Below are 113499 nucleotides of genomic sequence, written 5' to 3' on the forward strand. Positions count from 1 at the left end.
CTAACCTGCAAAGGGCAGAGACAGCTCTTTCACTTTCATGCCCTCAGGGCCAGCTTACTCTTACCCATGCCAGCAGGGCCAGCTCTAATTGTGCTACACACAGTAGAGGTAGAGGGCCCGCTTTCCCAAGTGCTGCCGCCAATGAGGGACAGGGCCAGCTCTCCCACCTGCTATAGGTAGGACAGTGTTCCTAAATGATCTCAAATGATCAGGCTGTGCTTAGCTAAGTCCTGGACTACTAGGCTGGCTCCTCTCTGTGCAAAGTCTGGTGTTTTATGGTACAGCCAAACAAGTCCAGCCTGTTTGACAGCTGCACCTCCTAACTACACCATGCCTCCCTCCCCAGAACCACACACTTTCCTGGGAACCGAAGAGAAAACAAAATCCACGACCTGAGGAGCCCTCACAGCTCAGGATGTGTGCACATCTCTAGTGGAGGGAGCCCATGCCTCAGACAAGGTAAAACAGAAGAAAACCAGGCTTTAGAGCAGGAAGTCTCTCTCAGTACAAGGATGCCTAATCTAAGTTCCCAAAGGTTTCAGCTTGCGGGTATCAGTAGGCAGGATCTTGAGCCCTGACTGTGGCATTGATACTTTTTGGAAATTTCATGAAAGCAATTAAATTCATAGAACTTCATTCATGGGCAATGTAGAACTGATAGGGTGAATACTATTGGGCTCTTTGGAGAACTGGGGGTGGGGGGACTACATAGAGGACTCCAGTAGACCTTAATAAATTACATGTACATGTATGCCTGTACAAGTACATGTGTATAACACATATATGTGCAATGTGACATTTAATTTCATGATCCTATCCAATATTCAATTTGCCTCATTTGTTGTTTGTTTTTGTTAAGAAAAACTGAAGGCCACACTGTCTTAGGGTTTCTATTGCTTTGACAAAAAAAAAAAAAAAAAAACCCATCACCAAAATGTAAGTTAGGGAGGAAAAGGTTTATTCAGCTAACACTTCCACAGCACTGTTTATCACCAAAGGAAGTCAGGACAGGCACTCAAGCAGCGCAGGAACCTGGAGACAGGAGCTGATGCAGACACCATGGAGGGGGCTGCTTACTGACTCGACCCTTATGGCTCATTCAGCCTGCTTTCTAATAGAGCCCAGGACAACCTGCCCAGGGATGGTGCCACCCACCATGGGCGGGGGCCCTCCCCATTCACCACTAATTGAGAAAATGCCTTACAGCTGCATCTCATGGAGGTTCTGTCCTCTCTGATGATTCTAACGTGTGTCAAATTGATACACAAAATCAGCCAGTACAGCCAGTGAGATGGCTCAGCAGGGAACTGCATTATTCCCAAACTTGATAACCTGAATATCCGTTGTAAGGAGAGAGCAGACTCATATAAGTTATCTTCTAAGATAATGATAGTGATAAAATTATTATTTTTAAAAATAATGATAATAATAATAAATTTCTTTATTCCCACTTGTCTTAATTAGAGACACCATGAGGAAGGCAACTCTTAAAAAGAAAAACATTTAATTGAGCTTGCTTACAGTCTTAGAGGTGGGGGGCTGATGGGGGCTTTTGAAGCTTCAAAGCTCATCCACAACAAAACAGTCCACACCTCCTACAACAAGGCCACACTTCCTAATCCTTCTCAAATGGTTCAGCTCCCTGGTAACTAAGCATTCAAATAGATGAGCCTGTGAACTCTCACTCAAACTACCATAGTTGCCTTGGTTATGGTGTTTTACCACAGCAATAGAAAAGTAACTGCGTTCACAAGTACAACAGCCATGCCATTTCCATGTCCAGAAGATGCATTTCATAGCATCCTCTGAATCCTTTGACACACTTCACCTGCCCTTCTTTCATGGCATGCCTGAGCCTTGCAGGGATGGTACAGATGCTTCATTTGGGTTCAACAGTCAACAGTCACGTGCCCTCAGCACTTTGGCCAGTTGTGAGCCTCTGCATCAGTCATCAGTCATTGCATGGAGAGGCTTCTCCGAACAAGGGCAAGAACAGGATAATCTATGGGCATAAACATTAAGAAGGCAAGACTTAGCCAGGCGGTGGTGACTCACGTCTTTAATCCCAGCACTTGGGAGGCAGAGGCAGGCAGATTTCTGAGTTCGAGGCCAGCCTGGTCTACAGAGTGAGTTCCAGGACAGCCAGGGCTACACAGAGAAACCCTGTCTCGAAAAAAGAAGAAAAAAAAAAAAAGAAAAAAAGAAAAAAAAAGAAAGGCAAGACTTCCATCCTGTGTATCAGGCCTTGTGGTGGTTTGGCCCCCAATAGATTCACATGTTTGAATGCTTGGCCATAAGGAGTGGCACTACTAGGAGGTGTGGCCTTGTTGGAGGAAGTGTGTCACTATGTAGGTAGGCTTTGAGGGCTCCTATGCTCAGGTTCCACTGAGCGTGGAATCAGAGCCTGCCTGGCTGCCTGCGAAGGACAGTCCCCTTCTGTTGATGGGCGAATCAAGATATAGAACTCTGGGCTCTTCCAGCACCATGTCTGCCTGCACACAGCCATACTTCCTGCCATGCTGATAAAGGACTGAACCTCTGAAACTGTAAGTCAGACCCAAGACCCAATTCAATGTTTGTCTTTATAAGAGTTGCCTTGGTCATGGTGTTCCTTCACAGCAATAAAATCCTAACTGAGACAGGTTAACAAATCCAGAAAGCAGGTGGTTACCCACATAACAATTATGGCACTATTGAACCAGTGGGCACATCTTACCTGGCACTTTGCTATCATAGCTTTAATATCTTACAGCTAGGTAAGACCATTGATGGTTTTTCTCCCTTAGCAGACTGGGTAGCACATTTTAGCAATATGAATACTAGCCACTTTGCTCACACTTAAATTACAGGTCCCTTTTTCTCTCCTTTAAAAATCATAAGAGAAAGGCTCAAATCCTGTGATGTAAAGTTATCTTTTTTTCCCATGAGCTCTCAGATCATGTCTATAGTCCCTTCCTTTTATCTATAGGGGGAATACCTTTGCATACATGTAAATATTTATGACCATAGCAGGATTGAAGTTCTCTTTATATAGCTCTTGAATCCCTATGTTAAATGAAACTGGTTCTTTTGTGTATATTCGGGAGGGGAACATGGATGGTCAGCCTCTTTCCCCAGCCATCCCTGTCATTGCTCAATGGGCACATGAACATGGACTTCCACTCACCAAGGCTGACCTGGCTACAGCTGCTGCTGAATTCCAGATCTGCCAACAGCAGAGACCAACACTGAGCCCCAGACATGGCACCATTCCTTGAGGTGACCAGCCAGCAACCTGGTGCTAAGTTGACTACATTGGACCACTTCCTCCGTGGAAAGGACAATGTTTTGTTCTTACTGGAGTAGATACTTATTCTGGTTATGGACTTGCCTTTCCTACAAATGCTTCTGCCAAAACCACCATCTGTGGACTCACAGAATGCCTTATCCATTGTCACGGTATTCCACACAGCATTGTTTCTGACCAAGGAACTCATTTCACAGCCAGAGAAGTGCGACAGTGGGCCTACCATCATGGAATTCACTAGTCTACGATGATGTTTTCCATCCTCCCGAAGCAACTGGTCTGGTAGAAAGATGGAATGGCCTTTTGAAGCTCAGTTACAGTGCCAATTAGGTGGCAGCAGCATGGAGGGCTGGGGCAGAGTTCTTCAGAAGGCAGTATATGCTTTTAATCAGCGTCCGATATATGATACAGCTCTCCCACAACCAGGATCCATGGGTCCGGGAATCAAGGGGTGGAAAAGGGAAATAGTTCCACTCTCTATCACTCCTAGTGACCCTCTAGGAAAATTTTTGCTTCCTGTCCCTACAACCCTAGATTCTGCTGGCCTAGAAGTTTTTGGTTCCAGAGGGTAGAGTGCTCCTACCAGGAGCCACAACAAACATTCCATTGAACTGGAAGCTCAGAATTCTCCCTGGTCATTTTGGGCTTCCAATGCCCTTAAACCAACAGGGTAAGAGAGGAATAACAGTTAGGAGGGGTGATAGATCCAGATTACCATGGGGACATTGGATTGCCTCTCCACAATGGAGGTGAGCAGGATTATGTCTGGAGTGCAGGAGAGCCCTTAGGACATCTCTCAGTACTACCTTGTCCTATGATTAAAATCATTGGGAAAAAACAACATCCTAATCCAAGCAGGATGACAAAGAATGCAGACCCATCAGGAATGAAGGATGGGTCACTCCTCCAGGAAAAGAGCCAAGACCTACTGAGGTGCTTGACGAGGAGGAAATACAGTGGGTATTAGAGGAAGGTAGTTGTAAATACCAGCGAAGGCCACATAACTGTTACAGAAGCAAGAGTTATAAAGTAATAAGAATGCTTCTGTTTTATTTTGTTAAGAACACCTTTGTCAGGCTGGAGAGTTGGCTTAGCGGTTAAGAGCACTGACTGCTCTTCCAGACGTCCTGAGTTCAATTCTCAGCAACCACATGGTGGCTCACAACCATCTGTAATGAGATCTGATGCCCTCTTCTGGTATGTCTGAAGATAACTGCAGTGTATTTATATAAATAAAAAAATAAATATTTTTTTTAAAAAAAGAACACATTTGTCTTCTTCCAGTTTCTTTAACGTCAATTGGTATTTAAGTTGAGATACTAAAAGAATGTTCCCAAGGGACATTGCCCCATTGTAAATTTACAAATGTGCTTGTTACTGTACAAGGATTGCTATATCATGTTGAAAGACTCCGAGAGGAGCCCCTCACTCAGGCCTCAGGACAATAGAGGACACCCAAGAACTCACGAGAGACCAAGCTTGATGCAAACCACATGAGGCTTTATTTGGGGAAACCCAGAGCTCTGGGGACAACTCATATCCCACGCAGGGGTAGAGGAGTTGACCTCGAGGGGAAAGGGGTCCCAGTTTTTATAGGCCCTCAGGGGGGAAAGGAGAAGGGGGTGTAGGGGATTTCCAGATCTAAACAATATCTATTCTCAAGAAGTGGGTATGGGAGGGGTACAAGGAAAGAGTCTGGTGAAGGTGCAGCAACTCCGGATTGGTCCCAGCTGTGGTTGCTGGGGAGATTTTCTGACTCTTTCTCAGAAACCAATATCACAAACACCTGGCAATGGGCTTCATCAGTGGGCACACACATGGGTTCAAGGAATGGTCAAAACATTGGCAGACACACAGGTTCAAGGAGTGGCCAGAGCATTGTGCACCTCTATTTTTCTAAATCAGTGAAGCTAGTTCTGCTAAGAGTGACATCTATCTTGCCAATTTCAGGGCTTCTGTGACCTTTTACATTCTGACAGGATCTTTCAATGTTAGGTGTATTCATGACCTTGTTATTGTTTCATGTGGACATAAGATATTATTTGTGTCAAGTTGACAAGGGGTGAATTGTAATGGCTATTCCTGATTGTCAACTTGACTACATCTGGAATGAACTATAATCCAGAATTGGAAGGCTCACCTGTGATCCTGATCTTGAAGCTGGGAGGTACAAGTTTCTGACCTGGATCTTGAAGTGGAGATCTTGAAGCATCGTGGCTATGAATCCCTGCAGACTAAGGCAAGGGGATCTCTGAGTTCAAGGTCATCTGGGACAAAGCAAGTCCCAGATACAGGTGTGGTGGCACACACCTTTAATCTGGGTCACACCTTCTGCTGGAGACCTACATAAGGACATTGGAAGAAGGAAGACTCTCTCTTCTTCGCCTGCTTGCCTTGTGGTCTGAGCAACTGCTAGATCCTTGGACTTCCATTCACAGCTGCTGCTGCTCACCATTGTTGGGAGTTGGACTACAGACTACAGTCATCAACAAATTCCCTTACTATATAGAGACTATCCCTAAATTCTGTGACTCTAGAGAACTCTGACTAATACACATCTATTTTTAAAGTTTTATTAGGAGTTTTTTTTTATGTATATGTTTGTCTATGTGACTTTATGTGCACCTCCTGCATGCAGAGACTGGATGTCAAAAAAGAGTGTTGGATGTAATGTCAATGGTTTGTATATGTTTGGCCCAGGGAGTGGCACTGTTAGGAGGGGTAGCCTTGTTGACTAGGCATGGCCTTGTTGGAGTAGGTGTGTCACTGTGGTCAAAGGCTTTAACGCCCTTGTCTTAGGTGCCTAGAGGTCAGTCTCCTCTCAGCTTTCAGATGAGGATGTAAAACTCTCAGCTCCTCCTGCACCATGCCTGCCTGAATGTTGCCATGCTCCCACCTTGATGATAATCAACTGAACCTCTGAACCCATAAGCCAGCCCCAATTAAATGTTGTCTAAGAGTTGCCTTGGTCATGGTATCTGATCACAGCAGTAAAACCCTAACAAAGGCAGTAATAAAATATAATAAAAAATATTAGAAACAAGACAAAACCACTTAAAATTAACTTCCTAAGAACATTACCAAGATGTCAAAACCTGATAAGGGGCTTCAGAGAATTGATGTTAAAGATGGTTATGAGTCACCGTGTAGGTTCTGGGAACTAAACCTGGCTCCTCTGTGAGAACAATAAGTATTCTTAATCACTAAGTCACCTCTCTAACCCCAGCACCACCCAGTCTCTAATGGTGAATGAGTCTTTCTCTGCTTGCAACTGAAAGATCCTGACATAATGTAAAAGGTCACAGAAGCCCTGAAATTGGTAAAATAGATTTCATTGTTAGCAGAACTAGCTTCACTGATTTAGAAAAATAGAGGTGCACAATGCTCCGGCCGCTCCTTGAACCCATGTGTCTGCCAATGTTCTGACCGTTCCTTGAACCCATGTGTGTGCCCACTGATGAAGCCCATTGCCAGGAGTTTGTGATATTGGTTTCTGGGGAAGAGTCAGAAAATCTCCCCAGCTACCACAGCTGGGACCAATCCGGAGTTGCTGCACCTTCACCAGACTCTTTCCTTGTACCCCTCCCATACCCACTTCTTGAGAATACATATTGTTTAGATCTGGAAATCCCCTACTCCCTCCTTCTCCTTTCCCCCTTGAGGGCCTATAAAAACTGGGACCCCTTTCCCCTCGAGGTCGACTCCTCTACCCCTGCGTGGGATATGAGTCATCTCCAGAGCTCTGGCTTTCCCCGAATAAAGCCTCATGTGGTTTGCATCAAGCTTGGTCTCTCATAAGTTCTTGGGGGTCCGCTATTATCCTGAGACTTGAGTGAGGGTCTCCCTTCAGGGGTCTTTCACAACCACATCACAAGCCATCAACTGAGGAAAGCCATGCCTGGTTGGCAAGGGGTGGGGCCAGCTCCCCCGACCCACTTTGGCCTGCCTACAGGCTGTTTTATGTATCAACACTTGTATTTCAGACAGTAGTATTGCACTACAGGAACACCACAGTACTGTTTATGCAAAGCTGATGATGGATAAATATATGGGCTTTCTATTTTCTGGTGGTTATGAACAAAAGTTTTTGTGTAAATGTAAGTTTTAATGTCTCCAGGTAAATACACAGGAGAGAATTGCTGGGTCATCATGTAGATAGCTGTTTGTGCTTGTTAGAATGCACCAAACTGCGTTTCATCCCAGCTGAACTATACTACACTGTCAGCAGCCAACTGAGAAGTTCGTTTTCAGTGATTATCTTTTACATCATTTGCTGGGATTATACTCGGGAATGACATATTGGTAGGACCTGCTGTAAGTCAAACTGAATTTTAAACTTCAGCTTCCAATTGCCCCATTGTCAGTAAGTACAAATCCAATGTATTTGTGTGTATGTCAGCATTGGAGCCTGGGTAATAGGTGGGTTTAGAATCACATAAGAGGGCTGGTGAGATGGCTCAGTTGGTAAGAGCACCCGACTGCTCTTCCGAAGGTCAGGAGTTCAAATCCCAGCAACCACATGGTGGCTCACAACCATCCGTAACGAAATCTGACACCCTCTTCTGGAGTGTCTGAAGACAGCGACAGTGTACTTTACATATAATAAATAAATAAATAAAAATTAAAAAAAAAGAACATTTAGAATCACATAAGAGGTTAAGAAAACTACTGATGTGTCTATTTCCAGATGGAATAATGGAATAGCAGGGGGAAGGCCTACCCTGAATCCGAGCTCTGCCATCCACATGGGATGGGGGCATAGACAGAATAGAAAGAGCAACAGAACACAGCTGGCATCCTCCTCTTTCTGATCCCTGGTCAGTCGTGATGCCCTCTGCCTCATGCTCCTGCTGCAATGTGAGTGTGTGCAGCAAGCCCTCATAGATGGAACGCACTGTGAGCCAAAGAAAATCCTTGTTTCTTTCAGGTATTTTGGTCATTGCTGTCCCCAAATGTAACTGATACATTTCACACAATGTAACAAAGTAACTGACATTAATTCCACATCCCAGTGTTGGAGGAGGGTTTAGGTTTGTTTAGTTTTTTTTTGTTTTTTTTTTTGTACCTTTTGCTGAAACCTTGGGACTTTTTTTTTTTTTTTTTTTTTTCTTTCCATTTTTTATTAGGTATTTAGCTCATTTACATTTCCAATGCTATACCAAAAGTCCCCCCCATACCCACCCACCCCCACTCCCCTACCCGCCCACTCCCCCTTTTTGGCCCTGGCGTTCCCCTGTTCTGGGGCATATAAAGTTTGTGTGTCCAATGGGCCTCTCTTTCCAGTGATGGCCGACTAGGTCATCTTTTGATACATATGCAGCTAGAGTCAAGAGCTCCGGGGTACTGGTTAGTTCATAATGTTGATCCACCTATAGGGTTGCAGATCCCTTTAGCTCCTTGGGTACTTTCTCTAGCTCCTCCATTGGGAGCCCTGTGATCCGTCCATTAGCTGACTGTGGGCATCCACTTCTGTGTTTGCTAGGCCCCGGCATAGTCTCACAAGAGACAGCTACATCTGGGTCCTTTCGATAAAATCTTGCTAGTGTATGCAATGGTGTCAGCGTTTGGATGCTGATTATGGGGTGGATCCCTGGATAAGGCAGTCTCTACATGGTCCACCCTTTAATCTCAGCTCCAAACTTTGTCTCTGTAACTCCTTCCAAGGGTGTTTTGTTCCCACTTCTAAGGAGGGGCATAGTGTCTACACTTCAGTCTTCATTTTTCTTGAGTTTCATGTGTTTAGGAAATTGTATCTTATATCTTGGGTATCCTAGGTTTTGGGCTAATATCCACTTATCAGTGAGTACATATTGTGTGAGTTCCTTTGTGAATGTGTTACCTCACTCAGGATGATGCCCTCCAGGTCCATCCATTTGGCTAGGAATTTCATAAATTCATTCTTTTTAATAGCTGAGTAGTACTCCATTGTGTAGATGTACCACATTTTCTGTATCCATTCCTCTGTTGAGGGGCATCTGGGTTCTTTCCAGCTTCTGGCTATTATAAATAATGCTGCTATGAACATAGTGGAGCATGTGTCCTTCTTACCAGTTGGGGCATCTTCTGGATATATGCCCAAGAGAGGTATTGCTGGATCCTCCGGTAGTACTATGTCCAATTTTCTGAGGAACCGCCAGACGGATTTCCAGAGTGGTTGTACAAGCCTGCAATCCCACCAACAATGGAGGAGTGTTCCTCTTTCTCCACATCCACGCCAGCATCTGCTGTCACCTGAATTTTTGATCTTAGACATTCTGACTGGTGTGAGGTGGAATCTTAGGGTTGTTTTGATTTGCATTTCCCTGATGATTAAGGATGTTGAACATTTTTTCAGGTGCTTCTCTGCCATTCTGTATTCCTCAGGTGAGAATTCTTTGTTCAGTTCTGAGCCCCATTTTTTAATGGGGTTGTTTGATTTTCTGAAGTCCACCTTCTTGAGTTCTTTATATATGTTGGATATTAGTCCCCTATCTGATTTAGGATAGGTAAAGATCCTTTCCCAATCTGTTGGTGGTCTCTTTGTCTTATTGACGGTGTCTTTTGCCTTGCAGAAACTTTGGAGTTTCATTAGGTCCCATTTGTCAATTCTCGATCTTACAGCACAAGCCATTGCTGTTCTGTTCAGGAATTTTTCCCCTGTGCCCATATCTTCAAGGCTTTTCCCCACTTTCTCCTCTATAAGTTTCAGTGTCTCTGGTTTTATGTGAAGTTCTTTGATCCATTTAGATTTGACCTTAGTACAAGGAGATAAGTATGGATCGATTCGCATTCTTCTACATGATAACAACCAGTTGTGCCAGCACCATTTGTTGAAAATGCTGTCTTTCTTCCACTGGATGGTTTTAGCTCCCTTGTCGAAGATCAAGTGACCATAGGTGTGTGGGTTCATTTCTGGGTCTTCAATTCTATTCCATTGGTCTACTTGTCTGTCTCTATACCAGTACCATGCAGTTTTTACCACAATTGCTCTGTAGTAAAGCTTTAGGTCCGGCATGGTGATTCCACCAGAGGTTCTTTTATCCTTGAGAAGAGTTTTTGCTATCCTAGGTTTTTTGTTATTCCAGATGAATTTGCAAATTGCTCCTTCTAATTCATTGAAGAATTGAGTTGGAATTTTGATGGGGATTGCATTGAATCTGTAGATTGCTTTTGGCAAGATAGCCATTTTTACAATATTGATCCTGCCAATCCATGAGCATGGGAGATCTTTCCATCTTCTGAGATCTTCTTTAATTTCTTTCTTCAGAGACTTGAAGTTTTTATCATACAGATCTTTCACTTCCTTAGTTAGAGTCACGCCGAGATATTTTATATTATTTGTGACTATTGAGAAGGGTGTTGTTTCCCTAATTTCTTTCTCAGCCTGTTTATTCTTTGTGTAGAGAAAGGCCATTGACTTGTTTGAGTTAATTTTATATCCAGCTACTTCACCGAAGCTGTTTATCAGGTTTAGGAGTTCTCTGGTGGAATTTTTAGGGTCACTTATATATACTATCATATCATCTGCAAAAAGTGATATTTTGACTTCCTCTTTTCCAATTTGTATCCCCTTGATCTCCTTTTGTTGTCGAATTGCTCTGGCTAATACTTCAAGTACTATGTTGAAAAGGTAGGGAGAAAGTGGGCAGCCTTGTCTAGTCCCTGATTTTAGTGGGATTGCTTCCAGCTTCTCTCCATTTACTTTGATGTTGGCTACTGGTTTGCTGTAGATTGCTTTTATCATGTTTAGGTATGGGCCTTGAATTCCTGATCTTTCCAGAACTTTTATCATGAATGGGTGTTGGATCTTGTCAAATGCTTTTTCTGCATCCAACGAGATGATCATGTGGTTTTTGTCTTTGAGTTTGTTTATATAGTGGATTACATTGATGGATTTTCGTATATTAAACCATCCCTGCATTCCTGGAATAAAACCTACTTGGTCAGGATGGATGATTGCTTTAATGTGATCTTGGATTCGGTTAGCGAGAATTTTATTGAGGATTTTTGCATCGATATTCATAAGAGAAATTGGTCTGAAGTTCTCTATCTTTGTTGGATCTTTCTGTGGTTTAGGTATCAGAGTAATAGTGGCTTCATAAAATGAGTTGGGTAGAGTACTTTCTACTTCTATCTTGTGAAAAAGTTTGTGCAGAACTGGAATTAGATCTTCTTTGAAGGTCTGATAGAACTCTGCACTAAACCCGTCTGGTCCTGGGCTTTTTTTGGCTGGGAGACTATTTATAACTGCTTCTATTTCTTTAGGGGATATGGGACTGTTTAGAAGGTCAACTTGATCCTGATTCAACTTTGGTACCTGGTATCTGTCCAGAAATTTGTCCATTTCGTCCAGGTTTTCCAGTTTTGTTGAGTATAGCCTTTTGTAGAAGGATCTGATGGTGTTTTGGATTTCTTCAGGATCTGTTGTTATGTCTCCCTTTTCAGTTCTGATTTTGTTAATTAGGATTTTGTCTCTGTGCCCTCTAGTGAGTCTAGCTAAGGGTTTATCTATCTTGTTGATTTTCTCAAAGAACCAACTCCTCGTTTGGTTAATTCTTTGAATAGTTCTTCTTGTTTCCACTTGGTTGATTTCACCCCTGAGTTTGATTATTTCCTGCCGTCTACTCCTCTTGGGTGAATTTGCTTCCTTTTTTTCTAGAGCTTTTAGATGTGTTGTCAAGCTGCTAGTATGTGCTCTCTCCCGTTTCTTCATGGAGGCACTCAGAGCTATGAGTTTCCCTCTTAGAAATGCTTTCATTGTGTCCCAAAGGTTTGGGTACGTTGTGGCTTCATTTTCATTAAACTCTAAAAAGTCTTTAATTTCTTTCTTTATTCCTTCCTTGACCAAGGTATCATTGAGAAGAGTGTTGTTCAGTTTCCACGTGAGTGTTGGCTTTCTGTTATTTTTTTTGTTATTGAAGATCAGCCTTAGTGCATGGTGATCTGATAGGATACATGGGACAATTTCAATATTTTTGAATCTGTTGAGGCCTGTTTTGTGGCCTATTATGTGGTCAATTTTGGAGAAGGTACCATGAGGTGCTGAGAAGAAGGTATATCCTTTTGTTTTAGGATAAAATGTTCTGTAGATATCTGTCAGATCCATTTGTTTCATCACTTCTGTTAGTTTCAGTGTGTCCCTGTTTAGTTTCTGTTTCCATGATCTGTCCATTGGTGAAAGTGGTGTGTTGAAGTCTCCCACTATTATTGTGTGAGGTGCAATGTGTGCTTTGAGCTTTACTAAAGTTTCTTTAATGAATGTGGCTGCCCTTGTATTTGGCGCATAGATATTCAGAATTGAGAGTTCCTCTTGGAGGATTTTACCTTTGATGAGAACAAAGTGCCCCTCCTTGTCTTTTTTGATGACTTTGGGTTGGAAGTCAATCTTATCAGATATTAGGATGGCTACTCCAGCTTGTTTCTTCATACCATTTGCTTGGAAAATTGTTTTCCAGCCTTTTATTCTGAGGTAGTGTCTATCTTTTTCTCTGAGATGTGTCTCCTGTAAACAGCAAAATGTTGGGTCTTGTTTGTGTAGCCAGTTTGTTAGTCTATGTCTTTTTATTGGGGAGTTGAGACCATTGATGTTAAGAGATATTAAGGAAAAGTAATTGTTGCTTCCTGTTATTTTTGTTGTTAAAGTTGGCATTCTGTTCTTGTGGCTGTCTTCTTTTAGGTTTGTTGAGGGATTACCTTCTTGTTTTTTCTAGGGCATTGTTCCCGTTCTTGTATTGGTTTTTTTCTGTTATTACCCTTTGAAGGGCTGGATTCGTGGAGAGATAATGTGAGAATTTGGTTTTGTCGTGGAATACTTTGGTTTCTCCATCTATGGTAATTGAGAGTTTGGCAGGGTATAGTAGCCTGGGCTGGAATTTGTGTTCTTTTAGTGTCTGTATAACATCTGTCCAGGCTCTTCTGGCTTTCATAGTCTCTGGTGAAAAATCTGGTGTAATTCTGATAGGCTTGCCTTTGTATGTTACTTGACCTTTTTCCCTTACCGCTTTTAGTATTCTATCTTTATTTAGTGCATTTGTTGTTCTGATTATTATGTGTCGGGAGGAATTTCTTTTCTGGTCCAGTCTATTTGGAGTTCTGTAGGCTTCTTGTATGTTCATAGGTATCTCTTTCTTTATATTTGGGAAGTTTTCTTCAATAATTTTGTTGAAGATGTTTGCTGGCCCTTTAAGTTGAAAATCTTCATTCTCATCCACTCCTATTATCCGTAGGTTTGGTCTTCTCATTGTGTCCTGGATTTCCTGGATATTTTGAGTTAGGATCTTTTTGCATTTTCCATTTTCTTTGATTGTTGTGCCGATGTTCTCTATGGAATCTTCTGCACCTGAGATTCTCTCTTCCATCTCTTGTATTCTGTTGCTGATGCTCAAATCTATGGTTCCAGATTTCTTTCCTAGGGTTTCTATCTCCAGTGTTGCCTCACTTTGAGTTTTCTTTATTGTTTCTACTTCCCTTTTTAGGTCTAGTATGGTTTTGTTCATTTCCATCACCTGTTTGTATGTTTTTTCCTCTTTTTCTGTAAGGACTTCTACCTGTTTGATTGTGTTTTCCTGTTTTTCTTTAAGGACTTGTAACTCTTTAGCAGTGTTCTCCTGTATTTCTTTAAGTGATTTATTAAAGTCCTTCTTGATGTCCTCTACCATCATCATGAGATATGCTTTTAAATCTAGGTCTAGGTTTTCGGGTGTGTTGGGGTGCCCTGGACTGGGCGAAGTGGGAGTACTGGGTTCTGATGATGGTGAGTGGTCTTGGTTCCTGTTAGTAGGATTCCTCCGTTTACCTTTCGCCATCTGGTAATCTCTGGAGTTAGTAGTTATAGTTGACTCTGTTTAGAGATTGTTCTTCTGGTGATTCTGTTACCGTCTCTCAGCAGACCTGGGAGACAGATTCTCTCCTCTGAGTTTCAGTGCTCAGAGCACTCTCTGCTGGCAAGCTCTCTTACAGGGAAGGTGTGCAGATATCTTGTTTTTGGACCTCCTCCTGGTCGAAGAAGAAGGCCCAAAACAGGGCCTCTCTCAGAAGCTGTGTTGCTTTGGCAGTTCCCAGAAGCTGTCAGCTTCTGTGGTGCAGACTCTCACCTGTGCAGACTAAAATCCTAAGTTCCAGGGAGTCCTGGAACCAAGATGGTGACCGCTGCTCCTGAGGCCGAGGCCGTCTCCAGAGCCAGGCGGACACCTGTCCTCTGGTCCGGATGGTGGCCGGTTATCTGCGGCCCGCCCAGGCTGCTGCCTCAGCGGCTCTGTGCTTCTGCCCGTTCCAGAAGCTGTCCGGTTCTCTGGCACACCCTCTAACCTGTTCAGACTAATTTCCTAAATTCTGCTGAGTCCCGGAACCAAGATGGCGACCGCTGCTGCTGAGGCTGAGGTCGCCTCCCAAGCCAGGCGGACACCTGTCCTCTGGTCCGGATGGTGGCCGGTTATCTGCGGCCCGCCCCGGCTGCTGCCTCAGCGGCTCTGTGCTTCCGCCCGTCCCAGAAGCTGTCCGGTTCTCTGGTGCACCCTCTAACCTGTTCAGACTAATTTCCTAGGTCCCGCGGAGTCCCGGAACCCAGATGGCGACCGCTGCTGCTGAGGCTGAGGTCGCCTCCCAAGCCAGGCGGACACCTGTCCTCTGGTCCGGATGGTGGCCGGTTGTCTGCGGCCCGCCCAGGCTGCTGCCTCAGCGGCTCTGTGCTTCTGCCCGTCCCAGAAGCTGTCAGGTTCTCTGGCGCACCCTCTAACCTGTTCAGACTAATTTCCTAAGTTCTGCTGAGTCCCGGAACCAAGATGGCGACTGCTGCTGCTGAGGCTGAGGCCGCCTCCCAAGCCAGGCGGACACCTGTCCTCTGGTCCGGATGGTGGCCGGTTATCTGCGGCCCGCCCAGGCTGCTGCCTCAGCGGCTCTGTGCTTCCGCCCGTCCCAGAAGCTGTCCGGTTCTCTGGTGCACCCTCTAACCTGTTCAGACTAATTTCCTAGGTCCCGCGGAGTCCCGGAACCCAGATGGCGACCGCTGCTGCTGAGGCTGAGGTCGCCTCCCAAGCCAGGCGGACACCTGTCCTCTCGGGACTTTTTTGTGAGACTTGAACTCGAGGCTTTGTGCATGCTCTCCAGCCCCTATCTTTGGAGTCTTCTATGTGGATGGTCATGTTATCTGGGAATTGCAACAACTTCACCCTTTCAAACCTGCATGCGACTTATTTTCCTGACTTTGAGATATAGGAGTTCCTGAATACGGAGAAAGCAAGTGCTGCAATTAGACAGTCTTGTCTTAGTCTCCGGGACTAGCACTTTGATTTTATATTAGCTTGTAGTTTATTGAGGCTTCTTCTTCTCTGTCATACATAATCGATTTCCATCTAACGATCATCTTACTGCCCTCCTTGATTTGTAGTTGATATTGTTCTTATCTTATTTTTTTCCCATAAGATTTATTTATATTATTTTTAATTATGTGTGGATATGGTCACATGAGGGCGGTACTTGCAGAGGCCAGAAGAGGGTGTAAGATTGCCTGGAGCTAGAGTTACAGACATTTTTAATTACATTTCTTTCTTTTCCCATGTATATGCACATGCCCTGGCCTGCATGTAGAGGTGAGAGAACAACCTGTGGGTGTCGGCTCTCTCTTTCCATCATGGGGTCTTGGGGACTGAACTCAGGTAATTAGGTTTGGCAGTGTGTTTACATGCTGAGCAGTCTCTCTGACCCTTTGTTCTCATTCCTAAAAGTGGCTATATACTGTTGGTATTACTATATTTACATACTAGCTCACTTACCAGTGAAATCATCTCAGTCTGAATTCATTTTTTTCAGAAGTATTAACTATTAATCCTATTTTTCTGATAATTACATTATACTTGATATCAGTCAAAAAGCCAAGAGGTCATAGTCTACAGCTAGTGTTATTGACACTGCTCATTGGTTATTGGGGAAGTCTTCGTAATTCTTGTTTTTTATTTATTTGTTTTTTTTTACAAACTTGTACCATCTCATCTAACTTGCTGAATTTATCTAAGTATAGCATTCCCCTATCCTATTAGATCTAAAGTGATCAAAAATGAAAATATAACATATTAAATCTTTTGGAATCGGTTAAGCAAGTACCATGGAGGAAAGCATACTGTTAAACTGTCCTGGAGAAAAGGGAGAGTCACTTCCTTCAGTGGCCTCACTCAGTCACCTCAACATCGACTTTGTCTGCTCTATAGTTCCTGGTTTTCCTTTCTGCTTTACACAGAAACACAAGAACTAACTGCTTCAATGTACCGTACATGCTGACATGTTCAAACTGGAATGGGAACTGCAGAGGGGTCCTGTTGTTTCCATGGGCCAGGCTCACACGCTGTCACCTTCTGAGTCTCAGAACAGACAAGGGACATTTCCAGTTAGGACAAGAAGCCCTTCGCCTTGCACAGCAGAGTAGGAGCAGCATAGCAGGTCTGTGGCTCTCTGGAGCAGAGCGGTCAGTCAGCCAAGAAGAGCTTTTCTCTTTCCAGCAGGCTCTCTAATAAGTAATTCTGTTACCCATAATCCTCTGCAGTAGGGAAAAGAAATAATGGTTTCACAGTCTGCCAATAGTAGGAGGTGGGGAATGGCTCACTTGTTCTGATTCTATTTAGAATGTAGCTAATAATACTTGGAACACTCGTCCATCTTTAGGCACTGATTCTTTTTTTGTTTGTTTGTTAGTTAGGGACAGCTGGGGTTGGGGGACGGCTCAGTAGGTGAAGTGCAGACCACACAAGCATGAGGGCCTGAGCTGGGATCCCCAGCAGCCATGGAAGAAGCCAGATGCAGTGATGCTCACCGGAGTCTCGGAGCTGGCAGGGTGGAACAGCAGACCCCTGGAGCTCTGTGGCCAGCTAGTCTTGCTGAATCCAAGAGTTCCCGGTTCAGTGAGAGAACTTCTCTCAAACAATACAGTGAATGACTTTAAAAGCCACCCAAGGTGACCTCCTGGCCCCCACATGTATGTGCACACACTTGGATGCATAACCACATGCTCAGATGCACCCATCTCCCTTCCCCTCCAAAGTCAGAGAAAGCTGGGGTCAAACTATGGATCACGGTTCTTTAAAATGTCCTTTGAAATCAAGAATTCAGAAACTGAGTAAGGCTATACAATTAAGCAATATATAAGTGAACTGGCTGGTATATTTTAATCTAGATTATTACATAAAAGAACAATATCTTTACTTTTCTGTGGTGATAAAATACCCTGAAAAAAAATCAACGTAATGGAGGAAGGATGGATTTTGGCTGAGTGCCATAGGGATGGAGTCTATCATGGAGGCCCCGGGGGTGGGGGTTGGGGGTGGGCATGCTAAGATGCAGGGAAGGTTTGGTGACAGAAACTGGAGGCTTGGTGTCACACTGTGCCAGTCACACAGCATCTGCACTCAGGAAGCAAGCAGAGAGCAAACCAGCAGAGAAACCTCAGGTTTGCTTTGAGTTCCCCATCGTTCACTACCCTCCTGACAGGCACCACCATGTGTTCAAATACGAGTGTAGAGGGGACATTTCCCATTCAAAGCACAACTACTGGACATGTACGTTTTGGCATGTCTGTACATGTGTGTAAATATGCACATCCATGTGCGTATGGAGACCTGTGTTAGTCTCTTATGGACTTCTTTTGGCTAGGCTAGTGGCCAGCAAACCCCAATGATCTTGCTGTCTCTGGCCCCTGCACTGCTGGGGTTCCACAAGAGGACACTACCAGGCCTGCCTTTTTATATGGGTGCTGGGGCTGTGAATTCCTCCTAATGTGCTATAATAAGGGCTGTACCCACAGCTCCAACTCTCCAGTCCTCAGATAGCTCAACTTTATAGAAATGAAGTTATCAGGGTGGGAGGAGGAGGTGGGGAGCAGTTTTGTATTGAGGCAGGCTCTCACTATGTAGTTCAGGCTAGCCTTGTATTTACAGGGATCCACATGCTCTGCCTCTCCCAAGTGCTGAGATTAATGGCATGTTCCACTATCTCAGGCTGGAAGTTTTTAATGGGTCTAGTTTTCATCTTGCAAGATAAAAGGTTCTGAAGACAGTGTGCACAGACTCAGAACCCCTCAGCTGCATGCTTGACAGTGGCTAAGACTGTAAGAAGAAAGAGAACAAGGCCTGCCACTGAGTTGACACTTTAATTTTTTAAGAAAGAAACATCCAGACAGTGCTACAGACAGCCCCAATGTATCTACAGTGTCATACATCAAAGGACAGTTGTTCACAATGACATTTTAAAGCACTGAGAGAGAAAGAGAGCTAAGTGCTTTTTGAATCCAAGAAGTCAAAATATTTTCAGAACAGGTCTTAACATCCTCTCATGGGCTAAAGTTTTAATACTTGCCACTTGGAAGCCTAGACAACTAGAATGTTCACATAACTTCAGGCATAAGAGACCATGGTGAAAACCAAGTCTTCTGGTGACACACTAGTTACTCATTTGGCCCATCTCCACACACAGATTTAAATGCCTCATTTCTCAGCCAAGTGACACATTGCTTGGATTAACATATTTACATTTCTCTATCATACAGATGTACAAGCAGATGAAGTGTATCAGAGTGTTCACTTGTTTCACAGGAACATAACAATTTGACAGATGTCCACGCACGTACTCGGAACTAAACATGCCCCTTTAAAACACATCTAGAATTTCCCCCTCTCAACGTTACAACCAACCTTGTGATTTTTCAAAGCAATATATACCTCCTCAATCCTCCCGAGTTCTCTTTTCCTCCTATTTCCTGACTATGCTCAGTGTGAACTGTTGGTGTCTTGGGTTTTGTGCCCATTCTTTCTCAGCACGAGCAAGGGCCCAACTCCAGCAGGGAAGTAATGCTAAAGCTACACAGAAGAGCACTAAAGACATTTTCTCTAGAATAGACAAGACACGGCATGCCGAAACATACAGCTGGGTAATACTGGTGGATCACACACAGAATTTACATTTCCAAAACAGAATAACTTAAATATTAAAACGTACCTTTATGTTACCCAATGGAACTGACTTTATAAGCATAACAAATGGCAAAATTTGATAGAAAAATTGCAAAACTCACTAGTTTTAAATGCTGTGTATCACAGCATATGAACGTATTTCTACCATCTACTGGAACTACAAACAACAGTACTTCTTTAAGCTGCTCTAGGGTTTAGAACCTAATTAGAAATTTATACGAAACACAATTTTATGCTCAAATATGGAAATGAGTAACATAATTCCAAAACCGAGAAGTATCCCAGCATTCTGCAGGAAGAAATATCCCCAACGGCTGCATCCGTGATCACTAGCATCATTGTGCAACATCTCAGGCACCTGAAAGAGGCAGAAGCAACAGTTTAGCTTTCAGAACAGAGAAACCAGAGAGTCTGAAGGACAGTGTGGCTTGGGGCTGGGTAAAGTATTGGTCTTTGTCCCAGGACTTGACTGACTACATGCACACTGACCCTGGTAGGGCCCTGGCACTGAGCATGTCTAGCAGCTGACTAGGACAATGACGACTATGGTTCCAAGCAGGTAAACATTCACCCACTGTACAGTGAGAGGTGATGCTGGCTTCCCTGCTGCAGGTACGTCTGATGTTCACTTCTGATGCAGAGGCAGCTCTCACACTGCATAGAATGGAAGTGTAGCAAGAAGCCTGCTTTAAGCCGGGCGTGGTGGCGCACGCCTTTAATCCCAGCACTCGGGAGGCAGAGGCAGGCGGATTTCTGAGTTCGAGGCCAGCCTGGTCTACAAAGTGAGTTCCAGAACAGCCAGGGCTATAAAGAGAAACCCTGTCTCGAAAAACCAAAAAAAAAAAAAAAAAAAAAAAAAAAAGAAGCCTGCTTTAGGAGTGTTAAATGGACAAGGGAGTTTTACTTTGTCAAAAGGGCCTTTTAAGTATGGCCTGCTGACAACACGTGGCCTGGGCTGGGCTTACTGTGAGTTTATAGACAATCCAGGGCCTGATTCTACAAACGGAGGAGTTTTCATGTGTTTCCTGGTAACTCTTGGGTAGGAGAAAGCTGTATAAACAGAAACCAACAAAAGACAACGAGCTCAGAGGGCACCTACAGTCTTAACTACCATCCTTCTGGACCCACAATCCTGTCTCACCACTGGAATTAACACCATTTTTGCAATGATTTTTTTTAATTAAAAAAAAAAAAAAAGATTAGAGCCGGGCGTGGTGGCACATGCCTTTAATCCCAGCACTGGGGAGGCAGAGGCAGGTGGATTTCTGAGTTAGAGTCCAGCCTGGTCTACAAAGTGAGTTCCAGGACAGCCAGGGCTACACAGAGAAACCCTGTCTCAAAAAGAAAAAAAAATGATGAATTGTATTTATGTGAATGTGGGTTTGTGCTTGTGCATTGCCTACAGAGGGGGTCAGATCCTGGTGATGGAGCTGCATGGGGCTGAATCACAGGATGTGGGTGCTAAGAACCAAATCCTGGTCCTCTGCAAGAGGAGGATGTGCTCTTAACAGCCAAGCCTTTCCCCAGACCCTGCAATGGCTTTTTACCATACAAGTCTGTTTATTTAGTCAATGCCCTCGACTTCTTGGAAACTTACCATGTCAACCAGAGCGACATACATGAACAAGCCGGCAGTGAGTGCGAATATCCACATAGAAACATTTTCTGCATAATGCCCGATGAATATCCCTGTTGCCATTCCAAGGTAGGCCAACATGGCTGACAGAGCATTATAGAGCACAGCCTGCTTGACAGTCATGCCAGCCTTTAGCAAAACAGCAAAGTCACCTTTATCAGAAAACAAACAAACAAAAAAAATGAGGGCAGGGTCATTGAAGATAATTTTGACACACATCTAATAGATTTTTCAGATATAGAAAAAAAGTTTGATCCTTTTCCAGGGGAATAAAAAGAAAGAAACTATCCAGGGCTAGAGCAGCGTTCGCAGGCTCCAGCAGTTTCACAGACTTGGTAATTCCATGCAGCAGTGTCTGTAGGCTTCCTGGGTGTCAGTGATGGTGAGGGAGGGAGGGCACACGCCCTGCTGCACTCCTGCACTGTCTAGAAGGGGTTGACACTGCAGCTGCAGGCAGGGGCAACAGTTCAGTTGTCCTAACTACACAGTGAGCTTAAGGCTTGCCTGGGCTACATGAGACCCAATCTCAGAAACACTAAAGCAGAAACAATAATAAACCACCTGGCGATGGAGGGAGGGCGGTGTGGACTTGAAGGAATGGCCGCAAGTGACAAAGGCAACACCTAAGAGCCCTGAGTCATGGAGATGGAAATGTTAAGAGCCTCACGGGGCAGGAAGGACTGAGAATGGGGAGCAAGGGAAACACGGGCTTACAGAGCATGCGCCAGGTAGACGGGAGGCCTTCTGAATGGCAGGATGCATGCCAAGGACCAAAAGTGAAGCTGTCCGAGTGTTTGTGAATGAACGTGTGCCCATGAGAAGAAACAGGAACTGGGATCCAAACGATGGAGGAAGGTTTCACATTGTAGTGAAGTGAGAAGTGCCACTCACCAACCCCTTTCCTTCAGCTCCAAGACTTCCTGCTGTCATTCCCACTCTACCCTCCGAGGCAGTCCCTTCCCGAACTCTGAGCTAGCCTGGCAGTCAGTAAGCCCACTGACCCTCCAGTCTCCATCCTCCAAAGCGCTGGGGCTCCGGGAACACAGAATGCTGGGATTTGAACTCAGGTCCTCGGGCTGGCACAGCCAGTGCTCTTACCTACTGAGTGTTGACCCACTCCTGTCTTTTAGGTGGTGCTGGGGCTAAATCGAGGTTGCCATGCAGTCTGGGCAAGTGCACACCCATGGAGCTACTACTATACAAGCTACAGCCTCCTTCCTAACTTCCTGTGTAATTTAAGACGCATTCCCATGCATGCTGTAGTTCTGGTGTCTTTGGGTTTGGGAATTGGGAGTTGGGAGTTGGGAAGCAGGGTCTCACTTAGCCCAGGCTAGCCTCAAACTATGTGGATGAGGATGACTGTCAACTCCTGATCCTTCTGCTTTGCCACCCAAGTGGTGGGATGACGGTCATGCACGTGCACTTGTAGGAGCCCAGCCACTCATGTCCCCAGTGTGCCAACACAGAAAGGACGACTACAGAAGGGACCCAGCTGTAGCTGGACACAGGTATAATACACAGGTATTATGCATTCTTGTCCAGCGAGAAAGAAGGGCAGTTTGGTGAGCAGAGGCTGGGAAGGCAGGCCTTGGCTATGAAGCAGCCACCAGCGACAGCAGCATGGTTCAGTCCCACAGCAGAAGCTGCCCACATGCTTCTCTTACCTAGTTCATGAGGCAGTTCATGACAGAACACAGCGACAGAGGTGCTTAGCCCACTGGACAAACCCTCGGTGAAGGCAGCACCTGTGTAAACAAAGTCAGCAAGGGTGAGTCTGAGGCCCCGAAAGCACAGTACACGCTACACAGAAACGACGGGAAAACAAGGACATTACATTGTGCATAAACACCATCTTCCTAGCTCAGCCTTCACCTTCTTACTTAAAAAAAAACAAGCTGGGCATGGTTGTACATTTAGTTATAGTACCCAGGAAGAAGAGGCAGGGGTATCTTTGTGAATTCTAGGTCAGCCTGGTCTCAGAGCCCATCTCACTGGGCCTAGATGCCCATAGGAAGCAAAGGCATACGCAACAGGAGGGAAAGGTTCAGTTGACTAGCAATGAGCCTACATCTACAAATCTGAGAAGGGACTGCTACCATACAGAACCCTGAGCTGAGAATGTAAATTCCATCAGCTGAAAGCCCTCTGCAGTCGGAAGTACTTCACTGGCCTCAGGGGAATTCATGATGCCACCAGACTTGTGGACACACATGCTTTTATGTGAGCAGCAAGACAGAGCCCCTCCCATTCAAAAAGCTAAGTCTGCTGACCAATCATCTACCAGCCGTGCATGGGACATTCCTCCCATCACATCAGCCTAAGCAGTGGGCCCAGTGGGCCTGGCTGAAAAGCAGCACTGCCTTTCTGTCCTCCGGCAGGGAAAGGGCTTTCACATTAGGGGTCTGGAACACAGGCACTCATGCATGCTAGGCGAGAACTACCACTCCTGTTTAAACCCTGATCTTAAGAACTCCTGGATGAAGAACAACCTTTGTGTGTTTGATGCAAGGGCTCGCACCCAGGGCTTACGGACACCATGTAAGTGGTCTACCACTGAGCTAGAGCCACAGCCTAAAGTACAACTTAGGTAACAGACAGGCGCAGATCTGAGGCTGATCTGTAGCCCATATTTCCTGAGCACTTCATTATTAGAAAGCAGACAAAAAAAAGTATTTTGCTCATTTTGGCACCTACTTTTTGTTAAATTTGAGAGAACATTTAATGTAACATTTCCAGGCTAACAGCAAGGGGCAGCTATGCAGCGGCATACCAATAGCAAGGCCGTCACTGAAATTGTGCAGCCCGTCGCCCATGATCACCATCCAGGCCAATGTGGCAATGCCGGCGTCCTTCAGCTCCTCTCGAGAGTAGCGCTGGCTGTGGCTGTGAGGGTGGTGGTTCTGGTGGTGGTGGTGGTGCAGAATGTGATGGTAGTCGTGATGGTGGTGGATGAGGTCGTCGGACTGGCCCAGCGTATCGTGGAAGTGTGAATGGCACTTGTTCTTGCAGCCCCTGGGCACATATTCATTGTAGACTTCTTGTGGGTGTGCATGGGCTATCATGACCTCTTCCTCTTCCAACATCGTCGGCTGCTGGGAATCAAAGGGGGAGGGCTCTTGGGAGTCGGCTCGCAGATAGCTTTCAGGTCCTAGGGATAAATGCAGAGAACACTGAGACCAAATGAACATCTGTTGGTGTTCCTGAACACAGCCCAGATGTTCCCACTGCTGACCAGTCAATCATCAGGACTGAGCAGCAGAGCACTGTTGATGAGGAATGGCAACAGGCTCTAGTGACTTCTTCAAATGTGAAATATATCATGTTTTAAGAATGGGTTTCAAGTGCAGAACTGTAGCACGGAAGAAGCCGAGGGAGGGTTACGTGAGCTCAGAACTCCAAGACCAGTCCTGGCAACACAGTGATAGCTAGAACCTATTTTATAAGATTGAAGGGTTTATTTTTAAGTTTAATTTTTAATTACACGTATTCATTTGGTGTGCGCAGGATTGGCACGTGGCGACAGCACATGTGTGGAGGCCAGGAGACAACCGCTTGGGGTTGTCTTCCCTGCCATGAGTGGAGTCCCAACTGAACTCAGGTAAGCAGGCTGAACACCCAGCACCCGCCTGCACTGAGCCATCCGCCTCACTCGTCCTACTTCCTCTTAGTCCCTCTCTTTTGTCCCAGTTAGTTTATTAATGACTCTTGTTTTTTTTTTTTTAAAGACTTATTTATTCATTTACTTTACATGCACTGTTGTTTAGCCTGCATGTTTGTCTGTGTGAGGGTGTCAGAGCCCCTGGAACAGGAGTCACAGACAGTTGTAAGCTGCCATGTGGGTGCTGAGAATTGAACCTGGATTTTCTGGAAGAGCAACCAGTGCTCTTAACTACTGTGCTCACTCTCCAGCCAATTAATGACTCATTTTTTAAATTACAGTAAAAATTTCAGAATTGTAATACATGTTGGTTTAAAAATCATTAGAATATGACTGTTCTCAAAGTGGTAAAAAACTAGTGGTTTTTTTTTTTGTTGTTGTTGTTTATTCACTTTCTCTGACATTTCTGTCCAATCACACAAGTCTAAAACCGTTGTGATCACTAGTAACAGTGATAGAACAGGACTTCCACAAATTGGAACTGAAAAACCAAGTTCTATCATAATTATCCACAGTCCATTTGAAATTCAGCCAATGTCATACATGCTATTCTCTGTTCTTACTTGTCAGCCAGTCAGACTTGTAACTGTCATAAAGTAAAAAGTGAGAGATGAGGAATCTCATCTTGATAAATCCAAATTCTGCAGTCAGTACATAAAACACAGAATTCCATGTTCCAGAATTTCTGCAGTACCTAAGTGACCTTCCTGGGAGCTGTGACAGTGACTTCCACACAGTCCTTCTGGTTCACCAGGGAGGGATGTGTATGGTAAACACAGTTGAAAGCTCCCCTTTGCTCCTGTATGATTTTAAAGCTGGGAACATTAACATTTTTAGTCTCGACAAAGCCACTCCTCTGAGGAGCACAGTCACAGGGCAGGCCCAGCTCTTGGTGGAAGAGAAGACCAGAAGGCTCAGTACAGGAGTGGCCCAAGCTTGGGAAGACAAGGGTCCATCTGGTGCCACCAACACCCAGGCTCAGAGCTTATTTTGATTTTGTGAGACAGGGTCAACATAGCCCAGGTTAGCCTTTGGATTGTTATGTAGCAGAGGCTGTCTTTAAACTCCTGATGTCACTACTTATCTCTCTCTCTCTCTCTTTTTTTTTCTTCTTTCTTTTTGGTTTTTCAAGGCAGGGTTTCCTCTGTATAGCCCTGGCTGTCCTGGAACTCACTCTGTAGACCAGGTTGGCTTTGAACTCAGAAATCCGCCTGCCTCTGCCTCCCAAGTGCTGGGATTAAAGGCATGCGCCACCACTGCCCGGCGTCACCACTTCTCAAATGCCGTGATTACAGACTTGCATAAAGCCTGTTTTTTGTGGTGCTGAGAATGGAACCCAGGCATCAATGCACGCTAGGCAAGAGCTACCAATTGAACTGCATCCTTTGAATGAAAGAATTTGGAATATTAGTCTTCCACAACTGCCCTTCTGATTATCCCTTAAGATCTTTTACCTCCTTGTATTTGAAAAGATGAGTTTTTCTTCTCATTAAAAAAAAAAATCATGGTGTGCTGTGGTAGCGCACGCCTTTAATCTCAGCACTTGGGAGGCAGAGGCAGGTGGATCTCTGTGAACTGGAAGCCAGCCTGGTCTACAGAGCAAGTTCCAGGACAGCTAGGTCTATACAGAGAAACCCTGTCACAGCAATAAACAACAAACAAAAAAAAAGTGTAGCCCTATCAGCTGACTTCCTGTTCATTGGATGGCTAAATTGAAGGAAAACAGTAACAGCAAAATAATCTTAATTACTTTATCATCATCATCACTAAGAAACATTTATTGGCTGGGCTTGTGGCTCCTGTCCATGGTCCACATAGATTGTCTGCTTGGACAAAGAAAAGGAGACTGGAACAGTAAGGCTGCCCTTTGTCCTGCACACTGTTACCAGTTTTCTGGGGAGCATCCCTGACCTGCTGGTCCTATCCTTACAAATGTCACTGAAAACCATTCAGAATGCTGAAGAAGGACCAGTTACAGAACGAACAGTCAACATGTTTTATTTGCTATTTAGAGAAAAGCAGCATGCCTTAGTCAGGGTTTGTATTCCTGGACAAAACATCATGACCAAGAAGCAATTGGGGAAGAGAGGTTTATTCAGCTTCCACATTGCTGTTTAAGGAAGTCAGGACAGGAACTCACACAGGGCAGGAACTTGGAGGCAGGAGCTGATGCAGAGGCTATGGAGGGATGCTGCTCACTGGCTTGCTTCCCCTGGCTTGCTCAGCTTGCTTTCTTACAGAACCCAAGACCACCAGCCCTGGGATGGCACCACCTACAATGCCAACCACCCACCCCCATCACTAATTGAGAAAATGCCTTACAGCTGGATCTCATGGAGGCATTTCCTCAAGGGAGGCTCCTTTCTCTGTGATAAGTCCAGCTGTGTCAAGTTGACACCCACACAGCCAGCCAGTACATAACATTAGAAAATGCAGGGGACTTACTGACAGCAGCAGGTTCCCGTCCGTAGGCGGTAGCTATCTGTTGAGCTCCTACCCTGTGCTAGATATTCTGATCACTTGTTTATAGTTTTGCTCTGTAGCCCAGGCCTCACTTCCCAATCCTCCTGTGTAGAGATCCCAATGCTTGGATTATAGGCCTGTGACCCCAGGCCTGGCTGAAGCTTCTGTCTCACAGGCCCTGGGGACATGGGGACGCCTTCAACAAGTTTAAGTTGACTCTAATGGTAAGAGTATGAATTTGTGAAAAATTCTAAAACTATTCTTAAAACTGTGACCCTCAGTGAGTAGAAAGCAAAGAAACACAAGTCTCTTCCGTCAGCTAAGAGGAAGTTTGCTTGTCTGTGTGTAACTTCGGGAAGGAAGTACCATTAAGATTTTCCCAGAACTCAAGGTGATACAAAGCAGCACTCACCTTGGTCTCACACGACCTCACTTAGAAGGAAGTGAGAGCATAGCATAGTGTCCCGAGGTTCACGCCAAAGTCCTGGAGGCATAGCTCCAGGAACACACACTGTGGCTTTAAGCTAAGACCCTCAAGATTGAGCTCCTTGATAGCTGACAGTCCCTCACAGCAGGAGGCAGCAGAGTGTGGTGACCTCTCACCTGATATGCCAGCCAGCCAGGTATGTTACTCTGCCCTAACTGGCTCTAGCCTTAAGATCTGTACCTGGTGGAGTAAGTGGAGGGTAGAAGGTGAACAGAAGGGAGACTCCATCTATGCAGCTATGGGGAGTTCATCGTCTATACTGGCTGAGACTTGTGGGTGGTATGGCTGCCTTGGGGCTGCCCTGCTACTATTAGAAGCTCATTGATTCTCCAAGTGAGGCTCTGGTGAAATCAATATTTAGGTTTGTCACTGATGCCTTGTCCTGGGCAGGTGGGGAGAGCAACCATCTGTTTCTATTTCCCCAGGGAAAGAATTCATCACAGATAATTACACAGGAACCCTCCAGCAGTGATTTCCTGTGGCAGTTCCCCATGACTCAATGAGAGGTGTGGAGGAAGGCCTTAGACATATTGACCCATATTCTTTGGTCACAGCCAACACCTGCAGAGAACTGCCTTCTGGGGTAAGCCACTCCTTAGACACTCGATCCTGCCTCTCAGGAGGCTCCCAGCACATGCTACAGATCCTCATCTGAGCACTTGAAAGAGAATTTTTAAAATGAGATACTGTAGGAAACAAATGAAAGGTCTAGCCCCATCTCTCCCAAATGGTCCCTGGTGCCTGTATCCCAGTGTCATCCAGTCTGAGTCTTGAGAGACTTACGTTCCCCTGGGTCCACCTTCTCTTCATTTGAGGAAAGCTGAGAGTCGTATTTGGACAGCTGCTTCTTGCTCTCCACATCCTCATCATTTTCAGGTTTCTTTTGATTCTGAAACAGCCAGCAAAACCAGCTTTTTGAAATAGTTGATTTGCGTCTGTGGACAGCTTTCAATACAGCTGGGTCTGTGGTTCAGAGCTAGCGCACTTGCCTAACATAGGTGGGACCTTGGGTCCCAAGCCTGAGCACCACAACCAATCAAAACCCAGGTAAGCAAAAGACACAGAAAAGGCAACCTCTACTGAAATAAAAGCCATCCAGGGACAGTGCCTCTACTTCTTTGTTTGGCACAGTGTGGGCTTTCGGCCATAACAGCTGTCAAAAAGGCAAAGGACCCCAAGTCAGACTAACCACAGTTATCTTCCTGTGTAGCCTTGCTCCAGCTACTGTGGTATGGACTCATGTGGTAAGGGTTAGAAACACACGAGTCCTGGCAATGCTGCAGAGTGCGGACTTTAATTAGATCCTAGGGTGACTCATCCATACGCTAAAACCCACAAAAACAACCTGTTACACACGAGGGCCAGTTACAGCCATCTCCTTCAGGCTTGCTTACCTCTGGGCCACTTCTTAGACACTGAAACCCACATTTTTCATACATTTTTGTTATGCAGACTCAAGTACTTATCCCTAGTAAAACACCAATAACATTTTAAAAAAAGGTTTAGTTTTCATTTATGTGTCTGTATATATGTATGCCCAGAGGGCCAGGTAAGGGCACTGGAGCTGCCTGCCATGGGCTCTGAAACTTAAGGACCAGTCCTGTAGGAGCAACAAGTGCTCTTCACCACTGGGCCATCTCTCCACTCCTCGTGTTTCACTTTCAACTATTTATTATTTAGCCTTGAAATTATCAGTTTAAAATAAAATCTTAATCTTTCTTAAAAACCATCTTCCTTTCTTGTACATTTTTGTGTGGTGACTGGGAGAGAACTCAGGTCTTCATGCATGTTAGGCAAGCGGTCTACCATGAGCATTCCATCAGAATTTCTTTCCTCCCTCCCTTCCTTCCTTTCTCCCCTACGTCCCCACCCCACCACAGCCTTTTTTTTGTTTTTTTGTTTTTTTTTTTTGGTTTTTTGAGACAGGGCTTCTCTGTGTAGCCCTGGCTGTCCTGGAACTCACTTTGTAGACCAGGCTGGCCTTGAACTCAGAAATCTGCCTGCCTCTGCCTCCCAGGTGCTGGGATTAGAGGCCTGCACCACCACTGCCTTGGCTCCACCCCGGCTTTGATCCACTCCATCAGTAGCCAAGGCTGCACAGCCCTCTGTTTATCTCACCCTCTCTGTGTCCTGGGATTGGGTGTGGGCCTCAGGAACTGACTATTACTGAGTTTTGTGACCACTCCAAGGGTTAAGGCTCCCTGTGTGAGTCTGAGCAACATTTATGTTGCAGAGGTCCCACAGAACAAACGAGCCTTAGCATTATCTACTTATGTGGAAGACAATATTCTAATTATAGAAATGATCACAAACTATATTATTTGCATTACATTTATTTACATGAGCAAGACACACCTAGTCACTACCGCCGCTACCGTGCAGCTGTTACTCAGAGGGCTGGAGCCTCACTACGGATGAGGCTTACACAATTCTCTGCTTGTAATCATTGATACATTATATGAAAGAAAACCACAGGGTACTATTAGAGTATAAAACATAGGACCTGGAGGACTTTCAGGACAGGCTCTTTAAAAATGCAGCAGTAAAACCGAAACATAAGGGTGAGCCGGACTCTGGAGTAAAGGATGGAGAGGCAGGATCTAGGGAGTTTTTTAAGTATGAGGGAGGGCCCTCAATAGCAAAGATCTAGCTCTCTTCTAGAGCTAAAAGGAACTCCTGATAGCCTGAGAGACCTCTCTCCACGGTAAAGGTGGTGGGTTAGTTCAAGAGTGGAAGCTGCAGCTGAAGGAAGCCAGGTAACACAGAGCATGCTGGGAATGCTCTCTGTCTAGAAAGCAATGGGAAGTCACTGGAGGACTGAGCAGAGCTGTAGAGCGCTGCCTGCTCAAAGGAAGAATGGAAATGATGTGAACAGGCTGGTTAGGAGGTGACTGTTCTACTCAGAGAGGGAGCTAACTAAGCCTGGACTACAACAGCATCAAAAATGGTTGCGTGGAGGGGGACAGAAAGACTGTGGACATATTTAATGTGCCCTGGCTGATCTAGAGTGGGATGGTGGATGTCACAATGATCTGGTTCCCAGCGAGAGCTGGAACTTTCACTGGTTGGAAGGATAAGTGACGTCGAAGTGCTGTAAATACACAGACTGAGCATATGAGCAGTAACTCACACTGGAATGCAGACTCCACACTACCACTACACCTGCTCAAGGAAAAGTCCCTCTTATGATAAGGATTCACCAGCCTCTGGCAGCCATGGTATATACTGAACTTTTTTTTTTAACTTTATTTATCTTTGTGAGGGAGAAAAGAAATTGAGATGTAATATGAAGACCTGAATGCTCTTAAAAAAAAAATAAACCCAACATTGAATCCTAACCTGGGAACAGAACAGCTAATGTTTCCAAAGCGTGGTGAAGGCTATCTGGAGTAGTTTCTGCTGGTCCATGTGTTTCATGTTTCCTCTGTTCCATACGCATTTATCATCACCTGCTATGTGCCAGACACAACATGGACAGAGGGAACTGCACTGAACAGACGCCCTGGATCTTCAATGCTTATATTACATTCTACTGGATGTCTTAAAATAGAGATACTCAGCTTCCCTGTGGCAATCCACCGCAGTATGAAGATCACATTACTGCTGCACTTAAAGATACTGGCACAACACACGGTTCATAGTTCACTAGAGACCTATAGTTAGAAAATAAACTGCTATATTTCACATAACAGCCTGCCTTTTAGAATCTCGAGGTATAGAGTACCAGGTTAAAGGAGGGTTAGGTAAGATTTAGGTAAAAACTTAAAACTAGGGTTGTTGAGAAAGCACAGTGGGAAAGACACTTTCTGCCAAGCCTGAGGACCTGCGCTGTCTCCCTGGGACCCGTGTGGTGTATGGCTACAGCAAGCTGTCCTCTTTCCTCTGTGTGTGTCCTGGCCTTCATGTGACTCCTCCACATAAACATAATTATAAAACTGAAACTAACTGAAATAAAGATATTAACAAACTATGGTTTTGGACATTTGGAAAAAGAAAAACAAAAAACCCCACAGTCATGCAGTGGTAACACACGCCTTTATTCTTAGCACTCAGGAGGCAGAAGCAGGCAAATCTCTTGAGTTCAAGGACAGCCTGGTCTACAGAGAGAGTAGACAGCCAGGGGCTACACAAAGAAATTGTCTCAAAAAAAAAAAGTAAATAAACAAATAAATAAGCACAGTAAAAATTAACCAAAACCTCACAAACCAAATTTCAAGTATTCCCTATGTAAAAATGAACAAATTTTAAAATATTCTTATTTTTACTTTCTCTAGTTATGTGTATATGTGCAGGTATGTGTACATGAGTGCAGGTGCTTGCACACACCAGAAGAGGGTGTAAGATTCCCTGGAGCTGTAGTTACAGGGGGCTGGAAGCTGCCCCACATAGATGCTGGAAAACAAACCTGAGTCTTCTTTAAGACAGCATATACTCATTATATGCTCTCTAGCCCCATGAGCTTATTTTTAAAGCTAAGAATAATTCTAAAGGATATATATGTATAAAAAGGATGTCTTCAAACCAGTCTTAGTATAGCAATGAAAACAGCCACATGGAACCTGATTTTGGACATTAAAATAAAGTGGCTGAGCTGGAGAGTTGGCTCGGTGGTTAAAAGCATTTTACCCTTGTAGAGAACCTGGGTTCCACTCCCAGCATCTATATGGTAGCTCACAGCCACCTGTAACTCTAGACCGGGGGGAATCTGATGCCTTCTTCTGATTTTCACTGGCATCAAGCACACACATGGTATATACACATATATGCAGGCAAAGCATTCATACACATACTAGAATAAAATAAACTAAATATTTTAAAAATTAAAGAAAAAGCAGGCTGGTGAGATGGCTCAGTGGTTAAGAGCGCCGACTACTCTTCCAAAGGTCCCAAGTTCAAATCCCAGCAACCACATGGTGGCTCACAACCATCCGTAACAAAATCTGATGCCCTCTTCTCGAGTGTCTGAAGACAGCTACAGTGCACTTACATAAAATAAATAATGAAAGAGTCCAGCTGGGTGGTGGTGGCCCAAGCTTTAAAAAAAAAAAGGAAAAAGCAAGAAGCTATTCTTTGTGTTGCCCCTTGAGACCCACATAGCCCAGGCTGGCTTCAAACTTGCTATGCAGATGATGACCCTAAGATCTTAATCTTTACGCCTGCATCTTCCAGGTGCTAAGAGCACAGGCATGTGACATCATGCCCAGCTCAGGAGCAAGTTATTTTTACTTACTTTCCTCTCATCACAGGGCCATTAAACAGAGGGCTCACATTTGTAATGGGTAATTTTTTTAATCTTTTTTTTTTTTTCTGAAACAAGAGCCTCCCTATATTGTTCAGACTGCCATGAGACTCATTATGTAGTTCAAGCTGGCCTTAAACTCATGGCACTCCTTCCTCCAAGTCCTAAGCATGGGGTTTTCAGGCGTGTGTCACCCTGCCCAGCCCTGCCCAGTATAGCACAAGACATTTTTCTGAGTGCAAGATCCCTAAGGGTGAACAATCACAGGATCGAGGTGGCACCTGTGTTCACACATGTGCCTGTCCCCACCGTGAGCCTGATGCTCAGGGCGAGCCAGCTACGCTTCATTTTCAGACTTTCCGTGCCAGGGACGCCGGTTGTATAATTGCCCAACTTAATTACAGGTTGCTCAAACTCGAAATGATGGTGAGAATAGTTACTTCTGTGAGCAAGAAGCTGAATGCCTTTAAAAATGCACAGGCAAGTTCTGACAAAAAAAAAAAAAGCTAATCTATGTAAGCTGTCCATACAGTATTTTCAAAAGCTAGCATCCATGTTCAGAATAGCAGAATAGCTCTGTAAGTATGTAACCTCTTGTTCAATTTTAGAGAAACCAAAAAAAATCCAAAATTGGAAATGTAGATGAGCTCCAGCATAGGCATAAATAAAATAGGTATTGAAGTCATCACCCTACCGCACCCCACCCGCCAAGATTCTGCATCAGGTGATGAGCATCTAACTGGCTTCAATCTAAATTCTTCTGAGACAGGTCTCACATAGCCCAGCTGGCCTCCAATTGACATGGCAGCTGACTATCCTTGCAGTGCGGAGATTACAGTCAGGCACCTCATGTTGCTTGCACTCCTCACTTACTTTTTCTTTCTTTCTTTTTTTTTCTTTTTTTTTTTTTTTTTTTTTTTGAGACAGGGTTTCTCTGTGTAGCCCTGGCTGTCCTGGAACTCACTCTGTAGACCAGGCTGGCCTCGAACTCAGAAATTCGCCTGCCTCTGCCTCCCAAGTGCTGGGATTAAAGGTGTGCGCCACCACGCCTGGCGCACTCCACATTTTTGAGAGCTCTTCTGCCAGTCTTCTGACTGAGCTGCCTGCTCACATCAGGTTACAGGGACACCACCTCATGCCTGGAAGGCAGTATTTGCAGTTTGCAAAGGATAAGCTTGTAAGTCACGTATCCTCCGAAACACAACAAAACTGCAGCTGCAGAGCAATTAATTTAAAACCAATGACATTTCTTAATCACAGCACAAATACATACTGATGCATTCCATAGCATTTGTGCTAATTCGAGGCCTTTGCTTTGGGGGGTGTGTGCATGTATGTGTGTGTGTATATATATATATATATATATATATATATATATATACGTATATATATATATACATACATATACATACATACATACACATATATATGTATATATACACAAGAGTTACACAGAATAAAGCAGATTGGACACTTCATGGTTGAGGCTTGGGTGGTGACTGAGTTGGCAAAGTAAATGCTGTGCAACTATGAGGGCCTCAGTTTAGATATCCAGAACCCCCAAACTGAGGGTGGCAATGTGTGCCCGTGATCCTAGCGCTAAGGAGATGGAGAAGGGAGCTCCTCCAGGTTTTCCTAGCCGAGCTGGCAAGCTCCAGGTTCAGCACACACTTGTTTCAAATAATAAGTGGAGTGTGACTGAGGAAGACTGATGTTAACCTCTATTCTCTATTCAGATGCATGTGCACAAAAGGCAGGCAGGCAGGCAGGGAGGGAGGGAGGAAAGGAAAGGGGGGAGGCAGGGAAGAAGGTAGGGAAGCAGGGAGGCAAGAAGGCTGGGAAGGAGGGAGGGAGAGAGGAAGGAAGGGAAAGAGGCAGGGAGGCAGGCTTCTCCTTCAGGGTCACCATGATGCAGAAGCTCTACATGAATACCTCTGGGGTCCAAAGCACCTTAAAAGGACCAAATACCTTCCACAAAGATTACACATTTTGGGTGGGCTATCCAAATGGCAGCCAGAGTGCCACTCTAAGTAAGTGCAGGTCCTCAGTAACTGTAGCCTTACCTTCTTTTTCTTATCTTTAAATTGCTTGATCAGTGTGAGTACGTGTTCCACAAGAAACATGAAATATAAGCCCCCTAGAGCCGTCAGACCTTTCCACGTGGAATCAAAATAGGAGCTTTCTTCTATATTCTGAGCCGACAGGTGGCTGAACAGGGGGCCTCTTTTCATTTCCATCGCTGGCTCTTCATGGCTATGACTGTGCTGATGACTTGCATGAGACTGAAAGGGAAATGATACGCACTTTTAATTCGCTGGTTTCTTACGTCAGCATCTGACATAATTCAGAATTAAGCTATTAGCTGAAGACTTTAGAATTAAGGAGGCATTGAAAAACTAAAGAGGACAATGGGCAGCTAGCAACCCAGAGCTCAGTGAATGCTATCTGCTATGCACTTAACAGGGTGGGTCTGTTTGGTGTAAGGGTGATACTCTCCAAACTGAACACCATAACTTAGAACATTTTCAATGTCTGCCAAGTTACCCTGGCCACCATGAACAGAGGCTTACCATGCACAGTATCTGTGACTTACAGGGCCCACTTGAAAGGCTCCTATCAGGTTCATCAGATCAGCCTTGTGAGAAGCCTAGGCAGTGCACAGGGATGGGTCCTGCAGGCATCTGAGAAGCTGTGCACTGCATCTGCAGGCTGTAGCAAAATGTAGCAGTAACTAGCCAATGCTACTTGACAGGAAACTAGTGAGGTGTGCAGCATCCTCACAAAGGCATGGGGTATCAGCTATGCACAGGCCACTTCCTGCAGATGGTACGCCTAAACACCTGTCATTTGGTAGTCAGGGAGACTGCCACTCAGAATAGTTTTCATTTTGAATCCAACATGAGATTGCCAGTGTTCTAGAAAGGAATAACTTCCTCTCTACCAAACCAATAAATCTCTGGGCTAGTTTTCCTTTTTCAGTATTGGATACTGAAGCCAGGGCTTGCTTCATTTCCAGCTCTATCAGTAAACCACATCCTCAGCCCTGAGAAAAATTAAAAATGGGACCCCAACACTTCCTTTCTGGGACTTATCACGCCTGGTTATTGAAATGGTCATCCAGGTCATGAAGAATGAATCTCTAAACACACAGATTCAACTCTGAAGGAAACCCCTAAATGTCGTGGGTACATGAAGAGGCGTACACATTTTCAGTCTGTGACAACAGGTAAGCAAGCAGTTCCCATTGTGGCAGCTGTCACAGTGCTTCAGGTTCAAGCAGGGTTTCTCTCTTTCAGTCAGTCTAAAAAGCTTAGTCCAACTTGGTAGAGTCAGTAACAGACACAAGCAAAAAAGCAAAAACAAAGTCCCTAAACATGTACTACAATCGTGCATGTGATCAAATATACTCTACAAGCAACTTTTCAGACTTTCCAACCTCTGATAAATACCAACAGCAGGAGTCTGAGCGCAATGCCAATGCTCATCTTTTCAATGTGTGAGGATAAAGCACAGCAGGGATGGGCCAGCCACGGAACTTACGTGTGGGAGAAGATGTAACAGAGCATCGCCACTCAGCGTTCCGACGGCCAGCGCCACGAGGAAGCTCAGCAGGAACTTGAAAAATACCCGGTTCATGAGTGGCACCAAGATGACTCCCAGCAGAGACAGGAAACTGATGATGGAAATGGCTATGAAGCCACCAAGCCAGGCTGGCAAACCAATCAGAGCAGAGGAAAGTCATGTAACTTATAACCCAAGAGGATTCCCACGAGGGCATTAAACATCATGTAAAGCAGAGCAGCTGAATTTGGGGTGGTTAGGACCACGGCACCCTCATGTAATCCTGTTGCAGGTCCAGATGGAGAGCCTCACACACAAATACAGAGACTTCAAGATCAGGGGTAAATCTGGTCTACAGAGGGTCTCACTATGCAGATCAGGCTGGCCTGGAACTCACAGATCCACCTGTCTCTGCTTCCAGAGTGCTGGAATTAAAGGTGTGTGTTTCTATGCCTACCTGCAGCAGAAAAAAATCTTCAAATGGGGGTTAACGGAAGAGAAAAACTTACAAGGATAAACTGTCTCTTACTTGGGGCCCAATGACTGCTTTCATTCTTAGAACAGCTAAGCTATGAAACAGGAGAGGGAAGAAAACAAGGAAAAACTAATTTCCTTGTAAACAAATTTTTAAAAAGCCTTTCTTTCTTCCTCATTATAGTGTTCTTCCTCCCCACTCTGTTTCCCTTCTTTACTTTGAGACAGTCTCTCTCTCAGTACATTAAAGGTACCGAATGCCTCCCACAAAGATTACACATTCTAGGCAGGCTATCCTAATATCAGCCAGAATGCATACATATATAGGCTAGGCTAGTTTTGAATTCACAATTCACCTTCCTTAGATTCCCCAAGGCTGGAATTACAGCTGCTAACATACAAGGCTTCATTCACTTAAAAATGTATTTATTGCCAGATGTGGTGGCACATGCCTTTAATCCCAGCACTTGGGAGGCAGAGGCAGGCGGATTTCTGAGTTCAAGGACAGCCTGGTCTACAAAGTGAGTTCCAGGACAGCCAGGGCTATACAGAAAAACCCTGTCTCAAAAAACAAAACAAACAAAAGTATTTATTTTATCTTATGTATAGTGTATATGCCTGAGTGTGTGCCTGTGCACCACATGTATTCAGAAGCCCTCAGAGGTCACAGAGAGCACTGGATTCCCAGGAACTGGAGTTACGGATGGTTGTGAGGCACCTGTGGGTGCTAGGAACTGAACCAGGTATTTTGCAAGAACAGTCAGTGCTCTTGACCAGAGACACCTCTCCGGTGCCAACACCTTCCCCCGTCCCACCCCATGCCTTTTTAAAAGAAGCAAACAACTTTTAACATGTATATTTAGAACATTCAGGTCACAGAACAACTAAGACATTGTATCTAGAGCGACAATGAAAAATAGTCTGAAATATAAAGAGAAGTACAACCTAAGTGCATCTACTAGAAACTTTTTATGGAATTGAGGCAACTGTACCTATTTGTAAAGAATAGGTCTTTGGAGGGATTTCTGCCTTCTTCTCACTTGCTGTATGAATCAGACAAGCCCGAGCATCAATTTGATTGATGATGGCTGGGCAGAGATAGTTAAATTCCGTTGCATTCAACAGAGCCTGGATGCTCATGCCATGGGATGTCAGCAGCTTGGTTGTATTGAAACACTGAAGGAAATGACAGGGAAAAAAAATCACAGACAGAAATTCCCACTGGAAGACTCTAAAATGCAGTCTGACTCATCACCTTTACTCACTAAAGCTACTTTGTTGATAAAATTAATGCCAGTTAAAATCAGCTCTGCTTTCAGCACTTTGGAATTTGCTTCTAGTAGCCTAAAGAAGATACACTGACACGACGACAGTATGTCATTCTCCAAGGGAGAAAACCTCCTGTGGAACAAGCTTGGGGATAAGTGGAGATTCACAAGCCTGTTAACTCATTGTATAAAGTTATTAAGGAAATGAGCTTTAATTTCAAAATGGGGTTCATTAGAGATTGAGAAATAGGTTTTGGGACTAATACTCTCTGAGTTGGCCTCAACAAGCCCAAGACACGCTGCTCTTCCTGCTATGACACTGCTTGCAAAAACTCAGCTCCGTTCTGTCTACGTGCCTGGCAGAGTGACTCTCTGCAAAGAGAGATTATTAAATGATACAGATGACTCTTACAGAGGGCAATGCTGGTTAATGAAACAAACCTGCCCCAGCAGGCAGATGCGGTCAACAGCTTAATTGGACCTTAGTTTGAAGAGAAACTCCTCTATGCAACCGGTCCAAAAAAACAAAAGCTTACCTGGTTAAGGTATCTATTTCTCATCTACAAACACATTTCAGACTCTCACAATTGTTCACCAACACTACTTGCAACAACTTCAGAGCCAGTGTTGCCAGCGTTGTGACTACTGCTACAATGACTCCAAACTTCACTCATATCCCAGCATAGCTACATTTTGATCATTAAAGACTAGCAACTAATACTTTCCCTGTTGTTGTTGCTGGTTATTGACCAGCTGAAGTGATTACTGTAGGGCTGGGAAGTCTCGTCTAGAAAAGTCACATGATCTGAGACTCTCACTACCTGACATTCTTGGTCCAATTTGCTCCAGGTTCAATCACTTCCCAAGTCACTGTTGGTTGTTTCTGCCAAGGAGAGACACAGAGCTACTCTTGTTGATTTCAGCACTTTAACTGTGCTTGTCCCTACAACTTCTTCAGATCCCCCACTGTCTATTTATTAATATTATTCATCCTTAGACACCTTCTCCACAATTAACCTTAGCATCTCTCCACGGTTGTAATAAGCCCTGTATTAGGAATACTCAGCAGGCAGCACTGTGCTCCTGCAGAGCTAGTTCTCAAGGATGTTTACAACCCAGCACAGCCCAGTACTATTCTTCTGAGCTAGTCTCCAAGGATGTTTACAACACAGTCTGCATGGTGAGCCAACGCCTTGCTGAGAAGGAAGAAAAGCTCCCTCTTTTTATAACAACCGTTTTATTTTTATTTCACACTCACCCCTAGGAGGACCAAACAGGCGCATTAAATACGGCACAGAATTTATCTTACCTCCTGAATATTGTCATTTGTGTTTCTGGAATACATAAAGCTCTTTCTGGGCTCACTCACAGACTCATTGCTTTTCTTCCTAGCTAGCCGACTCAGCCGGCCCACTCGGCTTTTCTCCGTGATGCTGGGTGGGGTAGAAGGGTTTACATCTTTGGTGCGTCTCCCAGGTTTTGGAGTCTCTATTGTCTCTACAAAGCGAGTTCCTTCAGAGACAGCGTTGTATACCGCCGAGGTCACTTCACTAGAGCTTGCACTCTCCTTGATGTTCCTCCTACCATTCATGTGCTCTGCTGGGCGAGATCCTTTCCCTAGACTAGTTCTAGGATTTTTACCTGAATTATCAGAGTCAAGGTCTGGACAAAAGGCTTTCCGATTGTTTTTACCAGCAACCGTGTGACTGCGGTGGGAATGGTGCTCGTGGTCCGAGTGATGCTCGTGGTCCGAGTGATGCTCGTGGTCCGAGTGATGCTCGTGGTCCGAGTGATGCTCATGGTCCGAGTGATGCTCGTGGTCAGCATGATGCTCGTGGTCATGGTGTATATGGACTCTTTTAATCTTATCTATGCCTATGTTCTGAAGCAATTTTCTGAAGCCTTCAACAGACAAGGAATCATTCTCTCCGTAGCGGTAGAATAGCTGCTGCAGATGGTGTCGCTGCATGGTAACTGCCAAGTCAACATTAACACCAGGTTCCCAATTTGAATTTATTTTCTCAGTAGTCTGAGAGAAAGCAGCTGTTGATTGTAGTTCATGAAGGGGGCTTGTAACCCAAAGGGCAAAGGTCAAGATCATGATTACAGATAAATCTGTGGCCATTGCACCTTCCTAGAAAAGATAGGGGGGGAAATGCTTTACCATATTTCTAGAACAACTGAAGAAACCTCATGCTGAAAACTGATGCCTAATTACACCACACAGCACTGCTGGTTCTGACTAGGATAGCATGAGGTACCATGGAGACATGGGTGACTGACTACGGGCTTGTGGTCTCCTGAAGCAGATGCAGGACAGTCACGTGCAAAGATACAATTAATTAACCCTGCAAATGCTCCGGGAGGAGGAAGAGGAGGAGGGGAAGGGAGGAAGAAGAACCATGTGCTCATAGCCTTGCCATCAGCTTCTTCCTGAGAACCTCAGCTCAAAACCACTTCCCCCCCACCACCACCGTTTTACAAATAGAAAAAGTAGAAACAATAGTCTCAACTGGCAATCTGAATTTTTTTTTAAAAAAGATTCCATTTTCTTTAGACACACATCATGCTCCTTATTCCCTACATAATTTTACCAAGTTTATTGTTGTGTGAATCAGGTCATTTCCTACCTATCTTCAAACAGACAGGAACACACACACACACACACACACACACACAAGAGAGATCTCCGCACCCCCATTCAGCACTGAATCAGACTTGATTTTGTGGCAGTGCATCTGATTTCCCAATTCTTCTGAATAACTGCATAATAGTTCTCTGAACAAGTAAATTAAGCTTCTTGAAAACACATAGCATTGTTCTTCAGTTGCTACATATTAGCTAGAGAATGTTCTCTCAGATAAAGTTCAGAACTCAAGGCCTGACCTCACTCCTTTTCAGGTGGAACTGGAAAAGCAGAAATTAGTGCAGCAGAAGCACTATAGTACAGTACAGTCAGATTTTTGGATGGATTTTCAACACGTCTCTAGTAAAAGATACTGAGGGATTTTTGAACTATACAGGGGCACTGGGAAACAGACTACCATATTCCAAGCTGTTTCTTGGCACAGTCTCACATTCATGACCTCATCTGAAAAGCCGGTAATATCTATTTGCAAGGATGAATTCAGAGTGGAAGTGCTTGTTAAACTCCTCTGTTGCCCAAGTGCTGATTATCATACTAGGCGCACAGGTAAACGGAGGCACACAAAACCATATAGGACCAGAATCCTGCCAATTATCTTTGGGGCCTCACATGGTGGGAATTCACGTGATAGGCAAAAAGATTCATGAAAAAAAAAAATCATCCCCAGGGGGAGAAGAGGCGAGTCACCAGATGGGTGGGGCAGATCTGGCCTTGAGCCAGGGTAAGATGCTGAGGGCTGGAGACCGGTCCCTGGATCTCCTCACAGGCTGAGTCTCTCTGTATGTGGAAGAAACAAGCAAGCCAGAAGAAGAGGCCTTGAAAAAGGAGGTAGTGGAGAAAACGGAAAAGCGCACAATGCTTGCTTTATGAGGGCTTCTGTAATGAAACATGTTAGTAAGCTCCCTTGAAGGTGAAAAGTTAAACCATCGCAGAAAGTTCCTAGTTTGAGGCTCCCAAACCTATATGGGGCCCCTAAGTTGGGAGGGGCAGCTATCCCGGGCTAGTGGGGCGTGAGGCGGGGCCCTCGAAGCATCCCTTCTCCGTCGCCCGGCTTGGTCCCAGCACCCCGTCTCCGTGGATCCGGGCCTGCGGGGGCTCTGTCCTGCCGCCCCGCTGCGGTCTTGCGGAACTCACCTCTCCTGGTGTCCCGCCGCCCGGCCCCGCGCGCAGGTTCGGTTCCCCGCGGGAGGTCCGAAGGGACTGGGAACCCGCGCAGCTCCGGTCTCCGAGAAGCCTTTACGAGGCGTGGAGCAGCGGCAGAATCATGAGCCCGGCCACCCCTCGGGCCCGGGGTTGCCGCGCCTCCTCCAAGCAGGACAATCGGTAATTACCGCCGCCTCCCGCTTCTAGCACCGTGGCGCACGCGCAGTGCAGCCCCGGAGCCCGGTCTGCCAAGACCGATCCGCTTTTCCGCGTGTTCTCAGACGCCACGGGCTCGCCGCGATGGAGGGGCGGGCGCGAGTCCTTTCCTCGAGCCCTTCCGCTCCACGCCAGGACTTCAGCCCAGTCTGGTCCGCTGTAGGCAGCCGGGCCCGATGGAACCGTCTGGGACCACGAGCTCCTTCGAGAGTGCCCTGCCTACAGCGGTCAGGCCTGGCTCACGCGCGGAGCAGCGGTCAGAGTGATGCGCGAGGCGAGCGAAGGCTACCGAAGAGAACCACGCCAGCAGACGGGGGCGTGGCCGGGAGGCGTGGCCTGCGGAGCTGGGCTTCTTAGCTCCGCCCCGGCCCCTTCGAAATCCGGACCGGCTGGCGAATGCCGGAGTATCCGCGGCTGGGTAGAGTAGTTCCGCTCTGGGGCGGAAGTGCGCGGGAGGAGCTCGGCCATTGACCACCTAGCATCATGGTTTCTTCTGTGCTGGAGGTGTCTCATGTGTTTTGCTGCCCGAACCGGGTTCGAGGAGCTTTGAGTTGGAATACCGGGCCCGGAGGACTCCTGGCTTTCGGCACATCCTGCTCCGTTGTGCTCTATGACCCTCAGGTACGAGGGATTAGTTGGACTCAGAGCCTCTAGTGTGCGTGCGCTGCGGGCCCCGCTTGCAGGCCGAGTGCGCGGTCCAGCACACTCCAGGGGTGTAGGAGCCGCCCAAGCGACCTGGGCTCTGCTCTCTCCTGCGTCTTGCAGCGTCAACCTAGGGTACCCGTGGCTTGTGATTCCCGGGCTGAAATCCCAAGGATGACATCCTTCTCAATACCCTTACAAGAACTGAAATGTAGACGTGGGTTAAAGCAGCTGAATTCTTTTTTCCCCTGCAGCATAGTTAGCGAACTTAAATTGAATTGCAAAGAAATGTAAAGACATTTTAGGTACGTGAATGCAGCTTTTAAGGAACTGTGGAGAAAATAAAGGATGGGAGTCTTAACCTTTGTTTATAAAGCAGGCCTTACCCATTTTTTGAACGTCAGCCAGCTGATTATTATTTGATAGTTTTCCTATTTAGCTTCTCAAGTGAGTAATTAATGCACGCTACAGGAGTTAGGGCCCTCTCCCCTGGTTACTTTAGGATGGTGCCCTTAGTTGCATGGTCCTTGTGTCTGTTGAAACGCTGTAAACTAAAATGTAGTATAGATGCCTGTCTGTTTCTCACAGTGCTGCATTGTTAAAATTTGATTTTAAATCCCATTTTCCTAAACTTTGCAGATACAAAGTTCTACATGAAAAAAAAATTATTTCCTCTAACCTATAGCATGCTGGTCTTATTTCTTTTTTATTTTATTTTTTATTTTTGGTTTTTCAAGACAGGATTTCTCTGTATAGCCCTGGCTGTCCTGGAACTCACCTTGTAGACCAGGCTGGCCTCCAACTCAGAAATCCACCTGCCTCTGGCTTTCAAGTGCTGGGATTAGAGGCGTGCACCACCACTGCCCGGCCTCTTCTTTTTTATCAGTTTGCTATAGATAGTCTTGATTGTCAAGCAGGAGCACGTCAAGCCAAAGGCAAACTTTACATTGGCCTTCAGCGATGGTTAACTAAGCTGGCAGAAGCCCCATCTTTGGGCAGAAGTCAGTGGATTTGGTGAATTTGTCCCCGATAGCTTCCATCATTTTTTTAAAAAACTGTTTTTATTTTTTAGTGTTTCACTTTGTAGCCTAGGCTGCCTTGTCTCTTTGAATCCACTGTGTAGTTGAAGTTACCCTCAAACTCACTATCCTCTTGCCTTAGCCACCCAGGTGCTGAGACTGCAGACCTGAACCACCCTGTTCACCTCTGTCATATTTTGTAATGATAACTTGATAGTCATGTTAGAGGATTTTAAACATATATTTTAACATAGAACCCCCCCCCCCCAAATGCTTTGTGAAGTATTTTTCTGGCTGGGTATTTAATTAAAGGAGTAGAAAGATAACATATGGGGTTTGAGAGATGGCTTCTGATGGTAAACATGACCTAAATTTTGATTCCCCAGCACCCATGTAAAGGCCAGGCACATCTGTGTGTATCTAACTCCAGAGCTCACTCGCTACCCATCCAGCCAAAACACATCTCAGGTTCAGAAATAAGGTGAAGAATTTGATTGAGGAAGACATTTGGATGTCAGCCTCTGGTGTGCATGAGCACACACACACACACATGCACGCACAGGCGTGTGCATAAATGCACACAAAATGCTACAATACAGATTTGAGGATGCTGTTTATTCAGCATTTTTTTGAGAGCCACTCCCCCTCTAAGCTTTTTGTAGGCGTTGTGAAGCTACAAAGATAATGAGTAATTACTTAGTCTAGTGGGAGAGACAACGAAATCCACCAGTGCTTTCCAGCCCCGAGGGCTCATTCGTTAACTATATTAATTTATGCATGCTTGCCCCTCCCCTTTTCCTGGCCATGAGAAATTTTGTTTGCTATACGTTTGGCATCCAGTCAGTACTGTTGATAACAAACATGGGAAGGGCTATACAGAGAAGGCATTGAGCAAACCTTAGCGGTGGGTGAGGTAAGGCTGCCCACGGGCGGCTGAAGATCTGCTGGGAATCTGTTTGTAGAACTTGCAGGGATCAGACTTGGAAGGACTATGATGGCTGTAGTCTCTTAGTGTCACGGGTCACTAAGGCTAAAGAACCTACCACTTGACTAGCCACAACTTCGTATACATTAAATACAGATTGCTCAAAATGAACCATGAATGTGTATACATTAACTGCAGATTTTTCTTTTTCTTTCTTTAAACCATTAACTTGGGCTGGAGAGATAGCTCAGCACTTATGAGCACTGGCTGCTCTTTCAGAGGATCTGGGTTCAATTTCCAACACCCACATGGCAGCTCACAATGTCTATAATTCCAATTCCAGGGGATCCGACACCCTTATACAGACATGCATGCAGGCAAAACATCAATGCACATGAAATAAACGAATTAGTCTTTGGCCCACAAAGAAAGGACTACTTGCTTGTCTTGGAGAACCAAGACAGGCTTGCTGACAAGGTGGGTGGGGCGAGCAGAACTATGTAAGTGGAGATCCCAGGAGCTCAGGTCTTCAGTTATGAGTAGGAGTCTGAGAGTGATGTGTGCAAAGGCAGGAAAGCTCTCTAGTGAATGGGTGGCCTAAGCTACAGTTAGACGTGTATGGTTTGAAATGCAACTCTATTGATGGAATTCTGCTCTTTGTGTGTGTGTGTGTCAAAGTAGTGATAACTGATATTTTACTTCCCAATTCCTTTGTAGCCTCCACTCTAATATACTAACTGGTATTTTTTTTCTCTAAAGAAAAAAGTGGTTATTACCAATCTGAATGGCCACACCGCTCGAGTCAACTGCCTGCAGTGGATACGTACAGAGGATGGCTGTAAGTATTGATCTCAGATGCTTTTTGATAAAGTGTGGTTAGTAGTTTTTCTTTCATTGTTCTTCGTCTTTTAGCATTTCCTTCACTGACGTTATATGTTTGGAAAAAAATTTCAAAGGTGTACCCAGTGAAATGGCTGACTAGTGTTTTTACATGACCTCAGGTGAAGCATGGATATACCCTGTGCCATGGCTTCTGATTGAAAAACCTGTGAGCAGGGCATAGATGGAGTTGACCCAAGTCTGTTCTGCCATAGATAGACTATTGCTTTATTTAGTTAAGACCTTGTACCTCTGTTGCACTGGATAGCATTGTCTGAAAAGTAAGAGACTGTACTGGATCAGAGGACTCCAGGTGATTCTGAGATGTGTGAGGCCCATGTTGTTTTCATCATACTAACAAGTATAGTCATTCACAGACTGTCATGAGTGTGCTGTGTGGTTTTCTATTAGCCACTCAACCTGTGATACTTAACAGACTAAACAAAGAAGTAGATATGAAGGAAGCTTAAGCTGTTTTTTAACATAGCCAGACATTAAAGAGCCTTGTAGACATACAACATTGTGCCTTTGTTCTTATTAACTTTTTATGGTTCTAACATTAGAATTCTTTAGCTCCTATAAAAATTTGTATTAACCTTTGTCTGAGTTAGGGCTTCTATTGCTACAATGAAACACCATGACCACAAGCAAGTTGAGGAGAAAAGGGTTTATTCGACTTCCAGAGTACTGTTCACTATTGAAGGAATTCAGGGCAGGAACTGAAACAGGGCAGGATCCTGGAAGCAGGAACTGATGCAGAAATCATGGAAGGGTCCTGCTTACTGGCTTGTTTCCCCTGGCTTGCTCAGCCTGCTTTCTAATAGAACCCTGGTCCACCAGCCCAGGGATGACACCACCCACCATGGGCTGGACCCTCCACCATTGATCACTAATTGAGAAAATGCTGCATAGCTGGATCTTATAGAGGCATTTCCTCAACTGAGGCTCCTTCCTCTCCAATGTCTAGTTTGTGTCTGACACAAAACCGGCCAATACAACATATTTTGTACATCAGTAATTAAATTACTTTTTAGAAAGATTTATTTATTTATAGTACGTAAGTACTCTGTAGCTGTCTTCAGACACACCAGAAAAGAGCATCAGATCCCATTACAGATGGCTGTGAGCCACCATGTGGTTGCTGGATTTGAACTCAGGACTTCTGGAAGAGCAGTCAGTGCTCTTAACCGCTGAGCCATCTCTCCAGCCCCATGAAATTACTATTGCCAGTGGGGTTTAGGATACATGTCACACACAGTGCATGTGGAAGAAGTCCATCTACCTTTCAGGGTTTAGGGATCAAACTCAGGTCATAGGTTTGTATAGCAGATGCCTTTACCTAATGAGCCATCTAGGCTGTGTAATTATTGTTGTTTTTTAAAGACTTGGTTTCACTGTGTAGCCTTGGCTGACCTAGATCTCACTATGTAGATCATACTGGCCTCAAATCCACAGCACTGTCCCTGTCTCTTTCTCCTGCGTGCTGGGGCTAAAGGTGTGTGTTCCCAGGCCCAACATCATTGTAGGTTTTTTTGTTTTGTTTTGTTTTTGTTTTTTTCGAGACAAGGTTTCTCTATGTAGCCCTGACTGTCCTGCAACTCACTCTGTAGACCAGGCTGGCCTCGAACTCAGAAATCCACCTGCCTCTGCCTCCTAAGTGCTGAGATTAAAGGCATGCACCACCACCGCCTGGCTATCATTGTAGTTTTTAAATGAACTATTAAGGAGTATTTTTTAGTTTTAACTTCTAATGCTGACACACATAGCCCACATTCTGAGCTTTTTAGGGTTTTAAGAGTGTGAAGTAGAACACAAATTTAGAATGCTTGACTGTACTGGATTATTCCCCCTCATTTAAGATTCCCTGACTCCAGGATTTTCCATTACCTTATTGGTTGCTGTAAACTCTCAGTCCTGTGGAATTCTCCCAGTTGTCCTTATGGATCTACTGTCCTGCAGTCCTGTACTATGAGTTAAGTTCCTTCCTGTTCTGCATTATGATCCAGGCACAAGTGCAGAATTTGCTTGAATTGGTGAGACTTCTATGGTTTTATCTATGATATTAAAAGAAAAAGCTTAATACATTCACTACCTATCTCAACTGGTAAATCAGAATAACTCTGCCTTAAGTCAGTAAAAGCCACTATATAATACAAAGGACAGCTTTTAATGTATGTGCAGAGACCCAGCTGTAAATATATTAATTGCCACCACTTGCTATCAAAGACTACTAGAATCACCTCATAGGATGTTGCTGTGACATATTAATTTTACCTTCCATTTAAAAGTGATGTTACATTAAATGAGTTATATGTTACACTGTAGCCTGTGATTCTCTAATAAGGCTCTGTCACCAGATAATTTAGATTTCCTAAAAACTTGATTATGAAAGTAACTTGATTTAAGAAAAGGTGGTAGCTCATTCCTTTAGTCCTAGCACTCAGGAGGCAGAGCCAGGTGGATCTTGGTGAGTTCGAGGCTAGCCTGGTCTACAGAGGGAGTAGACAGCCAGGGGCTACACAGGGAAACCCTGTCTAGAAAAACAAAAACAAAAACAAAACCAACCAAACAAAAACCAGAAAAGCAAGAAAGAAAATTACTAGGTAAAGAAATGGTATGAATGCAAATATTTACTGAGATACAACTTTTCCAGCCCCTTCCAATGAGCTGGTGTCTGGAGGATCTGACAATCGGGTGATTCATTGGGAACTAGAGAATAATCAGGTCAGTAGCTGTGTCTAATTCTAAGAAATGATATTTACTTTTCAAGTTTGAGCTCTCATTTCTGGTTTGTTGTTTTCTTTTCTTTATTTATGAAGTGCCCTAATTGCTTTCTTATCTATGAACATTATTTGCTTATCCATAACCCATATACTTTATTGTCCTTTTAAATCCGAAGATAAAATCCCAGCACTAAGAAGGGGAAGTGAACACAAAGTCCCATACCTAACCAAGAAGCTCTTTGTAGTTGATAGCTTCTGGGAAAGAGAAAATCGACTTCTACAATGGTGTGTCGCTGGATTTTTCATACTGTAGGCCAGGCCATGTCCAGGAGTAGCTGGTCAACAGAAAAACGGGCATGTGCACAGACACACATACACACTTTCTGAGACAGTGTCACTGTATGCCCTCATCTAGCCTTAAAGACAGGATGGCCTGGACGGCTGGAATTACAGCTGTGTGCAGTCTCCCAGCTGGGATTGTTGACCCTGTGCACGTCAGGAGGCCTGTATCCTTCCTCTAATTTCTGCTTCCAGATGTCTGTGCTGTCACTTGTCCCTGTGACTGATCTCACTCGAGCTGTTCTGTTTTTAATAAGGACAGACATTTTGGCGTAGTAAATGGGTAGCTGCTGTCAGGTGTATGTAGATCTGTAGTTGTAAGTGATGTTCCACACACTGTGTGATGACGTGATCGGCCTCTTTGATGAGCAGTTGGGTTGTTTCTAGTTTTAGGCAAAGACTGATAAAAGTGAAACAAGTAGTTGTGCTGGTTTTGAACGTTACCCTGCAGAGTACATACAGCAGAGCCTTCCTGTTGTGAGTCAAGGACATCATCTTGAGGGTAGAGTGGACTTGAATAACGAAAATCCAAAGTGGTCGCAGCCCAGGTGTGTGAACTTGCTGCACCTCCCAAACCATGGATGGCTTTTGAGTTGGATTGCAAAGTGGAGGGTAACTGTCTTGGGAAAAACTTAGGGGTGAGGATTCCAAGTAAGAAAAACCTTACAGGAATGAACTTGCCATTCCCATTTAAAATCTCTTTACATCACATTGAATTTAGAGGAGACAGCTTTGGAAATGTTACTCTGTAATACACGTGTGCAGAAGAAGAGGGGAAGATCATATTGAGTACTGGCTTTAGGAGTTTGTGTTTAGGCTGTACATGTGGTGCAGGCCATATCGTCGGCACTTAACAGGCCGAGGCAGGAGAATTATGAGTTCAATGTCAGTGTAGGCTATATAGCAGAACGCTGTCTCGAGGGTTTTGTCTCAAGGCTGGGGTACAGAGGAGTGGCAGGACAGTTGCCTACTATGTATGAGGCCCAGGATTTTGCTAATGGAGTACGTCAATTACTGTGACAGCAGTGCTGACAGCATAGGAGAAACAGGAAGGAGGAAGGAAGGGGTCTAAAGACTCAGCACTGACAGGTTAGTTACTAATAAATTGGGACTATGATGGACAGGGAGATGAGTAAGTAAAACTTCAGTTCTTTCTTAGGGCCCCGGGAGAACGGCGCTTCTGCAGAGAAAAATAGGCAAGTAGGAAGCTACAGAACCAGGTGCAGGCATGTCATGGGAGCTGCTGGCTCTATGACCAGACTTACTGCCCCATGCCCCCAACATGAGGTACCAGAAATAGAGGGCCAAGGAGAGATGGGTTTTGGAGCCACCTGCATTTGAGTGAGAGCAGAATGCCACCTACTCCCACTCGGCCCCGTCTTAGCACAAGAGTCCAGGGAGAAGTGAGCTATTATTTCTGAGACCTGAAGAGACAGACTTGCCGGGCTTTTCCTTAGTGCTTCCCTAAGCTCCTAGTGACCGGACAGTCAACTGAGGGAGGAGTGAGGCCAGACTGAGTGGGGTGGGGGTATGAAAGGAATTGGGGTTCAAGGGAAAGGCCGAGCATTCATGGGGTTGGGTCCCTACTCTTGTATTTCTGTGTGCACCGTGCTCAGTGCACCTCTCATCTTGTGTAGCTGAGGATGACGTTGAACTAATGACCCCTGTCTCTACCTCCCAAGTGCCAGCATTGGGAATGTACAGCTATCATGTTCTATCTACGGTCTCCTGATCTTGATTTTCTGAGACAGTCATTTGGTAGCCCAGGCTAGCCACAGACTTTATCAACCTCCTGAGTTCTGGATTAGAGACATGAGCCAGCCCAGTTTTATAATTCCTTTGTTCTCATAACACGTGTGTCATTCCTGATTCAGGTTTTAAAATCAGTCCGTCTCCAAGGCCATGAAGGACCTGTTTGTGCTGTGCACGCTATTTACCAGAGTGGGCCATCCGAAGGGGAGCAGCATGCGCTGATAGCTTCTGCAGCTTCAGATTCTACTGTGCGAATCTGGTCTAAAAAGGGGTCTGAAGGTAGGCTTGGAGGCTCTGTAATCTAGGGAAAAGAAGTAGAAATTGTGAAAGGAGTAGCAACTACAAGAACACACATAAGTTCCAACATTTTAAGCATCTTTAGAATATTACAATTCTAATGTGAATGTGGTTCTTTTTGGCTTTTTCAAAATATCCCTTAACCAAACTATTTGACCTAAGTAAACTCCTAATTTTTAAATGAGCTATTTTGTCCTCTCTAATTGTGTTGAAATTTAACAAGCTAACTTCCCAGGATGACTGAGGCTTGGGGTTGGCTTCTCTCCGTCTGTCTGCTGGCACCCTGACTAGTGATAGCACACAGCTTCTTTTCTTAGAGAAGCTGAGAGGCAGTTGCTCATGGTGAGTTTTGTTTTTCAGTCAAATACCTTCAGACCTTGAGCTTCAGGGATGGATTCGTTCTTTCTGTCTGCCTGGCTATTTTGCCTGGTACTAATGGTAAGTGTCCTGCTATTTATTAAAAGAACGCATAAAGAAATACTTGGAGCCTTGACTTTGTATCTGTTACATTTATTTCTCTTGTGTTGGTGATCCAGCTGATAGCCTCACACATACTCACACATAGCTCTCTACCACTGAGCTCCCAGTCCTGTATCTAAATGTACTTATGAAATAAACTGGGTGTTGAGAGAAATGTCTGTAACCTCAGCATTAGGGAGATGGGGGCAGAGGATCGGGAGTTCAAGGCCAGCCTGGGCTACATGAGACTCTGACTCAGAAATAGAAGAACAAATAGAGATGGTTAAAATGTAACATTTATTACAGTATTCAACACCTAAATCTAGATCATAAAGTTAAGGGCAGTGTACTGGCTAGTTTTGTGTCAACTTGACACAGCTGGAGTTATCACAGAGAAAGGAGCTTCAGTTGAGGAAATGCCTCCATGAGATACAACTGTAAGGCATTTTCTCAATTATTGATCAATAGGGAAAGGCCCCTTGTGAGTGGGACCATCTCTGGGCTGGTAGTCTTAGTTCTATAAGAGATCAGGCTGAGCAAGCAAGCCAGTAAAGAACATCCCTCCATGGCCTCTGCATCAGCTCCTGCTTCCTGACCTGTTTGAGTTCCAGTTCTGACTTCCTTGGTGATAAACAGCAGTATGGGTTTGTAAGCTGAATAAACCCTTTCCTCCCCAACTTGCTTCTTGGTCATGATGTTTGTGCAGGAATAGAAACCCTGACTAAGACAGACAGCTATTAGGAATTTAGCTGAGATTTTATTGATTTAATATATGCTCCAAATTAATATCGCTGCTTATGGAATTTATCATAGATTTATCTAAATATAATTTTGAGAAAGTAGTTCTTTGAGGGTTGGACTAAGTGGAAAAGTGCTTACCTGTGAGAGCTTCTTAAGATGGCAGCTCTTCATGTCCTGTGTGATGAGTTTGACGTCACATTCCTCTTTTAGTCACAGAAATGGCAGTTGATGTGAGACTGTGGTTCCCTTTACCTGCTCCTTTCCCTGGAGGGCAGGCCCACCTGCCAGAGGCAAGGCTGGGAAACTCCAGCTCTTCTACTCTCTGCCCTCGAGAGCAGGAGCTGAGTGAGACTCTGACTCCATGCTATGCTTGCTTTATGCAGAGGTGGCTAGGGAGGGAGGTTAGTTTTAGTCCCCTCGGGCTTCTTAACCATTTGTTTGATTGTGTGCTCTTGTATTTTGACGTTTAATTCATTTGCAAGCAAAGTGTGAAGTCCGTGAAGTCCTGGAACACATAAAGTAGAGATGTTTAATTAGTGACTGATGCTGGGCTCAGAGGCACTTCATTTCCAGCTGGGGTAACAGTTTTTCCCATTGGTCCTCTTGGGGTGGTGTAGGGATGCATCTTACTTGTTACTTAACATTTCTTTTGGTTAGATGACAACTCTTGGGAGTCCTTCTATCTGTCTACTCAGTTTCTATGGCAAGGTCTCTCTTCACACCATGTATTCTAGGATAGATGCCTGCAAACTTCCTGCCAGTTTGTCTGTCTCTCATCTTGCCAAGGAGTGCTGGGATTATCGCCACATCTGGCCTTTTACGTGGGTTCCAGGCACTGAACTCAAGGATTGAAGTCAGGCTTATGTGGCAAGCACTTAGCCCGTGTTCTCTCCTGGTCCTTCCTTGTTCGGCCTCTCCCTTTGTCTCCCCTTCATCGTAATGCACAGAGTGGAGACACTCACTGTCTTATTAGAGTTTGTCAACAATCACTGACGTGAACCATGTAGAATGTCCAATTATTCCTGAAGACCTTTTATTTATTGTGTCATGGTGTGGGAAGCAGAAGGCAGTTTCTTCACCTGTGACTGTAGCTGCAGGACTCTCAGCCATGCCTGTTTTCCTTCCTAGTGCCAGTATTAGCATGTGGTGATGATGACTGCAGAATTCACTTATATATTCAACAGGATGACCAGGTAACTAGTGTTTGTGTTCTCTCATACATGACATCCTCCCTCCTTCTGCCCCTACTTCCTCCATCCCCCATGCCTCCATCCTCCTCTCCACCCTCCTCCTCCTTTTCCCTTCAGAAAAGAGAAGTCTCCCAGGGATAGCAACCAAACATGGCATATTAAATTGCAGTTTAGAAACTAGAATCATGTTTTGCTTAGTGACATGTCTTAATGTAAACTACTCCTTGATGATACAATTTTAGGGATGTTACAATTCAAACCAGAGTAATTCACAGGGTAATCTCCTCGGCAGTTCTGTTAGATGCTCTTTCTCATTATGAACACCACATAACCACTTCCTTGGTCATCAGGCACAGAGTTATTAGAGGAAAACTGATAACTAAAACCCATAAAACTGCCACATGGAGGAGGGAGAGAAGAAAGGTGTCATGCTGGTGTTGCCCCTTAAACTTTCGAGTGCCTTACAGCATACCCGCTGAGGTATTCTCTGGTCCTGTTTGTCCTCTACACAGAGTGTATGCTTTTTCTGAGCCAAAGGAGAGAGTCCCAGGAATAGAGTTGGTTAGTTCTAGGCCCTTGTTTCCTTTCATTCTGTAAGAAATTTTGGAATAGTTGTAAAAGTCTAGGTCCAGTATTCTCAGTGCTGTATCCAAGGCACACCTTACTGACTGTTATCTTCCTAGTTTCAGAAAGCTCTTTCTCTCTGCGGACACGAGGACTGGATAAGAGGCGTGGAATGGGCAACCTTTGGTCAGTCTGAAGTTTTACTAGATGTGAACATGATGGGGACAAGTTTGTTTTAGTTCAGAAAGGCAGCCTTTCCTGCTTTAGTTTCTAAGTTTTCTTTGTGGGCTACATTGCCTGCTGTCCCACATTGTCTAACAAAACTTAGAAAGTTTTGTTAGAAGGAGCATACATACTATGACATGCATCTGGAGATTGAAAGACAGCACTGTGGGGTGAGAAGCAGGTTTTCCTTTCACCTTGTGAGTCCCAAGATCAAAGTCACAGGGGCTTGGCTGAAAGTACCTTTGCCCACTGAGCCTTCTCAGTGGCTCAGAAAAGGTGTTCCTTAACCTATTTGTTAACTCCTGATTGCATGATAAAACATGAGATAAATTGATATTTGCAGAATGACAGTAGTTATCTTACTTATATGTAGATGTTCTTGAAGAGTTCTTTCTAGAACTTCATGGCCTAGCTGTGGAGAACCACTTGTTATATGCATATTTACTAGCATTGTGGATATTTACCAGTAGCATTAAAAATGAATGCCAGTCAAATAAATGAAGGATAAGGAAACAAAGTCTAATGATTTTGAATCTAGAAATATATACACCATAGAAGAAAAAGTCTTACACCTAAATTTACTGTGTTTTAAAAAGTAATGTAGTATGTGTTCTCTAAATAGGTAGAGACCTTTTCCTAGCAAGCTGCTCACAGGACTGCCTAATAAGAATATGGAGACTGTATATGAAACCAGCATCTTTCGAAACCAAGGATGGTAGTTTAAGGCTGAAGGAAAACACGTTCACTATAAAGGATGGCGGTGAGTGACAGTGAGGGGTTTGAGGTAGCGGTGCCTAGCTCTGCTAGCTTTCATTTGTCTGGGTCTTACTTCTGTTTGAAGGGCAGCTTTCTATTTTTATATGAGATGTTATTTTTCATGTTTAAAACATTTTTATAAACTGTATTCCAGTCTTTTTAATTATTGAAGGGTATGCTTAATGTTTATCAATGAATTAATTTGTGAAGTGTTGCAAGCATAGCATAAGACCTAAAGAAATAGTGTGAATTCTGGTCCTGTTGGAGTACATTCATAAGGACAAGCTAAGTTATTTACATCTGAGTGGCATGTGTAATTCAGGTTTTCTTACAGTATTAGATGTAATGGACTGTTGCATAAGTATGGTAATAGACAGGGTTCCCCACCCACAGATCCTATGGGAATGTTGTATGATGGAAATGTATTTGCGTTTGTCGGTCCTCATTAGACTTCACTCTCTAGGTGTACTGTTCTTGGGTTGTCTTACAAAGCGAGCAGTTATATAGGGAAAAACCAAGAAATGATATAGACAAAATAAATAGCTATGGTAAAATATGAAAATTTTCATGTATTTGTTTTTAAAGACTATAATAGGAATTTAGTTTTCCTTATTTTATTAAGTAGGGAAATAAGGAGGCTAGCTTACCTGTTTTTACTATCTATCTATCTGAATGAATGAATGAATGAATGAATGAATGACAGAGTTTCATATATCCCAGGCTGGCCTCCCTAACTCTTGAACTTCCTCCTCCTCCTCCTACCTTCTGAATGCTGTTGCTGTTAGAGGGCTGTGCACACTGCCCTGTTAATGTCACACTAGGGGTGGAAGCCAGGCTGTGCACACTGCCCTGTTAATGTCACACTATGGATGGAAGCCAGACTGTGGTGTGCCAGACTTGCCCTCTCTCACCTCTCACCTGAGTTATATCCCTAGCCTTGGTTTTACTTTAATGCTACCTTTTTTTCTTGGTGTGCTGGAGATTAAACCCAGGGCTTCACATGCTAGGCAGAGTACAGCTGATCTCCGGTTCAGCCTCAGTTTTGAGCTGACACATAAGAGCCGTACATATGATGTTTCAAAATGTAATCATGTGTGATTTAGCTCTTTGTTGTGTAACAGCCTTCTTAGGAATATTTCAAATAGTAAAACATATTCTTAATTCTTAAGATAGAGAAAAATGTAGGAGACAATTTATGTTTAGCTTTTTCTCTAGTGGGAGAGGTTAATGAAGTATGGGGTTGTTTGTTTGTTCTTTTTGTTGAATTTGGATTGTGTTTTGTTCTAATTTCTTAACATATTACACAACAGTCTTGAATTTACAAATGTTCTTTTTGGAAGAGCTATGAGGAAGGGTCCCTGAGTTGCTTCTGTCGTAGGTGTTAGAACAACGGTTGCGGTTACCCTGGAGACAGTGCTGGCTGGACACGAAAACTGGGTAAACGCAGTTCATTGGCAGCCTTCATTTTACAAAGGTAGGAGGACAACCGACAGCTCTTGCCTCATTACATGTAACGGGGATTGCTTTGAGGGGAACTAAAGTTCATAAAAGTGAGGCGTCTTGACCTGTGTAATCGGTGTACTGACGTCTGGCCGGCTGCTGCAAGGTGCTAACACTGCCATCCTACTGGCTCTGTTTCTTTAAAGTTTCTGTGGGATTCGGGAGTGTAAGGAAAATTGACTCAAGCCAACCTCACTGGAACCTTTACTCTTGATAATGTGGAGGGGGTGACACTGAGAGGCAGTACGTAGGAAAACAACGCTTTTCCCTTCTGTCTTTTGCCCTTCCTCTCTGTGTATGAGGGGCAGGGTATCATGCTGAGGCTGATGCTGCTGTAAAGCTGAGGAAGGCGCAGGCTGGTTCTTTGACCCAGGAAAAGCAATCACTAATGTCCAGGTGGTCAGCACTCAGCTCTTAGGTAGTACATGTCTGCCACCGCGTCGTCTTCACCGTTCCATGCTTCTCAGCTAGCTCCAGTGTGTGCATTGCGACCTTGCATAGTGCTCTCTTTCTTTCCAACCCATACCCCGTCCACTTTTCCTGACCCCTGTGCACTACTGTCCTTAACACAGAAGTCTGCACCTGCTCTGGCCCAGGCCCCGCTGTTTAAGTCTCTGTAGCTCAGAGCCTGCCTGCTCACTGTGTGATTTAATTTCCCTGTTCTAGCAAGCCAGGCTTAATTGAAAACTAAAAATTAATCTTACTGCACTTGATGGTGCCGTGCCTGTGATTCCACCACTAGAGAGGCTGAGGCAGGAGGATTGCAAGTTTATAGTCAGACTGAAGTACATAGTAAAGGCCCTGAAGAGTGAGCTGAGCATGGTCATGCAAAGTTGCAATTCTAGCAGCATTTAAAAATGTATTTAAAATACTACGTGTTATTTTGAAAACTGACATTAGTTTTTCTGTAGTTCAAGATCTTGTGTCCCTTTTAAGCTTTTCCTCCATTGAGTGACACATCACAGTGCTAGGTCAGTGTGTGTCATTCCTAGGCATGTTACTGACCCTGAATTCCAAAAGCATTGCTGTCATTGACAAAGCTTGGTACTGGTATGCACTTACCCTTCTGCAGCACACTTTTTTTTTTTTTTTTTTTTTTTTGAGACAGGGTTTCTCTGTGTAGTCCTGGCTGTCCTGGATCTCACTTTGTAGACCATGCTGGCCTTGAACTGAGGAATCCGCCTGTCTCTGCCTCTTAAGTGCTGGGATTAGAGGCGTGTGCCACCACGCCCAGCTGCATCACATAGCCATAGTGGTTCATGTAGTGCTGGTTCATTACCCTATAATATTCCACTGTCTAAATAGATCACAGCTTGTGTGTACTAGAGCAGATCTTATGGCTGTTTGTCCAGTCTCACAGTGGAGCCCAGGCTGGCCTTGGGTTTGAGGCAGTGGTTCTGCCTCAGCTTCCTCAGTGCTGGGCTGTAGGTGTGAGCCATCACGCCTGCCTTTGCAGGCTTGGCTGTGGTGGGCAGTGTGCTACCTGCCCTTCTGTTTTGTCCTGGCAGTCTCCAACTCTGCTTTTTGATCATCTAAAGATAGTTTTTCTCTTCAGATGGTGTTCTGCAGCAGCCAGTGAGACTGCTGTCTGCCTCCATGGACAAAACCATGATTCTCTGGGCTCCAGATGAAGAGTCAGGGGTTTGGTTAGAACAGGTAAGATATTTAAGAAATACAAAATGGAGCTTTTTAGAGTATTTTCCTAGAGTAAATTTTCAAAGAATAAATTTTTACTCTTTGTATACATTGCACATTAAACGAACTGTAACTTACCCTCTAGACTCCTTTTCTAGTGTGAGAAATGGAACTATTGATTGATTGATTGATTGATTGAGAACTGTTTTTCTGCTCTTGTGTAGGTCCGAGTAGGTGAAGTAGGTGGAAATACCCTGGGGTTTTATGATTGCCAGTTCGGTGAAAATGGCACCATGATCATCGCTCATGCATTCCACGGAGCACTGCACCTTTGGAAACAGAGTACCGTAAACCCAGTACGAGCATGTGGGCCTCTTGCTGGCTTAGGCTTTCCTAGTAGGCACATTTAAGCAGAAATGACATTCATTTCTAAAGATAGTCTGTGGTATTTATACTGGTTAGAAGTTTGGGCTTTTCTAGGAAGAAGAATGCAGAGTTGTATAGCAGTGCGGCAGTATTGAATGATGCTGTCTATGTGAGTCTGCAGTATGGCTCAGTGACATTGGCTCAGCTTATCTGAGGCCCTGGGTTGTCTGTCCTCTCCCCTCCCCTCAGTCATGTACAGATGAAAGTCAGGGTCTGGATGCTATGTAAGTGATTTTTAAATTTTAACAAACTAAAGAAATAAGAATATTTGGTGAAATGTGACTTGTATTTTGAACTCATATCTCATACCTCCCTATTTTAATATATTTTGCAAATTTTTGTGCGTTTGTTGGTGTGCATGTGTGGGTATGTTGGTGCACAGGGGCAAAGGTTAGAAGACGACCTGCAGGACCCGTGCCCTCCTCCTGTCCTATGGGTGGCACTTAGCTCAGCTGTCAGCAGGCTTGGTGGCTAGTGACTTTATTTCTGAGCCGTCTCACTAGCGCAGTAGCTCCCTTTACAATTTCAGTTTGTGGCCTTGATACTAATCCCCTCTGAGGTTTTAACTTCCTGTTCTATTGGAGAATTTGTCTTCCAGCCTCCATTTTGACTTAATTTTAGGGTTACTTCCACAGTTAAAACTACCACTAAGTCTATGACGTTGTTAGTTTAGGAACTATTTTCTAATTCGAACTCTTATTTCCTTAACTCAGGGGAACTTTGAGGACCTTTGCAGAAGAAAAGCACAAGATGAGGAAGGAGGCACTCAAACCTGGAAACAGTGCCTGTGCATAGGATTTCCATCTGTTGGTGGGAGGGAGTTTTAAATGGACCTTGTTTTTTAGAACAGTGTTAGGTTATCGGCAAAACTGAGCACACAGAGTTCCTGCAGCAGCCCACATGAGCTGTTCATTCATAATCAAGATTAATTTTAAGATTTATTTTAATGTGTCTGTGTGTGGGTGTGTGCGTGTAAATAAACGTGCCAGTGAAGCCGAAAGAGGGCATTGGATTTGTTGGATCTGGTGGTTGTAAGCTGGCTGACATGGCTTTCGGTGCTGAACTTAGGTGGTCTGGAAGAGCAGTACAGACTCTTAACTATTGAGGCATCTTTCTAACCCTTCAAGATTGATATTCTTTATTTTTCAAAGATTTACTTTGTGTGCATGTATGTATGTTTGTGTGAGTGTGTGCTCAGTTGTATATGTAGGTGTTCATACCTGCCTGTGCACAGGAGAGTCCTTGCAAGCTGGAGTTACAGACATTTTCAGTACACCTGGCTTGTTCTGGGGCTGCTGAGATCTGAACTCTAGTCTTCATGATTGCTCAGCAAGTACTCTTAACCACTGAGCCATCTCTCCAGCCCAGGGCTGATTTTTATGAACAAGTAGGGAGTTACTATTGGAAAACTGTGCTGATAATTGCAGAGTTCTGCCTATAGCACTCAGAGCCTGTTATAAGCACCCATTAGAGCTTAACTTTACAACCTGTACTTGTACGGTAGGGGAATTAATATAATTTCTTTGCCATATGTTCTTACAAGATATAGCTTAGTGTAATTATTGAGCCAGCATGTTAGCCCATGCCTGTAATTCCAGTGCTTGGAAGCAGAGATGGGAATATCAGGAGGTCAGTGCCAGCCTCTGGGGTAAAGCATGTTTGGGGCCAGCTTTGGTTACATGAGAACCTGTTTAAATAAAACAGAAGAAAATACTCTATATTCATTAGACTTGGCTTTAAACAATCTGTTGGTTGCATAGTTGATTCATTTTCCTCTTACTTGAATTTATTGAAAAAGGGGCTGTGAGGGCAGGGGTGTGGCGGCCTCTGTGTCCATGATTGCTGTTTTGAGTTGAATAGGTAGACCAACTTGGTGTGGCTCACCCCTCTGTCCTTTGTACGCACAGGTCCTGTAACTTTCGTTCTTGAGACAGGGTATCTATAGATCTGGCTGTCCTTGAGCTCTCTATGTAGATTAGGCTAACCTAAACTCATAGAGATCTCTCAGCTTCTGCCTCCCCAGTGCTGGGTTTAGAGGTGTGCGCTAGCATACTTGGCTAAGCCCTCTAATTTAATATAGAAACGCTTTAGGTTCCCACTCAAAATCCATCTCATTTTACTTAGTATTCTTTCTTCACTGTGGAGTTTAATAAGTGTTCAGCGAGCACATGGTATGTTGTATGGTATGCACATTGTCTGCATACTTCATGAGTATAAACTCATTTAGTCCTCCTAATTCATCTGCATGGTGGTCATTATTTAATACCTGTTTTACAGGAGAGCCGATAGACAGGTAACATCAAGCTATCTGGCTGCTGGGAAGTTTCCCACAATTACTGTTTCAAAGGATACAGCACACATTTGGATATTACAGTTTCATGTGGTTGGTTGGGAAACAGCTCCTTTTATTTTATGATCTGATCGTGAATATTTATCAGTTTCCTCTTGGTGGTCCCTGCTTATTTTGTCTATGTGTATGCTCATTTTCATTGCAGAGGCAGTGGGCTCCAGAGATTGTCATTTCAGGTCACTTCGATGGCGTCCAAGACCTGATGTGGGATCCAGAGGGAGAGTTCATCATCACTACCAGCACCGATCAGACCACTCGCCTTTTCGCTCCATGGAAGAAGAAGGACCAGAAGGACCGATCACAGGTAAGATGTCTTCCTCCTTGATTCAGGGCCTTCCTTCCACTTGACATTTCCCAAGTGAGTAGCCTGCATTAGGACGTTCAGGCTGAGGCTACCATGGGACGTCACTGCACACCACTGGATTGCTGGCAATGGGAACTATTTGGCAATAGCAAGTTTCGCATTCTGCATTTTGTTTGTTCAAGAGGACTGAGTTTTGAAGTGTGCACTCGTTTTCATTATATGTGCTGTGTTTTAACCCCAGGTCACTTGGCATGAGATCGCAAGGCCTCAGATACATGGATACAACATCAAGTGTTTGGCGATGATTGATCGGTTTCAGTTTGTGTCTGGAGCAGACGAGAAAGTTCTTCGTGTTTTTTCTGCTCCTCGGAATTTTGTGGAAAATTTTAGTGTCATTTCCAGACAGTCACTAAGTCACATGCTCTGTGATGTGAGTATTTCTCTAATTTAGATATAGCATACAGGTAGAAAAAAGTTAAATCATGCTTCAGGTTTCATAGACTTTTATGGGAGCCATGACATGTAGTGGTTATAGTGTTACACATGGATGGAGAGATGGCATGACATGTAGTGGTTATAGTGTTACACACGATGGAGAGATGGCATGACATGTAGTGGTTATAGTGTTACACACGGATGGAGAGATGGCATGACATGTAGTGGTTATAGTGTTACACACGGATGGAGAGATGGCTCAGCAGTGAAGAGCACTTGCTGGTCTTGCAGAGGACCTGAGTTTCATTTTCAGCACCCGTGTGGTGGCTCACAACCTTCCTTAACTCTAGTTGCAGGAGATCAGGTGCTTTCTGACCGCCACAGGCACCAGGCACATATGTGGTGCACACATATACGTGTGGGCTAAACACTCATGAGCACAGAAAATAACTCTTAAATAAATAAATAAATACAGATCTTTGTGTAACAAATGAGTTCAAGACTCTAAAACAGCAATATCATGTTCATTGATATGATGATAATATGATTGTCAAATGTTGTCTCTACTGTAGGTGACTGGATCGAGTGATGGACAAATCTTATCTTGATAAAGATTCCAGTCTTTCTGTAGAGCAGAGTGGGGCACTGAACTAATGGGATAGGAAGAGTTAATCGCTGCATATTTTATTTAAATTATTTTGAGACAATATCTCATTATGTAGCCTTGACTGGGCTCTTAATTTGCTGCATAGACCAGGCTAGCCTCAAACTTGTAGAGATCCACCTGTGTCTTCCTCCCAAGTGCTGGGATTAAAGATATGTGCCACCACTTCTGGCCTAATAACTACATCATACGACAGGAAAATAAGCTGTGGAAGAAAGAGCTCACCAATTAGAATAATGAGCCATTTTTTAAAAATTAAAGTTACTATGATTTGTATGTATGAGTGTTTTGCTATATATATGTCTGTGTATCATATAAATGCAGTGCCTAAGAGGCCAGAGGAGGAGGAGCTCCTGGATCTCACAGCTGACTGTGAGCCACCGTGGGGACGCTGGGGACCAGCCAGTGTCTCTGTGACAGCAGCACTGCTTCCAGCCACTCAGCCATGTCCAGCCCCACTGAAAATGTTTAACTGGGACTTTTTAAAATTTTTGCTTATTTATGTCTGCTTTTTACATAAGATTTGGGGTACTTAGAAAAATATTTGAATTTGGATTTAAAATTCAGCTTGTGTTATGTGGCATGTACATGGTCCATTCCATGGTTCTAGTGCTGAAGAAAACAAATAACGTGGATTATAAAATTGTGAACTAGATGTCTATGCCTGCGCTTGAAAGGCAAAGGCTGCCGGGCGGGCGTGGTGGTGCACCTTTAATCCCAGCAGGGGGGGGCTGGGAAGGCAGGCAGATTTCTGAGTTCGAGGCCAGCCTGGTCTACAAAGTGAGTTCCAGGACAGGCAGAGCTACAAAAGAAAGAAAGAGAGAGAGAGAGAGAGCGCAAAGCAAAGCAAAGCAAAGCAAAGCAAAGGCTGGCAGGTTGACAGATGTATATGAGTTCACGGTCAGCCTGGTCTCCATAGTGATTATTAGGTCAACCAAGGCTATGTAGTGAGACCTGTCTCCAACAAAACAAGAGGTTTGGGGCGGGGGGGACAGAGAGAGGAAGAGAGAGACAGAGAGATCAAAATAATGAAGTAGTTGGCTATAGAGAATGGCTCTATTGCACATAAGTGCCTGTTTATGCTTTATTTCTAAGAGTTGGGTCACAGGTAAAAGGTAGATGGGTGGGAGAGGGAAGCCAGAGCTGTTGAGGCTGTTGAAGAGGGAACTGGAGAATTGAAGGAGTGTGCTGGAGGGCTTTAGGTGGCAGGTAATAATCGCTCATATTGGTGCTGTTGGAAGAATGGCATTGTGGAAGGAGAGGATTCTGTGGGAGCCCAGAGTGTGAGGGTACCTAGCGCAGAGTAGGAAAGGCTTCATTTGGCAGCGCTTCCTGGCTCGCTTTCTCAGTTGCTGAAGGCAGTCACTTCTGTTCTCTTGTGCTGCCGCTGCTGAAGGAGGGAGGGAGATCTCTGTGGTGGAGGGAGAGCAGGTTCAGGGTCTGTAGAGTTCTAGGAAATGAAGTGCTCTACCTGGGATTCCAGGAAAGGTTTAGCTCCGGACATTAACTTGGTTCTGTGTGCTATAGTGGACGTTGTCCTCATGACGAGTGCTGGGTTGCCTCTTGCTGCCCTTTCCACGGTGTATGGGATAGCATGCAGCATTACCCAGCCAGGTCACCGTTCTCAGTGCTTTGGTGTTTTAAGTTCCTATCACTCAAGTCTACCTGCAGGGTCTGTGTAGAGCTGAAGTGGTAAACACTCAGCATATGGGTGTATACCATTCCTGGTGGTTAGCATATGGCTCACATGTGAGTGCGGGGTCTAGGCAGAGTTCCTCTTCCGATCATATTTCACTGAGTTGTAAAAGTAGCTTTAAGTTATTTACATATATGTAGTAAAAATGTCATGACTATGCGTTTTTGGGCTACTTCTCTGTCTTGGAGGCATTCCTTGAGACTTTTGGTGCGGAGGCAGAGTCCTTGGCCTTACATTTTAGGGTACTATACCAGTTAGAGTCTGCAACCCACTGCACTGTGGGGAAGGTGGGATGGCGAGTAGGACCTGTCTGTTGGAAAGGGATTGCTTGGAGTGGCATCTGCCAGTTCAGGAGTTGGAAAGATGGCAGCCACACACAACAGGCTGGAATTGTTCTCTGCATTTATGAACAAGACTTTTTTGTGGTACTTGACGTATCAGTAACTTTTAATGTCTGAAATGTGCCTTTCATTCTCCAGGACCAAGATCTTCCAGAAGGAGCCACTGTTCCTGCATTAGGGCTGTCAAATAAAGCTCTCTTTCAGGGTAAGGATTTAGTTTCCAAAATAATTGAATGGCTCTAGTACTTAAAACTTAGTTACAGATTTGTGTAATGCACTCCCAGTGTTCCTGTATGACTGTTTTAAAACCTCCTATTTTGTGATAACTGCTCTATTCTCATGTAGCCACTGACACAGGAACAGTTCTCACCCAGGATTTCACAGAGCCATTCAGTCACCAGTGAGATTGTGAGCAACTTGAATGATCAGTTATATATGCAAATTTATATATGCAAAATATATTGCGTATATAACAGACCATATATGTGTGTGTGTGTGTGTGTGTGTGTATGTGTGTGTGTGTGTGTGTGTACATATTGCAAATAGCTAGGTGAAAAAAAATGGACAGAATCTTTATGAAATTCATTCTTACTTCAGGAGCTAGTTTGGAAAATACCAGAATAGAAACACATTTGCAGCACCTAGGCACAGCTCTGAGGTAATTATTTGGAAGGCTGCTGCTCTCTGATATGTAGCTTTGAGGTACTGTCGTGGCCCCTCTATTCATGTTATCTGTGTTTCTCTGAACTAGGAGACATAGCCTCTCAGCCCTTTGAGGAGGATGAACTCATAAGCCCTGCCTTTGGGTCTCCCCAGGTGACCTTTCAGCCCGCTGTCCTTAATGGTAAGACATGACAAAAAGACAAACAAGTTAATGAAATCCTTAGCCCACACAGTCTACTCTGTGATTGGGGACCTAAAGTAGAGCGGTGGCTTTTACTTTGTATTTGGCTAAAGAGAGAAAAAGAATATGTAGTATTCAAAATGTATGATAAAATTAAAACTGTCTTGTAGAACCTCCCACTGAGGATCACCTTCTGCAGAACACCCTGTGGCCTGAGATTCAGAAACTGTAAGTTGAACTGTCCTGAAGTTAGTGTGGCTTAAGGGTCTCCTCTTGACGCTGGCCTTCCCCTTCCTCCTACCTATAGGGCCCTCCTGCCCAATAGAGCGTCCTAGGGGTGAGAGAACCTCATGGGGTTTTTTATTTTCTTCTTGTTTGTTTTATATTGTTGTTTATTATGTTTGCCAGTCAGTTGGTGTTAATTTTCCAGATAGAAAGGTCTAGAATAGTTTCTATTTCTCTTCGTTACTCAGCCAGATGGTTTTATTTTTGTGGGTTCCCAGCAACATGTTTCCATGGTGGATGCTCAGGCTGGTGGCCGTGAGACATGAAAACCTGTGTGTAGGGACACTACCTTGGGAGCTGTTGTTTTTCTTTGGGCCCCTGGGTTTCTTCCCTATATAGTTACCTAGGCAGATGTGACATTCCGTGACGGCATGTGAGTTAGGCAGATGTGACATTCCGTGACGGCACGTGAGTTAGGTTGAGGAGTGGTCCTTTCTCTTTAGTCTTTTTGCAAGGTAAAGTAAAGGCATATCCCTTCTCTTTCACTTTTAGGTACGGACATGGCTATGAGATAGTTTGTGTGGCCTGTAACAATTCCAAGACTCTACTTGCCTCTGCTTGTAAGGTAGGGTGTTTGTGGGGTATGTGTATTTAATTTTACTCGGTCACAGGTAATTATAGACACTAGGCTTTTGTAAATTCAGCAGATATGGGCAGAGTCCGCATGAAACGGCCCTTTAGGTACCATTGCCTGAATCTTTTTTATATTTTCTTCTCCTCATCTTTCTTTAAAAACATATGATTACATTTTAAAATTCACTTTAGAACTCATTCATTCTTAAGAGTTTATCCTTGAAACGTTTGGGTTTGGGGTACTAATCCCTATGCACATAAACAAACAATGTGCACGTGACATTTTCAGTGCTCACATCACTCAAGAGAATGCTCTTGGGAGCTAGGTAGGCTGCCCAGGCCTTTTCCTTACAGGGGTGTGCAGTGGCTGCAGCAGCAGCTCCTTGGGAGAGTGCAGCCTGTTGCTTGTGTTGTCATTCGGGGCCTTGGAGACAGAGTTGGCTGCTATGTATGCATGTTTGGGATCTCATTTTGTCCCCAGTCTAGGCTCCAGCCATGTATGGGGGTGGCTTTGAGAAGCTTCAGAGCACAGTGGCCTGATCATTATGTCTGTCTTCACCAAGCTGCAGGGTAAAGACCATGTGATTGAGGCTCTGTGTAGGGCCAAGGTCAAGTTCCCTGTCCACTGGCAGATCCATGTTGCAAAAAGCTTTGGCTTCTCCAAGTTTAACTCGGATGAAGATGCAGCTCATCCCTGCCGGCCGGCCCTGCTGAGGGCCTGTGCTGTGTGTGCTGTGCTGTGCTGTGCTGTGCTGTGCTGTGCTGTGTGTGCTGTGTGTGCTGTGCTGTGCTGTGCTGTGCTGTGCTGTGCTGTGCTGTGCTGTGCTGTGCTGTGCTGTGCTGTGCTGTGCTGTGCTCGCTCCCCACCCTCCAGTCATGGTCAGAGAGATTCCTCTGCAGCCATTCCAGGCTGACAGCTCCTAAGAGGGCTGAGATCTTGTGAGCGTCTCCTGCCAAGTGTTATTTGTATAACATACCTTTAAATTAGGAAAGTAATTATCCAACTTATGTTCTGGTTTGTTTTCTTTTGTGTGATTTTAGAATGAGCTTGCAGTTTCTGCAGTCTCTGGGGATGGTAGTGAATCAGTACATAGTTTGAAGAGAATTTTAGCAATGTCTGAATAACACCCCTTCTTTATACGAGTCTTAATTTCCCCTAGGGGTGACCTTTTAGAGTAATTTTAGAGTCAAAGAAAAATAGCTGTCACTGTCTCAGCTACCTGCCCACCTCGTGCAGCGCTGCTCTCCACACAATGCCTCTGGAAAGCTGAGAGGTTTTGGTGTCTGCTTTCAACACATGTTTATAAGACTTACCTTTTTTCTATATATTTTGTATGTTTTTTTTGAGACAAGAAAATTTACTTTGTACACCAGGCTGGCATTGAACTTAGAGAGATCTGCCTGCCTTACTTCCCAGTTACTGGAACTAAAGCCATGGGCCGTACCAGGCACATTGTATGACTTTTAATCTTTTTTTTTTCCATTCCTAGAGCCAAACCCCATTTCTCTACATATTATTCAATTCAGTTCAATACAAGTTTGTTAAGAGCTTACCAATGACTGATGCTGTGCTCCTTAGGTAAAAGCATACCATTAGGACCGAGTCTGATCACTACTATCTACATGGTGGAAGGAGAACCAACATCCACAGATGACTCCCTCTCCCCATACCCCCACCCGCAGACATGAGAAATAGATAAAGGCAAAAGGCCTTTTAAAGTGACAGTACACACCTGCAGTCTCTGTACTTGGGAGGTAGCGGCAGGAAGAGCAGGAATCTGAGGTCAGTTTCAGCTACAGCAGTAAGATTTGAAGCCAGTTAGGGCTACCCAAGACCCTGTTTCAGAAAACTGAGAGCAGCAGCAGCAGCAGCAGCAAACCAGCGTAGTTTCCTTTGGTTTTAAGGAATGAGCAATTTGAGCCTCATGGAAATATCTCCTTCTCTATAATTTCCCCGATTAGCTTATAAAACTGGATTTGCCCTTTTTTAAATTGTATGAGTGTTTGCCTGGATGTATGTCTATGTGCCATATTCTTGCATGCCTGTGGAGGCCAGAAGAGGGCAGGGGATCCATTGGTTCTGGAGTTAGAAGCAGTTGTGAGCCATCCTGTGACTTCTGGGAACTGAATCAGAAGTGCAGCCAGTGTTCTTGACCCCTCCAGTAGTTTTTAGAATGTTCATGATGGAAGTGGGTTTTATGGGGAAGGGTATTTTTGTCTTTTTTTGTTTGTTTGTTTTTGTTTTTCGAGACAGGGTTTCTCTGTGTAGCCTGGCTGGCTGTCCTGGAACTCACTTTGTAGTCCAGGCTGGCCTCAAACTCAGAAATCTGCCTGCCTCTGCCTCCCAAGTGCTGGGATTAAAGGCGTGCGCCACCACTGCTCGGCCTGGGAAAGGTTTTAACTTAGTTTTAAACCTTAGTTTAACTTCGTTTTAAGTGAAAACTAGCGTTTTAATCTAGTCAGTATTCAATTGCTGTTAAGATACCAAGGCAGCTCTTATAAAAAGAAAGCCTTTTAATTGGGGCTGGCTTCTGGTTTCAGAGGGTCAGTCCATTTTCATCATGGTGGGGAGCTTGGCAGGCAAACATGGTCCTGGAGAAGGAGTTTAGAATTCTGTATCTGGATCTACAGGCAGCAGGAAAGGAAAGACACTGGGACTGGCTTGACACCTCAAAGCTCACCTCCAATGACACACTTCCTCCAACAAGGCCACACCTCTTACACCTTTCAATGACAAAGTATTCAAATCTATGAACCTATGGGGGCCATTGTCATTCAAAACTACACTCTTACGTGAATCCTTCAATGGCTGCTAAATATGCCAGTGTGTTATACAGCTATCCCTTAGGGCCTTTTCAGTAGCTGCAGAATCCCTAGAGATGCTGGTTTTCTATTGTGGTAAAAACCATGACTAAGGCAACTGTTGAAGGAAGTGTTTATGTGGTCTTACAGTTCCAGAAGAATAAGAGTCAGTCACCCACATAGTGGGGAAATGTGTCAGCAGGCATCCATGGCAACAGAACAGCTAAGAGCTGAGAGTTTGCCTATCGAACCACAAATGGAAAACAGAAATAGGGAGAGTCTTTTGACCTCAGAGCCCTCTACCAGTGGCATACTTTCTCCAGCAAGACCATACATACTCCTTACAAATGCCCAGACTATGGGGGACATTGCATGCAAACCACCAGATGCCATCTTTTTATTCTTTGTACTGGAAATACCTCTATACCTCTCCTTACCTAGTCTTCATGGTGTGTGTGTGTGTGTGAGTGTGTGTGTGTGTGTGTGAGTGTGTGTGTGAGTGTGTGTGTGTGTGTGTGAGTGTGTGTGTGTGTGTGTGTGTGTGTGTGTGTGAGAGTGTGTGTGTGTGTGTGTGTGTGTGTGTGTGTGTGTGTGTGTGTTTTCATCCATGCATTCATGTGCACCTCTGCCTTCTGTCAGTGCAATAAAGTGCACCTGGATTTGTCTGCATTTTTCTTCTGTCTCAGCTGTAGCATAACCTTGGGACGAGCTGGTCCATATAAGGCATTCATTCTACAAACAATATGTTGTGTTTTTATTCAGTGAAAAATACTTTGCAACCTTTTGATCATTTTTGGCCTCCTGACTATTTTTAAATGTATTATTTAGTGTCCATAAACAAAACCTTTTTCTATTGCTGCTTTTTATTTTTGTTTCACTAAGTTTGAGACCACATTATGACTTGCCTCCTTTGAAATCTGTTGGTGGTGAAGTCTCATGTCCAGTTGAAAGGAAGGTATAGAATTGTTAGTGACTGTCAGTCGTGGGCGTGGGCGTTAGTTAAGGATGGTGTAAGGTGTGTATGCTCTTTGCTGTCCTGAGTGGAGTTTGAGGTCTCTGACTCCACTGAGAGTTACTAACCTTTCCTTCTCAATTCCTTCTTGGTATGTTTTGAAGCTCTGTTGATAGGTTTGTAGATAGGGTGAAGTCCTCTTCCTTAGTCTATTTGTTGTTGTGGAGTGACTCTCTGTCCAGTGGTACTCACTCCTTTCTTCACCAGAATAGAGACTTAAACTGGTCACCACACAGTTAACACACACGTGACTGTTGTTACTAAATGTTCAGACATTCTCTTTGTGCCTGGGTCCCTGAGGAGTTATCTTTTAGAAATTTGTCTCTGGGGTTGTGTGAGACCTCCCTAGAGTTTTCTGGAGGCTTTTGTTAGAGATGTATTAAAATAGACCCACCGAGACACTACGCTCTTTTAAATGTGTTCTTTTGATTTGTTTCTATACCCATGGTGTCTCATCTCTGGCCTGTAGGCATCTCAGAAGGAGCACGCAGCTATCATTCTTTGGAGCACGGCATCTTGGAAACAAGTGCAGAGTCTTGCTTTCCACACTCTGACTGTCACACAGATGACATTCTCACCTGATGACAAGTTCTTACTGGCTGTTTCCAGAGATCGAACCTGGTCTTTGTGGAAGAGACAGGATGCGACTTCCTCGGAGTTTGGTAAAGCAGCCCGTGTAGTGAAGGTTCTCAGTAAGGCTATCACGTGCGTTTGTCCATGTTTAGCAGCTGTGAAATGAAGAGAAAGGCAACAGGGTGGAGACAGCCTGTGACAGGCTGTGAGAGTTCAGTGCTCTCCGACAACTGGAGAGCACTTGGCTTTATTTAAACCTTTTTCTTTTGTAAGATTTAATTGCTTATTATTTGTAGAGGGGTGGGCATGATCAGACACAGATCATTCCTCGTAGTCATGTGAAGGTGATAGGCCCACTGTACAGACTACATTTCAGATTTTGAATCTTGATCTTCTCCTGAGCTTAGCCATGTGGTGTGTGATGTGCGTTGGGGACCCACAGCTGTCCTGGTGAAAGCCACCACTCCACGGCAGACTGTGTAAGCTAGGACATTCAGTAGATCCATTTGTCAGGATGTAACACCATTGTACGTTTAGAGCAATTGTTCTCCTTTGACATCACTAGTGACTTCCTAATTTGCAGCACTTCATTTTAAAAGTTGAAGTGCTCGGACCACCAAGATGCCTCCACAGGTAAAGGCACTTGCCACCAAACCTGAGGACCAGTTTCAGTAACTGGAATGCACACATGGAAGGAAAGAGCCAAGTCCTACAAGCTGTTTGTTCTCTGACAAGCACTCATGTATGCATGTGGGTGCACACACACCCACTAAATAAATAAATAAGCAAATGTTAAAAATAAATACAAAAAGAAAAGGTTGAAATACTATAAATGATGTAGGTGTTAATTTCTTATATCTTTTTGGATTATGAATTAATAAATTTATTCTTTTTTCATAGCAGTCTCATAGTAAATATATAGGCTAGAAATTATCTTTAAGCCTTCTGCTTATATATTCTGAGAAAGAATATGTCTTCCCCCCTCTTTGTAGTATTTTTTCCCGTAATATGCAACTGGCTATTTCTGGAATACAGTTAAATCATTCCAGACTTGTTTTAGAACCATACATTAGCCTTTAGTTGAATGTGTAAAAGATTCGTATTGTCAGTTACTGTGAGTGGAGGCAGTGTGAGCCGTGTGCACACGGGCTTGTGCTAAGGGGAGTGTTTCTGGTTCTGCTGCAGAGTCAGCGCACATAGGCGAAGTGGCCACTGAGTTATGTTGGTGCCTCACAGAGCACCTGTCCTGCTTTGTGAGCAATGTATATGTGGTAATGTTTTTGTTTTAATTTTCAGATCCATTTTTTAGTCTCTTTGCATTCACCAACAAAATTACTTCTGTGCATAGTAGAATCATTTGGTCTTGTGACTGGAGTCCTGATAACAAGTACTTCTTCACTGGAAGTCGAGACAAAAAGGTAATTTTTGTTTCTCAACCAAAGATAAAACTTAATATTTTTACAAATGTGAGATAATGTTTTTGCAGTTATATTTAAGAGCACATTGTTCTGCCTAACTCGTGATGTTTACAAATTAGTTCATGACTTCTTCATTATACATGTATATTAAAAATGTTTTTCTTTTTAAGCTTTATAAATATATTCTCTGAAACATGAGGAGAAGAACTCTTGGTCAGTTTCTGTTATCAGGTAGTCCCAGTTTGGTTACGGGAGAACCCAGGAGAGCGGTTAGGGCTGGAGACAGCACTCCTGTGTCCTGAGTGACACACTCCTGGGAATGGGCTTTATTTGTGGCTGTTGAGCCAGGACGTTATTGGTGCAGGGTTTGGGTACAACACCTTGCTTGGGATTAGTTTATTTTGGTTTGGGTTTTATTTTTAACACGGGTCCTGGGAATCAAACATAGGCCCTAGTGTTTGTGTGACAAGCCTTTAAAGACTCAGCCATCTCCCTGTTCCCAGTTTTTGGTAATAAAGGTTATGACTGTCTAATTTAGTGATGGAAGAGCAGAACATGACTGAAGCTTGACAAACCCAGGAAACTAGGCAGCCCTCTGTGCTTGTGCTCACCCTTCCCCATTGCCTAAGGACTGCCCATGGCTCCTGGCCGTCCCTCTGCTCTCGTGCTCCTTAGAGCATTGTCTTTTCTGAGTTTCTTAGTCCAGGGCTGGTAGAACGATGTAGTGTTTCCTTTCATCACCCTTCCCTTTGTGAAAGCAATCTAGATACCTGGAACAGAGCCAGCTTGGGCCTGGTGTATATTAATAATATATTAAGCACATCACCGTGGACCTGCCAGTATCATTCTCCCAGTCTGGCTGTTTGTTCCCTTCCTGGGGAGCACAGATCCCTGGCTGGGTGCTGAGGATGCAGGCTCTGTCTACCTAACTCTCAGGGATATGTTGGCTAAAACAGACCAAGTGCGTTTGCTGCAGTTTCAGCAATGTGTGCTTTCCAGAACCTGTTCAGACTCAGGCTTTTTTCCTGCTTTTGGAGCCCTGCTTCCTCTCCGTTTCTGTGTGCCAGTCAAATAACCTTGAGCCCTGGGCTCACAGGGAAGCTGCGTGTCTTATGCAGGATGTATTGTCACCATTCTGTCCTCCTGATAGCCAAGTTGACTGCCTAAGAATTAAGTAGTGGAGAAGAGGAGATTGACTTCCTCTCTAACTAATATGTAGCAAGTTCTGAGGGCAGCAACTGTAGGCAAGACATGATGGGCGGGATTTCACTGCATTGGAACCATGTTGTTTGTTACAGAACATAACAGACAACACTCCATGCTCTCTGGTACACTTCTGTTTCTGAGATCTCAACCTGTGTCTGCCACACTGGCTTCTCTGTGCCATACAAAAACCCCACTGGAATACAGCACTAGAAACCTTGCGGAAGATGCCTCACTGTGTGATTTGTGCTCTAGGTGGTTGTCTGGGGCGAGTGTAAGTCCAGCCATAACCCCATGGAGCACCCGATCCGTCCCTGCTCCTCGATCCTGGATGTGGGCAGTTCTGTGACAGCTGTCAGTGTCTGCCCTGTGCTTAACCCAGCCCAGAGGTCAGTTTCTGTGAGACCTGGTTGGTTGTTCAGTAGCATCTCACTTACTGTTTGTCTTGGTGTATGGACGTACCTTCAGAATTGCTGCTGCTTTCAAGGTGCTTCTGCTTCTTGTAAGAAGTTTTAAGTCTTAGAATTCTGTGATTGGTGGTCAAATAGGAGTAGAAATGAAGGTTCTTATTCGAGTCTGTGCACCACCTTGCTTTCTGTTACAAACAGCCCAGGGGAACAGGGCTCAGTGCATGTGCTGGGAACACACTTGTGGGCTTTGGCAGCTTAGGACAGGTGGACCTACATGTACCTTCTGCAGAGACCCAGCAAAGCGGTATGGGGTGGGCAATTGAGACACTGAGGAAGCACTCGAGCAGGTAGAGATAAGAGAAATTCATGCTAAACCAACCTCTGTCATCTCCCCGCCACAAAAACAGATACATTGTTGCAATTGGATTAGAGAGTGGGAAGATTTGTATATACTCCTGGAACAAGACCAACCAAGAAATCAATGACTGGACCAGCTGTGTAGAAACAAATCCAAGGTATTTTCTCTACTTTGTTTCCATCTGATTAGATAGAAAAAGCGGTGGTCTTTGGTGGCAAATTTTGTGAACATTTTCACATAGAGGGACAGAGATTTCTGTGCTTAAAGCCAAGTTGTACCTCCTAAAATGACAGCTGCTAGTGTGTGGGACTCAGCTTTTGGTATCCTCAACTAGACTGCAGACATTGTCCATTGCCTTTCCTCTTCCTCTTCTTTCCTTTCCAAGAAGAGGTCTGGGGAACTCTTCTGTGTCCTGAGTTCTGGGATCACAGTCCTGCACCATCACAGTGGTGCTTGGAATGGAACCTGGGGCTTCATGCATGCTAGGCAAGCATTCCACCAGCTAAGCTACACCCCTATCCTAGCAGAGGCCACTTTAACCTGCACGTGTTACTGTTTTTAATGCCTGAGCTTTCAGTAAGTCATTGACAGCTTTCTGTGTCTCATTTTCTTGGGCTTTTCGGTCTTTGAGGTCTGCACTGTTTAAACATAGTTTCAAATGCTGTCCTAATTGACAGTGTCCTCATGCTGGTGAGAGATTAGAGAGCAGGCCTTCCAGAGCCATTAGTGCTCACTGTAACTGCTTGTTAAAACTTGTGTTTGACTTGTTCCTGCATTGAAGTGGCTCATGCTCGGCTTGCTACAAAAGAAAGCAGCTGGGGCCTCCCTGGGGCACCCTGCTCCTGCTCTCCCTTTCTCTGTACTTCCTTCTGCCTTGTTGGACACAGTGCTCGGTCCCTGGCTTGGTATTCAGATTTCTACCATGGCCCCAGTGTGGGAAGCCGGTTAGCATGGGAAGATGTAAAGAGTTCAGGGTTTTCATCTGGTGATTATTTCCTTCTTGTTGTAATGATAGGCAGGGTGTGTAACATGAAAGTAATTCTAGATTTAATATGCTGTGTTATTTGGATAACTGGTATTCTAATTACTAAATTTTAGCTTTTGTTAGTAGTGCATTCACAGAACTAAAAGCAGGACTTTCAGATTGGCTTCCTAGGGGCCATGTCCTATAATTAACTGATGAATCTTGTGGTGCTAGAGTTTCCGCCCAGGGTCTTAGGCATGTTAGGAAAGTACTCTACCATTGAGTTATATGCACACATTTTCAAACATATCCCCATCTCCTTGAACATGTACAAGAGGACAGCAGGTGTCCATTCTATTCCTCTCTGCCATACTCACTCTCGTTGAATCTAGAACTGGGCTGGTGGCCAGCAAGCCCTGGCAGTCTTCCTGACTCCAGTCCACACAGCACTGGGTTTATGGGTATATGGAGCTAGTCTGGCTTTTACATGGCTCTTGGGGATGTCAGCACAGGCCATCCTGTTTGCATGCTTAGCCATTTCTCCAGATCCCTCCATATCATTTAAATGTCATGTGTCAACATGCTAGATTTAAAAGAAGAAATAAAACAGCTCCCCCCTCAAAAAACAAAACCCCCATCATTTTATGTAAACAAGTAAGTTCCAACCTTCAGCACAACCCATGGGAGAAATGCAGGATTTGGTTGATAACCACTTCCAACAATTTGTTTAATCGGATGAGAACCATCTCCAGTGAGTCTGACAGTGAGTGGTAGGGAGGCTGGGCCTCTGCTGATGCTGCGCTCCTCATCACTGCTCTTGGTGCTCCTCCTTCAAATCAGTGTCCCAAACCTTGATAACTTGTGACAGGAGAAAAAAATAATAATGCTCTGTCTAGTGTTGCTCATTTATATTTTGTCTTTTTAAAACTCAGCACCCATATTTATAGAGCTTGCTATTCATAGCAAATTTACTCACGTCCAAGTGACTCATGACTGTTTTAATAATCAGGTTCCTCCTTACAGAAAGATGAGCTCTCATTAAGCACTCAGTCATGGTCTACATAACATGGAAGCATTTTCTCTAGAAATTCTCAGAAAACATGGCACACAGCAGCATGATCCCATGCTGTTTTTGTAAGTTAGGACATCTATGGCTCCCTGCTCTGAAGCAGATCAGGCCTATTAGCATGCTCCTGTATGAGGGCACCACCAGATGTTCAAGGAAGCCCTAGTAGGCCCTCGATCTCTGAAATTATAAGAGGTGAGCAGTTGGTAGGTGGGTGGTTGCCTATCCATCTCCCATGCTCTTTTGAATAACCCCAATAAACTATGGTTCACGGTGCTTGACTGGGCTGAGTCCTGTGTGTGAACTCTGTCTTTACATCTTCTGCACTGTGAGGGCTCATCTGCACTCAGGGCTGGTTTTTCCAGCCCCTGCTTCAGACTTGCACCTCACTCACTCACACCAGCCAGCCCCTGGTACATGTGAAGGTGAGGTCTGAAGCTGTGCTCTCTTTCACTCTCTGCCTTCAAACCTGCTTGGGAGTCTTGCTCTCGACTTTACTCATTTTGAGCATGAGTTTCAAGTTCGACACAGAAAGGATTGTACTTTTTCCAAGAGCTGCGGCTAATCTGTTTGGTAGTGTTTGGGGCCGGCCTTCCGGGAGATGCTGGGAAACAAGAACCTCTAGTTTCTTACCTTGCCTGACGCCCTGCAGTTAGGCTACCCTGAGATCATGGCTCTGACTATGTGGTTCACTAAGGGGTTCAAATCATCTTTCTTTACCTAGTAGTTAAAAAATGTTAAAAGTCTATTCATCTCTTAGAAATGTCAGCAGAAGAAAATCACCTGAAATATACTGCAAAATTAAAATATTCAATAATCAGCCAGGCGTGGTGGCGCATGCCTTTAATCCCAGCACTTGGGAGGCAGAGGCAGGTGGATTTCTGAGTTCGAGGCCAGCCTGGTCTACAGAGTGAGTTCCAGGACAGCCAGGGCTATACAAAGAAACCCTGTCTGGAAAAACCAAAAAAAAAAAAAAAAAAAAAAAAAATCAATAATCTTGAAATTAAATCTTGAGATAAAATGTCATCTTAAAAGACTAGCTTTTAGGAAATTTTACATTTACTTTTGTAAGACTGTGTTCGTATATGAGATTACGCATACAATAATGTGAATGGAGGTTAAGAGGTCAACTTGCATAAGTTGGGTTGTCACAGGCATTGAACTAAGGTGGACTGGCCTAGTGGAAATACCTTTACATTCTTAGCTGGCCTCTAAAAGGTTCACCTTAATAGTCACTTCAGTCATTCTACTGATGATTAAAACATTAGACAGAAATTTACTATTTCTTGTTCCTTTGGACATTGTCATTGGCCAGTGAGTAAAGTATTAGTCTGTTTTGAAAGTAAATAGAGCAAGGTATTTACAATATAGGATGAAATTACTGGAGTATTAGCCTTCCATCCTTGCTATAACCGCTTCGTGGGTACTGTGGTTACGTCACTGTAGGACAACTCCAGTGGAGTGTTCTGTAATCATGACTTGTGTTGACCTTATGATCTGTCTCGGTTGCAGCCAGAGTCACAGCCTGGGTATCAGAAGGTTATGCTGGAAGAGCTGCAGCGATGACGACGACGATGATGACGATGACGACACCGAGCAGAGTGAAGAGGGGCCGGAGTGGTTGCATTTTGCAAGCTGTGGCGAGGACCATACCGTGAAGATTTACAGGGTTAACAGACGCGCACTGTGAAGACTTGACTGCACCCTCCCCATCTTGATTGTCTTAAGTGTTTGTTATGTAAATAGATCCCCTTTCTTTACCTTCGTGATTGATTGAGTTTCCCTGTCTACTATGTGTTGAAGCCCATGGATGCTCCCCCTTGTCATATGGTATATATATAACCACCCTGAACCTTACCCATGCTGTCAAAGATGCCTGGATGTACCTCTGTGCGTTCCAAATTAAGAACATTTTTTAAATTTGTGCCCAACTTTGTCTGATTTTGCCTTATGTTGAGTCCTCAGCTCTCTCCGTGCCTGCTTTGTGTTATGACCAATTGCTAGAGGATGGGTACTTGGTAAAGAAACAGGCTATTTAGTTCGGAGTTGTTGAAGTTGAATAGCATGGACCTGGAGTCTCCTGGTTCTAGTGAGGGCCTTGTAGGTGGGATGTCAGTAGTGGGGAAAGCCTGTGGAATAGGGAGAGCAACACAGGAGGCAACAGAGATTGAGGGAGGGACCAGATTTGCTTAAAACGCTCTCAGGAGACCTCACTCCCTTTAAAGGCCTGATTAGCAGTCATTAGATCCTGCCTCTTCAAGGTCCCCCTAACTGTCAACGTTACCGCGCTAGGCAGTAGTCTTCCAGCATGTGGACTTTTAGAGTCCACACTCAGGCCACGTTCAAAGCACCTTTGGGATGCTTTCTTGTTATTGCCTTCTTCACAGGCTGGAGATAGAAGAAATAACAGAAGTCCCGGGTATTGCACTTTGATTTGTACACTCCCTGTAAGTAGCACACCACACACTGTGCTGTCTTGACCTCTCTTCCTACTAGCTGCCAAGTATTCCAGACCTTGGCAGGCAGTTGCAGGCCTGAGCTGTAGCTGTTCCCTTCCTTTACTTAAAGGCACTGAAGGGCTTCAAGTATCATTTCCAGATATAAAGTAATAAATTATGGGATGGACAATAAGAGTCACCTGAGTTTAGATGACAGCTGATGTCATGAGAGTGAAGGAAATGCATCATCAGAGCCACTTCAGGAAGAAAGGAAGGGCTGGAGACATTGGGGTGAGGAAGGCCAGTAACAGGGGGCATTTGGGAGAGGTGTGGTGGGGAGGATGTGAGACTGCAGCCTGCTGCAAGCCTGGGATTCCACTCCTGGACAGTGGTCATCTGGCAAATTGAACGTAAAAGGGAAGAACATGAGGGTTTCCTTGGTGGGAGCAGATGCCATTGTCAAGCCAAGGTGTATTCCCAGTTCCCAGTTTCTCCTTCCTTACCTTCCTTACTTGCTCAGCTTGCAGCACGGATCAGTGTCCAGCACCAGCAAATGAAATGGATGGTTTTGTCTCGACAGCTGTCCTAGGCAGAAGAGAGGTGATAATTGTTCCAAGTATACACTTGCCTTGACCACCACGAGTCCTGCATGTCCCTGGTGTCTCTGTTTGGTCTCTTCATAGGAAGATGGCTCTGCTATTCACTCCAAAAGGAGAGCATGAAAAGTGAAGACTTTGCATGTGGGGCCTAAGGCTCCTTGACAGCATTGGGAAATCCTGGCTGGGCTGTTCTCAGCAGCCCTTTATCAGTTGGGTGTGTGTCAGTATCACCTGTCCAGCTGGTTATACACTGATGCATTATTGGCCATGTGTGGTTCTGTGTTCCATCTCACCACTGGGGTGTGTGAACTCTTATGGGCAAACAAACAGGGCCGCTAGGCTATGAACATAGTCAAAGATGGGGGTCCCGGCCCAGGTGAATAACAAAACAGGCTGAGGTGAGGAGATGGGTTACCAGACTCCCAGGCATCCATCGCTGCTGGAAACCTTGTGAGTCGGGACCAAGGGGGCCTCTCAGGTTCCGGGGGAGGGGGACTTGGCTTAGCTCAGGGGGTCTGGAAGCAGGGAAGGGCCTTCTGTGGGAGACTTGGTATTATGGCGTCATATAGACGAAGGCTTCCTCCACAGTAGTTCTTAATGAGAAAGACAGTCCTTGCTTGTCCATATTGTTCATTTATTGTGGAAAACGTGTACAAACCACTTTCTCAGGGTGGACCAGAGATTAAATATGTTTTGCAAGAAGGACTGTCCAGGAAGGGAAGCTTATTGGCTAAACCCTTGGGGCTGGCCCATCTAAATCCCTCTCTAGCATGGAGAACTCTGTGCTACATAGCTAGGGGTCATGATGCTAATGTGGGGTGCCATGGTCATGTGCTCCAGGTCAGGAGCAGATGAAGCATCTACCAGTCTCAGATATGAGAGCACCAGGGCTTATGAATTTGTTCACCCTGGCCAGTGTCTGGTAGCACAGCTCCATTTGCCCCACATCTCCTCCTTTTCTTTTTTGTAAAGGAGAGGTGTCATCAGAGTAACTGTCTCCTATGTTGGGAACAGTTTGGTACTGAAGCAGGACCTGATTAGTAGTGATCTTTACAATGCTACTCATCTGCTGCTTTAGCAATTAGGTGAGGCAGGGTACCTAAAGAAGCAAGGCTCTAGTACGGGGCCAAGGAGAGGATAAAGCCAGGCTACCACGGGGTTAGAGTACCAAGGGGTAGGAGTGCTGGGAGCATAGTGTGTGCAGACATCCCCCCAGAGCTCTTTGAGCGTTTGTACATCTTGTTCTACCACCCCAGACTCATTGACATAGAAGCAACATTCCTCCCCCAGCAAAATACAAGTCCCTCCCTGTTCAGCAGTCAGTAAGCCCAGGGCCATCTGGTTTTGGAGAATAACTCCTGCCTGCTAAGGAGGTTATCTGGCATTGAAGGGACTAAAGGCTGTCTGCAGAGGAGGCCATTGCCTGGTCAAGCTTGTCCTGGAAGTCACTGGACAGATGTGTTTGGACAAGGGCTGCTCTACTGGTTTCTGTCATGCCCAGGGAAACAACAAGGCCCGGTCCAGTGAGCAGAGAGATGAAGATCTCTCTTCTTTCAGCTTCCTCTCATCTGCAAGGTGAGTTCTTCAGGTTCATGGAGATAAACTTGGGGAGCAGTTATCATGGGGTTGCAGGAGCCTTGAAAGGGGAGGCTAATACAGGCACCTGTAGTGCCTTTGCAACAGAGGAGAGCAGGATGGTTAACACATACTGATTTAGCAATGGTGATATCACAGGCACATGTAAGATGGAGTTTCAGGGAGGGTTCTACAAGGCAAAGAGGGTGGGTAGGTCAAAGAGAGGAATGTCTTGTGCTTTTCTTGTGGGTAAGGGTCCATGGGATTCATGAAGGGAAATGGGAATGGCTGCTAATAGCTGTTAGGAGAGAGAAGTACAGGAAAACTATTGGGAGGAGTTGGGGGTGGGTGGTTAAGGGACAAAGGTCAGCTGCATATTGGATATACTGGATATTGTATATATCCTGGATATACAGCCAGGAGAGGGTGGCCTGGAGTTCCTTCTGAGATTGATTTTCCTGTTGAACAATATCAGCATGGGTCAAGACTGATTTGGAAGTGGGGACAAACTCACGGAAGTCATGAAGGTCAACTATGGGGTATTTGGCATAGCCATTAGGGTGGAGTGTAGCCATGACTCCTGTTCACTAATGCTTATCCCATGGATCACTGATGGGAAAGCTGAAAATGAGCTTTAAGGTTAGTGAGCATGGTGCCGCTGCAGTTGGTGGATTCAATTCTGCAGCTCCAATATCTGCAACCCCTATATATGGAGACCTGGAAACACCTATTTCAGTAAGGAAAGCAGAGGAAAGGGCTAGGGGTAGTAGAGATGGAATTCAGATGTAGGGTGGTCTCAATCCTGATCGACATCCTTCCAGTGAGCAATCCTGGGTTCCTATGACATTGTTGTATACATTGTAGATTTTCCTAGCAAAGACTCTGGTGGTAAGTGTTTGGGAAGGCTAAGGAGATACTGGGCAGTAGCAGAGTTAGTATGAAGAATGGCGAAAACAGCCAAGAGAATAGAGGAGAGGGGAGCTTGTGGAGGGCATATGGCCTGGGCAGTAGTCACCAGGTCATGGATGACCTTCTAGGAGATCTTGTTCCTTTGGGCATGGGGCTTCCTCCTCCTCTTCTGTTCTTGATCTGCTAGTGAGAGGTGGGCCATCTTGTTTGTGGTGGGGTGTCAAGACATTTCTGGCAGGAACCCAGATAGGCTTAGACTGTTCCTGTGGGAAAACACAAATGAAACCCCACCTGGTTGTAAGGAGAGGGTCTGGTCTCTTCCAAATTCAATCCAAAGGATCATGCCATCGGGGTGGGAGGTGGTGGTGTTAATTTTGGCGTGTGCCAATGGAGGGAGATAGGAGGTTTGTTTAGAGTTTGTGTAGTTGTTAAATATATTTAGTGTAGTCAAAGCTATCATTAATTGTACATTAGGGGGATAGGTGGTTGTCTTTTGTTTTAGAACTTGGGCTATTAGGGTTTGATGTGTTCTTTCTATTGTTCCTTGGCCCTGAGGGTTGTGGGGAATCTCTGTATGGTGGGCAATTTCCCAATATGTGGAGAAGGTTTTGAATTGAGAGCTAGTGAAGGCCAGGCCATTATCAGTTTTTAATCTGTTGATGAATGCTCATGATGGCAAAGGTGGAAAGCATATGGTGAATTAACATTTTTGAGTTTTTACCTTTTTGGGCTGTAGCCCATATAAAATGCAAGTATGTATCTAAGGTAACAAAAACATATTTCTGTCTACCAAATCGGTGAATATGGGTGACATCAATTTGCCATAAGGCATTGAATTTAAGGCCTAGGGGATTGGTGACCATTATTTGTAAAGCTGGGATGGTAATGAGGGATGCACAAGAGCAGTATGTCTTTATTATCCCTTGGAATTGAGCAAGGGAGGATGTGGGGGAAGCAGACATGAAGCCCTTTATATTTGTGTGTGTGTGTGTGTGTGTGTGTGTGTGTGTGTGTGTGTGTGTGTGTGTGAATGGAATTGGTCTGCTTGCTCAGTGGAGGCCATGAATGTCCCTGTTGAGGCGGTTTGGTCAGTGAGTGCATTTCCCTCAGATATAGGACCTGGCAGAGGACTGTGAGATTAGACATGCTGGATATAGATGGGAGAGGACCTTCCCTGTAGGAGGAGGAGACCTGTATGAGTAGAAGGGAAAGTGGGTTGGTGTCTAGTTTGATGAAGGATCTTGACAACCAGAGGAGCAAATTGACAGCATATACACTGGCTGAAAAAGAGGTTAGGGGGCCCCTTGACTTCTTTTAGAACTAGATAAATGGCATATAATTCTTTATATTGGGGGATTGATGGGATAGCTCTCTGAATCAGAGAATAGGGGCTTCATCCTTAGGGGAGTAGTATATTATTGCTACAGCTCCCCTCTTTCCACCAGTGGTAAATATTGAGAGGGCTCCAACTATGGGATTCTTGAAAATAGTTTGGGGGGTAGCCATTGCAACAGAGGGAGGGCAGAGGCTATATTTTGTCAGGATAATGGTTGTTAATTTGTCCTGGGAATCCTATTAAGCTGATAGCAAAGTGGGAGTGAGTTTTGACTAACCATTGAGCCTTCAGAGAGGGAAAAGGGGATGACAAGAATGGCAGGTTCTCTTCCTAGGGTTTGTAGGTCTCTGTCCAAGGGGTGTCATGGTCACGTGCTCCAGGACAGGAACCAGGTTGGGAGCAGATGACAGGACTACTGGTCTCAGATATGAGAATACCAGGACTTCTGAATCTGTCCAACCTTCTCAGTTTTGTCTGGTAACAGTTCCACTTGCCCCACAACCATGGTCTCATATATTTGCATTTGTATGAATCTGGGAGCCTGAGACTATTGTGACAAGGTCCAAGGAACACAAACTTCCATGTTGATGGCGCTCCTGACATACTGTAGCCTCAGCTCTCAACTGTCCCACATCCACGCGGGCATCATACATCCATACCCATGGCATCAGTCCCAGGGATGCTGTGCCCAGAAATGGAATCCATTTCAAATCTCCAGGTGACTGTGAAACAGCTTCAAGCCTCAGAAGCCCTGTGGCACAACTGGGCATTTGCTTGAGCACACAATCCAATACCATCAGTACCAGGTTATGATGACTTCCTGGGGTCTTTAAACTCTTTAGAGTATCTCTGTGGGCCAGCCTGGTTTACACAACAATGAGAGTTCAGTATTTGAGTTTTCAAGGCCACTCTGTAAAGCCTGTGGAATGGGTAGTATGGTTTAAAAGCACCCAGAGAGTAGGTATGGTGACTCACACCTATAATCGCAGCACTTGGGAAGCCTTTATTCCTGTATTCAGAAACTAAGACTTCAGAGACCACATGGCAAAAGACCTCAGCTACATATACATAGAGTGGTTGGAGCAGGGACTTGGTCTGTTGCTGGTGGTATCCTGATCTGAGAAAGGAGATTCTCAGAATAAGGATCGAAACCAGATATGGGGACACATTTGCATTTGAATAATACAAGGATCATCTTTACACACTGCACAATAATGTTATGCCTACATCTTGGTGTTTGTTTTTTCCAGTGTATGTTTCTGGCTTCAGGTGTTCATAGGTGTGTAGACTTATGTCTGGGTCTTTAATTCAATTTCATTGATCAATGTGTCTATTTTTATTTCAATATCACGCTATTTTTTAAATTACTATAGCTCTGTAGTACAACTGGAAATCAGGGATGGTGATACTTCCAGTAGTTCTTTTATTACTCAGTTGTACATTGCTTTTGGTATGGTGGCTATTTCTACTATATTACTCCTACTAACTCACAAACATGCGAGATTTTTCCAACCTCTGATGTCTTCAATTTCTTAAAGTTTTTATTATGCAAGTCTTTCACTTGATTGGTTAAAGGTATCCCACAATATTTTTTGAGGTTATTATGAAAGGTATTATTTCTCTGATTTCTTCCTCAGTCTGTCGTTTGTATGGAGGAAGGCTACTGCTTTTTGTGTGTTAATTTTGTCCTGATATTTTGCTGAATGTGTCTATCAGCTGTAGAAGCTTCCAGGTGGAGTTTTTAGGTACTCTTATGCATAAGATCATCTCATCTGCAAATAGAGATACTTGGACTTTTTCCTTTATTATTTGCATCCTCTTAATCTCCTTCAGTTGTCAGTTGATGGCACTAGCTAAGACTTCAAGTACTATACTGAGTAGATATGGAGAGAGTGGGCATCCTTGTTTTGTTCCTGATCTTAGTGGAAGTGCTTTGAATTTCCATTTAGGTTGATATTGACTGTGGGCTTGCTGTATGTAGCCTTTGTTGTTTTGGGGTATGGTCCTTGTATTTCTAGTCTCTCCAGGCTCTCTCTCTCTCTCTCTCTCTCTCTCTCTCTCTCTCTCTCTCTCCCTCCCTCCCTCCCCTCCCCTCCCCTCCTCCTCTTCCTCCTCCTCTTCCTCCTCCTCCTTCTCTCTCTCTCTCTCTCTCTCTCTCTCTCTCTCTCTCTCTACTGGCTGGCTGGTTTTGTGTGTCAATATGACACAGGCTGGAGTCATCACAGAGAAAGGAACTTAAGTTAGGGAAATGCCACCATGAGATCCATCTGTGGGACATTTTCTCTATTAGTGATCAAGGGGGAGAGGCCCCTTGTGGGTGGGACCATCTCTGGGCTGGTAGTCTTGGGTTCAATAAGAAAGCAAGCTGAGCAAGCCAGTGGAAGCAAGCCAGTAAGTAACATCCCTCCATGGCCTCTGCATCAGCTCCTGCTTCCTGACCAGCTTGAGTTCCAATCCTAACATTCTTTGGTGATCAACAGCAATGTGGAAGTGTAAGCTGAATAAACCCTTTCCTCCCCAACTGCTTCTTGGTCATGATGTTTGTGCAGGAATAGAAACCCTGACTAAGTCTCTCTCTCTCTCTCTCTCTCTCTCTCTCTCTCTCTCTCTCTCTCTCTCTGTGTGTGTGTGTGTGTTTGAGACAGAATTTCTCTGTGTAGCCCTGGCTATCCTAGAGCTATCTATGTAGACTAGGCTGGCCTTGAACTCAAAGATCTGCTTGCCTCTGCGTCCCAGTGCTAGTTTTAAAGGCCTGCACCACCACACCTGGCTTTCCAGGACTTTTTATCATGAATAGACATTGGATTTTTTCAAAGGCTTTTTATACATCTAATGAGATGATTGTATGATTTTTTTTTGTCTTTTGTTCTGTTTATGTGGTGGATTATATTTGTCAGTTTACCTATATTGAGTCTTCTCTCTATCTCTGGAATGAATCCTATTTGCTCTTGGTAGATAACCTTTTTGATGTGTTATTTGATTTGTTTGGTAAGCATTTTAGGATTTTTGTCTTTGTTCAGAAAGGATACTGCTCTGTAATTTTCTTTCTTTTTTTCTTTTCTTTCCTTTTCTTTTTTTGGGGGGTTAGGTCTTTGTGTGGTTTAGGTAATAGAATAACTGTGGCTTTGTAAAAAAGGATATGCAATGTTCTTAAAGTTTCTATTTTGCAGAATAATTTGAGGAACAGTGGTGTTAATTCTTCATTGAAGGTCTGGTAGAATTCTGTACTGAATTCATTTAGTCCTGGGCTTTTTGTTGTTGTTTGGAGATGTTTAATTGCTGCTTCTATTTAATTAGGGATGTAGACTTTTTAAAATTGATTATCTTATCTTAATTTAACTTTGGCAGGTGGTATATATCAAGAAACGTATCCATTTCTTTCAGGTTTCCAACTTGGTGGAGTATTTCCTTATGATCCTTGGCCTTCCTCTGTGTCTCCTCGTCTCCTCTGTTGTTCCCTGGTTTGTCTCTAGTTTTATTAATTTGGGTATTCTCTTCATCTTTTAGTTGATTTGGCCAAGAGTTTATCAATCTTTAAAAAAAAAAACTTTTTATTCATTCTCTGTGAATTTTATATCATGTACCCCTGTCCCACTCATCTCCCTATTCCTTCATGTCCACCCTCTGCCCTTGCAAACTGCCCCCCAAAATAAAAAGAAATGCTTGTTATTGGTGCTATTTTCTTATTATCCTGGTGCTTTTAAGTGTGCTGTTTAGTTACTTATATGAGTGTTCTCTCTCCCCCCCCCCCCTCTCTCACTTAGTGCTATGAAATTGCCTTTTAGAACTAATTTCACCGTGTCATAGGTTTGGGTATGTTTTATTTTAGCTTTTATTCTGTGCGAAAATATTTTCTTTTTAATTTGCTTTGACCCTTTATGTGTGTGTGTGTGTTGTTTTGTTTGTTTTATTAGGTAGTGAGTTGTTCACTTGCCATGAGTTTGTGTACTCTGTTGTTTCTCTTGTTGATATCTAGCTTTAGTACATGGTGGTTTGAATATATCCTCATTTTGTGCTTCAGTTATTTTGCATTCTCAGGGCCTACTGTACTAGGGTTTGGTGAAGGTATAGTCTTGGATATTAATGTTTGTGTTTTTGTTTTGGTGTAGTTTGCTCTTTGTTGCAGTATATTTGATTACACTGTAAACCCTGAGATTGTGTTGTTTACTGGAAAAGCCAGTTTCTAATTGTGGTGTGGCTTAGCCTTAGTATATACCTTTAATCCCAAATAATGAAGGCAAGATTAGTTTGTAGAGGGAAGCACACACCCATATTTGAAAGTGAAATTTGATGTCTACGTGAGTGGCAGACAAAATGACAAATCAGAGAAAGATTTGACAGAATAGGATATGCCCAACCCTCAGGAGAAGAGAAATGAAAAGGGGAGCTACCTGAGGGAGCAGTGCAGAGAGAGAGAGAGAGAGAGAGAGAGAGAGAGAGAGAGAGAGAGAGAGAGAGAGAGCAAGCAAGTTTACTGGGACAGTTATTAAGAGTTAGGTTGCAGAGAGAGGACGAGCTAGACACAGGTGAAAACAGAACAAAACAGAGAATGAGAAGGAGGCAGAAGATTAGAACATATTGCCAAAGTTAGTATGAGGCCAAGCAGAGCAATTGAGAAGAAGCCAGATTGAATCAGTCAGAGTGGAGATGAGTTTGAGCCAGAACAGCTGAGTTGAACCAACCAGCCAGAGACTAGAAAGAACTAGAAAGAGTGAGCTTATCCAGCAGCAAGTTTCAGAGGCCAAAAACATTCTAGGCCTAGATTAGATTTCACAGAGGCTGGAAGCTTCCAGGACTAGGCCTAGGTTAGCAGGCGGAGGCAGCAAGCCTGAGACAATTTCTTCAGGTGAATAGAAGTCACTTTATAGTTTTGAAGCACTTAGTCACCTATCTCCTGCACTGCATGTGCCTTAAAAATTAAGTTTTGTTTTTTGATTCTGTGTATATGTCTGTGTAAAGGTATGTGCAAGTGATTGCAGGTGTGCACGGAGGCCAGAAGTGTCAGATCCTCCCGGGAACTGAAGTTGCAGGTGGCTTCGTGAGCTGCCATGGCGACTGGGGATGGCACTCAGGTCCTGTGTAAGGTCAGTCAGAAAGTGCTTCTTACCTTAGAGCAATCTCTCCAGCTCCGCATGTGTCTCTTGGTTTTCCTCTGTCTCTCAACTGCTGAGATCTCAGGGGTGAGCCACCATGTCTAGCTCTGTATGTGTACTTTGGGGGGGCATACATTCTTTTAGCTTTTTAAAATAACTTTGGAAAATCAAAAACTTAAACCTTTGTCATTGGTATGTAGACTACTATTTAGGGAAATTAAAACATTTCATCATTCTTTATTAGTTTTGTGTGCATGTGTGTGAACATGTGAGTTGAGTTAGGGGACAGTCTTCTACAGTCAGTTCCTCCCTCCACCAGCTGGATTCTGAGGCTCAGACTTGGTGATCAGGGCTGGTGCCAAGTGCTTTCCAGACGAACCACCTTGCTAGCCCTAAATTTAGGGACATATTACGGTGGTGAGAAACTTAGCTTTAAATACATAAAAATACAATTGATGGATGTTGGGATTCAGTTTTGGACAAAATATGTTGAGTTGTGTATTTTACATACTGAAGAGGACCTGACCTCCAGGTTCTCCCAGCATCCCTCAGCCCCTACCTGTTACAGGGGATGAATGGCTGTCATACCCTGCCCTCTATGCTGAACTTGGCAGTCAGGGGCTGGAATTACCTTCCCCCAGAAGCTCTCTCCTATGTTACCCAGACATTTTGGTCTCTCTCCCTTTCCCTCTCCTCCCTCCCTCTCTCCCTCCCTCCTTCCCTCCCTCCCTCCCTCCCTCCCTCCTTCCTTCTCTCTGCATTTTCTCCCTCCCTGCATGTGTATGCTTTCTTTCTCTCCCCTCTCCCCTCTGTCTCTCTCCCCACGATGACTTCCCTGGTCTCACTCCTTGGGATCAGTAAACCCACCCAAGAGCAGCTTCCCAACAAATCTGCCTTTATATACTTTAACTTGGCTTGAGTTGGTTCATTTCATTGGCTGAGTTAACTTTTCAATGGACAGAATAGATGGAGCAAACGTTGTACTAATATGTTAAAAGAGCTCTCTGAAGCCATACACACACAGCATCCTTCACCACAGCCAAGAGAGGGAACGTTGTGTTTCGTAGCTGGATGAACAGGTTTACATTACAGGAATAATATCCAGCCTTGAAAAGGACACAGTCTCCCACATAGCAACATGGGTAAAACCTGAGGAACCATGCGAAGTGGAACAGACTGGCCACAAAGACGGATACTATGTGACTCTTATCCTAGCTCTCCAGAGTGCTGGTGAGCAGACCAGGGGGGGGGGGGTAACCAAGGGTTGTTTGCTAGGCACAGTGTCACAGGTAAAAAGGCTCTGGAGATTGTACAGTGAGCAAGTGGAAGTATACTACAGCTGGTGCGTCTGATGGCAGGTATTATATTTAACCACAGTTTTAAACAATGTTCATAGACACACCCCTTTCCTGGGTGTTAATCGGTATGCCTTGAAAAAAAATCCCTAAATGAAATATATTTGGACACTACACTAAACAAAGAGATGTCTTTGTTCCGGGCATTGAAGTCACCTTTATTCAGCATGGTTCGGGGTGAGTTTAGTTCGTAGCTGCTGTCTTTCCAGAGCAGACTCAGGAGTCTTCATTAGACATGTTTTGGGGGTTGCGGATAGGCATTTGTTGTCTGTATAAAGTTAACTGGCACCCCTTTACATAGCTACGTTTGCATACATACCTTTACTTGTGCTCACAGACATTTACACACATGTATGTGATGACTCTCAGGGCACATCTGAGTTCTCAGCTACGCAAGGCTCCTGAGGGTAATAGATCGGTTGTTGTCTATACATTGCACATCAGAGGATTCTGACATAGAGAAATGGTCTTATATATTAAAAAAAAAAAACCCACCATATAGTCTTCTACATGTGAAAAAGTATGAACAGGCAAATCCATAGATGGAACAAATTCCAAAGGATGTATTTTGTTACTCCTTCCCCTTCTGACAAATAGTGGATGGCCCTGATGGAACTCCCTGATAATGCAAGCAAGCAACCTGCATGACAATGACCATGAGGCTGGAGGGAGGGGAGAGAAAGAATGGGTGCCATGCCCCGGAAGGTCTAGAGAACTCTGAACCCCACAATCAGGTAGGCCTAGAGTTTTGGAACTGTGGCAGAAGGCATCCTCCTGAGATGCCTGGCTTTGTGGGCTCTCTCAAGAGCTCCCTGTATCGAGTGGCCAGTGACTGTCCAGCTAATTCTTTTGGCTGGGTTCTGTGTATTCTTGACAGCCACTTAGGTGCACCTCAGAACCTATGCTTGAACAATCAGTGGATATACTGGGCTTACCCTGGCTCCTACCCAGGAGTGGGCAAGTTTTCCCTTCTTCTCTGTGAGTGGAAAATATTAGAATATTAATCTGGTTTTTCGCTTCAACTGTGTCTGAAAGAAAATGCAAAATCGTCTTCCTTTATACAAGGTAGACTATTTCTCAAACAAAAGAAGTTACTTTAGGCAGCCCAGAATGGGCAGGGAATTTCTCAACTCCAGATACCCAGGCTTTTCATTTGCCCTGTTTCTTCTACCTGCCAGCTGTGTGGTTGTGTGCCATGATCTCTGCTTTCCTAACTAAGGGTGTTTCTTGGAAGTCCCACATAGTTCTGCCCAATATCCTTGGCCAAAATTTAGGATTGTGGCTATATTCAGTACAAAGAGAGGCTGGGAAATTAATCCTCCACCCCGAGACACTTGGTTTTTGAGTCAGAGTTTCCATCTTCTTTCTCTCTACTTGGTTCCCTCTACTCCCTCCTGCTGTGCTGAGGTTCTAATCCAGGGCTTCCCACACCAAAAGGGGCTCTACTGCTGAGCCTCAGCCTAAGAATGCCCCCTCCCCAGAACCTAGCAGGGTGCATTGTCACCCACTTACAGAATTAGGGGACATATCGTTTGCTTAGGCAAATAATCCAGCAGGAAGCATCCTCAAATGTCACCTATCAGTTGCTATGAAGAATAAAACGTCCTTTCCCCTTCTTGGTGGCAGAGTTAAGATGCAAAGAGCCGGATGAGAGGCAAGGAGATGAGATGAGATGAGATGTCCTAGGACAGAAGGACGAGAGGAGGGGCAGCTTCTGGATAAACACAGGGGAAATCCAACTCCCGGGATAAAACAGCGCCTGGAGGAGCAAATCTGGGTGCGCCCATGCTGGCTATAGTCTGCCAGTACACTTAGGTTTTGTTTTGAACATTACGTTATAAATATAAATATAATGGACCCTTGTTCCCAATCTCTTCATGGTTCCAAGTTGCCCTTTCAGCTTCTACCCACAGGAAAGGTCTTTTCAGTCCCTCTGGGGGAGGGAGCTTCCTGTTTTTGTTTTGTTTTTCTTTTGATTGCTGTCTAGTTCATTCCACTATAGCAAACAGCTGGGCTTTGGAGAGAAAGCTGCTACATTGCTCAACTGACCCCTTTTGATTTCCTAATTACCCCAATACCTAGACTGGCAGCTTCTCTTTTAGGGAGGTACGTGCTACTTTGGTGGACATACAGAATTACTTGCATGAGCTAGAGTGAATCAGCTCATATAGGGAACACCCAGCCAAACCTCATGTTAACCTGTCTGGAGATGTGCTCCATGAGGGTAGGCCTTGACCTCCAGCGGCATCCAAGACCATTAGGCAAAGGTCGACTGGAGCTAGCTAGTGAGCGGGAAGGCCTCTTCCCTGCTTCTCCATCTGAGTTGGCTCAGTGACAACTGTCCTCACTAGGTCACCGAACCAGTTAACTAAGTCATGCTAACACTCACAGGTCCAGAGGTCCTGTCCTCTAGTGTCCCCTTTATACCAACTCCCTCGGTGCCCTGTCACTCTTCTCTCCTTCCCAAGCTCCCTTGGTACCCTCGACAAGCTCCCGATGTGTCTTCTGTCTCCAGCCTATCTCCCCGCCCCCTCCCCTCACTGATTGGGAATCCCCACTTAGACAGCCTGAGTAGAAGCCCACATTGTTTCTCTGTGCCCGAGCCTAGCAAGCCCCGCCCTCTTCTACTCTGTCTTCCAATCCCACAATGCTGAGTCATCCCGAGCTGGTCTTCAGGACCCCCCTTTTCCCCTGAATCCCCTTTTGCACTATCTGGACCTTATAACCTCTCTGTTCTGGACACTCCTGCCCAACCTTTGTAGCACTAGGCCAGGAGTCACACGTACCACAAGGCTTCCCTACCATCATCACCTATCCCACTGTATCTTTGTCCAGGGTATGGGGAGGGGAGTGGCTGGCCTTGACCCAGATTTCAAACTTGGTGGCTTCCCATCTGATCGCCCAGCTGTAAACTTCCGGGCCTCAGTCTGGGTCTGCCTCTGTGTAGGGATGTGAGCCTCTTTCCAAGTACGTGCAATTCCTGAAGACAGTGTTCCGCAGTGGTGCCCTTCAAATTTGGTTTCTCAGCCCCGCCTCACCTGAGTTCACTTTATCATGTCTTCCTATGCCGCCAGGAATTGTGCAACCAACCACCTCCCCATCCCCGTTGTCTCAGATATAGGTGATATTGGCCCCAACTCTGCGCTGTTGTGTTTGCCTGGTTCTCTCAGCAGTGCTGAGAACCTGTGCTCTGAGCTTCGGGGTGCAGGAAGTCACTCACACCAGAGCGTCCGGGCTCCGAAATTGCACAATCGCTGGGAATTGCACAAAGCAGCCTAGTGGTTTCCTTTGAAACGCAGGGAGTGCAGGTGACCACAGCAGACCAAGTGGACTTGCTGGGCTGGAACGCAGGGGGCGAGGATCCCAGATTCTGGGCCAGTAGGACTCAGAGTGACTCGGAGTCACTTACGCTCAGTGAAAAAGGCACGTTGTTCCTGACACCTGCCTTACTAGCACCTAGATATTTCGGGACTCGCGTCCAGGTGTCCCTTGATCAGCGCTGGGCTGTGGCGATGACCGATGACCGCAGAGTGCGCGACCGGGTCCTGTCCCAGGTGGGCAAAGGCCGCACGGAACTGAAAGCTCTCCGTGAGTCAGCGAGCTTCGAGGAGGCCGGCCTGCGAGGCGCCGCCCCTGGGTGGGGACCCGAGTCACCCGGGGTTCAGCCCTGGCGAAATCGCCTGCCTTGCTCACTTCCCGGGCTGGACGGTCTGGATCCCGCAGACTTCAGGCGCGATCCATGGCCTGCGGGGCGGCAGAGCGGGGCCCTGAGCCCCCGGCCTTCCAGCGCCATCTGGAAGCCAGCACACAGCGCTTGGCCCACGGCTACGGCTTGCGCAGCATGAGCGAGCTGCGGGACCAGGAGTTTGGCCGCCTAGCAGGTGAGGGACTGACAAGGCGACACACAGGGCTGGAACCTAGGTGTGGGGCGCGCTGTCTCACTTGGGACGCACTTTGCACTTGATCTTAGCTAAAAGGTCAAGCAGGGATGGACTCCTCAGGAATCGAAAGTTTGGGAGGGATTGTGAGCGTCTGCTCGGTGTCCCAGTTCCTGCGCAGGCTCCCCACTGTCCCATCCGCAGTAGCAAGACTTCTTGCTATAATTGTTACATAGACCTTCTTGCTATAATTGTTACGTAGACTGCTCCGGGGTGTGAGACCAGCCTGACTTCTCTTTAGGCCTTTCCACACACTGCAAATAGAACTTAGGTTCTCTTTGCCCTCCTCTATTGCCGGGAGAATACCCGACCCTAAAGACACCACCGTAACCAAGGTCACACAATTTATTGAGCAGAGGTATTTCGCGGATGCCTCACACGGCCAGGGGTACACAGGAAGCTACTGCACGCAGTTTGAAAAAGCGACTCTGAGACAGAGAATCCAGAGATTGCGATCAATCAGCTGACAGATCTCGCGTGGCCACGCCCCTTTCCCCATAGGGATGTCCTCTCTGTCCATAGTCTTTTGGAAACATTATTTTTATTACTATTATTACTATTGGCATTTTAAACAGGGTTCCTTGTAGTCACGTAGTCCAGGTTGGTCTTGAACTTGATATTCAGTCGAGGCTTACCTCGATCTTCTTTACTCAGGCTTCCGCAACTCTGGGCTTACAGGTGTACCCCAAGCTCTCCTGGCACCAAGCCTCATTTTTCTCTTTTCTGAGGCTAGAACAATGCTCTGTCTGAGCTCTAGCTTGCTGGGAATTAGGGAAGCATGCAATTTGAGCTTTAAGAACAGGCCGAGCCTGTGAGCCGGCGAGTTGGACTGGATCCTTTCCTTTGGAATCGTAAGGTAGAACCTGTTCATTGAGATGGAAATTAAGCTAAGATTAACTGCAGGTGTAGCAGAGCCCAGCCCATTGCTGCAGGTCAAGCGTCTGACTGGGAAGGGGGCGCTTCACTAAACTTCAGAACCCACGGGAGCAGGAAGACTGCGGTCCAGGGTAAATGGATTTGTTTGGTCCCTATGGTTTCTGCCACGTTGTGTGTGGCAGAACAGCAGCGCTGTGGTCCTTCCTCATTTGGAAGAACAACTATTTTTATTTTGTGGGCCTGGGGAGCTGTGACCTCCTCCCTGTGTCCCTGTAGAGAGAGCTTTCCTACCTACTTTTCCCCATTCTTCTCTGGTTGGAGACAGCCTCCCCTCCTCCCTCTATACCCTGCCTTCATAGGGAAATTCCTTGCCAAACATAAATAGTTTGATATGACTATATACAGGTGTAGAGAGCAGCAGGCCTCCTCTCTTTTTGAAGCAAATTGCAGAGCGTAGTGAATAATGATTTCAGTGCCACCCTCCTCTAATCTCAGATCCTCTCCAATCTTGATCTCTCACACCCTCTATACCACCTTGAAAGTAAAGGTCTGTTAGGTCCGTCCTGGCTCCACTTCTTTCTGTCAGAGAACAGCACCCAGACTTGACATTAGCTTGTAGCAGCCAATCTTCCTTTAAAACCTTTAACATCCACAGTAAAGGGACATAGGTTTCTTTCTTTCTTTCTTTCTTTCTTTCTTTCTTTCTTTCTTTCTTTCTTTCTTCCTTCCTTCCTTCCTTCCTTCCTTCCTTCCTCTCTCTCTCTCTCTCTCTCTCTCTCTCTCTCTCTCTCTTTCTTTCTTTCTTTCTTTCTTACCTTTTTGAGACAATCTCACTTTACACTCAGCCCTAGAACTCATTATGTAGCCCAGGCTAGCCTCAGTCTTGTGAGGAGCTTCCTGTTTCAAGCCTCTCAAGAGGTAGGGTTACAGGCTATACCCAGATGGGTCTTTTATTTATTTAGTGAATTCCTTGGATGCATCGTGGTTGAAATAGATACCCCCCCCCCCAGAGGGGTTGGAGAGGAAGAGAGAGAGAGAGAGAGAGAGAGAGTTTTGATTTTCACTGTGTAGTCCTGTCTGGCCTGCAACTTCGTATGTAGACTAGGCTTGCCTTGAACTCACAGATATCACCTGACCCTTTCTCCACCATGTATGGCTTGAAGTACAGTTTTGAGTGTGTATACTTGTGCAGGTGCACATGTATGGAGACAAGAGGATGATGACAACAGTGTCTTCCTCTGTCACTCTCTACCTTATTTCTTGGGACAGGGCCTCACCCTGGCCTAGCGCTTGCTGATTTTCTAGGCTGTCTCCACTTCCCCAGCTGTGGCTTTGTAGGTGTGCACCACCGTTCCTAGCTATTTGTTTGTTTGTTTGTTTATTTATTTATTTTTGTTTTTTGAGACAGGGTTTCTCTGTGTAGCCCTGGCTGTCCTGGAACTCACTCTGTAGACCAGGCTGGCCTCGAACTCAAATCCGCCTGCCTCTGCCTCCTGAGTGCTGGGATTAAAGGCGTGTGCCACCACACCTGGTGTGCCTAGCTTTTTATATGTCCATCTAAGGGATGGGACTCTGGCTCAAGCTTGGGTAGTGAGCATTCTACCCATTGAGAAATCTTCCCACCCCTGAAGTAGACTTCTGTGGATTAAACAGGTACCTTTTCCTACCTCTGAAATATTGGGGAATATTTATTTTTCCCTATTGAAACAAACAAACTGGAGAGCTATCCAACACAGCAAGCTTGTCAAAGAGGCCCAACCACCACTCTATTTCCTCCCTGGAGATTTTCTGCAGGGTTGAAAATGTACCCGCTTAAAAGTGGCTCTGAGCAGTTAAACAGGTCGTAAGCTGCAAGAGCTGCAATGTTTTGCTTAAGTAGTTGGATGGGGTTTCCTGGCCTAAGTGAAGGGAATGTACTGAGCATCCTGCTGTGGCCTGCACAATCCAGAATCAGGTGCTGACTGACAGTTAAAGGTACAGGGCCCAGATGAGGTCCTGCTATCTCTCCTCATCTGTCCCTACCCCCCCACCCTTGTGCTGTCTACCCCTCCCTCCTTCCCTCTCCCTCTTTCCCCCTTTCCCTCTACCTCTTCTCTATTTCTCTTCCATCTCTGTCTCCGAATATTAATTAATTAGAACCAGACAGCTAATGAGACAGTCAAGTGTGTCAAAGAAAATAAAATTTGTTTGAATTCTCTTCTTTGAAGACCTAGTATAGCTAGCTTTTTGGATCGGCTCCTTGCTTTCGTCCACTCTGAAAACTCTAATGTGTTTACTGTGTTCCAGGCATCCATCTGGGTACTGTCAAATACCTATTAATTTCATCCCACTTGCAGATGTCAGAACAGGGCCCCAGAATGGCTTGCGGGGGGCAAGATTCATTTGGCCCGTTGACTTGGGTCTGAACTGTTGGCCTCTTAGGCCAGATCTCTGCTTCACCTAACTCAGTTGCCTTCTTTTGCAAGATTAACTGTTGAGGTAAAGCCAAACAAAGCAAGGTCTTTCTGATTAGCTTTTTAGCCCCTTGGAAGGTTCTGGGCAACATGCACAGTGCTCCTCAGAGCCTGGGTCTCAGCATGCATTGGCTCTTGACCCAAACATTGTTTCAAAATTGTAATTAAAATTTTAAAAATATATTTTATGTCTATGGGTATTTAGTGTGGTGTATGTGTCCGTGTGTCCCATGCAGGCCTGGTGCCTTTGGAGTCCAGAAGAGGGCATTAGCTCCTCTGGGCCTGGAATTTTATGCCACTGTGTGGGTGCTGGGGATTGAAGAGAAGCCAATGCTTTTAACCAGCGAGCCGCCGGTCCCGCTCCAATGCAAACACCTTAGTGCTTTGACTATCAGATGAACAACACCTTTCTTTCAGTTTGCTGAACATTTATTTCACAATCTATAGTAAAAGAATTCGTTTCAAAAATTATGATTTTAACTCTTTGAGAATTTTATGTAATATATTTTAGTTATATTCATTCTCCATTTTGCCCCCAGATTCTCCCAGACTCAACTCAATTTCATCCTTCCCACACTCTCCAAACTCTGTTCTTTGTCTGTCTGTCTGTCTCATCTGAATTCAATTTGTACTGACCACATACTTGTATAGGACCATCTGGCACATTATTGTCCAAGAAAGAACTTTAAAAACATTGGGGAAGACTAGGTGATATATTTTAATGCATCAGATTCAAAAGATGACAAATGAGATAGAAAAACAATGGCCAAGAAACCTCCCCTGGGTTCCAACTACAGGTACCACTGTCACCCCTGGACAGTGGCTGTCATCAGTGTGTTTCTAGCAGCTCACTGTGTGTGCATATGTGTATATGTTTCCTGTGAAGGTGAACTGTAATGTTTCTCACTTCTAGATCCTGTACTTACTTGAGGGTGTGGAGATATGTGACTAATAGTGGCGGGGAGGTGAATGAAAATGTTCCAGAATTAGGTAACGCAAGCACACAGCAGTCACTAAGTTGTACACTTACAGAGGATGGACTTTTGTGGTATGTGGGTTATATCACGATGAAATTATTGCAAAATAAATAAACATATACCCTGCATGACACACACAAAAAAGTTAAATGAATTAAAAAGCCAAATAGATCTATTAGTATTTTATGAATTTGAAATGCTATCCCAGAATTTGCTTCATGTGAGCTCATTTTGTGTGTGTGTGTGAGAACATGCAGGGTCACATGTATTGGTGAGCACTTGTTAAAAGCATAAGTCAGCCTGTGGTTCTTTAGGTACCGTTTGCTTGTTTCCTTGAGGGGGTCTCTCATCACACTGGCAATGATGGATTAGAGCACGATGTCAGACCAGAGAGCCCCAAGGACCCCCCTGCTTCTGCTTCCCCATTGGTGGGATCAAAAGCACGAATTCTGGAGATGAAAGTCAGCTTCCCATACTTACAGGGCGAGTCCTTTACCAGCTGAGCTCTGGCTGCATCTCTTGTCTGCTCCTGTCTCGGGTCAGCATTCTTGAAGTACTCCTCACAAGAAACAGGACTTTAAAGAGACCAATGTGAGCTGAGCTTATCTGAAATAGATGCCAATGGACATTCCTTTTCAGTCTTGTGATTTTATAATGTTGTATATTTCACACACAAGTCATTTTGCAAAATCCTCGGTATTTATAAGCTGCACCTGCAGAAGGAATTGTTGGGGCAAAGCGACTTTATTTAAGGTGCGACTGATGTTGCCCAGATGTTATTCTGTGAAACTGCATTGATTCACCCTCCTGTCAGCCTTGTGCTGTTGGCCTGCTGCGTACACCCTTGCCCCACAGGGAGGCACTACTCTTTCCATCTCTGCCAATCTGATAGGCAAATCATAGCACCTCCAGTTTGTCTTAGTTTGTCTTTTGTCTTCAGAGGCAAGGCTGCAAGGAAGGCTTTTATCCTTTAACTTCTCTGAAATTCTACTGGTTAGTCTAGACTCGAGGACGGTGGGACAGTGTGAGAAAGAGAGATCGGGAGCCACCTTTCTGGGAAGCACACAGCTTCCAGAACGGGGTGTCAATGAGCTTGAGACTGCTGTTTCATTATTTGTCACAAAGCTCTGCTGGGCACTTCCTGTGTGGGATGTCTTTCCAGGCTGGCAAGAGAGCTGCTTATCAAGTAGGCTCCTCGGGGCTCTGGGCTTATATTAAGAAACACATAGGAAGAGGGTCAGGGATCCTTGCTGTGTTGAAAGGTGTTGAGACAGGTGAGTGTGGTGCTGCACACTTGGAGTCCCAGCTCTGGGTAGGCGGAGGCAGAAGGATCAAACATTCAAAGTCATCCTTGACCTCAAAGACAATTCGGGGCTAGCATGGGATATGTGGAATCCTGCCTCAAAACCAAACACACACAGACAAACAGAAACAAAAGGATGGACCCCAGTGTGCTCACACTAGTCAGATTTACATAAAACAATGGAAGACTAGTGGAGGATGACCTACAGCTTTAGCTGTGATGTTTGTTTGTTTGTTTGTTTGTTTGTTTTGTTTAGGAACTGTCTACCTTGACCATGCAGGAGCCACCTTGTTCCCCCAGAGCCAGCTCACAAACTTCACTAAGGATCTCATGGAAAATGTCTATGGTAAGGAACAGTATGTACAGTGATTTCTGATTAATCCATTAATTTATGTTTATCCTGTTGGATTCATGGAGAACATGGGGAACACATGGAGCAGGGTCAGACCACATGGAGGGTCAGGCGAGCACCCTGGGTCATCATGTATTATACACAATGTGTCTGAGGTAGAAAGTCCCAGCTCAGGGACACACAGAGCACTTCCAGAATGGGTTGGTGTCAGGAAGGGAAAATAAGTTTGAAAGTGTTGTGTTTGGTGGCGCTAAGACACTGTACAGTGAAGACAGTACGGAATCATGAGGAGCATTCATTCATTCACTCTGTACATCCCACGGAGTCACTATGGTGTGTGGGTTGTAGTGTTATAACATTAGAAGAAGACATAGCCCCTTTCTTGTGGGAGACTTCAGTCCAGACCTGAAAGACAAGACCTTAATCAAATCATCTCCAACTAAATGTGCTTAGCGACTGTATAAAAAAGGCTGAGTGCAAAGGTGGCTGACATCATGGGCATCTGCAGGAAAGCAGGAGGGTTGGCAATGCGTACGTTAGGAGGGGAGCAGATGTTGGATGATGAGCCAAAATTCACCGGGACAACAGGAGAAGGTAGAGGCCAGCTACCGTGCAGGTATCCCTCACAGGTGCATGTGTCCCTCACAGGGCAAGGCCCACTGATGGTCCCATGTGGGAGGCTGATGGAGGAGCTCATGGGACTTGGTAGCACTCTCAAATTCCCCAAAGGTCACCCTCCCTCAAAGTTTACACAAGAGAAAAACAATTGACTGGTTTGGGACAATTCTGTAGTTGGGTAAAGTTGCCTGTAACTTGTCCCGGGGACTTCTTACGGTATACCTACCTTTAAGTGACCCACATTCATGTGTTATCTAAAGACACTCACTAGTTCACCAAGCTGGCCTTGGATGGAGTCTTTTCTTTGGCCTTGATGCTGTCTTCAATGTTTCTATGTCTTCCCAGGAAAAGCCTCACAGCATCTTGATTTACAGGCAAGCCAATGGAGGTCCAGAAAGGGCAAGCAGCTAACCTAATGCTGCACACTTTAAAAGTTTTGGATCCAGGGGAACAGAGCCTAAGGCCAAGCCCTCCCACCCCAAGATGCTCCTGCTCATGACAGTCCTGTTATGCTACAGATATGCACAGGGGTTTAACTCTGCACTCTGGGCAGTCAGGCAATCTTCAAATCTGAGGAAGTCCTCAGAGAAGAAGGTGACAGTGGGGGATTTTATCTTAATGTTCACCTATGATTTGCAGAGACCTGAAATCCTCCTTCTATAACCTTGACAAAAGCCCTAAGTGTGGGAAAGCAGTTATCCTGAGAGATGACTGGCAGCTTCCAGTTCTAGGTGCTTCTAAAGACACAGGCTTAAAAATTGATCTGGGCAAAGGCATCGAGGATGTGTTCCAAGCCCCACAGGTTGCTAGCTGATGTGAAAGGAATCTGTGGTAGCTGCAGTGGCCAGGCATCCAGTGAGACCCTTTGATGTTAAGGAAGGAGAAGAGAAAGCAAACAGGGTAAAACTGCAACAGAGAGTGTGGCCAGTAGGCCAGGCCTTTCCAGATACCAATGTAGTTTGACAGAACACTGGACCAAAAGCAACTTAAAAGAGGCAAGGTTTGTTTTGGCTGACAGTTCAAAGGGCTACAATTTATCATGGAAGGGAGGGCTTTGGTAGTAGGAGCAGAAGGTGTCAGCTCATCTCCCAAGTACAGTCAGAAGTGGAGAGTAAATGAAGGGACGGGGCTATGAAACCTCCATTCCCCATTGATTTGCTTCCTCCAGCAAAAATTTACCTCCTAACGGTTCTTCAACTCTCTCAAACAGCACCACCAGCTTAGGAACCAAGTTTTAAAGACACGAGGAGAAGAAGGACATTTAGTATTCAAATCACCATGGGGCTCCTATCTAAACAGTTTTGAGGGAGATTATGACACTTGGGGAACACAAAGAAGAGGAATATTTCTCTCTAAGTCAGTGAAAGGAGAGGTGAGATTGGGTGAGCCTTCAGTGTTGCAAGTAGGTGGCAGGGGCTGTTCACACTGCCCACTTTGGATGCTCGCAGGAGGACAGCAGTGTGTTTCTGCAGAGACAGAGCCAGCAGAGGTGGTGGGAATAACGAGGCAGTCAACAGAGTGCTAATTCAGTGGGGGTGTGGCTCTGTTTGGTGATGGGAGGAGCTAATGGACAGAGTCCCTGGCCACCTAAGGGGAGTTTGCAGAGAGTGCTGGGGCTGTCCTGGCTGTCCCTGACTTCCTGCTCCTAATCCTCTTCCCAGGTACAGATGTTGTTTTATAAATAGCAGAGTGGTTTTCTTATTTAACAGTTTTATTGAGTTACAATTAACACATTATAACATTTACCTAATTCATTTGTGCAATTCAGCCATTTAAAAAATGATTTTAATTGTTTTATTATTTTAAGTGCATGGGTGTTCTGCTTGCATGTATATCAACTGTCACTGTAAGTCAGTTAGACATTCTTATTTCTCCATGAGATGCCCCAACCATTCACAGTTAAAGCTCACTAACTCACCACTTTAACTCTCTCCAATGGGCTCAGTGAAACATGAATTTTATTATATGCAATTACATTTCATATAAATGAACATACAGCATGCAGCTTCTTGTGACTGGAGGTTTTTGCTTAGTGTATGTTTTTTTAAAAATTATTAGCATGTATTTATTATATAATGGGTTTCATTATAATACTTTCATCAAAGTATATATAATGTATCCTGATCATATTCACCCCCAGGATGTCCTGTCCCCACCCCACTTCTCCAGATTCCCTCCTTCTTTTAACTCTCATGTCTTTTGGGGCCTGGGGCCTGGTGTGAGCCAAGGAGTTTCACTAGGGTTGAGAGCTTATTTATAGGGCCATAGGCAACTTACAGTGGCTACTTCACTGAAAAAACATCTCTCCTTTCCCCATCAACCATCTTCAGGGATGGCCAGGTCCTTATGCGCCATCCTAAGAGCCATCCTATGGAGTATTATCCTACTTCATGATGGAATGGCCATAGACCCAGTCTTGTTCAGCTCTTACGCTGGTCGTCACATATGCCATGAGTTCAAGGGAGCAATGGCCACATCATGCCTAGAAGGCAGGAGCCTAAAAAACTCTTCCTCTGGCTCTTACATTCATCATCATTCCCATGATGTGTCCTGAGACCTGGAAGGGTGATATTAATGTCCCACTTGTAACTGAGCACCGAGCAAGCACCTGTTCTCAGCACTTTGACAAGTCATGTGATTGCTGCCCACTGCAAAAGAAGACTTTCTGATCAAAGCTTGAGAGTATCTATGGGCATGAATGTTAATATTTAGAAAGCAGTTTGACAGACACACTGTGTCTATTTATCAGAATAACAACGGCAGCTTTTTTTTTAACTGGGCCCTATTAACATTGCTAGCTACCGGCTTTTGACCACGTTTACAGGCCCAGGTGTGAACTTCCTTCCATGGCTGCAGTTGGTTGCCTTCAGAGTCGTCATGCCTCGATTGCAGCTGTGGGCAACAGTGTCCTCCCAGCATCCTGCACAGCACCTCCTGCACTGTTTTTTACATGCTTAGTATGTTTTTTATGTTCACTCATGTCATAGTCAATAGTTTGTTTGTTTGTTTGTTTTTGTTGCCAAACAGTTACTCACTGTATGGGGATTGTTGTATTGTGCCTGTCTGTTCACAGTCGCTGGCCATTTCTGCTGTTTCCAGAATTTGGCTTTATGATGAGAGCCGGTATGAACATTTGTTCAATCTGTATGAATATAAACATTTATTCCTTTTGAGTAGGTACCAGGAGTGGAATTGCTGGACCATATGGGAATGTTGTGTTTTAAGTTCTTGAGAAGTGGAGGGAGAAGGCTTTGAAGGGACACAGGGAGAGACCACATTCTAACTCTAAGACTTTGTCTCTGTGACCCACCAGGTAACCCTCACAGCCAGAACATCACCAGCAAACTCACCCACGACACTGTGGAGCAGGTCCGCTACAGGTGAGCCACAGGGACGCCTGCCTAAGCTGCTGCCTAGGTGGACAGACTTTCTAGTAGACGTCTATACCACTCAGAACTTCTGAGATGGTTTCAGAAAGAATTCAGCTAAGACACAACACATGTATGAAAATAACCTCAGGTCAGAAGACAGAGGGCAAGAGTAAGGACAATATGCATTGGTAAACACAAGATGGTGGCTCTGGGTGGGAACTAGGGTGACAGGAGTGACCTATGGTCCCCATTATGTCTTCAGAAAGAAGCACATATTCTGGTTTTCCTAATGGTAGGTTGTTTTCTTAGGCCTTTTTGATTATTCATAATGCTCTTATCACTTTGGGACAGGGCATCACATAGCTTGCCTCTAACTCTATCTGTAGCAAGGCCGGCCATGGACTCATAATCTTCCTGCCTTCACCTTCCAAGTGCTGAGTCTGAAGGTGTGCACTGCCACACTCAACTTCCCCATTGTTTTGATGAGTCCTTGCATGACAGGGAGCTCTTTAACTGTTGTCTGTGTATTAAAACTGGTTTGTGATAAATAATCTTCACATGGTTACTCAACCCAACAGAATTCAAATGATTTCAGATTTGAATGTGCTATCAGGGCAGCAGCAGGAAAGGCAATGCTGGAGCGATGGCTCAGAGGTTAAGAGTGCTAACTACTCTTGCTGAGGACTGAGGTCTGGTTCCCAGCACCCACAAGGTGGCTTCCAACTATGTATAATGAGTTCTGGAGAGTCTGATGTCTTCTTCTGTCTTCCATGGGCACCTATACACATGGTGTGTGTGTGTGTGTGTGTGTGTGTGTGTGTGTGTGTGTGTGTGTGTGTATGTGTGTGTGTGTGTATTCAGGCACACACTTAGGAAAACACTAAACAAACGAATAAATATATTTTAAAAATCCATTCATTAAAATTATGTAGGGGAAGCAGGGCGTGGTGGCACACGCCTTTAATCCCAGCACTCGGGAGGCAGAGGCAGGCAGATTTCTGAGTTCGAGGCCAGCCTGGTCTACAGAGTGAGTTCCAGGACAGCCAGGGCTATATAGAGAAACCTTGTCTCGAAAAACAAAACAAAACAAAACAAAACAAAACAAAAAACAAAAAAAATTACGTAGGGGAGGTAAAAAGATGAATGCATTTTCAAATAATAATCAGGTTGTTACAGGTTTAAAACATTGTTTGGGTTTATTTATTTTTTTGATGTGTATGAGTGCTTTACCCACATGTATATATGTGCATGTTCACATCTCATGTACACAAGGGTCAGAAGAGGGCATCAGGACCCTTGGGACTGGAGTTACAGATGGTTGTGAGCTACCAGGTTGGTGCTGGGATTTGAACTCAGGTCCTCTGCAGGAGCAAGAAATGCTTTAAACTGCTGAGTCATCTTCACAGCTCCCTTAAAGATTTCTTTAATTATAATTTATTTATTAAGACGCTTTGGTCCCATACCTGAGGCCACCATGGAACTTACTATGTATGCTGGAATTTCTTTTTTCTTTTTTGGTCTCTTGTGTCTTGGACTGGCTCCGAACTCACTAGATTGCTGAGTATATTCCCGACTTTTTCATCTCCTTCCTGCATTCTGGGTAATGCCACTATGTAATACTGGGGACTGAGTCCAGGGCTCCTGTGTTGTAGGCACGCTTCAGCCTCAACCCTATGTCTTAGATTTCTGCTGTGTCCAAGCAGAGATGGGGCTCCAGAGGCAAGAAGTTTAAATTCTTCTCAAGAATTCAAGGTTATCTTTAGCTAAATAGAATGTTCCAGGCCAGTCTGCATGCATGACTTCCTCTGCCCTACTCTTTGTACAGCAGTGGCCAAGCAGTCCTGGAAGGTAGAGATGCCCTCCTGTGTAAAACAAATTGGAAACCTTGTGCTTGAAGAAGCTGAGAGCCCGCTGTGACATTGTGCTTCTTTCCAGGATCCTGACTCACTTTCACACCACCCCAGAGGACTACATCGTGATCTTCACAGCTGGGAGTACAGCTGCTCTCAGGCTAGTGGCAGAGGCGTTTCCGTGGGTGTCCCGGAGCCCAGAGAACAGTGGGAGTCACTTCTGCTACCTCACTGACAACCACACCTCTGTGGTGGGAATGAGGAAGGTGGCTGCAGCCATGAGTGTCACATCTATCCCAGTCAAGCCAGAGGACATGTGGTCAGCGGAGGGAAAGGATGCTGGAGCCTGTGACCCCGACTGTCAGCTTCCACACCTCTTCTGTTACCCAGCTCAGAGTAACTTTTCGGGCACCAGATACCCATTGTCATGGGTAGAGGAGGTCAAGTCTGGGCGGAGGAGCCCTGTGAATGCACCGGGGAAGTGGTTTGTGCTGCTGGATGCAGCCTCCTATGTCAGCACTTCCCCCTTGGATCTGTCAGCTCACCAGGCTGACTTCATCCCCATCTCCTTCTATAAGATCTTTGGGCTCCCCACAGGCCTGGGTGCTCTGCTAGTCAATAAGCACGTGGCTCCTCTCTTGAGGAAAGGCTACTTCGGAGGAGGGACTGCAGCTGCCTACCTTGCAGGAGAGGACTTTTACGTCCCAAGGTCATCGGTGGCAGAAAGGTAACCTTGCCGTGGGGTGACCTGTGTCCTTCAGTAAGGCAGGCTGGCATGTGTGACCTGTAAGATTGTGTAAGGGGAACCCAGGACTGGAACCCAGGTTAAGGAAGTTTGATGACATCGATAGGACAGTTTGGGGTGGGGCTCAGATCTGGGAGGCAAAGATCAGCAGGAATGTGCCATGGGTGGCTTCTGTGCCCTGTGTGTAGCTTCTTCACTGAGGTGGAGAAATGGATGGGCAGATAAAAGCTGCAAGAGGAAGGAGTCTGCAGGAAAGAAACGGTGCCAGGCTTTGGTCTCAGAGCACTGGGGAGAAATCGATCGGCAGCGATCCGCAGTACAGCGATCGATCGTCAGTAATCCTAAAAGATGCTACTCTGAACACACGATCACACAGCTCACAGCAACCCCAATTTCCCAGTGCCTCGAGTGGACCCTGCTTAGCTCCTCAGCAAGAATTAACCAAACCCAAACAAAGCCAAAACCTGAGGAGCAGTGTTGGTGGCGACCTCCGGGAGTCAGGCTGAGAGTGATTACCAAGAATATAGGGCAGGCTGGGGCTTGCCCTCCAGAGCCGGAGCCTTCTCCTCAGGCTGCATGGTAGGCTGTGCGGCTCTTGCTGAGGGCCTTCCTGATGGGGAAGGTGGGGCCCAGAATGTCGAATGTGTAGCAGGTCAAAATGACCACTGACTTGGGAGGACAGTGTAGGGCTGGGGTAGGGATCTAGTTATCTACTTGGCCCTTGAGAAGGCCTGAAGGGAAGGTGGCTCAGATTCACGATCCATGCACAGCATCCAGGTGCAGATTCAGGGTCCCACTCTGGTGGCAAAGTCAGTGTTAGTTAGCTTGTTACTGGCCACAGGTAGATGGAGTGGTTCCCCACACAGCAGCTGTGGGTACATATGACTTGACCTCTGAACTTTATGCTCTTTTATATAAATAAATGCACACCAGAACATGTTAGGAGGCTGTTGGAAGAATCTTCCATTCAGGACTTCTCCATAGTGAATGCTCTAATGTAGGGCTGTGAGCCTGTGTGGTATCACACTCTTTTCATCCTAGCATTTGGGAGGTGGAGCCAGGAGGACTTCAGTTCAAGATCATTCTTTTTTTTTTTTTTTTGGACAGGGTTTCTCTGTGTAGCCCTGGCTGTTCTAGAACTCACTTTGTAGACCAGGCTGGCCTCGAACTCAGAAATCCGCCTGCCTCTGCCTCCCGATTGCTGGGATTAAAGGCATGCGCCACCACTGCCCGGCTCAAGATCATTCTAGCTACACAAGAAATTGAGGCCAGCTATAGATCCTTTCCTGTCTCAAAAAACCAAACCAAACCAAACCAAACCAAACACCCTTCCCAAAACAAAAGCAAAATAAAACCACCCTTCTAAAGCAGGAAAGCAGGCTAAAGCTCCCCTTACCCCTAGTCTAGGAATGCTAATGTAAAATCTTTCAAACCCAAGTGTTGTAGTTCATTTAGAATAACTAAGTGAGAAAAAGAATAGCATTTGTGATATAATGTGTCTTAGTTACTCTTCTATTGTTGCAGAACGGACATAATGTGTCTTAGTTACTCTTCTATTGTTGCAGAATGGACACCACGACCAAGGCAGTTTATAGAAGAAAGCGTTCAGCTGAGGGCTGGCTTACAGTTTCAGAGGGTTAGTTAATGATCATCATGGCAGGAAGCTCGGCAGCGTAACACTGGAGCAGAACCTGAGGGTTTATCCACAAACACCCAGCAGAAGGAAAAGAAACTGGGCCTGACTTTTAAACCTCAAAGCCCACTCCTAGTGACACACCCTCTCCAATGAGGCCACACCTCCTAATCCTTTCTAAAAAGTTCCCACATGGGGACCAAGCATTGAGGCATATTAACTATGGGGGGCCATTCTCATCCAAAGCACCTCACAATATAAATAAATTAAAAAACAAAGCAACAGGACAAAGACACAGTATGATTAACTCTGGCTGACTAGGGAACCTGAAGATCTGGAGAAATGCACCGCTCTAGAGGGCTGGATCCTAGGGCTGGCTGGACCAGACCACATCCCTTTGGTTCGGATGGAATCTTTATGGCTAGAGTGTACTAGATGCCCAGAGAGAAGAGTGTATTACTTGCCCTTTTAAGCCCATCTTCTCCACAAGCCCCAGGCTAGACTGGGAATGAAAAGCTCAATACACAGGCATAAATGTTGTAGAAATTATTTACCCCATCTTAGATCATTTAGTTCCCAGATAAAACACACACACAGCCTTTATACTTACAATAGGCCTTAAACAGCACGAGAGCTGGGCAGATATCTACCTTCTATGCTATTAGAATCTCCTTTCCTATTGATAACCCGAGTTATTACTTAATACTTACTATGTTTCATCTGGGCTGCTCTTAACTCCAATAGGCCAGCCCTCAGGGCCATGCTCTCTTGACTCCTAACTCATGGCAGCTTCTTCTTCTTCCTTCTGTACCTTCCCCTTCCTTGTGGTCCCTCTCTGACCCCCAAGCCCAGGAAACTTCAATCCCACCTCTGTCTCTTCTACCTGACTATTAGCTGTTGCCATCTTTATTTACCAATCAGAAATAACTTGGGGCCAGGGTGTACGTGTGGACTCTCATCTCTGGGACAACCAGGCATGGGGGCCCAAAACTTAGCATTACAACAGACAGCAAAAGACCAAACCTCAATGTGTAAAGGGTGAGTGAACCACGTCTTCAGTCTTACAGTCAGGACACAGCTGCTGCAGTTGCCTGCCTCCCTTCATCTGGATGTTTTCCAAAGTTCCCATCGCACCCTTGGAGGTTGTCTTTCCCCAGAGGTCACACTTCTTTTTTTGAGACTGGGTCACAAAACCCAGATAAGCTTTCCCACTGCTCTACATCTGAGTGTGACCTTGAACTTGTGGTTATTCCAACCCTATGCTCCTACCCTGGTCATGTGGGTTTTGCTGAAGTCATGTTAGAGCCACCCAGCATTTCTGCCTCATGTCATATCCGCTTCTCTGACAATCTCCTGCCACTGTCCCACTACCCTACCACTGCTAGTAGTGTGCTGAGCTTCTGTGAAGGGCCGTGCAGATTCCCTTTGTAAAATGCAGTTTCCCTGAAATCACCACGTCCTCATCTCCTCTTCGTCTACTTAGGCTCCATTCAAACCTTCATTACATAGGAACCAACCTCGTGCCGCCTTCTCTGCAGTTGTACTGTCCTGCCTTGGGGTGATGGCTACTTGTTTTCTCTGCCTGTGCTTGCTGAGCCTTGTTCCTGTTTTATAGAAGGTGATGCTGTGGTAAAGGAGCCTGCCTATCAGGTCACCGCTGTGCACTTAACACCTGGAACAGTGCCCAAGGCGTAGTGAACTGTCAGTGATGAGCCAAAGAAAAAGCTGATGAAATGTAAACCCAGCAAACGTTTTGACAATAAGGAAGGCTCGAATCTTTGATATTAATGAGATTTTCATATTTAACACAAACCTGTGCTTACATACATTTTGGAATTAGAGACTCCTTTGTCTCAGGGGTCAGTGGGATCTTCAACTTGATGATTTGTCAGTGGTGCCCTCTTGTGGTCAGAGCTCAGTATTTCAGGAGTTTGTGGCCAGTTTTGTCTGCCTCTTAAGATTTGCAAAGCGTGTCTCATTCATGTTTCAAGTCTCATTCATGTCTTTTGGTGCCCTCTGTCACTGCTGCAGCCCACCCTAGGAAGTCTGAAGTCGTTTGGAAGGCTGCAGAGTTAGGACCAGAGACGGCTAGATGGGTCTTGGCATGCAAGACTCCTCCCATGGAGGGGAGAGTCAGTTTTGTAAGGCCCTAGAAGGAAGCTGTTAACACCACTCAGCCTATGCCCAGCTTTTCTCATCTAGCTCAGAATGCAGGTGGAGTGTGAGTGTGTTGGCCAAGGGCTGATACCTTGTTCTCTACAGGTTCGAAGATGGCACCATCTCATTCCTCGATGTAATAGCGCTGAAGCATGGATTTGATGCTCTGGAGCACCTCACAGGTCAGTCAGTAGACATGTTTATCCAAGTGGACGAAGGCTTTGCTGCCTGTGTTCTTTCGAGGTCCCACGTATCGGTGTGGTGCTGCTGAGGGTGAAGAAGACAAGGTCTAGGGAAATTCGTGGCCTGTGCTAAGTAGCTGGAATCTACTCTCACTGAAGTCTGATTCTAAACATCTCAGAACTGCTCTGCGTATACTCAGGAGGGCTTGGCAGGGTTGGCTTCCACCTTTCCAGGCACAACCACATTTTAACAGGGGTCATACAAGAGACAGAGATTAGTAACTGCATGGTGGAGGCACAGTCCTGTGACGTGGGTGGGGCATGTCACCAATCCTGAGGTCTTACCAGCTCTCACCTGCTTGGACTCTCTCTACAGCCCCACAAGGGAGCTGCTGACAAGCCATCTTACCCCACAATGGAGTGGATGCTCAGAAAGATTGAATGCCTTCCCAGTTTGGCAAGCTGGTACCTGGGAGGGCTAGAATGTAAATCCAGGTATTGTTAATGCCTGACCTCAAGGTCCCAGCCACTCTGTCTTCCAGCATCTTACATATGATGCATACTCTTTTTCCTGACAAGAGCTCTAGGTGCCTAGACACAGGCAGAAGCCACACCTTATGGGGATGGACATGAAGGTCCGTGACTGGAGTAGAGTATGTCTGGTGAGCCAGGCATCACCTGGGGTGCTATGCTATTAGAAATTCTTTCCAGAGCTTCTAGAACTATGTGGCATGGTGCGTACCATTCTCTCTCTCTCTCTCTCTCTCTCTCTCTCTCTCTCTCTCTAAAAGGGCAAGTTTTATGTTCTCTCTTTCTCCCTGGTCCGAGGCAGGGTCTGCTGTACTCTTTCTGCTGTTGCGCTGCGTACTCCTGGGCAGCTCCCCTGCAGGCTTCTGCAGATCTCAGACACCACTTCCCATCACACTGTACAGTGCTGGAATTGCAGATTCATGCCACTGCATCTGGCTTTTGTATGGGTTCCAGGCATCAAATCCAGATCAGTGAGCTTGTGGGTACTCAGCAGGTGTTTCTGCTCATTCAGCTTCCCCAAAGCATCTCTCCCATCTGTACCGCGGTCACCACTGGTCATCTGTACCGCGGTCACCACTGGTCATCTGTACGTGGTCACCACTGGTCATCTGCACGTGGTCACCGCTGGTCATCTGCACGTGGTCACCGCTGGTCATCTGCACGTGGTCACCGCTGGTCATCTGCACGTGGTCACCGCTGGTCATCTGCACGTGGTCACCACTGGTCATCTGTACTGTGGTCACCACTGGTCATCTGTATGTGGTCACCACTGGTCATCTGCACGTGGTCACCGCTGGTCATATGTACCGTGGTCACCGCTGGTCATCTGTACGTGGTCACCACTGGTCATCTGCACGTGGTCACCACTGGTCATCTGTACGTGATCACCACTGGTCATCTGTACTGTGGTCACCACTGGTCATCTGTACCATGGTCACCACTGGTCATCTGTACGTGGTCACCACTGGTCATCTGTACGTGGTCACCACTGGTCATCTGTACCGCGGTCACCACTGGTCATCTGTACCGCGGTCACCACTGGTCATCTGTACCGTGGTCACCACTGGTCATCTGTATGTGGTCACCACTGGTCATCTGTACCGCGGTCACCACTGGTCATCTGTACCGCGGTCACCACTGGTCATCTGTACTCTGATCACCACTGGTCATCTGTACCGTGGTCACCACTGGTCATCTGTACCGCGGTCACCACTGGTCACCTGTACCGCGGTCACCACTGGTCATCTGTACACTGATCACCGCGGTCACCACTGGTCATCTGTACCGCGGTCACCACTGGTCATCTGTACTCTGATCACCACTGGTCATCTGTACTGTGGTCACCACTGGTCATCTGTATGTGGTCACCACTGGTCATCTGTACTCTGATCACCACTGGTCATCTGTACTGTGGTCACCACTGGTCATCTGTACCGTGGTCACCACTGGTCATCTGTACTGTGGTCACCACTGGTCATCTGTACGTGGTCACCGCTGGTCATATGTACCGTGGTCACCGCTGGTCATCTGTACGTGGTCACCGCTGGTCATCTGTACCGTGGTCACCACTGGTCATCTGTACTGTGGTCACCACTGGTCATCTGTACCGTGGTCACCACTGGTCATCTGTACTGTGGTCACCACTGGTCATCTGTACGTGGTCACCACTGGTCATCTGTACCGCGGTCACCACTGGTCACCTGTACCGCGGTCACCACTGGTCATCTGTACCGTGGTCACCACTGGTCATCTGTATGTGGTCACCACTGGTCATCTGTATGTGGTCACCACTGGTCATCTGTACCGCGGTCACCACTGGTCATCTGTATGTGATCACCACTGGTCATCTGTATGTGGTCACCACTGGTCATCTGTACGTGGTCACCACTGGTCATCTGTATGTGGTCACCACTGGTCATCTGTACCGTGGTCACCACTGGTCATCTGTACGTGGTCACCACTGGTCATCTGTACCGCGGTCACCACTGGTCATCTGTACCGCGGTCACCACTGGTCATCTGTATGTGATCACCACTGGTCATCTGTACTCTGATCACCACTGGTCATCTGTACCGTGGTCACCACTGGTCATCTGTATGTGGTCACCACTGGTCATCTGTACGTGGTCACCACTGGTCATCTGTATGTGGTCACCACTGGTCATCTGTACCGTGGTCACCACTGGTCATCTGTACGTGGTCATCGCTGGTCATAGCCAAACAGTTTTGATCATCTCAAACTGAAGATTCGTTAAACAGCATCTGCTCATTCCCTTCTCCCCACTCCTGAGTAACTCTGGTTCTACTTTTTGTCTATATGAGTTTGCCTACTCCAGGCACTTTGTTTAAGATCTAAGAGGCATGATAATACCTTTATTCACTTAGCTTAGCATGTTTTTATTCATTTGACAGTAGGTATACATTATGTTAAAACAATTAAACCATTAAGAGCAAAAACACTAACCATTAAGGGCAAAAAATGATTAAAATATTACATACATTTTTTTGCCACTGGCTAATAAAGAGCTTAAATAGTTGAATGTTTAAGTAACTATATGTATGTAACTACAAATATACATGTATATGAATATATCTATGCACACACATATATATGATGTATATAATTATATATTTAAAAGAATGTAACAGCAATTCCTCTAGAAATATTCCATAGAAACAACAAAGACAAACTTACTCAATGCCGACTTTGGGGCTCAAGAAATGTCTCAGGGGTTAAGAGCATTGGCTGCTCTTCTAGAGGACCTAGGTTCAATACCTTGCACCCACATGACCGTTCACAAGTGTTTATAACTCCAGTCCCAGGCAATCAGACTCCTTGTTCTGGCCTCTGCGGGTACTATACACATGGTTTGCACATAAAACGTAAAATAAAATATGAAAAATACATCAACTGTGTCATAAAAAAAGCTGTATTTAAAGTCATTAACCAGTGGTCTGGGTTGACCATTTGTAATACGCCTGTGTTAGACAGGAGCGAGTGATTTGTATGTGAAGTCCGTGTCTAAGGCCATGCATGTGTCCTATGCTCTTGTCCCTAGGCGGCATGGTGAACATACAGCAGCACACCTTCGCTCTGGTGCAGTACACTCACTCTGCCCTGTCTTCCCTCCGCTACCTCAACGGGGCCCCTGTGGTGCGCATTTACAGCGATTCTGAGTTCAGCAGCCCTGATGTCCAGGGTCCAATCATCAATTTTAATGTGTTGGATGATGGTGGGAAGATCATTGGCTACTCCCAGGTGGGATTTGATTCTTTGTTTTTGGGGGGTGGGGTGGGGAGGGAGAGTCTCACTGTAGCCCAGGCTGACCTTGCATACATATGACCTTGCACACATAGCATTCCTCCTATCCCTAGCTATTGTGTGCTGGAATTTCTGGTGTTAGCCACTATGCCTGGTTCAAACCACAAGGTCTAGCTTTTCCTATGTTCTTCTAACTGTCCCTTTTATACCAGCAATGTTCTTGTCTAAACTTGGAAGTCTTTCTGACTCTTGAAATTTTTCTAAAAGTCCCCAGGAATAGCTGTGAGAAAGCCCAGGCTCCATGGGACAGCCTCACTCAGGGACATTTGTTTGTTTGTACACAGTCACATGTAGTCTAGGTTGGTGTAGAACTCACTATTTAGCCATGGATGACCTTGACCTCTTATTCTCCCTGCTCCTTGCCCTGAGGGCCAGTCTTATACATGTCCACCACCCTCAGCTCAGGGGTTTTCAATTCTCATGAGTACACAATTCTGCCCAAGCTTGCCTGTGTGTGTCTTTAGCCTTCTTAGGTAGAGAGAAAGGGTCAGGGCGCAGATGACAACT

General features: G+C 45.1%; 3 protein-coding genes across 8 annotated transcripts in view; 2 read left to right on the plus strand and 1 right to left on the minus strand.

Annotated features, from left to right (window-relative positions):
- Positions 1–18379: 18379 nt before the first annotated feature.
- Positions 18380–42316, minus strand: Slc39a6 (solute carrier family 39 (metal ion transporter), member 6). The gene is made up of 10 exons (NM_139143.3): positions 41786–42316; positions 39314–40138; positions 37729–37912; positions 36242–36411; positions 34765–34983; positions 28246–28351; positions 23625–24002; positions 22519–22599; positions 20816–21006; positions 18380–19576 (listed from the first exon to the last, which is right to left on the minus strand). Exons 2-10 carry the CDS (start codon positions 40127–40129, stop codon positions 19424–19426), a joined length of 2298 nt encoding a protein of 765 aa, NP_631882.2. The 5' UTR covers positions 40130–40138; positions 41786–42316; the 3' UTR covers positions 18380–19423.
- Positions 42317–42459: 143 nt separating this feature from the next.
- Positions 42460–77329, plus strand: Elp2 (elongator acetyltransferase complex subunit 2). Of its 3 annotated transcripts, NM_021448.2 has the most exons (22): positions 42460–42631; positions 45356–45434; positions 48129–48199; positions 50412–50568; positions 50947–51024; positions 52915–52979; positions 53660–53726; positions 54388–54525; positions 55900–55995; positions 57577–57677; positions 57881–58012; positions 60578–60736; positions 60978–61166; positions 64011–64077; positions 64624–64716; positions 64887–64944; positions 65494–65566; positions 69858–70050; positions 71258–71379; positions 72838–72971; positions 73400–73507; positions 76893–77329. In NM_021448.2, exons 1-22 carry the CDS (start codon positions 42494–42496, stop codon positions 77068–77070), a joined length of 2496 nt encoding a protein of 831 aa, NP_067423.2. In that variant the 5' UTR covers positions 42460–42493; the 3' UTR covers positions 77071–77329. The 3 variants fall into 3 exon arrangements, with proteins under 3 accessions (NP_067423.2, NP_001347838.1, XP_006526193.1); NM_001360909.1 differs by lacking the exon at positions 57881–58012; XM_006526130.3 differs by lacking the exons at positions 42460–42631; positions 45356–45434 and having other exon boundaries at positions 48152–48199; positions 55900–56439; positions 76893–77311.
- A 14661-nt stretch (positions 77330–91990) lies between these two features.
- Positions 91991–113499, plus strand: part of Mocos (molybdenum cofactor sulfurase) — a 48086-nt gene continuing 26577 nt past the window's right edge. For 2 of the 4 annotated variants that reach the window (XR_877139.3, XM_011246994.3), the window contains exons 1-6: positions 91991–92566; positions 98489–98578; positions 102516–102582; positions 104509–105150; positions 109064–109140; positions 112730–112929. Coding sequence is in view for 3 of the 4 variants with exons in the window: in XM_011246994.3 (XP_011245296.1) it covers positions 92425–92566; positions 98489–98578; positions 102516–102582; positions 104509–105150; positions 109064–109140; positions 112730–112929 (1218 nt within the window). In the remaining variant the exon portion in view is untranslated. The remainder of the gene's footprint in view (positions 92567–98488; positions 98579–102515; positions 102583–104508; positions 105151–109063; positions 109141–112729; positions 112930–113499) is intronic. The other 2 variants (NM_026779.1, XM_006526211.4) reach the window with 2 other exon arrangements.

Source organism: Mus musculus, chromosome 18, assembly GCF_000001635.26.
Source record: "Mus musculus strain C57BL/6J chromosome 18, GRCm38.p6 C57BL/6J".
Lineage (NCBI taxonomy): Eukaryota > Metazoa > Chordata > Mammalia > Rodentia > Muridae > Mus > Mus musculus.

What these genes read in the sequence shown, in the direction of transcription:
- Slc39a6 (NM_139143.3), bottom strand. Translation starts at nt 40,129, where the DNA reads ATGGCCACAGATTTATCTGTAATCATGATCTTGACCTTTGCCCTTTGG. An exon ending in GACCTATTCTTTACAAATAG is followed by an intron (nt 36,412 to 37,728) that starts GTACAGTTGCCT and finishes TTGGTTTGCCAG; the next exon opens with CCTGGCTTGGTGGCTTCATA. An exon ending in CAGTGACGGCCTTGCTATTG is followed by an intron (nt 22,600 to 23,624) that starts GTATGCCGCTGC and finishes TTGTTTACACAG; the next exon opens with GTGCTGCCTTCACCGAGGGT.
- Elp2 (NM_021448.2), top strand. Translation starts at nt 42,494, where the DNA reads ATGGTTTCTTCTGTGCTGGAGGTGTCTCATGTGTTTTGCTGCCCGAAC. An exon ending in TGGCCTGAGATTCAGAAACT is followed by an intron (nt 64,945 to 65,493) that starts GTAAGTTGAACT and finishes TTTCACTTTTAG; the next exon opens with GTACGGACATGGCTATGAGA. An exon ending in TGTGTAGAAACAAATCCAAG is followed by an intron (nt 73,508 to 76,892) that starts GTATTTTCTCTA and finishes TCTCGGTTGCAG; the next exon opens with CCAGAGTCACAGCCTGGGTA.